Source organism: Haematobia irritans, chromosome 3 (genome assembly GCF_050003625.1).
Source record: "Haematobia irritans isolate KBUSLIRL chromosome 3, ASM5000362v1, whole genome shotgun sequence".
NCBI classification, from domain to species: domain Eukaryota; kingdom Metazoa; phylum Arthropoda; class Insecta; order Diptera; family Muscidae; genus Haematobia; species Haematobia irritans.
This window is the reverse complement of record NC_134399.1, coordinates 28,827,075-28,971,253: the sequence shown is the minus strand read 5'-3', so window position 1 is coordinate 28,971,253 and position 144,179 is coordinate 28,827,075. Positions and strand designations below refer to the sequence as shown.

At 30.0% G+C, this 144,179-nt stretch overlaps 1 protein-coding gene across 2 annotated transcripts; it reads left to right on the top strand.

Annotated features, from left to right (window-relative positions):
* The first annotated feature begins 22,886 nt into the window (after positions 1 to 22,886).
* On the top strand, positions 22,887 to 130,871 carry vnd (ventral nervous system defective). Of its 2 annotated transcripts, none has more exons than XM_075300027.1 (3): positions 22,887 to 24,179; positions 117,865 to 118,442; positions 129,131 to 130,871. In XM_075300027.1, the coding sequence occupies exons 1-3, from the start codon at positions 23,956 to 23,958 to the stop codon at positions 129,952 to 129,954; spliced, it is 1,626 nt and encodes a 541-aa protein (XP_075156142.1). In that variant the 5' UTR covers positions 22,887 to 23,955; the 3' UTR covers positions 129,955 to 130,871. The 2 variants fall into 2 exon arrangements, with proteins under 2 accessions (XP_075156142.1, XP_075156141.1); XM_075300026.1 differs by lacking the exon at positions 22,887 to 24,179 and adding an exon at positions 108,517 to 109,020.
* The last annotated feature ends 13,308 nt before the right edge of the window (positions 130,872 to 144,179 follow it).

Sequence of the window (144,179 nt, the reverse complement as noted above, 5' to 3'; positions counted from 1 at the left end):
AAAATAATAAATAAATACAATGCTCTTAGGGATTCATTCACTTTTACTGAATGAAAACAAAAAAAAAACAAAGAAAAAACAACCAAAACCTCGTTAGGTTTAGCTGTCAAAGACCTACCTCTAACCAAGAGGAAATAATAAATACGAGTATAAATATCGTATAAATGTCGATAGCAGTGAACAAAAAATTGGCCCAATAAAATTGAAAATACAACCAAATTCAAATATTCATAAATCATTAACTTATCAAGTTTGTTTGTGTATTTTTCTTTCGAAGGGGCAATAGGACGAGGAGATCTCACAGCACATTCTCAGTAGTAGTAGTAGGGTGATGTTGAAATTTTCGGTGAAAATAAGTAATCGGTTACTCGGTTGATTTTAAAGCTTTCAGTTGCCAGATTGCACTATGTTAGGGCCATTGAGTGAATGTAGTAAGGTTCTATTTACCAGAGGTGCTGTATGGACTAGAATGGACTGCGGTGAAAATAATCCGGCGGTGAGTCAAGTAGTTTTTGGCTGATTAGGTAAACAGATAACGTTTGTTCTGTGACATCGATTACAGATGGCCACAATGTTGTAGCTAACCTTAGGTTTGTTTCCTTTTTGGTACTGGTGAAGGACTAAAAGAAAACACTGTAAGTACGTTTAAGTACAAAAATACGCAACACTGTCCTCAGCTGTTTAAATTCAAAGACCGAAAAAAGAGAAATTCCATCCGTCTTTTTGTATTGAAGAAGATGCAATCCGGGGAACCTTCTCGGTTTGCTTTTGGCCCGAGCTGGGATAGAGAGAAATTCGGGACCATAGCACTGTTCAGTCTACCGAAACCATATTCATCGCCATTCGATTTCGGTGAGGTCTAACCGATACCTGGATAGGATGCAAAAGAATGGGACGGCTTCTGCGAATACACAGAACATTAGGGAGCTCCCGCCACCTTCCCACGTTTATGTCGTTCAGAGGTAATGACGGGGCATCGTCAACGCAGTAGACGCTCTCTTCATAGCTGCTTGTGGAATTGGGGCCCAATTTCCCGACGGCGTGATGAACTCTGTCGTGCTAACCCAAAGAAAGCCTCCAGGGACGGCTTCAGAGAATACACAGAACATCAATGAGTTCCCTCCCCCTCCCACATTTATGTTGTTCAGAGGTAATGACGGGGATTCGTCAACGCAGTACACGCTCTCTTCATAGCCGCTGATCGAATTGAGACCCAATTTCCCAACTGAAGCGGCAGGAGTAGCAAACCAGCGCGATGAACTCTGTCGTGCTAACCCAAAGAAAAAGAAAGCCACCAGGGACTGCTTCAGAGAATACACAGAACATCAATGAGTTCCCTCCCCCTCCCACATTTATGTTGTTCAGAGGTAACGACGGAGCATCGTCAACACAGTAGACGCTCTCTTCATAGCCGCTGATCGATTTGAGACCCAATTTCCCAGCAGTCGCGGCAGGAGTAGCAGACCAGCGCGATGAACTCTGTGGTGCTAACCCAAAGAAAAAGAAAGCCACCAGGGACGACTTCTGCGAATACACAGAACATCAATGAGTTCCCTCCCCCTCCCACGTTTATGTTGTTCAGAGATAATGACGGGGATTCGTCAACGCAGTAGACGCTCTCTTCATAGCCGCTGATCGAATTGAGACCCAATTTCCCAGCAGAAGCGGCACGAGTAGCAGACCAGCGCGATGAACTCTGTTGTGCTAACCCAAAGAAAAAGAAAGCCAACAGGAACGGCTTCTGCGAATACACAGAACATCAATGAGTTCCCTCCCCCTCTCACATTTATGTTGTTCAGAGGTAATGACGGGGCATCGTCAACACAGTAGACGCTCTCTTCATAGCCGCTGATCGAATTGAGACCCAATTTCCCAGCAGAAGCGGCAGGAGTAGCAAACCAGCGCGATGAACTCTGTCGTGCTAACCCAAAGAAAAAGAAAGCCACCAGGGACGACTTCTACGAATACACAGAACATTAGGCCCCCTTCCCACGTAGACACTCTCTTCATAGCCGCTTGTCGAATTGGGGTCCAATTTCCCGACGGCGTGATGAACGCCGTCCTGCTAACCCAAAGAAAAAGAAAGCCACCAGGGACAACTTCTGCGAATACACAGAACATTAGGGAGCTCCCGCCCCCTTTCCACGTTTATGTTGTTCAGAGGTAATGACGGGGATTCGTCAACGCAGTAGACGCTCTCTTCATAGCCGCTGATCGAATTGAGACCAAATTTCCCAGCAGAAGCGGCAGGAGTAGCAGACCAGCGCGATGAACTCTGTCGTGCTAACCCAAAGAAAAAGAAAGCCAACATGGACGGCTTCTGCGAATACACAGAACATTAGGGAGCTCCCGCCCCCTTCCCACGTTTATGTTGTTCAGAGGTAATGGCGGGGCATCGTCAACGCAGTAGATGCTCTTTTCATAGCTGCTGGTCGAATTGGGACCCAATTTCCCGACGGCGTGATGAACTTCGTCCTGCTAACCCAAAGAGAAAGAAAGCCAATTGGGACGACTTCAGAGAATACACAGAACATTAATGAGTTCCCTCCCCATCCCACGTTTCTGTTCTTCAGAGGAAATGCCGGGGCATAATCAACGCAGTAGCCGATCGTTTCATATCCTCTGGTCGAATTGAGACCCAAGCGTCAGGACTAGCAGACCAGTGTGATGAACTCCGTCGTGCTAACCCAAAGAAAAAGAAAGCCAACAGGGATGGCTTCTGCGAATACACAGAACATTAGGGAGCTCCCACCCCCTTCTCACGTTTATGTTTGTGCAGTGGTAGTGCCGGGGCATCATCAACGCAGTAGCCCCTCTCTTTATAGCCGCTGGTCGAATTGACGTCCAATTTCCCAGCAGAAACGTCAGAACTAGCAGACAAGCGTAATGAACTCCGTCGTGCAAACCCTGCTCATTCTGACAAACCTGAAGCAATATTATCTAGGCACAGGAACATGTAAGTGAGATTCCTATCGAAACCCGTTATATGGAATGAGCGGATTTCAGTCGCCTTTAGCGACGTGACGGAATTTGCGCCAGATTTTTCAACCTATAGTTTGTCGAGCATCCCGAGAGGGATAGAGCGAAAACGAGAGCCACTCGTCGCATTCAATGACTCCGAGTCTATGATATAACACAATTTACCATAGCCAAAGTTACCAATGTCATCAGGCGCTGGGAGCTCAATCAACCCAAGTCGTGTCATAGGACAATCCTCGTGGCGCTAGACCTGTATCACAATGTACTGAATAGTCCAAGTGAGCCTGGCAATAAATCGGGCTGCCACTTTAATCTATACCTATTGAAGGTATTCGATAGGATCAATCATGTCAGACTCTTAAGGACATTGAAAAAATTTCTAAGTCTTATTTGGAGTTCCACAATTTACCACTGCCAGAGTTACCAATGTCATCAACAGATCCAAACCATCCAAGGCGTTGGGTCCCGACGGAATTTCTTGCTAATGTTGAAGCATATGGGAATACTGGGAGTTGAGTATTTGACCGGACACCCCAATTTATCCTTGGAATCATAAATGGGTAATGGGAAAATGGGTAGGGTGATTCCACTATTGAAGCCAAACAAATACTGGAGCCACCGTGGTGCAATGGTTAGCATGCCCGCCTTGCATACACAAGGTCGTGGGTTCGATTCCAGCTTCGATCGAACACCAAAAAGTTTTTCAGCTGTGGATTATCCCACCTCAGTAGTGCTGGTAACATTTCTGAGTGTTTAAAAGCTTCTCTAAGTGGTTTCATTGCAATGTGAAACGCCGTTCGGACTCGGCTATAAAAAGGATGTCCCTTGTCATTGAGCTTAACATGGAATCGGGCAGCACTCAGTGATAAGAGAGAAGTTCACCAATGTGGTATCACAATGGATTGAATAGTCTAAGTGAGCCTGATACATCGGGCTGCCACTTAACCTAACCTACATACTGGAGAAGGATGAATCGTACACACCGATTTCCCTTCTCTTGCCAGTAACGAAAACATTAGAGGCATTACTCATCCCCAGCTATGAGGAGAATTTTCAAGCTGCCAACCATCAACATAGATTCCGAAAAGTACATAGGACCACGACAGCTTTGCATGCCGTTTCAGCATATATAAATGGAGGCATACCATAAGATGGTCCTTGTGGCGCTTGACCTATCGAAGGCAGGGTTGACCATGCCAGACTGGCTTTAAAATTATTTGTGCGTCCGCCAGTCGTATGTAGAATTTTAGGACAATAAGTCAAGACCTCTTAGATTGAAACAGGGAGTTCCCCGAGGTGGGGCGATATTTCCGGCACTGTTCAATCTCTATGTCAGGGTCGATGGCGCTACCGACTATGAATGCAATTTTTCATGGCGTTTCTGCATTCCCTCATTTTGTGACCCGTACTTCCACATGTTATGCAGAGGCCTATTCCCTTCCAGTGTAGTCCTCTGCAATCCCATTGCGTGCGTCCCGATTCAAAGCAACGGAAAAGCATTTTATTTTATACGTCAGTTGCTTCATCCAATTAAGATTCCTCTTTGCATGTCCCTACCGGTAGAAACTAAGCATTGGATTCTAAGTTATTTGGGCGGGCGGGCCAGTCGTATGTGCAATTTCGGAACAATAAGCCAAGACACCGAAGAGTAAAACAGGTCGTTCCCCAAGGTAGGGTGACATCCCCGGCACTGTTCAATCTCTATGTCAGAGTCGTTGGCGCAATAGTTAACTCAAGATTCTCGGGGTCACATTCGCCAGCCTGTTCAAGTCATCTCCCCAAGCCACAGGAATATGTGATATGCTACGCGCTAGAATTAAGCTCCGCAAGTCGCTTGCCAACATCACTTTTTTATCCCATCTGTAACCAAAACCCACATGACACTCGTCACCTACCCGACTCGACCACGGATCACTCTGGACACATCCCATCCTTGTCAACAGGGTTACTTGATCTGGATACAAGGTGATGTACCAAAACGCAAGAACTGTCAACAACCGCCCCCGTTGCAGCCAGGTAACGGCTCGGGGCGGAAACAGGGTTTTCAACTCTGTCCAAGGACTGCAAACCCCCATTTGGAGTATGTCTATTTCCCGAAAAACCCGAAAACACAAAATCCAAAGAGCTACAACAATAGCAACAACTGGAGGAGGAATTCTATATTTTGAAAGCATAAATTAGTCACATAGTGAAGGGATTTCATTCCTTTCAATTTCATTTTATTGAACAAATCAATCACAATAAATAGCTATTGTGAATTAAAGAATCTTCACTTTACAAAAATTGAAAATCTGACAATGCCGGTGAGAAGTTCTGTATAACTCTTACAAGTGCTACATCCAGTACTAACACTAAAACAGCACTATTATTTCAATTAATTTTCCAAATCACCTCTAATGTAGCCTTTTATGCTCGACCCTGTGCCATCACTAATAAGTGTCAACATATCTCCGAGCCTCTAGCATTATCACATCCGTCACAAAACTTGTCAAGACTGTCCAAAATGTAAACAACAACCAAACAAAAAAAAAACGATAAACCTCTTTGGCTATAGGATCACCATTAATCGGTGGCAAGAGGTCTACGAGGAAGAGTATGGCATTTTTTTTTAGCACAACTAACATAACTGAAAATCGGACGAAAACAAGAAAATCTTGATAAGATCCTCAGGTGTTTGTGTGGTGGTATTCCATAGCAAATATGCTCAATACAAAAACAAATGTTGAACATTAATAAACTCAATGGGTCTGAGCTGAGCGTATAGCTGATATTGAAAACAAATACAAACTACGATTGGCTTCTTTATATTTTATTGCTTTATTTCACTATGGATGATGGGTGTTTGGACAAGAAAAAAACAATACACCGGAAAGGGTGTTGTGTGGAATGTTTTTAATAAAAAATAAAAGAATCAATAACTTAAAAATATATTAAAAATATTATTTTTTTAAATATTATTTATTTTATTTTATTCTATTATATTTATATTGTTATATCCTATTTTATTTTATTGTATTGTATAGTAGTTTATTCAATTTTATTTAATTTTCTTTTCTTTCAATTATAAATATAATTATAAGCTTTGTGTTTTACTTTATTGTATTTTATTCAATTTTGTTTTATTTTGCTTTATTGTATTTAATTTAATTCAAAAGGAAAGGGTGTATGTGGAAAGTTCTTAATAAAAAATATAAGAATCAATAAATTAAAATTTTAACATTAATAATTTATTTTTTATTAGTTATTTATTTTTTATTAATTATTTGTTTTATATCTAATTATACAATTATTTGCTTTATATTTTTTTATTGTGTTTTAGTTTTTTGACCTCCTTAATTTTATTGTAGTATTGTGTTCAATTTTATTTATTATTGTTGCTTTTTGTACCCTCCACCATAGGATGGGGGGTATATGAACTTTGTTATTCCGTTTGTAACACATCGAAATATTGCTCTAAGACCCCATAAAGTATATATATATTCTGGGTCGTGGTGAAATTATGAGTCGATCTGAGCATGTCCGTCCGTCCGTCCGTCCGTCTGTTGAAATCATGCTAACTTCCGAACGAAACAAGCTATCGACTTGAAACTTGGCAAAAGTAGTTGTTATTAACGTAGGTCAGATGGTATTGCAAATGGGCCACATCGGTTCTCTTTTACGTATAGCCCCCATATAAATGGACCCCCAAATTTGGTTTGCGAGGCCTCTAAGAGAAGCAAATTTCATCCGATCCGGCTGAAATTTGGTACATGGTGTTAGTATATGGGCTCTAACAACCATGCAAAAATTGGTCCACATCGGTCCATAATTATATATAGCCCCCATATAAACCGATCCTCAGATTTGGCTTGCGGAGCCTCAAAGAGAAGCAAATTTCATCCGATCCGGCTGAAATTTGGTACATAATGTTGGTAAATGGTCTCTAACAACCATGCAAAAATTGGTCCACATCGGTCCATAATTATATAGACCCCATATAAACCGATCTCCAGATTTGGCTTGTGAAACCTCTAAGAGAAGAAAATTTCATCCGATCCGGCTGAAATTTGGTACATGGTGTTAGTATATGGTCTCTAACAACCATGCAAAAATTGGTCCACATCGGTCCATAATTATATATAGCCCCCATATAAACCGATCACCAGATTTGACCTCCGGAGCCTCTTGGAAGACCAAAATTCATCTGATTCAGTTGAAATTTGGGACGTGGTGTTAATATATGGCCTCAAACTCCCATGCAAAAATTGGTCGAAATCGGTCCATAATTATATATAGCCCCCATATAAACCAATCCCCAGATTTGACCTCTGGAGCTCCTTGGAAGAGCAAAATTCATCCGATTCGGTTGAAATTTGGTACATGATGTTAATATATGGTATCCAACAACCATGCAGGAATTGGTTCATATCAGTCCATAATTAAATATAGCACCCATATAAACCGATCCCCGGATTTGACCTCCGGTGCCTTTTGGAGAAGCAAACTTCATCCGATCTGGTTGAAATTTGGTACGTCCATAGTCCATAATCATATATAGCCCCCATATAAACCGATCCCGAGATTTGGTTTTGGAGCCTCTTGGTGGAGCAAATTTCTTCCGAGTCAGTTGAAATTTGGCACATTGTGTTAGTATATGGCCGTTAACCCTTTCGACCCCGAATTTTTATAGGTATCGCTAAATTTTTTTTTTTACTTGTAATCATGTTGAAGTCATTTAAGAAGCGTCTAGCCAAAATTTCGGGTCGCCACGCCCATTCGTTTAGGCGGTAAAGAATGTTGCCTGTGGGCATCTTTGGGCAATTGTGACTACAAAATAGTTTGTTTTGTAATGATAGACGTATTACGTTTTATTGGATTTTTGTTAAGTTTTTTGTTATTTTTCAGTAAATATATACTAAGATGCGCGCGTGAGTGGAATTTCAATCACGCTCAAACACATTCACGAAGAAATATTTGTACTCACACACGCCATGTGGGTAGGAATTCACGGTCACGAAATGAAAAGTCATACTCGCGCACAATCACACATGAACAACGTTTATGTCTCACGCTTTCGCACGATTCACGACAATTTTCGTAATCCACGACAAATCTCGTGAGTCACGAATATTTTCGGAACACGACAATTTTCGTGGCTCAATAAAAATCTGGTAATTAACGAAATTTCTCGTGACTCACGCTATTGAAATCTTAAGCGTGATTAAATAAGTAAGGGTGATTAAAATCGGTGAGCTTGAATTTAATCGTGAACGTGAATTTGTTCGTGATTGTGACTTTTTGTGTCTGTTTTACCGTGAGTGTGAATTTTATCGTGAACATGAATTTTATCGTTAACGTGAATTTTTTCTTGAGCGTGAGTTGGATGGGTGAGGGTGGGTTGGATCGTGAAAGTAAATTTTTTATCGGGGGCGTGATTTCGGAGAAAGTTTACTCACTCGCAATCACGAACACAATTTGATTTTTACTCACGCTCACGCGCCACACATTTTTCCTTAATCCCGTTCAAGAAGTGGCTTCCTCCCTTTTTACGATCCCTTCCAAATTCCCCACTGCACTGCAGATATGTTTTCCACATCATCGCCGCATTTCTCGTCACTGGGACATCCCAATTGAAGTTCTAAATTTTTTCAAAATCATTGTTTTTCAAACATTTTTTCTCCAGACCTTATGTTCAAACATGTGTAATTTTACTACCACAATTGCCCAAAGTTGCCCACAGGCAACTTTTCAATTTTAAAAATTTCTCATCTGTTGTTTTTTTTTTGCAATTCTAAGATTTGACTTCCAGAAATATTTTATTTGACATGTACTACAATAGATTTAATAAAAACTTTCAAGATTTTAGTTGTAATTTTTGAAAAATGTCACATGTATAAAAACCTCTTTTTAAATTCGCAAATATTTTTTTCTTGAGGTACGTGCGTATTAATGAAACTTTTTTTGCTAATTGACAACCAAATTAGCTGATTTTCATTCAACCTGAAGAAAACACTTGTAGCTTTCGATACCGTTACAGTTTTATGAACAAAAACAAAAACAACGCTGACAGTGAGTTTCAAAACACAAAAAGTTGCCCACAGACAACTTTAGGGTCGAAAGGGTTAACAACCATGCCTAACTAGGTCCATATCGGTCTATAGTTATATATAGCCCTCAGATAAATCGACCTCCAATCACACAAAAATTGGTCCATATCAATAATTGTATATAGCTCCCCATATAAGCGACCCCCATATTTCAATTCTGGCTCCCTACGTACCGTGCAAAAATCCATATCGATTCGTAATTATTTGTAGACTTACCTACATATACTTTTTTGTCTAATATATACCACGTATGGACTAACTCACAATTTAGAAAACGATTTAAGATACCACAACCCAAGTAATTCGATTGTGAATGACAGTCTTTCGTAGAAGTTTCTACGCAATCCATGGTGGAGGGTACATAAGATTCGGCCTGGCCGAACTTACGGCCGTTTATACTTGTTTAATTTATTATTATTTTATTCAATATTTATTCTCTTTTATTGTTTTTAATTTAGTACAATTTAATTTTTTTATTTTCTCACTATGGGTGATTGGTGTTACGCCAAACAACAAATACCCCGGAAAGGGTATATAGGGAAAGTTATTAATAAAAAATATAAGAATCAATAAATAAAATTAAACATTAGTAATTTATTTTTTATTAATTATTTACTTTATTTTTTATTATACCCTCCACCATAGGATGGGGGTATATTAACTTTGTCATTCCGTTTGTAACACATCGAAATATTCCTCTAAGGCCCCATAAAGTATATATATTCTGGGTCGTGGTGAAATTCTGAGTCGATCTAAGCATGTCCGTCCGTCCGTCCGTCCGTCCGTCTGTCCGTCTGTCCGGCTGTCCGTCCGTCTGTGGAAATCACGCTAACTTCCGAACGAAACAAGCTATCGACTTGAAACTTGGCACAAGTAGTTGTTATTGATGTAGGTCGGATGGTATTGAAAATCGGCCATATCGGACCACGTTTACGTATAGCCCCCATATAAACCGATCCCCAAATTTGGCTTGGGGAGCCTCCCGGAGCAGCAAAATTCATCCGATCCGGTTGAAATTTGGTACCTGATGTTAGTATACGGCCTCTAACAACCATGCAAAAATTGGTCCATATCGGTCCATAATTATATATAGTTCCCATATAAACCGATCCCCAGATTTGACCTCCGGAGCCTCTTGGAGGAGCAAAATTCATCCGATCCGGTTGAAATTTAGTACGTGGTCTTAGTATACGGTCTCTAACACCCATGCAAAAATTGGTCCATGTCGGTTCATAATTATATATAGCCCCCATATAAACCGATCCCCAGATTTGACCTCCGGAGCCTCTTGGAGGGGAAAAATTCATCCCATCCGGTTGAAATGTGGTACCTGATGTTAGTATACGGTCTCTAACAACCATGCAAAAATTGGTCCATATCGGTCCATAATTATATATAGCCCCCATATAAACCGATCCCCAGATTTGACCTCCGGAGCCTCTTGGAGGGGCAAAATTCATCCGATCCTGTTGAAATTTGGTACCTGATATTAGTATACGGCCTCTAACAACCATACAAAAATTGGTTCATATCGGTCCATAATTATATATAGCCCCCATATAAACCGATCCCCAGATTTGACCTCCGGAGCCTCTTGGAAGAGCAAAATTCATCCGATCCAGTTGAAATTTGGTACATGGTGTTAGTATATGGTCTCTAACAACCATGCAAAAATTGGTCCATATCGGTCCATAATTATATATAGTTCCCATATAAACCGTCCCCAGATTTGACGTCCGGAACCTCTTGGAGGAGCAAAAGTCATCCGATACGGTTGAAATTTGGTACATTTTGTCAATATATGGTCTCTAACAGCCATGTAAAAATTGGTCCATATCGGTCTTTAGTTATATATAGCCGATGACTTATTACACAAAAATTGGTCCATATCGCCAAAAACAATCTACCAAAACTTTATTTCCATAGAAAATTTTGTCAAATTTTATTACTATAGAAAGTTTTGTCAAAATTTCATTTCTATAGAAAGTTTTGTCAAAAGTTTATTTCTATACAAATGTTTGTCAAAATTTTATTTCTATAGAAAATTTTGTCAAAATTTTATTTCTATAGAAAATTTTGTAATCTACCAAAACTTTATTTCCATAAAAAATTTTGTCAAATTTTATTACTATAGAAAGTTTTGTTAAAATTTCATTTCTATAGAAAGTTTTATCAAAAGTTTATTTATATAGAAATGTTTGTCAAAATTTTATTTCTATAGAAAATTTTGTAAAAAATTTATTTCTGTAGAAAATTTTGTCAACATTTTATTTCTATACAAAATTTTGTCAAAATTTCATTTCTATACAAAATTTTGTCAACATTTTATTTCTATAGAAATTTTTGTCAAAATTGTATTGCTATAGAAAATTTTGTCAACATTTTACTTCCATAGAAAATTTTGTCAACATTTTATTTCTATAGAAAATTTTGTCAAGTTTTTATTTCTATAGAAAATTTTGTCAAATTTTTATTTCTATAGAAAATTTTGTCAAAATTTTATTTCTATAGAAAATTTTGTCAAGGTTTCATTTCTATAGAAAATTTTGTCAAAATTTTATTTCTATAGAAAATTTTGTCAAACTAGATTATATACGTATTTAATCGGCCTTTTTTTGTTTAATATATACCCCGTATGGGCTAACTTACAATTTAGAAGACAGTGTTAAAAAGTTTTACGATACCTTGCCATCGGCAAGTGTTATCGCAACCCAAGTAATTCGATTGTGGATGACAGCCTTTAGTAGAAGTTCCTACGCAATCCATGGTGGAGGGTACATAAGATTCGGCCTGGCCGAACTTACGGCCGTATATACTTGTTTTTTTTTTTTTTTGATTTTTTTATATTTTTGATTTTATTTTATTGCATCGTATTTTGCTATATTTTAATTTATTTTATTGTATTTTATTCAATTTTATTTAATTTTATTCTATTCTATTTTATTATATTTTTGTTTTTATTTTCTCACTATAGGTGAGGGGTGTTTGAACAAACAAATGCAGCAAAAATAGTGTTGTATGGAAAGTTTTTAATAAAAATCAATTTTTAGGAGTCAATGACTTAAAAAATTATTATTAAATAATTTATTTTAATGGAATTTATTTTTTATCTTTTTGGTTTTATTTGATTGTATCGTAGTTTACTATATTTTAATTTAATTTATTTTATTGTATTGAATGAAATATTAATTTATTTAATTTCATTTTATTTTATTTAATTTTCTCACTATGGGTGATGAGTGTTTGGACATAAATGATACTCCGAAAAGGGTGTTGTATGGAAAGTTTTTAATAAAACATATAAGAATCAATAACGTAAAAATTAATATTAAATTTTTTTGTTTATTTTAATTCGCAATCTGCACCCAAACGAAGCCATTTCCGCCTCCGTTGTTCCTTTTGGATAGCCTTTTGGTTGGATACCATATTGCAGCTGTTTCAGATTCGACTTTGAGCCAAACCCCATATTAATCATACTGCTATATTGCTCACTGATTAGGGAGTCCACGGGGGCACCTGTATAAAGGGCGCCCTTGTGGGAGGATACCTACATAACTGGCGACATCCTATTGTCATGTAGCAAAGCCTTGGATACTTGCCTCAATCATCTCAATTTAATTTAATTTATTATTATGTTATTTTATTTTTGTTTATTATTTAATTAAAAACATAAATAATTTTTCCAAAACAGCACACCCTTTGTTAATTTTCCCCCGCTATAAACCAAAAGGCATACTAACATTTCATAATCATATCAATAGCCTGCGATCAAAATTTTGGAAAGGGAATACATTTGGTACATCACGCATATCTGGTCAACGTCACATTTGATAGGTTTTTTGGATTGGAAATATTATCAGTATTCGTAATACGGTAGGAGCATTTTGTGTTTTCTCTAAGGGGTTCTATTACAGGTATTTGTTTTTTGTGAAGGTTTGATAACGAAATGCTAAAGCAAGCAGTCAACATTGCCTTCGGTTAGAATCGTGGTTCTTTCTCTATGCACGTTACTGATGAATGAATGATTAAATCGAATTCGAATTGGTGGTGTCCACAGTTTCTAATCTTTATAACGGCGAGTAATACAACAATGCTTCGGTTGCTGCTACTGCTAGCATGCATTGCTACTGTTTTAGTGTGAAAGATAAAAAACCTTCTTCTTTTGTAATTGCCTTGATTAGTGACATAAAGATAATAATAACGGATTCTCAAAATACATTCGAATTAATCAACATAGTGAATAGACTCTTTTACAATTTTCTCTAATCGTATTCAATTAATTCGAATATAATTTATTTTGTTGTGTAATATTTGGCATAATTGGAATTTTGGGGCTATTAAGTTTTGGTAGTGAAAATGTCAATACTCATCAGATGGATTTGAAAAAAAATATTCCCTGAAGATTGGCGTATTCATTTAGCCGGGTACGAAAGTTTGAAACCTCCTAGAAGGGATAAACTCTTAAGGAGTCGATGGAAGAACGAACATTTTTCAAAGAACAATTTTGAGCAGTGGACGAGATACAAGGCAGTCAAATAATATAAAAACACTACGATGTCGGTTCGAAGTCACGAAACAAAAAAAATCGTTATGCTGGACCAAGTCACTACAATAATTTACCTCAGAGTCTGAAGAATATTTCAGGAATATCAACTTTTAAAAAGAATTTGAAAAAGTGTATTAGAGAAAATCTGAAAAAATTTTTGTGAATTTGAATAATCAGATAACTTATAAATAATAGATGAATTTTAGTTAGTTGCAAGATAAGCCTCTATAGGCCTATAAGACGGTGGGGGGATACATTGTTAACATTGAATTATCATGAATAAATAATATTATTCAAAAAGGCAAAAGTGGTTTTAGTGGTTTTTCTACACAATCATATTCGAAGAGCAAAATAATATGATAGCAGCTATTTTTGCGGCGACCATGTAACATTTTAACCTGCAACCATGTTGGCTCAGTGAACATGGTTCTAAGAAAAATGTAATTGTCCTCATCTAAAATGTTATTATATTGATAAAAAGAATTTTGTTTGAATGAAAAGACAATGGTCACGATTTAAAATGTTATGTTATTTATTAAAAATATTTTTCTCCTAGTTAAAAGAACATGGTCACAACCTAAAATGTTTTGATTTTTATCAAAAAACTTTTTTCATCGTCGAAAAAAGGACACCACTTGAGAAAAGAAAACACAAAATTAACTTTATTTGTTTGTTTTTATTTATTTATAAACCAATTCATTGTTTATTTGTATTTATAATGCCATTCAAGCAAACATCATATATTTTTACACACTCTATTTTATTTCAATTTCAACAATAAGTAATTATTCCATATTTACATCGTGCCCATCAAATGTACAAACGCAGACATCATGTAACTGCAAATAAAAATAAATGATACCATATAGCAAAATGCAGGACAAAAAACAGGTACATTTTTATACCCACCACCATAAAATGGTGACGGGGGTATAATAAGTTTGTCATTCCGTTTGTAACATATCGAAATATCGATTTCCGACTATATAAAGTATATATATTCTTGATCAGGGAGAAATTCTAAGACGATATAAGCATGTCTGTCTGTCCGTCTGTCTGTCTGTCTGTCTGTCTGTTGTAATCACGCTACAGCCTTCAATAATGGCGCTAACGTCCCCAAATTTGGCACAGATTAGTTTTTTGTTTGCAGGCAGGTCAAGTTCGAAGATGGGCTATATCGGTCCAAGTTTTGATATAGTCCCCATATAAACCGACCTCCCGATTTGGGGTCTTGGGCCTATAAAAACCGTAGTTTTTATCAGATTTGTCTGAAATTGGAAATCCAGAGGTATTTTGGGACCATAAAGAGGTGTGTCGAAAATGGTCCGTATCGGTCCATGTTTTGATATAGCCCCCATATAGACCGATCTCCCGATTTTGCTTCTTGGGCGTTTAGAAACTATATTTACCATCCGATTTACCTGAAATTGGAAATCTAGGGGTATTGTGGGACTATAAAGAGGTGTGTCGAAAATGGTCCGTATCGGTCCATGTTTTGGTATAGCCCCCATATAGACCGATCTCCCGATTTTGCTTCTTGCGCGTCTAGAAACAGTATTTTCTATCCGATTTGTATGAAATTGAAAACCTAGAGGTATTTTGGGACCATAAAGAGGTGAGTCGAAAATGGTCCGTATCGGTCCATGTTTTGATATTGCCCCCATATAAACCAACCTCCCGATTTGGAGTCTTGGACCTATAAAAACCGTAGTTTTTATCCAATTTGCCTGACATTGGAAATATAGAGGTATTTGAGGACCATAAAAAGGTGTGCCGAAAATGGTGCCAATCGGTCCATGTTTTGGTATAGCCCCCATATAGACCGATATCCCGATTTTGCTTCTAGGGCTTCTAGAAACTATATTTACAATACGATTTGCCTGAAATTAGAAATCTAGAGGCATTTGAGGACCATAAAAAGGTGTGCCGAAAATGGTGCTCATCGGTCTATGTTTCGATATAGGCCCCATAGAGACTGATCTCCCGATTTCACTTCTTGGGCTTCTAGAAACTATATTTTCTATCCGATTTTCCTGAAATTGAAAATCTAGAGTTCTTTTGGGACCATAAAAAGGTGTGCCAAAAATGGTGCCCATCGGTCCATTTTTTGGTATAGCCCCCATATAGACTGATCTCCCGATTTGGCTTCTTGGGCTTCTAGAAACTATATATACCATCCGCTTTGCCTGAAATTCTTGAGCTTCTATAAACTCTATTTATTACCCGATTTGCCTGAAATTCGAAATGTAGAGGTATTTTTAGACCACAAATAAGTATACCGAAATTGAAGTATATCGGTCCATTTTTTGGTATAACCCCCATATAGACTGATCTCTCGATTTTTACTTCTTGGGCGTCTAGAAACTATGTTTTCTAGCCGATTTGTTTGAAATTCTGGAGGTATTTTAAGATCACAAATATATGAGTAGCAAATGGTACCTATCGGTCCATGTTTTGGTATAGCCCCCATATACACCGATTTCCCGGCTTTATTTCTTGGGCTTCTAGAATCCGTAGTTTTTATCCGATTTGCTGGAAATTAGTAATCTATAATGAAATTTTAGACAAACGAAATTTCCTTTTCTTATAAAGTATTTTCGTTTATTCAACTCTAAAATTCTCTAAAATAGCAGGCGCACTGATCATGAAAATTGCTTCAAACTGAAAGTAAAATTTCCAGATTTTACTCATCGTATTTATTTAAATAATGATGGAAAAAATCTGCAGATTTAATATTTTAAATCAAGGCGTAATTTAATCATATACACGATAGGTTTATAATTTCTCTAAAACTCAAACAAAATTGGTTCTCATAAATCTAGAATCTTATCTGGTCTTCATAGGTAGAATCTTTAAAGTTTGCCTTCGGGAGCTGACTGCCTTGGGAGAAGATTTGTCTTCAAACCCTTACAATTCTATATATTATCAAGTAACCCACTACGACGAAGAGTTTTCAAAGTAAACTATCATATTTACTGCTGTATATAGTTGTTTCAATTACACTTTCCTTTTTTGTGTTCACATAAAACCACGTGCCACTTCTGAATAAATAAATTAACACAAAACACAGTAAATCCGTATTCTCCGTCCATTCCAAGAAACAATCAACACACGACTGACGCGCAAAATGAAAATCGTGTGTACCTGCTCAATGTTTTTATAAAATTCTTTTCGCTGCAAACATGTTAAAAAATTAAATGGTCTCGAAAAAAATGTAAATGGTCTTTATGGCCATGTAATGGTTCTAGACATGTCTATACTTAACCTATAAAAATACTTTTTTCCCTGTAAAAAAGTAAAAAAATTGAATGGTCAGGTACATGATTTTCCCGACCATGTAATGGTCTCAAATTTTATCATTTAAGTGATAGAACATGTTTGCGGTATTTGAGAACCATTCAAATGCTTATTGCCACCATACATTTTTCTCCGCTCGAAAACTATTTTTACAAAGACAAAATACATGGTTTTCGCGGCAATTACATGCTCTAGATAAGCATTAAATGGATGCGGCAACCACGTACAAACATGGTTTTTCTGTGCGTGTCGACTTATTCGCTTCCGTCTAAGAGCACTTATATTTCTACAATTCTCTTAGGAGCTTATTCACATGGGTCGCATGTCAAGAGACTTTTTAATGAAAATCATATGCTGGACGATATAAATACCCATATAAACCGATCCTCAGATTTGGCTTGCAGAGCCTCTTGGAGGAGCAAATTTCATCCGATGGGGTTTAAATTTGGTACATGATATTAGTATATACCAGGTATAAACTGAACTTAATAATTTGGTCAATGACCACTATTTAGGCACCAATAGTAGACTTGTAGACGCATCAACAGGCCGTGACCCCTCATTGGCAAGTCGAAACTTTCCTAAGGTAACGACATCAAAAGATGGCAAATTTAGTCAAAATTTTATTTGTATACAAAATTTTCTGAAAATTTTATTTCTATAGCTAATTGTGTCAAAATGTTATTTCTATAGAAAATTATGTCAAAATTTTATTTCTATAGAAAATTTTATCAGAATTTTATTTCTATAGAAAATTTTTTCAAAATTTTATTTCTATAGAAAATTGTTTCAAATTTTATTTTTATAGAAAATATTCTATAGATATTTTGGTAAGATTTTATTTCTATAGAAAATTTTCTCAAAATTTTATTTCTATAGAAAACGTTCTCAAATTTTATATCTATAGGAAATTTTCTCAAGTTTTATATCTAGAGGAAATTTTCTCAAAAATTTTGTCAAAATATTATTTGTATGGAAAATTTTGTTAAAATTTTATTTTTATAGAAAATTTTGTAAAAACTGTATTTTACAAATATTTCTAACTTTTTATTTCTAACTGTTTTTGCTATAGAAAATTTTGTTTAAATTTTTATTTCTTTTGTCAAAATTTTATTTTATAGAATAATTTGTCAACATTTTATGTGTATATAAAATTTTATTAAAATCTTATTTCCGTAGAAAATTTTATCAAAATTTTATTTCTATGGAAAATGTTCCTAAAATTTATTTCTATATAAATTTTTTTTTAAATGTTATTTCTATGGAAAATTTTGTCAAACTTTCATTTCTATAGAAAATTTTGGCAAAATTTCATTTCTATGTTACTAACTTGTTTTTATTGTATTCGACCTGTATTTGATATTTCCAATTAATGAATTATTGACCTCGAGCTGGTTTTTATCAATAATTCATTAATTGGAAAATTTCATTTCTATAGAAAATTTTATTTCTATAGAAAATTTTCTCAAAATTTTATTTATAAAGAAAATTCTCCCAAAAATTTATTTTATTTTGTCAAAATTTTATTTCTATAGAAAATTGTTTCAAATTTTATTTTTATAGAAAATATTCTATAGATATTTTGTCAAGATTTTATTTCTATAGAAAATGTTCTCAAAATTTATTTCTATAGGAAATTTTCTCAAAAATTTTGTCAAAATATTATTTGCATGGAAAATTTTGTTAAAATTTTATTTTTATAGAAATTTTTCTAAAAATTGTATTTTACAAATATTTCTAACTTTTTATTTCTAACTTTTTTTGCTATAGAAAATTTTGTTTAAATTTTTATTTATTTTGTGAAACTTTTATTTCTATAGAAAATTTTGCCAAAAATGTATTTCTAATGAAAATTTTGCCAAATTTTATTTCTATAGAAAATTTTGTCAAAATTTTATTTTATAGAATAATTTTTCAACATTTTATGTGTATATAAAATTTTTGGCAATTTTTTTTAAATATACAATTTTGTCAAAATTTTATTATACCCTCTACCATAGGATGGGTCTAAGACCCATTGGTCTAAGACCCCCTTAAAGTATGTATATTCTGGGTCGTGGTGAAATTCTGAGTCGATCTAGGTATGTCCGTCCGTCCGACTGTCCGGCTATGCGTCCGTCTGTGGAAATCACGCTAACTTCCGAACGAAACAAGTTATCGACTTGAAACTTGGCACAAGTATATAAACCGACCCCCAGATTTTGCTTGCGGATCCTCTTGTAGGAGCAAATTTCATCCGACCCGGTTGAAATTTGGTACGTGGTGTAAGTATATGACCAAAAAATTGGTCCACATCGGTTCATAATTATATATAGCCCCCATATAAACCGACCCCCAGATTTGGCTTGCGGGTCCTCTTGGAGGAGCAAATTTCATCCGATCCGGTTGAAATTTGGTACATGGTGTTAATATATGGTATCTAACAACCAGTCAAAAAATGGTCCATATCGATCCATAATTATATATAGCTCCCATGTAAACCGATCCCCATATTTTGCTTGCGGATCCTCTTGGAGGAGCAAATTTCATCCGATCTGGTTGAAATTTGGTACGTGGTGTAACTATATGGTATCTAACATTCACGCTAAAATTGGTCCACATCGGTCCATATTTATATATAGCCTCTATATAAACCGATTAGAGGTGTGCACGTGAGTAATATTTTACTCACGCACACTCACGACGGAAAAATCTTACTCACGCACACTCACGCACGATATTGTTTGGTAGGACTCACGAAAAAAAAATTTGTACTCACGCACACTCACGCACGAAAATGTCGTGACTCACGAAAAAAACCGTGACTCACGAAAAATATCGTGACTCACGAAAAATGTCGTGACTCACGAAAAACTGAACATTACTAAAATCGAGAGCGTTATTACACTCTTAACATCCCAGGTGTCACTAAAATTGTAAATGAATTTAACTCTTAAGCGTTTTATGTTGGTGGGCGGGAATATTTTCGTGAGCGTAAATCTTTACTCACGCACACTCAAGAAAATAATATTTACGTGACTCACGCACGACATTTTGGTTTGTTAAACACGCTCACGCACACTCACGCCGTTGCCATGAGCGTGACTCACGACTCACGCGTGAGTCACGAAAATTTTCGTGAATCACGACAATTTCGTGTCACGTGCACACTTCTAAAACCGATCCCCAGATTTGGATTGCGGAGCCTGTAAGAGAAGCAAATTTCATCCGATCCGGCTATAATTTGGTACATAGTGTAAGTATATGGTCTCTAACTACCATGCAAAAATTGGTCCATATGGGTCCATAACTATATGTAGCCCCCATATAAATCGATCCCCAGATTTGACCTCCGAAGCCCATTGGAATAGCAAACTTCACCCGATCCTGTTGAAATTTGGTACGTGGTGTTAGTATATGGTCTCTAACAACTATGCAAAAATTGGTTCATACCGGTCTTAATTATATATAAACCCCATTTAAACCGATCCCCAGATTTGACCTCCGGAGCTCTTCGAGGAGCAAAATTCATCCGATCCGGTTGAAATTTGGTACGTGGTGAAATTTGGTATATTGCACTAGTATATGGCCGCTAATAAACATGCCAAAATTGGCATGTTATATATAGCCAATACCCAAAGTTATATATAGCCAATACCCAAAAACAATCTACCAAAATTGTATCTCTATAGAAAATTTTGTCAAAATTTTATTTCAATAGAAAATTTTGTCAAAATGTTATTTCTAAAAAAAAATTGTCAAAATGTTATTTCTAAAGGGTGATACGGTCAAAATTTGGTCAATATAAACTTGACGTATTTCTTTCAATTTTGCATTTAAAAAACCTGAACACCCCTCATTTTAAAGGTGTGTGTGTGTGTAGAATGTTGCTCTTATTTTGATTTTGGAATTCACTCTTCAGTTGTCAAAATGCCGTCCAAGCAAAAAGAGCAGCGTATCAAAATTTTGCTCGCGCATTGCGAAAATCCGAGCTACTCGCACACAAAGCTGGCAAAATCGCTGAAAGTTGCCAAATCAACCGTTACAAATATAATTAAAGTGTTTGGGGAACGTTTGTCGACAGCCGGGAAGTCTGGATCGGGGGGAAATCGAAAACCGGAAGCCGCTGAGACGACAAAGAGAGTTGCCGGTAGTTTCAAGCGAAACCCTAACCTCTCTCTCCGAGATGCCGCAAATAAGCTGGGTGTATCGTCTACAACCGTGCATCGAGCCAAAAAACGAGCCGGACTATCGACTTACAAGAAGGTAGTGACTCCAAATCGCGATGATAAACAAAATACGACGGCCAAAGCGCGATCCCGGAGGCTGTACACGCAGAGAAGGAATATGATCACCTCAAACATGTTTTAAGAGCAAAATGTTATTTTTGTATGATGACCATGTAACATGTTTGTCACTAAAATGTTATTTTCTCGTCAAATATAACCTGCTTGCCGAAATCAGATACATGATTTCCGATAAAATAATATGGTTGTGAAAACCATGTTACATGGTCACCACCCAAAAATAACATTTTGCTCTTAAAACATGCTTGAGGTGATCATATTCCTTCTCTGGGTGTATAGAATTTTTTTTTTTAAATATTATTGATATAGAAAATTTTGTTAAAATTTTATTGAAATAGAAAATTTTGTCAAAATGTTATTTCTATAGAAAATTTTGTCAAAATTTTATTGATATAGAAAATTTTGTTAAAATTTTATTTCTATAGAAAATTTTGTCAAAATTTTATTTCTATAGAATATTTTATCAAAATTTTATTTCCATGGAAAATTTTCTTCAAATTTATTTCTATAGAAATTTTTCAAAATTTAATTTCTATTGAAAATTTTTCATTTCTATAGAAAATTTTTCGTTTCTATAGAAAATTTTCGCAAAATTTTATTTCTATAGAAAATTCTCTAAAAATTTCATTTCTATAGAAAATTCTCTCAACTTTTTATATCTATAGGAAATTTTCTAAAAATTTTATTATTATGGAAAATGTTGTCAAACTTTCATTTCTATAGAAAATTTCGTCAAAATTTTATTTTTATATAAAATTTTGTCAACATTTTGTTGCGTTTTATTTCAAACAAAAATTGTATTTCTATTAAATCAAAATTGTATTTCTATAGAAAATTTTGTCAAAATTTAATTTCTATAGAAAATATATTTAAATTCTGTTAAAACAAATTAATTAAATATTTAATTTATGGAAACATCAAAATTAATATTATTAATTTTGATTCTCCTTGACCTACTATAGTCGATCAACTTGATTAACGTATATTAACGTACGTATTTATTTTATTTACATTCTTTGCTAAAATAAAAATCTAGGATAAATTGTTCCAATTTATCCAATTGAGTACACTTCGTATTCATTTTCAAGTGATCCCAATTGAGATCAATGGTATTGTTAATGTTCTATATATATGTGAATGTTTTTCAAGCGATATCTCTCTTGTGTTTATTAGGAACATTATTGTTGACAACAATACACAAACAACAACGAAATTGCCAGATATCGCAGTAAAAAAGAAAAACAACAACCACGTTAAAAAAAAGGAAAACAAGCTCGAGCAATACTCTAACGGAGGTGGTGTTTCGAACAAAAATATCTATGAATACAAAAAAGAATTATATATGCTACCAACACTAACTGGTACTTTGGTTTAAGTACACAACAACAACAAGAGCAACAACATAAACAAATACCCACACAACCTAGAAAACAAAAACAAAAACAAATAGTCCAAGAAGTACCCCAACAACCACCGACCGATCAATTGAGCGACCATCTCAGTACCTCATAACAACAACAACAACACTTTAAGCAAATATGGGAAAAAATTGCTATCTCTCTGGCAAGCGATATCGATGATAAGTAATGGTAAGGTACCCCCCAAAAACGATTGGGACAAGAGACCAGCGAATGGGGTAAATGAAGTCGCGCGCATAATATATGATTTGGTGTTCACACATTTTTAATACCTTTTTGACTTTAATAACTGATTGCAGGCGTTTAAAGTGAATTTTTGTTGCGCCCACTTTAGACGTCGTGCGGAAGAGCGCCACGGTACGTGAACAAACCAACGATTGATCAGTAATCCAACTATCAGTGTAGCCATATCTTTAGTTAAGCTGCTGAAAGCATAGGAAAAAAGTCATCGATTTTTGGGAAGTTTTTTTTTGCAAAAGTATCCCGTGGGTTGTTAGGGGGATAAGAAAGCGTCGGCTGTGCGTGTGTCTTCTCTGACAAGCTCTCGATTCTAAAGAGACCGCGGATGTTAACTAATTTGTTTTGTATTTTGTGACATATACGTCGGTGTTCTTTGTATTGATTGTGTCTGAAGAATTTATTGGAGTTATTGAAAATTTTTATGACATACACTCTAGAATCCACTACAAAGCGAAGAATACCTTCTTCAAATTTTATGTTGAAAATCCATAACAATTAACGTTGTCGATCAACTGAAGAGTTATTGTTAAACAAATAGAAGTGACAAGAAAAATTAACACAAATAAAATAATAGAAAAAAAATATAGAAAATTGATTTAATTAATCTATAGGGGATTAAAGGCCTATAAGACATAAAGCCCCTAAAGCAAAGAGAAAAGAGCAGAATATTAAAAAAAAAGTGATTTTAGCAAAAAAAAAAATAAATACAAAATTTTACAAAATTGTTTTTTTTTTTCAAATTTGTGTACCAAAAAAGAAAATAAATTAAAAAAAAATCTTGAAAATTATAATAAAAAAAATAATATTTCTGCTATAAAAACAAAAAAAATCAATATTTGTGTACCAAGAAATAGAAAAAAATAGATTCTTAAAAATTATTATAAATAAAATTAATTTTCTGCTATATACAAAACAAACAAGAAATCAATATTACCCTTAGCCATTCCCTCAATAATCACATTTACTTAAAATTTCTTAAAAATTATATAAAAAATCTTAAAAAATATAATAAATAAAATTAAATATCTCTTATATTTAAAAAAGAAACCAAAAAAATCAATATTACCCTCACCCATTCCCTCAATAATCACATTCAATTAAATATGACAAATTATAATCCAAATTGTGGTTATTATGAGGATTATGGTTCCGGTTACTATGCAACAGCAACAGGGGCTACCACAATAACCCTTAACAGCAACAATAACAACACCAGTCATATTTATCAACAACAACAACAACATAATCATCTGCATCAACATCACCAACAACAACAACAGGATTATTATATGCCTCAGGATTATGAATACAATAAACATGTATATGAGTAAGTATTCAATAGAGTTAGAGAATATGATATTCTGAGAGGAGAATAAGAGAGTAAGATGTAACATAAAGTGAGATCTTCTCATAATAGCAAACCTATGATATATGTAATGCAAAGGAGGGGTGGGGGTATTATTCTCATTTCATTGCCAATAATCATAAGGCATTATTGAATGAAGAAAAACATAATAATATTGTGTTTAACATGAAACATTTGTGACTTTGTGTGAGTGTTTTTTTATTTTTTGTTATATTTTAGAAAATAAAGAAAAGAAATATGGGGTTATAAACCTTAAGCCTTTGTACTTTGTCTTTTCACATTTTGAAAGAAAAAGGATTATAAATGTTTTTTTGCTGACATTACCCTAATGGCAATTTGGCTCCATTAGACTATATCAATGGGCAAATAAAAAACCAAAATATATGTATGTGGTTAATTTAGAAAACCATCAAATTATAAAACTTAGCTAAATTGATTTGAATATGTATAAGAAAAAAAATTGCCATATGTTTTTCTAAATTGTGACAATATAAACATTAACTTTTACAATTCATATACTTTAGGCTAATATCAACAGCTTGTGTATTTAATTTTTAGCATTTCGCTTCAAATGAAACCTTTCTCAAATCAAATTGATTCTTATACAAATAGAATGAACCCTTTTTCTAATCAAAAGAACATCCATAGAAAAAATCGTGAACGGCGTGCACGTTTGATAACGATGGTTTCCATTTGGTCAAAACAACAACCAGCGTTCTTGATCTGAAAAGGTGATGATTACGAATTGATAACAAAACAAGTAAGGAAAGTCTAAAGTCGGGCGGGGCCGACTATATTATACCCTGCACCACTTTGTAGATCTAAATTTTCGATACCATATCACATCCGTCAAATATATTGGGCGCTATATATAAAGGGTTGTCCCAAATACATACATTTAAATATCACTCGATCTGGACAGAATTTGAAAGACTTCTACAAAATCTATAGTCTAAAAATTTAGGTCGGCTAATGCACTAGGGTGGAACACAATGTTAGTAAAAAACAAGTAAGGAAAGTCTAAAGTTGGGCGGGGCCGACTATATTATACCCTGCACCATTTTGTAGATCTAAATTTTCGATACCATATCACATCCGTCAAATATATTGGGCGCTATATATAAAGGGTTGTCCCAAATACATACATTTAAATATCACTCGATCTGGACAGAATTTGGTAGAATTCTACAACATCAATAGACTCAAAATTTAAGTCGGCTAATGCACTAGGGTGGAACACAATGTTAGTACGAAAAATATGGGAAACATTTAAATCTGAAGCAATTTTAAGGAAACTTCGCAAAAGTTTTTTTTTATGATTTATCGCTCGATATATATGTATAAGAAGTTTAGGAAAATTAGAGTCATTTTTACAACTTTTCGACTAAGCAGTGGCGATTTTACAAGGAAAATGTTGGTATTTTGACCATTTTTGTCGAAATCAGAAAAACATATGTATGGGAGCTATATCTAAATCTGAACCGATTTCAACCAAATTTGCCACGCATAGCAACAATGCTAAGTAGACCTGTGCAAAATTTCAACTAAATCGGAGTTAAAAATTGGCCTCTGTGGTCATATGAGTGTAAATCGGGCGAATGCTATATATGGGAGCTATATCTAAATCTGAACCGATTTGGCTGATATTTTGCAAGTTTTTTGAGACTCATAAAATATTCGGATGTACGGAATTTGAGGAAGATCGGTTGATATACACGCCAATTATGACCAGATCGGTGAAAAATATATATGGCAGCTATATCTAAAATCAATAGGGATCGTCTTTGAGCCGAAACAGGACCCTGTACTAAATTTTAGGACAATCGGACTAAAACTGCGAGCTGTACTTTGCACACAAAAATACATCAACAGACAGACGGACATCGCTAAATCGACTCAGAATTTAATTCTAAGACGATCGGTATACTAAACGATGGGTCTCAGACTTTTCCTTCTTGGCGTTACATACAAATGCACAAACTTATTATACCCTGTACCACAGTAGTGGTGAAGGGTATAAAAATCCGCTACGGTGACTAGAACCTGTGTTGTCTGCACAACAGTCGCCTTAGCACATTGCACCACCGGCGGAGTTGCCATAATAACATCTAACGATTTAGACTTTTCATGGCCAAAGAAAAACCAAAGCCGTTCATGACATCGTCAATGTCCGTGGATGAAACCGTGAACATTCCGTTTTTATTTTTTGTGAACATTTCCGTTTAATTTTGTTACCGTCTGATCACGATTTTGGAACATATATATAGAGCCTTTAATAATTGAAATAAAACTCTTTGGTGAGTAAGGTTGGTTGTAAAATATACAAAAGTGGAGAAAATTTTGTCAATTTTTTTTTCTATAGAAAATTTTGTCAAAATTTTATTTCTATAGAAAATTTTGTTAATATTTTATTTCTATAGAATATTTTGTCAAAATTTTATTTCTAATGAAAATTTTTTAAAATTTTATTACTATAGAAAATCTTGTCAAAAATTTTATTTCTATAAGAAATTTTCTCAAAATTTTATTTCTATAGAAAAAAATTTTATATGACAAAATTTTATTTATTTAAAATAATTTTGCCAAAATTTTATCTCTATAGAAACTTTTTCTATTTCTAAAGAAACTTTTGTCAAATTTGTATTTCTATAGAATATTTTGTCACATTGGTTTCTGTAGAAAACTTTGTCAAAATTTTATTTCGATAGAAAAATTTCTCAAAATTTGATTTCTATAGAAAATTTTGTAATTTTTTTTGTATAGAAAATTTTGTCAGAAAATATTGTCTAACTTTTATTTCTATAAAAAATTTTGTCAAAATTTTATTTCTATAGAAAATTTTCACTAAAATTTTATTTTTATAGAAAATTTTGCCAAAATTTTATTTCTAACGACATTTTTTTCAAAATTTTATTTCTTTATAAAAAACAAGTAAGTAAAGTCTAAAGTCGGGCGGAGCCGACTATATTATACCCTTCACTACATAGTGGTGACAAACATTTGTGTTACCATCTCAACTACTTAAAATTTGCTGGGAGCTATATAAAAGTTTGCATTTCCAGATACAAATACAATATATATATATATATATATATATATATATATATATATATATATATATATATATATATATATATATATATATATATATATATATATATATATATATATATATATATATATATATATATATATATATATATATATATATATATATATATATATATATATATATATATATATATATATATATATATATATATATATATATATATATATATATATATATATATATATATATATATATATATATATATATTGTATTTGTATATATATATATATATATTGTATTTTGTCATATGACCACAGAGGCCAAAGTTTACTACCGATCTTCGTGAAATTTTGCACAGAGGGTAGTATTGACATTCTACCGATGCTTGGTAAATTTGATTGAAATCGGTTTAAATTTAGATATAGCTCCCATATACATCTTTCGTCCGATTTGAACTTATATGGCCACAAAAGCCAGAGTTTTGCCGTGACTTACTTCAAATTTTGCACAAGCGGTACTTTTAACGATACTATTGTATGTGCCAAATATGGTCAAAATCGATTCAGATTTAGATATAGCTCCCATATATATATATATATATATGATATAGCTCCCATATATATATAAAATTTGAAGTAAGTCACGGCAAAACTCTGGCTTTTGTGGCCATATAAGTTCAAATCGGACGAAAGATGTATATGGGAGCTATATCAAAATTTAAACCGATTTCAATCAAATTTACCAAGCATCGGTAGAATGTCAATACTACCCTCTGTGCAAAATTTCACGAAGATCGGTAGTAAACTTTGGCCTCTGTGGTCATATGAGTCTAAATCGGACGAAAGATATATAAGCGAGCTATATCTAAATCTGAACCGATTTGGATGATATTTTGCAAGATTTTCGAGATTCATAAAATATTTGGATGTACGGCATTTCAAGAAAATCGGTTGATAAACACGCTAACTATGACCACATCGGGGATAAATATATACGGCAGCTATATCTAAATCTGAACCGATTTTTTCCAAAACCAATAGCGATTGTCTCTGTCCCAAGAAACGGCCCTATGCCAAATTTGAGGGCGATCGGACTTAAATTGCGAGCTGTACTTTGTGCACAAAATTACATATACTGACAGACGGACGGACGGACAGACAGACAGACAGATCGACAGACAGACAGACAGACGGACATCGCTAAATCGACTGAGAATTTAATTCTAAGCCGATCGGTATACTAAAAGATGGGTCTATGACCACTATTTCTTGGCGTTACATACAAATGCACAAACTTATTATACCCTGTACCACAGTAGTGGTGAAGGGTATAAAAATTGTATAATAAATAAAAAATAAATTTTTCTATAGAAATAAATTTTTGATAAAATTTTCTATACAAATAAAATTTTCTATAGAAATACAATTTTGGTACATTGTTTTTGGGGATTGGCTATATATAACTATAGACCGATATGGACCAATTTTGGCATGGTTTTTAGCGGCCATATACTAGCGCAATGCACCAAATTTTACGACGTACCAAATTTCAAACGGATCGGATGAATTTTGCTCCTCGAAGAGCTCCGCATCGGTTCGGTTTAAATGGGGTTTATATATAATTAAGACCGGTATGGACCAATTTTTGCATGGTTGTTATAGACCATAAATTAACACCACGTACCAAATTTCAACAGGATCGGGTGAATTTTGCTATTCCAATGGGCTTCGGAGCTTAAATCTGGGGATCGGTTTATATGGGGGATACATATAATTATGGACGGATATGGACCAATTTTTGCACGGTTGTTAGATACCATATACTAACACTATATACCAAATTATAGCCCGATTGGATTTGCTTCTCTTAGAGGCTCCGCAAGCCAAATCGGGGGGCTATATATAATTGTGGATCGATGTGAACCAATTTTTGCGCAGTTGTTAGAGACCACATACTTACACCATGTACCAAATTTCAGCCGGATCGGATGAAATTTGCTTCTCTTACAGGCTCCGCAATCCAAATCTGGGGATCGGTTTAAAGGGTGATACGGTCAAAATTTGGTCAAGGGAAAACGCGTGTAAATCGGTGAAATCGTTTATTTAAAAAATCAAATTAAATTTTTTTCAAGTTCAATTAGTATAAAATTCAGGAAAAATATTCAGTTAGGCTTTCGCTTTTCCAAATCCGAATTGCCGGGCCTCACGCTTGACACCTGCCATCAGATTTTGTACAGCCACCTTCTTCGCCGCAGAAAGCCAGTTTGCCTTGAACTGCTGCTCGTCCTTAGCAGTTTTTTTGGTCTTCTTTAGGTTCCGCTTGACAATAGCCCAGTATTTCTCAATTGGGCGGAGCTCTGGCGTGTTGGGAGGGTTCTTGTCCTTGGAAACCACCTGCACGTTTTTGGCGGCGTACCACTCCATGGTACGCCGAAACACGGAACAACCGTGTTTCTTCAGGAAAGGCAGCAGACGTTTATTCAAACACTCTTTCAAGTAAATTTCTTGGTTGATAGTCCCGGAAGCTATGAAAATGCTGCTTTTCAAGCCACAGGTACAGATAACTTGCCAAACCAGATATTTCTTTGCGAACTTTGACAGTTTTATGTGTTTGAAAATATCTGCTACCTTTCCTTTTGCCGTATAAAACTCATGTCCCGGAAGCTGCTTGTAGTCGGCCTTGACATAGGTTTCGTCGTCCATTACCACGCAGTCAAACTTCGTCAGCATCGTCGTGTACAGCCTCCGGGATCGCGCTTTGGCCGTCGTATTTTGTTTATCATCTCGATTTGGAGTCACTACCTTCTTGTAAGTCGATAGTCCGGCTCGTTTTTTGGCTCAATGCACGGTTGTAGACGATGCACCCAGTTTATTTGCGGCATCTCGGAGAGAGAGGTTAGGGTTTCGCTTGAAACTACCGGCAACTCTCTTTGTCGTCTCAGCGGCTTCCGGTTTTCGATTTCCCCCCGATCCAGACTTCCTGGCTGTCGACAAACGTTCCCCAAACACTTTAATTACATTTGTAACGGTTGATTTGGCAACTTTTAGCGATTTTGCCAGCTTTGCGTGCGAGTAGCTCAGATTTTCGCAATGCGCGAGCAAAATTTTGATACGCTGCTCTTCTTGCTTAGACGGCATTTTGACAACTGAAGAGTGAATTCCAAAATCAAAATAGGAGCAACATTCCACACACACACACCTTCAAAATGAAGGGTGTTCAGGTTTTTTAAATGCAAAATTGAATGAAATACGTCAAGTTTATATTGACCAAATTTTGACCGTATCACCCTTTAAAAACGAATTTTGACAAAAAAATGTGTTTTTCTTTGTTAGACCGGGGACTTATTAGCCAACCTGTTATTTGATGATTATTCTGATTATTAATTTGGTTCGGCTTGAGGTCATAGAAACAATCGATTATTGATGCGTTTTAATATTTAATAAATAAATATTAAAACACATCAATAATCGATTGTTTGTATGACCCCAAGCCGGACAAAATTAATAATCAAATTTTATTTCTATAGAAAATTTTCTCAAAATTTTATTTCTATAGAAAATTTTGTCAAAATCTTATTTTTATAGAGAATTTTGTCAAAATTTTATTTCTATAGAAAATGTTGTAAAAATTTTGTTTCTAAAGAAAATTTTCTCAAAATGTTATTTCTACAGAAAATTTTCGTAAAATTTTATTTCTATAGAAATTTTTCTCAAAATTTTATTTCTATAGAAAATTCTCTCAAAATTTTGTCAAAATTTTATTTCTATAGAAAATTTTGTCCGTATTTTATTTCTTTAATTAAAAAATGTTGTCAAAATTTTATTTCTTTAATTAAAAAATGTTGTCAAAATTTTATTTCTATTGAAAATTTTTCTATTTCTCTAGAAAATTTTGTCAAAATATATTTCTATAGAAAATTTTCTCAAAATTTTATTTCTATAGGAAATTTTCTTAAAATTTTATTTCTATAGAAAATTTGCTCAAAATTTTATTTCTATAGAAAATGTTTTCAAAATTTTGTCAGAATTTTACTTCTATAGAAAATCTTATCAAAATTTTATTTCTATAGAAAATTTTCTCAAAAGTTTATTTCTATATTTCTACCAAACAGTAAAAAATCTACCATTTTTGGTAGAATTCTATCAACTGTGGCAACCGTGGTTTGAACCCATGCAAGGCGGGCATGCTACCCATTATACCACGGTGGCTCCCTGTTTTTATAGTAGATCTCAATGAATCCTATCATCCTTCATGTTATAGCATGAAACTTATTTAAATGGGTAACCTTCCGATTTCAGTACTGGCATTAGAGGAGAATGGTGTGGAAGATGTTTTTTTATAAACATAGAAGTTGAACTTGGAAACTCCATAAGAAAGGCTAAGACCACAAGGGGATTGCCACAAGGCGTTGTAAAGGGTGATACGGTAAAAATTTGGTCAATATAAACTTCACGTATTTCTTTCAATTTTGCATTTAAAAAACCTCAACACCACTCATTTTGAAGGTGTGTGTGTAGAATGGTGCTCCTATTTTGATTTTGGAATTCACCCTTCAGTTGTCAAAATGCCGTCCAAGCAAGAAGAGCAGCGTATCAAAATTTTGCTCGCGCATCGCGAAAATCCGAGCTACTCGCACGCAAAGCTGGCAAAATCGCTAAAAGTTGCCAAATCAACCGTTACAAATGTAATTAAAGTGTTTGGGGAACGTTTGTCGACAGCCAGGAAGTCTGGATCGGGGGGAAATCGAAAACCGGAAGCCGCTGAGACGACAAAGAGAGTTGCCGGTAGTTTCAAACCAAACCCTAACCTCTCTCTCCGAGATGCCGCAAATAAACTGGGTGCATCGTCTACAACCGTGCATCGAGCCAAAAAACGAGCCGGACTATTGACTTACAGGAAGTAGTGACTCCAAATCGCGATGATAAACAAAATACGACGGCCACAGCGCGATCACGGAGGCTGTACACGACGATGCTGACGAAGCTTGACTGCGTGGTAATGGACGACGAAACCTACGTCAAAGCCGACTACAAGCAGCTTCCGGGACATGAGTTTTATACGGCAAAAGGAAGGGGAAAGGTAGCAGATATTTTCAAGCACATAAAACTGTCAAAGTTCGCAAAGAAATATCTGGTTTGGCAAGCCATCTGTACCTGTGGCTTGAAAAGCAGCATTTTCATAGCTTCCGGGACTATCAACCAAGAAATTTACTTGAAAGAGTGTTTGAATAAACGTCTGCTGCCTTTCCTGAAGAAACACGGTTGTTCCGTATTGTTTTGGCCGGATTTGGCATCTTGCCATTACGGTAAAAAGGCCATGGAGTGGTACGCCGCCAACAACGTGCAGGTGGTTTCCAAGGACAAGAACCCTCCCAACACGCCAGAGCTCCGCCCAATTGAGAAATGCTGGGCTATTGTCAAGCGGAACCTAAAGAAGACCAAAAAAACTGCTAAGGACGAGCAGCAGTTCAAGGCAAACTGGCTTTCTGCGGCGAAGAAGGTGGACAAGGTGGCTGTACAAAATCTGATGGCAGGTGTCAAGCGTGAGGCCCGGCAATTCGGATTTAGAAAAGCGAAAGCCTAACTGAATATTTTTCCTGAATTTTATGCTAATTGAACTTGAAAAAGAAATTTAATTTGATTTTTTAAATAAACGATTTCACCGATTTACACGCGTTTTCCCTTGACCAAATTTTGACCGTATCATCCTTTAATATCACCCTTGATATGGCTACTGATAGTAAACAAAATTTTCTATATCAATAAAATTTTGACAAAATATTCTATAGAAATAACATTTTGACAAAATTTTCTATAGAAATACAATTTTGGTACATTGTTTTTGGGGATTGGCTATATATAACTATAGACCGATATGGACCATTTTTGGCATGGTTTTAGCGGTCATATACCAACGCAATGTACCAAATTTCACCACGTACCAAATTTCAACCGGATCGGATGAATTTTTCTCCTCGAAGAGCTCCGGAGGTCAAATCTGGGGATCGGTTTAAATGGGGTTTATATATAATTAAGACCGGTATGGACCAATTTTTGCATGGTTGTTAGAGACCATAAACTAACACCACGTACCAAATTTCAGCAGGATCGGGTGAATTTTGCTATTCCAATGGGCTTCGGATCTCAAATCTGGGGATCGGTTTATATGGGGGCTACATATAATTATGGACGGATATGGACCAATTTTTGCACGGTTGTTAGATATCATATACTTACACCATGTACCAAATTTCAACCGAATCTGATGAATTTTGCTCATCTATGAAACTCCGGAGATCACATCTAGGGATCGGTTTATATGGGAGCTATATATAATTATTGGCCGATGTGGACCAATTTTTGCATGGTTGTTAGAGACCATATACTAACACTATGTACCAAATTGGATGAAATTTGGTTCTCTTAGAGGCTCCGCAAGCCAAATCGGGGGATCATCGGTTTATATGGGGGCTATATGTAATTGTGGACCGATGTGGACCAATTTTTGCATAGTTGTTAGAGACCATATATTAACACCATGTACCAAATTTCAACCGAATCTGATGAATTTTGCTCCTTCCAAGAGGCTCCGCAAGCCAAATCTGAGCGTCGGTTTATATGGGGGCTATACGTAAAAGTGTCCGCTATGGCCCACTTTTGTGGGCCACAATACAATAATAACAACTACTTGTGCCAAGTTTCAAGTCAATAGCTTGTTTCGTTCGGAAGTTAGCGTGATTTCAACAGACGGACGGACGGACGTGCTTAGATCGACTCAGAATTTCACCACGACCCAGAATATATATATACACTGAAAAAAAAGCATGCCCGGTTCCAAAGATTTTGTCTTTACTTTAAAAAATTTGGTATTGATTCCGAGCCAAAGAAGCAGAGAATACAAGTAAGGATACTTTTAAGACCAGCGTTGCCAATTTAGCTTTTTCCCGCTAGATTTGGCTTTTTTTGAAGACGTTTAGCGGGAAAAAAATGCATTTAGCTTTTAGCTTTTTTTCTGGCTTTTTTTTCATGACCCTTTTAGCTATTTTTGGCTTTTTTTATTTTCGACATGTTTCTATTGAAATATGGATAAATCGGCGTTTTTATCTAAGCCTTGCTGCAAGTATAAGGGTTTCCACATATTTCAAAGCTCAGTTGAAACATTAATAATGAGTCCAGCCATTATGCGGGCATTTTTGTAGCAAATACACCTTGTTGTAAAGTTTTTTCCATTATATACATAAAATTTATGGAAAACTTTAAATCTACTATTACCATACAAATTTGTTAGATAAACTGTCAGTAAATTATTGGGAATATTATCATTTGACTCGTTTATCTTTTTTATGTTATTATAATATTCTAAAGTTATTACGATATTACTAAATTAAAATAGTAGATGTGAATAGCTTTGTGCACTGAAAAAATATTGTCGTCTCCTTAAAATACGAACGCGAATTTTGGTTATAATAGCATTTGTGAATTTCTTTTATATAAACTGTTTTCCTTGTCCAAAAGGCGATAAAGTCGTTTTGTCCTCATAATTAAGTGATTCAACTTAAAAATGGGTATGTTTTCATGAAAGAAGGAAGAATTAATGAAATAGTCTTTAAATGTGAGGAGTTTTTGCATCTTAACCACAAACTAAAATAGCGTTCAAAAGAAGATGAAGATGTTTTTCAACACTTTATTTTAAAAACGTATACATACAATAATTTCTACTTGAAGTCGAGTCTGAATTTGGAAATTTAAGTTGGCGTTAGCACATTTTTAAAGCACTTTGATAGCTCATGAAGAAAATGAAAATGTTTTTACTGGGAAATGTAAACTGTAGGTATTTTCTACAATTTAAATAAAAGTAATGTATTTCGAATTTCTCACAATTTCAAAACAAAACTAAAATTTTATTTAAAAAAATTACAAATCATTTTTTTTTTACCAAATCCAAAGCATGCTTAGATTATTTAATATTTTAAAATAACAAGTAAATAAAATAGAGGTGTTGGGAAGGTAGCTCCCACAAAACGAAGGACTTCCAGTAAAAAATTTGTGATAGTAATCAAAATGTATCGAATACTCAAACAGAGCTAATATGCCTTAGATATTGTTACAGTCTCACAGAAGTGGAATTAAAATGAAAATAATATGCATTGTAAGTGAAATAAAGCCTTTAAGTTTGTTAAATATCAATCAAAAATGTGACTTTTGATACAAAAAAATTTAGCTTTTTTTCTAGCTATTTTTTAGCATTTTTTAGCTTTTTTTAGCTATTTTTTTGGGCAAATCTAGCGGTTTTTGGTGAAACAATTCTGGCAACGCTGATACCTACGAATATTCTTACTCAGATCTACTGTTTTTCGCTTTTTTCTCCTTTATTGTAAAAATACATTTTCGAACAGCGTTTTTAAGAAATGTTCGTTCTCAAAAAAAGTAGATAACATGCAATAATACAAATCAAGTCATTAGTTTTCAATGTGAGAACAAATTAAAATAAATGTATATGCTCACATTTTTCAACCAAAATTTAAACTATCCATAATTTTAATTAAATTTTCGAGAACTAATATCAGAAATAAGAGAATGCTAGGATATAGTACAATAGTAAAGCAAATATGAATGTCCTTACACTGAAAAAAGCATGCCCGGTTCCAAAGATTTTGTCTTTACTTTAACAGTTTGGGTATTAATTCCGAGCCAAAGAAGCGGAGAATACAAGTAAGGATATTTTAAAAACGCAATTCTCTTTTAAATTTGGGGGTTATGTACTTGCTTCTAGGAAGCAAATTTTAATTTTTCATTTTTTAAATTTTTTTCGCCATTTGTTATCAAAATCCTTTAAAAACGAGTTAACGACAATGTTATTTTCCATATTAAGACTCGACTTCCAGTAGAAATTATGCTATGTTTCAAGTAAAAAGCGTCATTAAAATAAAGTGTTGAAAAACAAGTCTTATTTTTTAACGATTTTTGCTTTGTAGGCAAGATGCAAAAAGGAAACAAATTTAAAGACAATTTTATTAATTTTAAAGAATTTTTCTTAATTATTAAAGTCACGTTGACCTTACCTCAAAAATTTTATCTTTCATCTTATGATACACATTTTTAAGTAAAATCACTTAATTATAAGGACATTACAACTTCATTCAAAACTTTATTGACTTTTGGACAAGGAAAAAAACTTTATTTTAGAGAAATGCGTCTTCCATGTTAAGCAAAATTTGCATTCTTATTCTAAGGACATGAAATCTTTGACTTCACGACAATATTTTTTTCAGTGTAGAAAACTAAAAAATTTAATATAAATAAGACCGTTTAATTGCATTTATTTGACGTTCATTACAAACATCTTTGTAGTAATACGGGATGAAATTGATCGAAAGTACTGTTGTTACTTTTACAACACGTACTAGAGATATATTTTGACATTTGCCGTTTTTGAAAACAATTACCAAAAAAACACGTTGTGTTTTCCCCAATGTACGTACGTACAAAAATACATATCGTACATTTTAAACGTTTACTCACACTGCGCTAAGTACTAGCTATATTTGAAATTACCTACACAGTGTAATTTCAAAGTTACACATTTCATTCAAGTAATATTTTATTCGGAGCGGAGAGGTTTTTCATTTGGAAACCGCTCCGCTCCGGATTTTAGAAATGCCGCTCCCGCTCTGGCAAAAAAAGGGCTTGCTCCGCTCCGCTCCGCTCCTGATCCCTGATTTTGACCAAATTTTATATAGAAATAAAAGTTTGACAATATTTTCTATAGAAATAACATTTTGACAAAATTTTCTATAGGAATACAATTTTGGTAGATTGCTTTTGGGGATTGGCTCTGTATAACTAATACTTATTTTGGCCATAACTCCTTAAATATGTGTCCTAGAGCGAAAATAACGTTAATTCATGACCACCACCAAATTTCACCACGTACCAAATTTCAACCGGATCGGATGAATTTTGCTCTTCCAAGAGCTCCGGATGTCAAATCTGGGGATCGATTTAAATGGCGTTTATATATAATTATGGACCGATATGGGCCAATTCAACCGAATCGGATGAATTTTGCTCATCCATGAAACTCCGCAAGCCAAATCGGGGGATCGGTTTATATGGGGGCTCTATATAATTATGGACCGATGTGGACCAATTTTTGCATGGCTGTTAGAGATCATATACTAACACTATATACCAAATTACAGCCGAATCGTATTGCTCCTCCGCTTCTTTGACTTGGAATCAATACCAAAATCATTAGGACAAAGGCAAAATTTATGGAACCTATGAAGCTTATATTTCAGTACGTTGGTTATGGCCACTTGTTTGAATCCAAAATCTATTGTTTTATTCATTCATTCTCCGGGAGTATTGCAAGGGCCATTCCTAATGATGAACACAAAACATTTCTTGGAACTGGGAATCTTTATATAGGCCAACATAGTATTAAGACACCTTGCCTAACCGTTCGGGTAACATTTCCAATTTAATAATTGAATCTAATTTAGTTGATCCCTCTCTCGGTCATGCTCTTTGTTGTGACAAAAAATTATGTTAAAACCAGATTTGCTATAAAAACAACTTAAAATTGCCAAAATAATGACATAAAGGGCCATATATAGAAGATTCCATTACAGTCCTCGGATCACAGACTCAAAGAAATCGAGAAGAGAAAAAAACATTTTTACCTCAATGGCATGTATGGCATTTAAGAAAAGCCGAATTAATATAATGCAATTTTGGTATTTAAAGAATATTTAAGCTGTGAAGGATCAAAAAGAAAACATAAATTCAATCCAAGGCAATGTTGCAACATCATCAGATACTCTAGGTTGACAAGAAGGATAAAAATCAACCATGGCGAGGGTTAAACATGTCAAACTGAGACAAAGAGAATTATTTCCACTTTGTCAAATTCTTGGCAATAAACCATGGCAAGACCCTGGGTAAAAGGAACCTTTCTTTACAAAATTCCATCTTGGCCATGAGTGTACGGATGATGATTGTTGTTTACGTCCGTCCATCCGTCCGTCCATGTCACCAGATATTCCATTCCATGGTGGAAATACGTTTGTTATTTGGGTTTTTACCCAAATAACCCAACAGCACGGTGTCGTCAAACACCACAGACAGCCATGGGCAACACATGTGAGCCAAAAGCATTTTTGGAAAATACCACAACAAAGTGTGATATTTCCATGTCCTTTCGGGATTTTGATTTAAAGTCGGTGTTGTTTTGTTTTGTGTGTGTATTTTCATTTTTGCAATTTTCCCAATAGGTTTAGGGGCTGTTTAAATTGCTTTGGTATTGTCAATCAATAGATCAGAAAAACATTTTCATGTGGCCAGGGCATAGGCGGCAGAAGGCTGGAGTTTTTGCAAGGATCATTTGATACCCATGCTTGTTTGTGGCATGTTTTGTAATTGGTTTTTGGTGCTAATAATCGCCCTCTACCTTCGGATAATCTCAGCTAATACTGTTTGCCAATAATGCCATTTAAATGTATTTAGGAAACCATATCAATTCAATGATCCTTTGAACATTGATCCTGTTCAGGCTAGGCTAGGCTAGGTTAGAAATTTGAAATGTCATTTCTATAGATATTTGAGTGATTGTTTTGTATGAAATTATTCTTGTTTTTATTTAAATACAATTAATTGAAGAAGTAATATTGCATGGTCTGATGTAATTGCAGGTTTATTTTTAAAAGAAAATATAGCAAAAAAAAACAAATAAGGTTGGCTTCCTCAATAACAAAAGACGATTGTTAAGAAACATAGAATTACCCAGTAAAAAATTTTAAAGTGATATATAAAAATCCTTAGGGTTTCTCAATAACCCAGCAAAAAATGGAGCACTCTTTTTAGCAGGATTGTACGGGAGAGAGGCAGTACCAACTGCTTACAAAACAACCGAATCAGCGCTGATTTTTGTGGGCGATGTCCCGATTTAGAGCAGCTTCTACTTAGCGCTGATATAATTGCTCATTTTAATAGGAATATTGCTCAGAAGTGATATATAATCTTGAGTATAGCATTGTTGGCGTGAAGGAAAACAGCACTGCCTTTCATGCATCTATACTGCATGAATTGGTTGCAATAACGTAAACGAATGATCATAAACTAGTTTGATTACTCGTTTACGTTATTTTTTGCTGAGATTTTATGTATTAATTTTAATAGATCGTCCACATTTATTTGAGTTTCTTTTCTAAACTACTCATGGCATAATAAACGAATTGACAAGGGACACAGTTGCCACAGTTGGTAGAAGTCTACTGCAAAATATTCCTCTTCAACTAAGAGGTACTTCAATTTTGTACAGAAATAAAATGTTGGTAAAATTTTCTAGAGAAATAAAATGTTGGTAAAATTTTCTAGAGAAATAAAATTTTGGTAAAATTTTCTAGAGAAATAAAATTCTGGCAAAATTTTCTATAGAAACAAAATGTTGGCATAGTTTTCTATAAAAATAAAAATATTTAGTAGATAAATAAAATTTTGGTAAAATTTTCTAGAGAAATAAAATTTTGGTAAAATTTTCTAGAGAAATAAAATTTTGGTAAATTTTTCTAGAGAAATAAAATTCTGGCAAAATTTTCTATAGAAACAAAATGTTGGCACAGTTTTCTATAAAAATAAAAATATTTAGTAGATAAATAAAATTTTGGTAAAATTTTCTAGAGAAATAAAATTTTGGTAAAATTTTCTAGAGAAATAAAATTTTGGTAAAATTTTCTATAGAAATAAAGTTTTGGTAAAATTTTCTATAGAAATAAAATTTTGGTAAAATTTTCTATAGATTTAAAATTTTGACAAAATTTTCTAAAGAAATAAAATTTTGGCAAAATTTACCATAATAATAACAAAATTTTGGTTAAATTTTATAGAGGAATAAAGTTTTGGTAACATTTTCTAGAGAAATAAAACTTTGACAAAATTTTCTATAGAAATAAAATTTTGAAAAAATTTTCTATAGAAATAAATTTTTGCCAAAATTTTCTATGGAAATAAAATTTTGCCAAAATTTTCTATAGAAATAAAGATTTGGCAAACATTTCTATAGAAATAAAATTTCGCAAAATTTTCTATAGAAATAAAGTTTTAGCAAATTTTAGTAGATAAATAAACTTTTGACAAAATTGTCTATAGAAATAAAATTTTGCCAAAATTTTCTAGAGAAATAAAATGTTGGTAAAATTTTCTAGAGAAATAAAATTTTGACAAAATTTTCTATAGATATAAAATTTTGCCAAAATTTTCTACAGATATAAAATTTTGGCAAATTTTTCTATAGAAATAAAATTTTTGCAAAATTTTCTTTAGAAATAAAGTTTTGGCAAATTTTAGTAGATAAATAAAATTTTGGCAACATTTTCTAGAGAAATAAAATTTTGGTAAAATTTTCTATAGAAATAAAGTTTTAGCAAATTTTAGTAGAAAAACAAGTATATACGGCCGTAAGTTCGGCCAGGCCGAACTTTTTTTCTATAGAAATAAAAATTTTCTATAGAAAGAAAATTTTGACAAAAATTTCTACAGAAATAAAGTTTTAACAAAATTTTCTATAGAAATAAACTTTTGACAAAATTTTCTATAGAAATAAAATCTTGGTAGATTATTTTTGGCTCGAGTGGCAACCATAATTATGAACCGAATAAAATTTGAACAAAATTTTCTATAGAAATAAAATTTTGACAAAATTTTCTATAGAAATAAAATTTTGACAAAATTTTCTATAGAAATAAAATCTTGGTAGATTATTTTTGGCTCTAGTGGCAACCATGATTATGAACCGATATGGACCAATTTTTGTGTGATTGGACCAATTTTCGAATTACTGGGGTTGCGGTAACACTTGCCGATGGCAAGGTATCTTAAAACTTCCTAACACCGTAATATATACCACATAGTCCATACGTGGTATATATTAAACTAAAAAAGGCCGATTAAATACGTATATAATTAAGTTTAAAGTTTCTATAGAAATAAAATTTTGACAACATTTTCTATAGAAGTAAAATTTGAAAAAAATTCTATTGAAATAAAATTTGGAAAAAATTTTCTAAAGAAATAAAATTTGGAAAAAATTTTCTATAGAAATAAAATTTTGACAAAATTTTCTATAGAAATAAAATTTTGACAGAATTTTCTATAGAAATAAATTTTTAACAAAATTTTCTATAGAAATAAAATTTTGCCAAAATTCTCTATAGAAATAAAATTTTGACAAATTTTTCTATAGATATAACATTTTGACAATGTTTTCTATAAAAATAAAATTTTGGTAGATTATTTTTGGCTCTAGTGGCAACCATGATTATGAACCGATATGGACCAATTTTTGTGTGATTGGACCAATTTTGGTATGGTTCTTAGCGACCATATACTAACACCACGTTCCTAATTCGAACCGGATCGGATGAATTTTGCTCCTCCAAGAGGCTCCGGAGGTCAAATCTTGAGAACGTTTTATATGGGGGCTATATATAATTATGAACCGATGTGAACCAATTTTTGCATGGTTGTTAGAGACCATATGCCAACATCATTTACCAAATTCCAGCCGGATCGGATGAAATTTTCTTCCCTTTGAGGCTCCGCAAGCCAAATCTGGGGATCGGTTTATATGGGGGCTATATATAATTATGGACCGATGTGGACCAATTTTTGCATGGTTGTTAGAGACCATATACCAACACCATGTACCAAATTACAACCGGATTGGATGAAATTTGCTTCTCTTTTAGGCTCCGCAAGCCAAATCTGGGGATCGGTTTATATGGGGGCTATATATAACTATGGACCGATGTGGACCAATTTTTGCATGGTTGTTAGAGACCATATACCAACAACATGTACCAAATTTCAGCCGGATCGGATGATATATGATTCTGTTAGAGGCTCCACAAGCCAAATCTGAGGGTCCCTTTATATGGGGGCTATACGATATGGCCCATTTTCAATACCATACGACCTACATCGATAACAACTACTTGTGCCAAGTTTCAAGTCGATAGCTTGTTTCGTTCGGAAGTTAGCGTGATTTCAACAGACGAACGGACGCACGGACGGACATGCTTAGATTGACTCAGAATTTCACCACGACCCAGAATATATATACTATATGGGGTCTTAGAGCAATATTTCGATGTGTTACAAACGGAATGACAAAGTTAATATACCCCCATCCTATGATGGAGGGTATAATAAACTTTTGACAAAATTTTCTATAGTAATGGGAGCCACCGTGGTGCAATGGTTAGCATGCCCGCCTTGCATACACAAGGTCGTGGGTTCGATTCCTGCTTCGACCGAACACCAAAAAGTTTTTCAGCGGTGGATTATCCCACCTCAATAATGCTGATGACATTTCTGAGGGTTTAAAAGCTTCTCTAAGTGGTTTCACTGCAATGTGGAACGCCGTTCGGACTCGGCTATAAAAAGGAGGTCCCTTGTCCCTTGTCATTGAGCTTAACACGGAATCGGGCAGCACTCAGTGATAAGAGAGAAGTTCACCAATGTGGTATCACAATGGACTGAATAGTCTAAGTGAGCCTGATACATCGGGCTGCCACCTAACCTAACCTTCTATAGAAATAAAATTTTGGTAAAATTTTCTAGAGAAATAAAATTTTTACAGAATTTTCTATCGAAATAAAATTTTGCCAAAATTTTCTATAGAAATAAAATTTTTCCAAAATTTTCTATAGAAATAAAGATTTGGCAAAAATTTTTATAGAAATAAAATTTCGCAAAATTTTCTATAGAAATAAAGTTTTAGCAAATTTTAGTAGATAAACAAACTTTTGGTAAAATTTTCTATAGAAATAAAATTTTGGTAAAATTTTCTAGAGAAATAAAATTTTGGTAAAATTTTCTAGAGAAATAAAATTCTGGCAAAATTTTCTATAGAAACAAAATGTTGGCATAGTTTTCTATAAAAATAAAGTTTTGGCAAAATTTTCTATAGAAATAAAGTTTTGGCAATATTTAGTAGATAAATAAGATTTTTGTAAAATTTTCTAGAGGAATAAAATTTTGGTAAAATTTTCTAGAGATATAAAATTTTGGCAAAATTTTCTATAGAAACAAATTGTTGGTATATTTTTCTATAAAAATAAAATTTTGGCAAAATTTTCTATAGAAATAAAGTTTTGGCAATATTTAGTAGATAAATAAGATTTTTGTAAAATTTTCTACAGAAATAAAATTTTGACAAAATTTTCTAAAGAAATAAAATTTTGCAAAATTTTCTAGAGAAATAAAATTTTGGTAAAATTTTCTAGAGAAATAAAATTTTGACAGAATTTTCTATAGAAATAAAATTTTGCCAAAATTTTCTATATAAATAAAATTTTCGCAAAAATTTCTATAGTATTAACGTTTTGGCAAAATTTTCTATAGAAATAAAATTTCGCAAAATTTTCTATAGAAATACATTTTTGGCAAAATTTACTAGATAAATCAAATATTGGCAACATTTTTTTTAGAAATAAAATTTTGAAAAAATTTTCTATAGGAATAGGCTTTGCCCAAATAAATTTGACAAACATTCTTTTCCTCTGTTGGTTAAACACACTTGTAGTTTAGTCAATGCATGGTTTTAAGCTGAAATCAAAAAACAACAACAATGCTTAAAGAACAAAACCAACAATAACAAAACAAAACGAATGGAAAAATATAGTTTTGGCAAATTTTTGTAGATAAATAAAATTTTGCCAATATTTTCTAGAGAAATAAAATGTTGGTAAAATTTTCTAGAGAAATAAAATTTTGGTACAATTTTGTAGAGAAATAAAATTTTGACAAAATTTTCTATGGAAATAAAATTTTACCAAAATTTTCTATAGAAATAAAATTTTGACAAAATTTTCTATAGAAATAAAATTTTGACAAAATTTTCTATAGAAATAAAATTTTGACAAAATTTTCTATGGAAATAAAATTTTACCAAAATTTTCTATAGAAATAAAATTTTTGCAAAATTTCCTATAGAAATAAAATTTTGCCAAAATTTTCTATAGAAATAAAAATGTGGCAAAAAATTCTATAGAAATAAAATTTTGGCAAAAATTTCTATAGAAATAAAATTTTGACAAAATTTTCTATAGAAATAAATTTTTGGCAAAATTTTCTATGGAAATAAAATTTTGCCAAAATTTTCAATGAAAATAAAATTTTGGAAAATTTTCTATAGAAATAAAATTTCGCAAAATTTTCTATAGAACTAAAGTTTTGGCAAATTTTGGTAGATAAATAAAATTTTGCCAAAATTTTCTATAGAAATAAAATGTTGGTTAAATTTTATAGAGGAATAAAATTTTGGCAAAATTTACTATAGAAATAAAATTTTGGCAAAATTTTTAGAGCAATAAAATTTTGATGAAATTTCTACAAAAATAAAATAAAAATATAAGTTTTTTTATTTGGTAGATTTTTGGTATAATTTTCTTCAAATTTTGTTAGATTTTTTTTTTTTTGACACGAGTGGCCATTCGTGTATGCCGTTCTCATTGAGTTAAAAATTGAGCTCTCGTACTCTGAGTGATATGAGAGGAGACAACTTTAACTTTGTATACCTTATTCAGTGATGCCCACTCCCGAAGGGGAAAAAGCAACAAAAAAGAAAACTACTCTAGCCATCTAAAATTCAATGTAATACTCTTAAAAAAAGGTGTTTTACAGAATTTTGGGTATTGATTGAAGCATTTTTAGTTTTATGAAATTATGAACCTCTATCCAAGTGTACAGCTTTATAATTTTTAATGCTTCTTTTTCATTAATTTCAATTCATCAGTAATGACTTTCAAATTTCAAAATATGTTTTTTCAGGGGAAAAATAAATGTTTCGACATTAAATTTGGAAATATTATATTTGGTGGGAGTAATTTTTTTGAATTCAATACAAACATTTTTAATGACATCTTTATCGTTAGATTTTTAAGGGCAATACCCTAAATAGCAATAATGATTAAAAAAGGATCAATACCACCTTCATAACAATCAAATTCTATATTTGGCAATGTAATTGAGTTTCTTAGGCTTTTGATAGTTTAATCAGAATTGTTGTATAAAAAAATGTCGCCAATAAACTCAATACTGTTCAAATTGAAAAAAAAAAAACACCAAAAGCACTAAATGAAAACGCCAGAAAGCACCAAGTTGGCGTTTTTATACCCTTCACCACTACTGTGGTACAGGGTATAATAAGTTTGGGCATTTGTATGTAACGCCAAGAAGGAAAATTCTGAGACCCATCGTTTAGTATACCGATCGTCTTTGAATAAAATTCTGAGTCGATTTAGGGATGTCCGTCTGTCTGTCTGTCTGTCCGTCTGTCTGTTCATGTATTTTAGTGCGCAAAGTACAGGTCGCAGTTTAAGTCCGATCGTCCTCAAACTTGGCATAGGATCGTTTTTTGGAACAAAGACAATATTGAATTTGGAAAAAAATCGGTTCAGATTTAGATATAGCTGTCATATACATGTATCCCCGATCTGGTCATAATTGGCGTGTTTATCAACCGATGTTCTTCAAATTCCGTACATCCGAATATTTTATGAGTCTAGAAAAACTCGCAAAATATCAGCCAAATCGGTTCAGATTTAGATATAGCTCCCATATATATCTTTCGTCCGATTTAGACTCATAGGACAACAGAAGCCAAAGTTTACTACCGATTTTCGTGAAATTTTGCACAGAGAGTAGAATTGACATTCTACCAATGCTTGGTAAATTTGATTGAAATCGGTTCAGAATTAGATATAGCTCCCATATATATCTTTCGTCCGATTTTCATTTATATGGCTTCAAAAGCCAGAGTTTTGCCCTGACTTGCTTCAAATTTTGCACAAGGAGCACGTTTAATAGTATCGGTAAGTGTGCCAAATTTGGTTGAAATCGGTTCAGATTTAGATATAGCTCCCATATATATCTTTCGCCCGATTTACACTCATATGACCACGGAGGCCAAAGTTATACTCCCATTTACATGAAATTTCGCATATATACGTACACCAGAGTTGGGGAAATATGGTAGACTGTTTCATATTTTAGACCCATTTTCAATGGGATTTTCCTCCAATTGACTGGATAGTTTCCACAGAGAATATATTTAATATGATATTTAAGTGTGTCAAGTTTGATCTAATTTGGTTCAGATTTAGATAAAGCCTCCATATATTCGTTTCTCCCGTTAATACAAATATGGCCAAAATTCCCACACTTCACACAAAATTCTGTGATGATTTCCCCATATCTTAGTCATATCCTACACACTGTAATGCCAGAATTTACACAGAACGGAACCAAATAATATATAACAACCCAAAAATTTTCTATAGAAATAAAGAATTGGCAAAAATTTCTATAGAAATACAATTTCACAAAATTTTCTATAGAAATAAAGTTTTAGCAAATTTTAGTAGATAAATAAACTTTTGACAAAATTTTCTATAGAAATAAAATTTTGGTTAAATTTTCTAGAGAAATAAAATTTTGGTAAAATTTTCTAGAGAAATAAAATTTTGACAAAATTTTCTAGAGAAATAAAATTTTTCCAAAATTGTCTATAGAAATAAAATTTTGCCAAAATTTTCTATAGTAATAAAATTTTGCCAAAATTTTCTATAGAAATAAAATTTTGCCAAAATTTTCTATAGAAATAAAATTTGGATAGAAATAAAATTTTGCCAAAATTTTCTATAGAAATAACATTTTTGGCAAAATTTCCTACAGAAATAATATTTTGGAAAAATTTCTAGAGCAATAAAATTTTGATAAAATTTCTACAAAAATAAAGTTTTTATGAAAATATTAGTTTTTTTTTTTAATTTGGTAGATTTTTGGTATAATTTTCTTAAAATTAATTCTGTAATGCCAGAATTTACACAGAACGGTTGAGTTTTAAATAAGGCTCCAAGTCGCCCGACTTGGCCAAATAATATATCACAACCCACACTTGACCACATATCATGGCGAGATCTAACAAATATCCTTGTAAAATTGCCACTGACTAGTAGCAAAAATTGTAAATATTACTAAAATTGTCCTATATCTCGAATACATATGTATCGCCTGATAAATCATAAATGCTCTTTTGTACAATTGCATTAAAATTTCTCTCGCTTCATATATCCCATATTTTTTATACCCTCCACCATAGGATGGGGGTATATTAACTTTGTCATTCCGTTTGTAACACATCGAAATATTGCTCTAAGACCCCATAAAGTACATATATTCTAGGTCGTGGTGAAATTCTGAGTCGATCTGAGCATGTCCGTCCGTCCGTCTGTTGAAATCACGTTAATTTCCGAACGAAACAAGCTATCGACTTGAAACTTGGCACAAGTAATTGTTATTGATGTAGGTCGGACGGTATTGCAAATGGGCCATATCGGTCCACTTTTACGTATAGCCCTCATATAAACCGATCCCCTGATTTGACCTCCGGAGCATCTTAGAGGAGCAAAATTCATCCGATCCGGTTGAAATTTGGTACGTGGTGTTAGTATATTGTCTCTAACAGCCATGCCAAAAGTGGTCCATATCGGTACATAATTATATATAGCCCCCATATAAACCGATGCCCTGATTTGACCTCCGGAGCCTCTTAGAGGAGCAAAATTCATCCGATCTGGTTGAAATTTGGAACATGTTGTTAGAATGTGGTCTCTAACAAACACGCAAGAATTGGTCCATATCGGTCCATAATTATATATAGCCCCCATATAAACCGTTCCCCAGATTTGATCTCCGGAGCCTCTTGGAGGAGCAAAATTCATCCGATCCGGTTGAAATTTGCAACGTGGTATAACGTAGTATAAGGACGCTTATAACCATGCCATAATTGGTCCATATCGGTCTATAGTTATATATAGCCGATCCCCAATCACACAAAAATTGGTCCTTATCGGTTCATAATCATGGTTGACACTCGAGCCAAAAATAATCTACCAAAATTTTATTTTTATAGAAAACATTGTCAAAATGTTATATCTATAGAAAAATTTGTCAAAATTTTATTTCTATAGAGAATTTTGGCAAAATTTTATTTCTATAGAAAATTTTGTTAAAAATTTATTTCTATAGAAAATTCTTTCAAAATTTTATTTCTATAGAAAATTTTGTCAAAATTTTATTTCTATAGAAAATTTTTTCCAAATTTTATTTCTTTAGAAAATTTTTTCCAAATTTTATTTCAATAGAATTTTTTTTTTCAAATTTTACTTCTATAGAAAATGTTGTCAAAATTTTATTTTGTCAAAATTTTATTTCTATAGAAACTTTAAACTTAATTATATACGTATTTAATCGGCCTTTTTTAGTTGAATATATACCACGTACACGCAAAGAAAAAAAACGTTTGGAAAACGTGTACCGTATTCTAGGTCGTGGTGAAATTCTGAGTCGATCTGAGCATGTCCGTCCGTCCGTCTGTTGAAATCACGTTAATTTCCGAACGAAACAAGCTATCGACTTGAAACTTGGCACAAGTAATTGTTATTGATGTAGGTCGGACGGTATTGCAAATGGGCCATATCGGTCCACTTTTACGTATAGCCCTCATATAAACCGATCCCCTGATTTGACCTCCGGAGCATCTTAGAGGAGCAAAATTCATCCGATCCGGTTGAAATTTGGTACGTGGTGTTAGTATATTGTCTCTAACAGCCATGCCAAAAGTGGTCCATATCGGTACATAATTATATATAGCCCCCATATAAACCGATGCCCTGATTTGACCTCCGGAGCCTCTTAGAGGAGCAAAATTCATCCGATCTGGTTGAAATTTGGAACATGTTGTTAGAATGTGGTCTCTAACAAACACGCAAGAATTGGTCCATATCGGTCCATAATTATATATAGCCCCCATATAAACCGTTCCCCAGATTTGATCTCCGGAGCCTCTTGGAGGAGCAAAATTCATCCGATCCGGTTGAAATTTGCAACGTGGTATAACGTAGTATAAGGACGCTTATAACCATGCCATAATTGGTCCATATCGGTCTATAGTTATATATAGCCGATCCCCAATCACACAAAAATTGGTCCTTATCGGTTCATAATCATGGTTGACACTCGAGCCAAAAATAATCTACCAAAATTTTATTTTTATAGAAAACATTGTCAAAATGTTATATCTATAGAAAAATTTGTCAAAATTTTATTTCTATAGAGAATTTTGGCAAAATTTTATTTCTATAGAAAATTTTGTTAAAAATTTATTTCTATAGAAAATTCTTTCAAAATTTTATTTCTATAGAAAATTTTGTCAAAATTTTATTTCTATAGAAAATTTTTTCCAAATTTTATTTCTTTAGAAAATTTTTTCCAAATTTTATTTCAATAGAATTTTTTTTTTCAAATTTTACTTCTATAGAAAATGTTGTCAAAATTTTATTTTGTCAAAATTTTATTTCTATAGAAACTTTAAACTTAATTATATACGTATTTAATCGGCCTTTTTTAGTTGAATATATACCACGTACACGCAAAGAAAAAAAACGTTTGGAAAACGTGTACCGTATTCTAGGTCGTGGTGAAATTCTGAGTCGATCTGAGCATGTCCGTCCGTCCGTCTGTTGAAATCACGTTAATTTCCGAACGAAACAAGCTATCGACTTGAAACTTGGCACAAGTAATTGTTATTGATGTAGGTCGGACGGTATTGCAAATGGGCCATATCGGTCCACTTTTACGTATAGCCCTCATATAAACCGATCCCCTGATTTGACCTCCGGAGCATCTTAGAGGAGCAAAATTCATCCGATCCGGTTGAAATTTGGTACGTGGTGTTAGTATATTGTCTCTAACAGCCATGCCAAAAGTGGTCCATATCGGTACATAATTATATATAGCCCCCATATAAACCGATCCCCTGATTTGACCTCCGGAGCCTCTTAAAGGAGCAAAATTCATCCGATCTGGTTGAAATTTGGAACATGTTGTTAGAATGTGGTCTCTAACAAACACGCAAGAATTGGTCCATATCGGTCCATAATTATATATAGCCCCCATATAAACCGTTCCCCAGATTTGATCTCCGGAGCCTCTTGGAGGAGCAAAATTCATCCGATCCGGTTGAAATTTGCAACGTGGTATAACGTAGTATAAGGACGCTTATAACCATGCCATAATTGGTCCATATCGGTCTATAGTTATATATAGCCGATCCCCAATCACACAAAAATTGGTCCTTATCGGTTCATAATCATGGTTGACACTCGAGCCAAAAATAATCTACCAAAATTTTATTTTTATAGAAAACATTGTCAAAATGTTATATCTATAGAAAAATTTGTCAAAATTTTATTTCTATAGAGAATTTTGGCAAAATTTTATTTCTATAGAAAATTTTGTTAAAAATTTATTTCTATAGAAAATTCTTTCAAAATTTTATTTCTATAGAAAATTTTGTCAAAATTTTATTTCTATAGAAAATTTTTTCCAAATTTTATTTCTTTAGAAAATTTTTTCCAAATTTTATTTCAATAGAATTTTTTTTTTCAAATTTTACTTCTATAGAAAATGTTGTCAAAATTTTATTTTGTCAAAATTTTATTTCTATAGAAACTTTAAACTTAATTATATACGTATTTAATCGGCCTTTTTTAGTTGAATATATACCACGTACACGCAAAGAAAAAAAACGTTTGGAAAACGTGTACCGAAAACGTTTTTCTTTTGTTAGAGTTTTTTGAATTGCTTCGAAAAGTATATACTTTTATCACCAAAAAAATTCGTTTGTTACAAAGTGTTAATTTTTTTAATAAAAAAAGTTATTTTTGAACCAACAACACAGTCCATTTCGTTTATATCAAACACTGTTCTTTTCTGACTTTAGGTTTTTAATAAGACACATTTTACAGTTCAAAATTTAATATACTACAATGTAATGTTGAACATTTTTTCGGAATCTTCCTAACATATCTGGAATATATGTAAAAAAAAAAACAAAAAAAAAACTTTGGTCGAAGCAGGAATCGAACCCACGACCCTTGGCATGCAAGTCAGACGTAGCAACCACTGCTCCATGGTGCCCAACTAAATGTATTTTTCTGTGAAATAAACTTTGTTTAATCGGCTCGTGGGCGCCGCAAGCTATGCTATATAAATATAACTTATTGGATATTTATCTATTGATGACCATAACAGGTACATAGCTCAGTGGTTAGTGTGTTGGCTTACAAAGTGCATGGTCCGCGCTTCGATTCTCCGTCCAGGCGAAAGGTAAAAAAAAATTTTAAAAATTTATAAAATCGTATAATTTCTTCTACATTGTTTGTATTACAGAAAAAGGTGCTAAGAACTAAAAAAAAACTTCGTGGAAGTGAGAAAGATATGAGGGAAAATGCAATTAGCCAGAAAAAAAATTTTTGAGTTAGTCTTTATGAAATTGTTTTTACATCCTGGAAAAGAATGAACGTTTATCACAAAAAGTATATACTTTTCTTCCAAATACACTTCCTTTCAACGAAAAGCAAATGAGAAACGAACTTTCTTTGTCTAAAATTTCGTTTGGGAGGAAAGAATTATTTTTTTGCGTGTATGGACTATGTGGTATATATTACGGTGTTAGAAAGTTTTAAGATACCTTGCCATCGGCAAGTGTTACCGTAACCCAAGTAATTCGATTGTGGATGACAGTCTTCAGTAGAAGTTTCTACGCAATCCATGGTGGAGGGTACGTAAGCTTCGGCCTGGCCGAACTTACGGCCGTATATACTTGTTTATTATTAAATAAAATAAAAATTTATTACACGTATTAATTAATTAAATCAATCATTTTTTTCATTTATTTATTATATTAGATCGTCTATATCGGCAAAAGATTTTTCTCTAAAAAATTACTCATGAAACGAAATCATTACAGAAGATTATCCCTTTCTCTCATTGAACTCTGTTACTCTGAGTGATATGAGAGAAGTTCTCCCCCAAGGGGAGTGTTAGTGGGAAATATCAATAGTAGTTTAATTGTAACCTTATTACTCATCTTTTACTTCCGTTTAAAGGGAACAGCTTGAAATCTCTCTCTCTCCCTGTGAACAATATACTTCTCAGTTTAAAATACCATTTATCCCTATGCATTTTTACATTCTATTCAAGTAAAACGGAAAAATGAATGTAATCAGATGTCAATTTATTTCAAATCCATAAACTAAAGATCACTACAAGTATTGTGGAAAAAGGTGTTACTTCTGGTACCTCATAAGGTAAATATCTAAAGGATAGTTAGTGTAAATAGATTTCCTTTAGCCTTATTTATGGGATGAGCGACTGAGTGAGAGTGTGTGTGGGTGAAATACAAATGACTGGCTGAGTTGACCCGATACCTAAAATTTGCATTTGTATTTGTTAGTCTCTGTATTGATTAACTCTCTCTCTCTCTCTCTTGGCTATTCATTCACTTCACTAGATTTTTATGAATGAATTTGTTGTTTTTGTTTTCAATTTGACTATAATAGAATCCCACAGAGTTTTTGTTTAGCGTCGGTCTTTTGTCTGTGCCTGTAGTTTTTACTAAATTGGTTTGAGGGCAATTTTTAGTGGCATTCTTCTCTTTGAATTCATTTTAGGTTTATGACACTTTTTGTAAAGCCGCTTTACTAAAATTGCATCCAACTGAGCTAAAGAAAACGAAGAAAAAACGAAAACTGTTAAAGCCTTAAAATTAATTATGTTTTCTCTTGCTTCCTTCCTTCCGTCCTTCCTCACTCACTACATTGTCATTTATGTTAGCTGCCATAGCAATGTTTGGTACTGTAGTACCAGCCTTTGAGGAGAGACATGCAAAGTTTTTTTTTTGTTTTCTTTATTTAGAAAAACATTTGTTGAAATTCTCACCAATAAAATCGTAGCAATGTCTTCCCGTTTTTAGGGGGGAGGATTGGTTTCCAAATGAAAGTCGTAAATTTTGTTAACCAAAATAAAAATCAAGTCCCTTTAGCATTTTCCAAGCACCTGTAAACCCCTCTTCGCATGATTCCAAAACAAGTCTTGACATTTGTCGTTAATTGAGGACACTCTTGTGACAAGAGCCTGAATATTGTTGTCCTTAAGACCTTTCGTTTTATTAGTGGGGTTTGTTTCTTTTTTTGGTTTACGTTTTTTGTTTTTTGGCAAAACTATCATGACATTGTGATATTTGTGACATTTAATAGATTACTTTATATCATTGGCATATGCAATGTCAACTTCTTCTCCACCCCCCTCCCTCTTTCAATATCACAAGTTTTCTCGATTTTCTAGGCAAGTATTTCATGTCTCACCCGCCCTTTTTTTTGGTTTTTGACATGTGGTATTTGATTTCGTCAAAACACCATTTAATTCCAAGGACTACTTCAAGTTATTGTGAAATGATTGAATCATGGGTTTATGATTTCGCATTCATAAAAACCAAAAGAACCTGAACCCTTTCGAAAAAGAGGTTTTCGTTTGCCGTGTCATAAGAAAACGAGAGATCCTTGTGAGTGGTATATTAAATAATTATTAAAAACGTGTGAAGTTTTCTATAATTTTTGGCAATTCAATAGTTTCAATAGCATAACATATTATTAGAATAAACAATAAAATAAAACAAGTATATACGGCCGTAAGTTCGGCCAGACTGAATCTTTTGTACCCTTCACCATGGATTGCATAGAAACTTGTACTAAAGACTGTCATCCACAATCGAATTATGTGGGTTGCGGTAACATTTGCCGATGGTAAGGTATCTTAAAACTTCTTAACACCGTCTTCTCAATTGTAAGTTAGTCCATACGGGGTACATATTAAACAAAAATAAAAAAGGCTGATTAAATATGTATATAATTCAGTTTGACAAAACTTTCTATAGCAATAAAATTTTGACAAAATTTTCTATAGAAATAAAATTTTGACAAAATTTTGTATAGTAATAACATTTTGACAAAATTTTCTATAGTAATAAAATTTTTACAAAATTTTCTATAGAAATAAAATGTTGACAAAATTTTGTATAGTAATAACATTTTGACAAAATTTTCTATAGTAATAAAATTTTTACAAAATTTTCTCTAGTAATAAAATGTTGACAAAATTTTCTATAGAAATAAAATTTTGGTAGATTATTTTTGGCGATCGGCTATATATAACTATAGACCGATATGGACCAATATTGGCATGGTTGTTAGCGGTCATATACTAGCACAATGCACCAAATTTTACCACGTACGGATGAATTTTGCTCCTCCAACGCTCCGGAGGTCACATCTGGGGATCAGTTTAAATGGGGGCTACATATAATTACGGACCGATATGGACCAATTTTTGCATGGTTGTTAGGGACCATATAGTAACACCACGTACCAACTTTGAACCGGAATCGGATGAATTTTGCTCATCCATGAGGGTCCGGAGGTCACATCTGGGAATCGGTTTATATGGGGGCTATATATAATTATGGACCGATGTGGACCAATTTTTGCATGGTTAGTAGAGACCATATACTCACACCATATACCAAATTTCAGGCGGATCGCATGAAATTTGCTTCTCATAGAGGCTCCGCAAGTCAAATCGGGGGATCGGTTTATATGGGGGCTATATATAATTATGTACCGATGTGGACCAATTTTGCATGGTTGTTAGAGATCATATTCTAACACCATGTACCAAATTTCAGCCGGATCGGATGAATTGTGCTCATCCAAGAGGCTCCGCAAGCCAAATCTGAGCGTCGGTTTATATGGGGGCTACATATAATTATGGACCGATATGGACCACTTTTTGCATGGTTGTTAGGGACCATATAGTAACACCACGTACCAAATTTGAACCGGAATCGGATGAATTTTGCTCATCCATGAGGCTCCGCAAGCCAAATCTGAGCGTCGGTTTATATGGGGGCTAGATATAATTATGGACCCATATGAACCAATTTTTGCATGGTTGTTAGAGACCCTATACTAACATCATGTACCAAATTTCAGACGGATCGGATGAAATTTGCTTCTCTTAGAGGCTCCGCAAGCCAAATCGGGGGATCGGTTTATATGGGGGCTAGATATAATTATGGACCCATATGGACCAATTTTTGCATGGTTGTTAGAGACCCTATACTCCCACCATGTACCACATTTCAACCGAATCGGTTGAAATTTGCTTCTTTTAGAGGAATCGCAAGCCAAATCTGGGGATCGGTTTATATGGGGGCTATATATAATTATGATCCGATGTGGACCAATTTTTCCATGGTTGTTAGAGACCATATACTAACACCATGTACCAAATTGCAGCCGGATCGGATGAAATTTGCTTCTCTTAGAGCAATCGCAAGCCAAATCGGGGGATCGGTTTATATGGGGGCTATATATAATTATGGACCGATGTGGACCAATCAATAAACAGAATTGCCGCATTTGAGCGAATGAGAATCCAAGAGTGATTGTCGAAAAACCAATGCACCCACAGAGAGTGACTGTTTGGTACGGTTTATGGGCTGGCGGCATCATCGGGCCGTATTTTTTCAAAAATGAGGCCGGTCAGGCAGTTACTGTGAATGGTGTTCGCTATCGTGAGATGATAACGAACTTTTTATGTCCCGAATTGGAAGATATGGATGTGGACGATATGTGGTTTCAGCAGGACGGTGCCACTTGCCACACAGCTAACGAAACAATGGCTCTTTTGCGCAACAAATACAATGGCCGTGTTATCTCACGTAATGGCGTTGTCAATTGGCCGCCAAGATGATGTGATTTGACACCGTTGGACTTTTTTCTTTGGGGTTATTTGAAAGAAAAGGTGTACGTCGATAAGCTAAAGATGAGATAAGGGATGAGATAAAGGATGAGATAATTCGGCACATTAACGGCATAGAACCTCCATTATGCCTCAGCGTCATCGAAAATTTGGACCATCGGATGAAGGTGTGCCACCGAGGTCGCGGAGCCCATTTGGCCGATATTTTGTTCCATACATAATTGAGTAATACCAATATATCATAATAAAATAAAATTACAATAATTGCCTAAATAGTTTGTGTTTTATTCAAAATCAACATCGGCCCTTGAAATTTTAACCACCCTTACTAACACCATGTACCAGCCGGATCGGATGAATTGTGCTCCTCCAAGAGGCCCAGCAAGCCAAATCTGAGCGTCGATTTATATGGGGGCTATACGTAAAAGTGGACCGATATGGCCCATTTGCAATACCATCCGACCTACATCAATAACAATTACTTGTGCCAAGTTTCAAGTCGATAGCTTGCTTCGTTCGGAAGTTAGCGTGATTTCAACAGACGGACGGACATGCTCAGATCGACTCAGAATTTCACCACGACCCAGAGAATATATATTTTATGGGGTCTTAGATCAATATTTCGATGTGTTACATTCGGAATGACAAAGTTAATATACCCCCATCCTATGGTGGACGGTATAAAAAGGAATTTCGTGTTTTGATAAAATACTATTTTCTGTAGGGGAAAATACGGTGGAAGCAAAAACTTGGCTTGATAATGAGTTTCCGGACTCTGCCCCAGGGAAATCAATAATAATTGATTGGTATGCAAAATTCAAGCGTGGTGAAATGGGCACGGAGGACGGTGAACGCAGTCGACGCCCAAAAGAGGTGGTTACCGACGAAAACATCAAAAAAATCCACAAAATGATTTTGAATTACCGTAAAATGAAGTTGATCGAGATAGCAAAGGCCTTAAAGATATCAAAGGAACGTGTTGGTCAAATCATTCATCAATATTTCGATATGCGGAAGCTCTGTGCAAAATGGGTGCCGCGCGAGCTCACATTTGCCCAAAAACAACAACATGTTGATGATTCTGAGCGGTGTTTGCAGCTGTTAACTCGTAATACACCCGAGTTTTTCCGTCGATATGTGACAATGAATGAAACATGTCCACTCCTGAGTCCAATCGACAGTCGGCTGAGTGGACAGCGACCGGTGAACCGTCTCCGAAGCGTGGAAAGACTCAAAAGTCCGCTGGCAAAGTAATGGCCTCTGTTTTTTGGGATGCGCATTGAATAATTTTTATCGATTATCTTGAGAAGGGAAAAACCATCAACAGTGACTATTATATGGCGTTATTGGAACGTTTGAAGGTCGAAATCGCGGCAAAAGGGCCCCATATGAAGATGAAAAAAGTGTTGTTCCACCAAGACAACGCACCGTGCCACGAGTCGTTGAGAACGATGGCAAAAATTCATGAATTGGGCTTCGAATTGCTTCCCCACCCACCGTATTCTCCAGATCTGGCCCCCATCGACTTTTTCTTGTTCTCAGACCTCAAAAGGATGCTCACAGGGAAAAAATTTGGCTGCAATGAAGTTGATCGCCGAAACTGAGGCCTATTTTGAGGCAAAACCGAAGGAGTACTACCAAACTGGTATCAAAAAATTGTAATGTCGTTATAATCGTTGTATCGCTCTTGAAGGGAACTATGTTGAATAATAAAAACGAATTTTGACAAAAAAATGTGTTAGATGTTAGACCGGGGTATTATCAGCCAACCTGTTAGTAAGCAAAATGACAACAAATTTAAAGACAATTTCATTAAATTTAAAGAAATTTTCTGAACTATTAAAGTCAAGTGGACCTTAGTCCAAACATTTTCTCCTTCATATTATGATACCCATTTTTAAGTCAAATCACTTAATTATTAGGACAATACGATTTCATTGAAAAGTTTATCGAATTTTGGACTAGGAAAAAAACTTTATATTAGAGAAATACATTCGTATTTTAAAGACATGAAATCTTTGACCTCACGACAATAGTTTCAGTGTATTGATTTTATTGGTAGCGTAAGTTGACCACGACATCTGTTGAAACTTTGAAAGAACAATACCAAATATATCTCCTCATATCATCAGAGACTAGAGCGCAGTATACTCTATACCATTCTCCTTAAGAGAGAGAGAGAGGGATGCAATGCATTTTCCTACTAAATAAAAGCATGTTTAAACCTCTCTCCATTTATTTCAATATGTGTATGTCGCCTATGTATCTGTCAACAATTTATCTTTCTAGAGAAAATAATCTCGTTTTCTTCTTAGTCCACAACTTCTATTGCTGGGAAGCTTTATAAAATATTGAGAAATTATTTTAAATTAACCATTTGATCCTATTCATTTCATTGGTAGTGTAACTTGACCAAGACGTAGTCATGCTAGCGGGCACTTTCTTTATACATCGAACTTTAAAAAATAATAATACCATATTTATCTCCTTTACCCTCAGAGACTAGAGTGCAGTGTACTCTAAGTCAATCTCCTTAAGAGAGAAGATCAATTTATTTTCCTACTAAATAAGAGACTTTTAATATCTCTCTGGCTATGACCTATGCTAACTAAATGTATGTATGTTACCTATGTGTCTGTCAACATTTTGTGTTTCGGGAGATAAGTTTCTTTCTCCATAGCCCACTACATCCATTCTCTTACTGAGAAGCTTTATAAAAATATTGAGATTTTATTACTATTTAGCAATTTGATCTTATTTACTTTATTGATAGTGTAACTTGACCAAGTCACACTCATGAAAGCGGCACATTCATTGCATATTGATCATTCAAAAACTAATACCAAAGTTATCTTCACATATCCTAATAGACTAGAGTGCAGTGTACTCTATGGCACTCTCCTTAAGAGAGAAGAACAATGTATTTTCCTACTAAATAAGAGCCTGTTAAAATTTCCCTTTAGAAAAAGAAAAGGAGACAAATAATCGTCAGAAAACCATTTGTCAAGTGACAAAGATTTCTATTGCCTACGGATTTCACTTCCTCTCGGGCTCTCAATAAATTCCACATACAATTGTAAATCTTGCTCTAACTTGAAAATAGTTCCTTTTCCGTTTTATTTTTTCTTCATACAAATCAATCTCTATTTTCTTTTGTTTCATTTTTTTGGTACATTTTTTTCTTGAAAAAATTTATTTGTTTTTCTTATTTTTTGTTTGTTACAATTTACAATTGTTAATGCTATTGGAAATTTATTGTCTTTGGATCATTGTTTTATTGTTAATGGGTTTTCTTCGGCATTTTCTCTCTCTCTCTCTTTCTCTCCCGAAAGACATTGTTGTTCTTTTACTTCGTATTTTTTTCCGATTTGTAATGGTTGTTACGTTTTTTACACCTTTTTTTGTCTCCCTTACATTCGAATTCAATGAAAATTTTCTTGTTGCTTGCCATCATAGGTGGTGATTGTTTAGAATGAATCGGTTATTTTGAGGATTTAACATCCGGTTTATATTGTATTTGAATTACGTATTTCCTTTTTGTTGATCTTAAACTGTCATTTATAATACCCCTGGGTTCCAGAATGATGGTGAGTAATAAAAAATTAGTTCCTAAGTGTCATAAAAGACTATTTTTTTCCTCGTTTGTGAAAAGGAAAAAAGTTTTTGATTTGGTATGAAGAACATATACTCAATTTAAGGATTTGTTTCCTGTGACCAATGAGTATCCTCTTCAAATTGATAAAGAAAGGATCTTCAAAATAAAGTATTTGGATGAATTAGATAACAAAAGTAATGAACGAAATATTTTCGTCCTGATTTGAAATCACAGTTGCCACTCGAGCCAAAAATAAATAATAATTTAATTTCTATATAAATAATAATTTAATTTTTTTATCAAAATTGTATTCTTAGAGAAAATTATTGTCAATTGTATTTCATTAGTTTTTTCTTTGCCAATTCTCCTTGGTGGTCTAGCCATCACGACCAGCGGAAACGTCTGCGCCTATCATAAATGTCCCAGAAAATCATTCAAATTTTTATTTCTATAGAAAATTTTATTAAAATTTTATTCCTGGAGAAAATTTTGACAAAATTTTCTCTAGAAATAAAATTTTGACAAGAATTTTCTATAGAAATAAAATTTTGACAACAATTTTCTATAGATATAAAATTTTAAAATAATTTTCTATTGAAATACAATTTTGACAAAATTTTCTATAGAAATAAATTTTTTGCTATAAAAATAAAATTTTCTAAACAAATAATATTTTAACTAAATTAATAGAATTTTCTAAACAAAATAAAATTTTGACAAAATTTTCTATAGAAAGAAAGTTTTGACAACATTTTCTATAGAAATAAACCTTTGACAAAATTTTCTAAAGATTTAATATTTAGACAAACTTAATAAAATTTTCTAAAAAAAAATAAGATTTTGACAAAATTTTCTCTGAGAATATAATTTTGACAAAATTTTCTCCAGGAATAAAATTTTAATAAAATTGTCTATAGAAACAAAATTTTGAACGATTTTCTGGGACATTTTGGATAGGCGCAGAAAATCATTCAAATTTTTGTTTGTATAGAAAATGTTGTCAAGATTTCATTTCTATGGAAATTGTTGTCAAAATTTTCTTTTTTTTTGTGAAATTTTATTAATTTTTTTCATAATATTATTTCTTTAGAAAAATTTATTTCTATAGAATAACAGGTTGGCTGATAAAGGGTGATACGGTCAAAATTTGGTTAAGGGAAAACGAGTGTAAATCGGTGAAATCGTTTATTTAAAAAATCAAATTAAATTTCTTTTTCAAGTTCAATTAGTATAAAATTCAGGAAAAATATTCAGTTAGGCTTTCGCTTTTCCAAATCCGAATTGCCGGGCCTCACGCTTGACACCTGCCATCAGATTTTGTACAGCCACCTTGTCCACCTTCTTCGCCGCAGAAAGCCAGTTTGCCTTGAACTGCTGCTCGTCCTTAGCATTTTTTTGGTCTTATTTAGGTTCCGCTTGACAATAGCCCAGTATTTCTCAATTGGGCGGAGCTCTGGCGTGCTAGGAGGGTTCTTGTCCTTGGGAACCACCTGCACGTTGTTGGCGGCGTACCACTCCATGGCCTTTTTACCGTAATGGCAAGATGCCAAATCCGGCCAAAACAGTACGGAACAACCGTGTTTCTTCAGGAAAGGCAGCCGACGTTTATTCAAACACTCTTTCACGTAAATTTCTTGGTTGACAGTCCCGAAGCTATGAAAATGCTGCTTTTCAAGCCACAGGTACAGATGGCTTGCCAAACCAGATATTTCTTTGCGAACTTTGACAGTTTTATGTGCTTGAAAATATCTGCTACCTTTCCCTTTCCTTTTGCCGTATAAAACTCCTGTCCCGGATGCTGCTTGTAGTCGGCTTTGACGTAGGTTTCGTCGTCCATTACCACGCAGTCAAACTTCGTCAGCATCGTCGTGTACAGCCTCCGGGATCGCGCTTTGGCCGTCGTATTTTGTTTATCATCGCGATTTGGAGTCACTACCTTCTTGTAAGTCGATAGTCCGGCTCGTTTTTTGGCTCGACGGTTGTAGACGATACACCCAGCTTATTAGAGGTTAGGGTTTCGCTTGAAACTACCGGCAACTCTCTATGTCGTCTCAGCGGCTTCCGGTTTTCGATTTCTGCCCGATCCAGACTTCCTGGCTGTCGACAAACGTTCCCCAAACACTTTAATTACATTTGTAACGGTTGATTTGGCAACTTTTAGCGATTTTGCCAGCTTTGCGTGCGATTAGCTCGGATTTTCGCGATGCGCGAAAAAAATTTTGATACTCTGCTCTTCTTGCTTGGACGGCATTTTAACAACTGAAGAGTGAATAAAATAGGAGAAACATTCTACACACACACCTTCAAAATGAGGGGTGCTCAGGTTTTTTAAATGCAAAATTGAAAGAAATACATCAAGTTTATATTGATTTTGAAATTTTGGCCGTATCACCCTTTAAGTCCCCGGTCTAACAAAGAAAAACACATTTTTTTTTGTCAAAATTCGATTTTATTATTCAACTTAGTTCCCTTCAAGAGCGATACAGCGATTATAACGACCTTCCAATTTTTTGGTAGTATTCCTTCGGTTTTGCCTCAAATTAGGCCTCAGTTTCAAATTAGGCCTCAGTTTCACCTCTTCGTTGCAGCCAAAATTTTTCCCTGCGAGCATCTTTTTGAGGTCTGAGAACAAGAAAAAGTCGCTGGGGGCCCGATCTGGAGAATACGGTGGGTGGCGAAGCAATTCGAAGCCCAATTCATGAATTTTTGCCATCGTTCTCAATGACTTGAGGCACGGTGCGTTGTCTTGGTGGAACAACACTTTTTTCTTCTTCATATGGGGCCGTTTTGCCGCGATTTCGACCTTCAAACGCTCCAATAATGCCATATAATAGTCACTGTTGATGGTTTTTCCCTTCTCAAGATAATCGGTAAAAATTATTCCATGCGCATCCCAAAAAGCAGAGGTCATTACTTTGCCAGCGGACTTTTGAGTCTTTCCACGCTTCGGAGACGGTTCACCGGTCGCTGTCCACTCAGCCGACTGTCGATTGGACTCAGGAGTGTAGTGATGAAGCCATATTTCATCCATTGTCACATATCGACGGAAAAACTCGGGTGTATTACGAGTTAACAGCTGCAAACACCGCTCAGAATCATCAACATGTTGTTGTTTTTGGTCAAATGTGAGCTCGCGCGACAACCATTTTGAACAGAGCTTCCGCATATCCAAATATTGATGAATGATATGACCAACACGTTCCTTTGATATCTTTAAGGCATCTGCTATCTCGATCAACTTCATTTTACGGTCATTCAAAATGATTTTGTGGATTTTTTTGATGTTTTCGTCGGTAACCAGCTCTTTCGGACGTCCACTGCGTTCACCGTCCTCCGTGCTCATTTCACCACGCTTGAATTTTGCATACCAATCAATTATTGTTGATTTCCCTGGGACAGAGTCCGCAAACTCATTATCAAGCCAAGTTTTTGCTTCCACCGTATTTTTCCCCTTTAGAAAACAGTATTTTATCAAAACACGAAATTCCTTTTTTTTCCATTTTTTCACAATAACAAAAGTTTCTTCACAAAAGATGCTCTATCTCACAAACTAATTGACTTAAAGACGTCAAATGTTGACACGAATCATTTGAAGGTTGGTACAACATAAAAATAATATGCATTTAATACTAGCGACGCCATCTATGTGTCAGACCGGGGACTTATCAGCCAACCTGTTATGGACCGATGTGGACCAATTTTCGCATGGTTGTTAGAGACCATATACCAACACAATGTACCAAATTTCAGCCAGATCGAATGAAATTTGCTTCTCTTAGAGCAATCGCAAGCCAAATCGGGGGATCGGTTTATATGGGGGCTATACGTAAAAGTGAACCGATATGGCCCATTTGTCATACCATCCTACCTACATTAATAACAACTACTTGTGCCAAGTTTCAAGTCGATAGCTTGTTTTGTTCGGAAGTTAACGTGATTTCAACAAACGGACGGAAGGACGGACGGACATGCTTAGATCGACTCTGAATTTCACCACGACCCCGAATATATATATTTTATGGGGTCTTAGAGCAATATTTCGATGTGTTACGAACGGAATGGCAAAGTTGTTTCTGGCCACTTGTTTCTGGCTTATCGACGTACACCTATTCTTTCAAATAACCCCAAAGAAAAAAGTCCAACGGTGTCAAATCACATCATCTTGGCGGCCAATTGACATCGCCATTACGTGAGATAACACGGCCATTGAATTTGTTGCGCAAAAGAGCCATTGTTTCGTTAGCTGTGTGGCAAGTAGCACCGTCCTGCTGAAACCACATATCGTCCACATCCATATCTTCCAATTCGAGCCATAAAAAGTTCGTTATCATCTCAAGATAGCGAATACCATTCACAGTAACTGCCTGACCGGCCTCATTTTGGAAAAAATACGGCCCGAAGATGCCGCCAGCCCATAAACCGCACCAAAAAGTCACTCTTTGTGGGTGCATTGGTTTTTCGACAATCAATCTTGGATTCTCATTCGCCCAAATGCGGCAATTCTGTTTATTGACGAATCCACTGAGGTGAAAATGTGCCTCATCACTGAAGATGATTTTCTTCGAAAATTGATCATCCAATGTTGCCATTTCTTGGAACCATTCTGCCCATTCACGACGTCCATGGTTCAAATTGAGTAAGTCTGAAATAGAGAAATGTCAAATAAAATTCGGAAAAAAACTTGGCGTTTAGGTGTGGTTCACATTCAACATCGGCCCTTACAATTTAAAAAAAAAAAAATCAGTCTAGGAAACTTTCTCACGAAGTTTTTCATTTTCTCCGATTTCCTCTTCATGTATTAGTAAAGAATTGAATTTTAAAAAAATATGCTTGTTCACAAACGATTTCACAGATCTCATTTTATGTAAACAAAGTTAATCCTATGAAAAATTATTTTATTTTTGCTCACTTAAATTCCCACCCAGGATCAACTTCTTAGAAAAATTCCTAGACATACAACAAAATCAAGGATTATATTAAGATTGATAAATTATAAACCTCAATTATGAAATAATTTCGTTTAGCCTCAAAGGGTGATCTCGGCCAATAAATGAGTTTTTTTTTTCTTTTAGAAACCAAAATTATTAATAACCACATATTGTGGCGTTATGTTTATCCATTCGATATCCTTCAACCCTTAAGTAGAGAACACTTCTCAAAAAAAAATGTTATGCTGATATATGGATGTTTTCACGCCCTTCGTTCTTTCAATTTTGGTGAACTGTAGATTTATGCAACTCTCCCGCTCTCTTTCTCGCTATTGATAATCATGTTGGTAACTACATTCCATTTAGCCCAAAAGTTAATTATCCTTGAAATTGTATTTATAATTTATCAAGGATAAATTTAAAACTTCTACTACCCTATTATGTTAACACAAAATCAAAATCAGCAATAGTACATTCAAAAAAATCACGAAAAGGGCCAAACATCCCTTTTCATTCACAGGGTGAATATGTCATATTTTTCTTTGTGTCGATTTGATTTCTAGGTATTTGACAAATTACATATGCCCATAATAGAGGCGTAAAAAATCAAATAGGAAACAAACTCGGAGTTTTGTCAACGTGCCTTGGTAATTCAGTTTCAAGCGAAAACCCTTCAAATTTGCCATTTCCAAAAGGATAATGAGATGTGTAAATAGCCCAACTTACAGTTACAGGCTATTCTAAGGGTAAACATAGGCTATATTGATGATGATCGTTGACTGTGCACACACACACACACACTCTTACTCATCCACATTCCTATTGTGTTTTATAGATTGGGAGAGAGAGAGAAGTACATAGTACTTTGAACATACCTCACTATTAACCACTTTGAACAACTGTAACTACTCGATCAATATACTCCAAATGTCAAGGTGTGTATGAGTATCACAAGCTGTATATCTCAGTGTGAGAGGACAGAGCAAGAGAAAGGGAGAGAGTGCTAGCGAGAATTGACTTGTGTGACTGCAGCCGTCGCCATTGAATATGCGGCCATAGTCGAATGCAGCATCTGCAGCTTGTTTAAAACGAGTATCTAATGAGAGCTATTTAACACCTTTCATAGTTGAGCACAGTGGTTTCAGAGAGAGTATTTAATATACGAACCCTTGAAATGTAACTGCTTTAACATATTCCTCACATTACACAATTAATAAATCAAGTTTATGAAGCAAATGATTTTCACAGAAAAGTCTAAGGGGAACTGAACGAAGGGGAATGGTTTTGTTTCGGATTCATTTACGAAATTATTCAAACCAATTAATTTTTTAGTTGAAATTGTTTTAATTACGAAAATTATAGTTCACCGCAAAAAGTGAACTATTTTATAGGAAGAATGAACTAACTCGCAGGAAAATGGAACTAAATTTTACTGCACATTTTGAGATTTCCACAAAGCATTGTTAAAACCAGGAAAATTTAATGCCCTGTCGTACTGCTTTTTAACTGCAGTTCACGAAATTACATCCTATCATAGAAGAAAAAATGAACTAAAAGTAAAGAAGAAAATCATTGGCGCCAAACCATCACCATTGTAACCTCTTTTGGGAATCGTACGAAAATCTTCGTTTGCTTTAGTTCATATTGAACTTATGTGTACGGTCATTGAATCCACGTTTAGTTCATAAAATTTTTGAGACATACTTAAAAAAGTAAGATTTCATTAAGCTGTACAAAATTTCGAAAAAAATAATAATAAAATTTAACTACTAGCAAATATTTTTTTCCAATAAAAATAAGTTAAATTTAGCGTTAGTTTAACTACAGATTTTTTTTCTGTGTATCAATAGCATTTATAAGTGGGCATGCAAATTTTATTATAAAAGGTCATTGATTAATTTATTATTTATATTTCAATTAATTTGTTGTTTTTTTGTTTGTTTTTCGATTTAACCAAAGTTTAAAGAATTTAATAAAAAAAAATAATTTATTAATATTTTTTTTTTTATTTTTATTTATTTATTTATTTATTTATTAAATTTAACTTAGCTTATATAAATATAAGGCAAGTATAAAGAAAAAAAAAAAAAGAAATAGCATTAGCTACAAAGGCTATCAGCTAAACATTTTGATAAAATATAAAGGGAAACAGTGAAAATTTGATTTTACATATTATATAATTGTGTTGGTACGAGAAATGAAATTATATACTCTATTTATGTTATCTAAAGAAGGTATTTTTAAAATGTTAATTCCTTTATGTTGGAGCACCATTTTTTTTTTTTAATATTTTTATATATTAAATATTTAAATATTTTATATTTTATATTAATATTTTTATATAAAATTTAATTGAAAACAAAAAAACAATAAATCGATAATTGGCATAAAAATTTTATTATAAGAGGTCATTAATTTATTTATTATTTACATTTCAATTATTTTTTTTATTTTTTGTTCAATAAAAAGTTTAATTGAATTTAATGAAAAAAAAACTGATTTTATATTTTAATAATACTTTTATTTTATATTTTCTATTTATTTAGAAAGTTAGCTGTAATTAAGTAATTATTTAATATAAAACAAAAAAAAACAATAAATCGATAATTGGCATAAAAAATTTTGATTATAAGAGGTCATTAATTATTTATTATTTACATTTCAATTAATTTTTTGTTCAATAAAAAGTTTAATTGAATTTAATGAAATGAAATTGATTTTATATTTTAATAATATTTTTATTTTATATTTTTATTTATTAAGAAAGCCAGCTGTAATTAAGTAATTATTTAATTGAAAAAAAAAAACAATAAATCACGTTTACAGACTATAAGCAATGCTAATTTGTTCAAAAAAGAAATATTTAAAACATTTACTTAAAGAAAATAATATATATAGTTTTTTATTAAAATGTTTATTTTTACATATTTTACACACTTTTTTATTATATTATGTTAATATGTTTTAATATAATTTATACATTTTTATTTTATTTGCTACATATAACATTTGAAATATGATAAGCTGGTACTTTCAATTATAAGATTTAAGACCTTGTTGTACTAGCTTTACGAAATCAAGCAATAAAAAAATAAAATAAATAAATAAAATAACCAAAGTTAAAGTTAACCAAAGTTTAAAGAATTTAATAAAAAAAAATAATTTATTAATATTTTTTTTAATATTTTTATATATTATATTTTATATTAATATTTTTATATAAAATTTAATTGAAAACAAAAAAATAATAAATCGATAATTGGCATAAAAATTTGATTAAAAGAGGTCATTAATTTATTTATTATTTATATTTCAATTATTCTTTTTTATTTTTTGTTCAATAAAAAGTTTAATTGAATTTAATGAAAAAAAACTGCTTTTATATTTTAATAATATTTTTATTTTATATTTTTTTATTTAATTAGAAAGTTAGCTGGCTTAAGTAATTAATTAATTAAAAACAAACAAAAAAAATATTTGATTTTATATTTTAATAATCTTTTTATTTTTTATTTATTTAATTAAAAAGTTAATTCATTATTTAATTGAAAATATAAAACTATTGAATCAATTTTTATAACTTATGTTTTATACTTTAAATCAGCGTGGAGATATAATTTCAGCCTGGCTGAATAGAGTTTTCCTTAGGAAAACTTTAATTCAGTCTGGCTGAATAGAGTTTTCCTTAGGAAAACTTTAATTCAGCCCGGCCGAATAGAATTTTCTTAGGAAAACTTTAATTCAGCCTGGCTGAATAGAGTTTTCCTTAGGAAAACTTTTATTCAGTCTGGTTGAATAGAGTTTTCCTTAGGAAAACTTTAATTCAGCCTGGCTGAATAGTCTTTCCCTAGGAAAACTTTAATTAATTTAATTTCAGGCTGGCTGAATAGAGTTTTCCTTAGGAAAACCTTAATTCAGTCTGGCTGAATAGAGTTTTCCTTAGGAAAACTTTAATTCAACCTGGCTGAATAGAGTTTTCCTTAGGTAAACTTTAATTCAGCCTGGCTGAACAAAGTTTTCCTATAGGAAATGTTTAATTCAGTCCGGCTGAATAGAATTTTCTTAGGAAAACTTTAATTCAGCCTGGCTGAATAGAGTTTTCCTTAGAAAACTTTAATTCAGTCTGGCTGAATAGAGTTTTCCTTAGGAAAACTTTAATTCAGCCTGGCTGAATAGAATTTCCTTAGGAAAACTTTAATTCAGCCCGGCTGAATAGAATTTTCTTAGGAAAACTTTAATTTAGCCTGGCTGAATAGAGTTTTCCTTAGGAAAACTTTAATTCAACCTGGCTGAATAGAGTTTTCCTTAGGTAAACTTTAATTCAGCCTGGCTGAACAAAGTTTTCCTATAGGAAATGTTTAATTCAGCCTGGCTGAATAGAGTTTTCCTTAGAAAACTTTAATTCAGTCTGGCTGAATAGAGTTTTCCTTAGGAAAACTTTAATTCAGCCTGGCTGAATAGAATTTCCTTAGGAAAACTTTAATTCAGCCCGGCTGAATAGAATTTTCTTAGGAAAACTTTAATTCAGCCTGCTGAATAGAGTTTTCCTTAGGAAAACTTTAATTCAGTCTGGTTGAATAGAGTTTTCCTTAGGTAAACTTTAATTCAGCCTGGCTGAACAAAGTTTTCCTATAGGAAATGTTTAATTCAGCCAGGCTGAATAGAGTTTTCCTTAGGAAAACTTTAATTCAGCCCGGCTGAATAGAATTTTCTTAGGAAAACTTTAATTTAGCCTGGCTGAATAGAGTTTTCCTTAGGAAAACTTTAATTCAACCTGGCTGAATAGAGTTTTCCTTAGGTAAACTTTAATTCAGCCTGGCTGAACAAAGTTTTCCTATAGGAAATGTTTAATTCAGCCCGGCTGAATAGAATTTTCTTAGGAAAACTTTAATTCAGCCCGGCTGAATAGAGTTTTCCTTAGGAAAACTTTAATTCAGTCTGGCTGAATAGAGTTTTCCTTAGGAAAACTTTAATTCAGCCTGGCTGAATAGAATTTCCTTAGGAAAACTTTAATTCAGCCCTGCTGAATAGAATTTTCTTAGGAAAACTTTAATTCAGCCTGGCTGAATAGAGTTTTCCTTAGGAAAACTTTAATTCAGTCTGGTTGAATAGAGTTTTCCTTAGGTAAACTTTAATTCAGCCTGGCTGAATAGAATTTCCTTAGGAAAACTTTAATTCAGCCCGGCTGAATAGAATTTTCTTAGGAAAACTTTAATTCAGCCTGGCTGAATAGAGTTTTCCTTAGGAAAACTTTAATTCAGTCTGGTTGAATAGAGTTTTCCTTAGGTAAACTTTAATTCAGCCTGGCTGAACAAAGATTTCCTATAGGAAATGTTTAATTCAGCCAGGCTGAATAGAGTTTCAGCCTGGCTGAATAGACTTTCCTTAGGAAAACTTTAATTAATTTAATTTCAGGCTGGCTGAATAGAGTTTTCCTTAGGAAAACTTTAATTCAACCTGGCTGAATAGAGTTTTCCTTAGGAAAACTTTAATTCAACCTGGCTGAATAGAGTTTTCCTTAGGTAAACTTTAATTCAGCCTGGCTGAACAAAGTTTTCCTTAAGAAAACTTTAATTCAGACTGGCTGAATAGAGTTTTCCTTAGAAAAACTTTAATTCAGTCTGGCTGAATAGAGTTTTCCTTAGGAAAACTTTAATTCAGCCTGGCTGAATAGAATTTCCTTAGGAAAACTTTAATTCAGCCCGTCTGAATAGAGTTTTCCTTAGGAAAACTTTAATTCAGCCTGGCTGAATAGAGTTTTCCTTAGGAAAACTTTAATTCAACCTGGCTGAATAGAGTTTTCCTTAGGTAAACTTTAATTCAGCCTCGCTGAACAAAGTTTTCCTATAGGAAATGTTTAATTCAGCCCGGCTGAATAGAATTTCTTAGGAAAACTTTAATTCAGCCCGGCTGAATAGAATTTTCTTAGGAAAACTTTAATTCAGCCTGGCTGAATAGAGTTTTCCTTAGGAAAACTTTAATTCAACCTGGCTGAATAGAGTTTTCCTTAGGTAAACTTTAATTCAGCCTGGCTGAACAAAGTTTTCCTATAGGAAATGTTTAATTCAGCCCGGCTGAATAGAATTTTCTTAGGAAAACTTTAATTCAGCCTGGCTGAATAGAGTTTTCCTTAGGAAAACTTTAATTCTGTCTGGCTGAATAGAGTTTTCCTTAGGAAAACTTTAATTCAGCCTGGCTGAATAGAATTTCCTTAGGAAAACTTTAATTCAGCCCGGCTGAATAGAATTTTCTTAGGAAAACTTTAATTCAGCCTGGCTGGATAGAGTTTTCCTTAGGAAAACTTTAATTCAGTCTGGTTGAATAGAGTTTTCCTTAGGAAAACTTTAATTCAGCCTGGCTGAATAGACTTTCCTTAGGAAAACTTTAATTAATTTAATTTCAGGTTGGCTGAATAGAGTTTTCCTTAGGAAAACCTTAATTCAGTCTGGCTGAATAGAGTTTTCCTTAGGAAAACTTTAATTCAACCTGGCTGAATAGAGTTTTCCTTAGGTAAACTTTAATTCAGCCTGGCTGAACAAAGTTTTCCTATAGGAAATGTTTAATTCAGCCAGGCTGAATAGAGTTTTCCTTATGAAAAACTTTAATTCAGCCTGGCTGAACAGAGTTTTCCTTAGGAAAACTTTAATTCAGACTGGCTGAATAGAGTTTTCCTTAGAAAAACTTTAATTCAACCTGTCTAGATAGAGTTTTCGTTGTGAAAACTTAAATTGAGTTTACCTGAGTCGAGTTTTCAAAAGGAAAATTACATTCAAACCTGCTCGAATAGAATTTTCCATAAGAAATTTTTAATTCAGGCTGGCTGAATAGATTTTTCCCTAGGAAAACTTTAATTCTGCCTGGCTGATTAGGGTTCTAGTTAGGAAAACTTTAATTCATCCTGGCTGAATATGTTTTTTTACTTTAAATCAGCGTGGAGAAATATAACTTCCCTTAGGAAAACCTAAATTCAACTTTCCTGAATAAAGTTTTCATTAGGAAAAGTTCAATTCAGCCTTGCTGAATAAAGTTTTCCTTAGGAAATCTCCATTATTCATTTGAAACCAGTGTTCCATGACTTCCATAGGCTGCATTGATGTTGCATTCTAGCACCATTCATTGCTTTTTCATCCCTCTCAACCTATCATGTCATGCATTTTAATTCAACTTTCCGGTTCTATTGAAAAGATTTTCTATTTCACCATTTTAGTTGATGTGGATTTTATTGAGGCTATGGCTTGTATTTAATTGTCGTGTAGAATTCGTTACGCGGAAGTGATTTTCGATTTCCACTTTTCCAAATGACATTTACACCTTTCATCCATTGCGGCAAATCCATACGAGATCAACTAACTCAATATACAATTCTTTCAAAAATTGTATAATTTATCAAAGAACATTTGTAAATAGCATTTAAAAGATGTTCTAAAGACAAATACCTTCTTTATTAGGCTGCTTTTAAAATGAAGCGGGAGTTTTTGTAAAACAAAAAGAATTTTTCTTGTGTATTTTTGTATAAAACATCTTTCGATTTCTGAATGGATCCAAGAGAATTGACTCTTGAATTAGATTCATTGAATCATTTCTCGAGGAATAAATGCCTTTTTTGGGGTTAAGGTATCTTCAATGGTTTTTTCAAATGGATTCTTTCGTATATCAGTTCTTTAGTTTCCTTATTTCATGTCCCCAGTGGCGTGAATGTTGTCCTTTTGCCATTGTTTGCCTTTGTCATTGTTGCCTTTTTGACTTCGGGCCAATTTACGAAAATGTTTGGTTTTGTTAACATGAGTTTTGGCAAATGTTTCTCTCAGCCGGAAGTAAATTGTTTTGCAATTACATATTTGAACATCAATCATTGGTGGAAAATGGACAGAGAGTTCTAGGAATTTTGAAAATCCTTAAAAGAAAAAGAAAGGAAGAGAACACTCATAGAAGAAATAGGATTGCTGTCTGTTCCACTTTAGTGGCATATTGGCAATTTTTTGAAGCCTTGACACGTTGCTGACACTTTTTCCATTTTTGTGCCACCTTTTTTCATGATTCGCCACATTTTCATTAATTCCTTTTATGGTGTTATATTTTTTTCGAAATTTGGAACTGTCTCCAGATATCATCACGGATGTAATAGGTACCTACACAATTTTGAGGAAATATTCTACAACAATAAAATTTTAACAAAATGTTCTATAGAAATAAAATTGTGACAAAATTGTTTAAAGAAATAAAATTTTGACAAAATTTTCTATAGAAAAAAAATTGACAAAATCTTCTATAAAAATAAAATTTTGACAAAATTTTCTATAAAAATAAAATTTTGACAAAATTTTCTATAAAAATAAAATTTTGACAAAATTTTCTATAGAGATAAAATTTTGACAAAATTTTCTATAGAAATAAAATTTTGACAACATTTTCTATAGAAATAAAATTTTAATAAAATTTTATCACAATTTTCTATAGAAACAAAATTTTGCCAAATTATTCTATAGAAATAAAATTCTTGACAAAATTTTCTACAGAAATAAAATTCTTGACAAAATTTCTATAGAAATAAAATGCTTGACAAAATTTTCTATAGAAATAAAATTTTGACAAAATTTTCTATAGAAATAAAATTGTAACAAAATTTTCTACATAAATAAAATTCTGACAAAATTTCATATAGAAATAAAATAAAATTTTGACAAATTTTTCTAAAGAAATAAAATTTTGACAAAATTTTCTATAGAAAAAAATTTTGACAAAATTTTCTATAGAAATAAAATTTTAACAAAATTTTCTATAGAAATAAAATTTTGACAAAATTTCATATAGAAATAAAATTCTTGACAAAATTTTCCATAGAAATAAAATTTTGACAACATTTTCTATAGAAATAAAATTTTGACAAAATTTTCTAAAGAAATAAAATTTTGACAAAAATTTTCTATAAAAAAAAAATTTGAAAAAATTTTTTTTCTATAGAAAATTTCTACAAAAATAAAATTTTAACAAAATTTTCTATAGAAAAAAAAAATTAACAAAATTTTCTATAAAAAATAAAATTTGGCAACATTTTATTTCTATAGAAAATTTTGTAATTTTTTTTCTATAGAAAATTTTGTCAAAGTTTTATTTCTTTAGACAATTTTGTCAAAAGTTTATTTTTATAGAAAACTTTGTTAAAATTGTATTTCTATAGAAAATTTTGTCAAAATTTTATTTTTTATAGAAAATTTTGTTAGATTTTTTTTCTATAGAAAATTTTGTTAAAATTTTATTTTTGTAGAAATTTTCTATAGAAAAAAAATTTTTCAAATTTTTTTTTCTATAGAAAATTTTTGTCAAAATTTTATTTCTTTAAAAAATAAAAAAATATAAATAAAATTCGTGACAAAATTTTCTATAGAAATAAAATTTTGACAAAATGTTCTATAGAAATAATATTTTAACACAATTTTCTATAGAAATAAAATTTTGACAAAATTTTCTATAGAAATAAAATTTTGACAAAATTTTCTAAAGAAATAAAATTTTGACAAAAGTTTTCTATAGAAAAAAATTTGAAAAAATTTTCTATAGAAATAATATTCTAACAAAATGTTCAAAAGAAATAAAATTTTGACAAAAATTTTCTATAGAAAAAAAAAATTTGAAAAAAGTTTCTATAGAAATAATATTCTAAGAAAATTTTCTAAAGAAATAAAATTTTGACAAAATTTTCTACAGATATAAAACTTTGACCAAATTGTCTAAAGACATAAAATTTTGACAAAATTTTCTACAGAAATAAAACTTTGACAAAATTTTCTATAGAAAAAAAATTTTACAAAATTTTCTATAGAAAAAAAATTTTACAAAATTTTCTATAGAAAAAAAATTTTTACAAAATTTTCTATAGAAATAAAATTTTGCCAAATTATTCTATAGAAATAAAATTCTTGACAAAATTTTCTATAGAAATAAAATTTTGACAAAATTTTCTATAGAAATAATATTTTAACACAATTTTCTATAGAAATAAAATTTTGCCAAATTATTCTATAGAAATAAAATTCTTGACAAAATTTTCTATAGAAATAAAAGTTTGACAAAATTTTATATAGAAATAAAATTCTTGACAAAATTTTCTATAGAAATAAAATTTTGACAAAATTTTCTATAGAAGCAAAATTTTGACAAAATTTTATATAGAAATAAAATGTTGCCAAATTATTCTATAGAAATAACATTTTGACAAAATTTTCTATAGAAATAACATTTTGACAACACTTTCTATAGAAACAAAATTTTGACAAAATTTTCTAAAGACATAAAATTTTGACAAAATTTTATATAAAAGAAAAAATTGACAAAATTCTATAGAAAAAAAAATTGACAACATTTTCTATAGAAATAAAATTTTGACAAAATTCCAATATTTCGAGTCATCTCCGATCCTCGTCCTCAGGGAAATTACTTTAAACAAAAAGAAAAAAGTTTAACACATTTATCAAATAAATATATCTCAAGACTTGGAAAACACGGATAATGGCTGGATATCCATATTTAAATGAGAATAAAAACGATATGGATCAATTTTGAGCATGATTGTTAGAGACCATAAACTAACACCACGTACCAAATTTCAACCGGATCGGATGAATTTTGCTCCTCCAAGAGGCTCCGGAGTACAAATCTGGGGATCGATTTATATGGGGGCTATATATAATTATGGACCGATAGGAACCACTTTTTGCATGGCCATTAGAGAACATATACCAACATCATGTATCAAATTTCAGCCGGATCGGATGAAATTAGCTTTTCTTAGAGGCTCCGCAAGCCAAATCGAGGGATCGGTGTATATGGGGGCTATATATAATTATTGACCGATGTGGACCAATTTTTGCATGGTTGTTAGAGACCATATACTAACACCATGTACCAAATTTCAACCGGATCGGATGAAATTTGCTTCTCTTAGAGCAATCGCAAGCCAAATTTGGGGGTCCGTTTATATGGGGGCTATAAGTGGACCGATATGGACCAATTTTTGCATGGTTGTTAGAGACCATATACTAACACCATGTACCAAATTTCAGCCGGATCGGATGAAATTTGCTTCTCTTAGAGCAATCGCAAGCCAAATTTGGGGGTCCGTTTATATGGGGGCTATACGTAAAAGTGGACCGATATGGGCCATTTGCAATACCATCTGACTTACATCAATAACAACTACTTGTGTCAAGTTTCAAGTCGATAGCTTGTTTTGTTCGGAAGTTAGCGTGATTTCAACAGACGGACGGACATGCTCAGATCGACTCAGAATTTCACCACGACCCAGAATATATATACTTTATGGGGTCTTAGAGCAATATTTCGATGTGTTACAAACGGAATGACAAAGTTAGTATACCCCATCCTATGGTGGAGGGTATACAAATTTTTGACAACATTTTCTATAGAAATAAAATTTTGACAAAATTGTCTATAAATGTTGACAAAATATGCTATAGAAATAAAATTTTAGTTATATTTGTTTAGTTCAGCTCGAGGTCATGTGAATAAAAACAGATGTTGTTGTTTATGTGAGTTGTAATTTTTATTTAAAAATATCCAATATTTTGAGTCATCTCCGATGCTTGTCCTCAGGGAAATGACTTTAAACAAAAAGAAAAACAGTTTAACACATTAATTAACAAAATATATCTCAAGACTTGGAAAACACGGATAATGGCTGGACATCCATATTTAAATGAGAATAAAACCGATATGGACAAATTTTTGCATGGTTGTTAGAGACCATATACTAACACCTCGTACCAAGTTTCAACCGGATCGTATGAACTTTGCTTCCTCAAAAGGCTCCGGAGGTCAAATCTGGGGATCGGTTTATATGGGGGCTATATATAATTATGGACCCATATAGACCAATTCATGCATGGTTTTTAGAGACCATATTTTACCACCACGTAACAAATATCAAGCGGATCGGATGAATTTTGGTCATCCCACAGGCTCCGCAAGCCAAATCTGGGGATCGGTTTATATGGGGACTATACATAACTATGGACCGATATGGACCAATTTTTGCATGATTGTTAGAGACCATTAATTAACACCACGTACCAAATTTCAACCGGATCCGATGAATTTTGGTCATCCCATAGGCTCCGCAAGCCAAATCTGGGGATCGGTTTATATGGGGGCTATACACAACTATGGACCGATATGGACCAATTTTTGCATGATTGTTAGAGACTATAAGCTAACACCACGTACCAAATTTCAACCGGATCGGATGAATTTTCTCCTCCAAGAGGCTCCGGAGATCAAATCTGGGGATTGGTCTATATGGGGGCTATATATAATTATGGACTGATATAGACTCATTTTTACATGGTTGTTAGCGACCATATACTACAACCACGTAACAAATTTCAACCGGATCGGATGAATTATGGTCATCCCAGAGGCTCCGCAAGCCAAATCTGGGGAACGGTTTATATGGGGACTATACATAACTATGGACCGATATGGACCAATTGTTGCATGATTGTTAGAGACCATAAACTAACAACACGTACCACATTTCAACCGGATCGGATGAAATTTGCTTCTCTTAGAGGCTCCCCAAGGTAAATCGGGGGATCGGTTTATAGTGGAGCTATATATAATTATGGACCCATGTGGACCAATTTTGGGCATGGTTGTTAGAGACAATAAACTAACACCACGTACCAAATTTCAACCGGATTGGATGAAGTTTGCTCCTCCAAGAGGCTCCGGAGATCAAATTAGGGGATCGGTTTATATGGGGGCTATATATAATTATGGACCGATATGGACCAATTTTTGCATGATTGTTAGAGACCATATACTAACACCTTGTACCAAATTTCAACCGGATCGGAAGAAATTTACTTCTCTAAGAGGCTCCGCAAGCCAAATCTGGGGGGTCGGTTTATATGGGGGCTATACGTAAAAGTGACAACTACTTGTGCCAGGTTTCAAGTCGATAGCTTATTTCGTTCGGAAGTTAGCGGGAGCCACCGTGGTGCAATGGTTAGCATGCCCGCCTTGCATACACAAGGTCGTGGGTTCGATTCCTGCTACGACCGAACACCAAAAAGTTTTTCAGCGGTGGATTATCCCACCTCAGTAATGCTGGTGACATTTCTGAGGGTTTCAAAGCTTCTCTAAGTGGTTTCACCGGCATGTGGAACGCCGTTCGGACTCGGCTATAAAAAGGAGGTCCCTTGTCATTGAGCTTAACATGGAATCGGGCAGCACTCAGTGATAAGAGAGAAGTTCACCACTGTGGTAACACAATGGACTGAATAGTCTAAGTGAGCCTGATACATCGGGCTGCCACATAACCTAACCTAACCTAACCTAGCGTGATTCCAACAGATGGACGAAGCTAGATCGACTCAGAATATTACCATGACCCAGAATATATATACTTTATGGCATCTTAGACCAATACTTCGATGTGTTACAAACGGAATGACAAAGTTAATATACCCCCCATCCTATGGTGGAGGGTATAAAAATTATAGAAAGTTTTGTCAAAATTTTATTTCTATAGAAAATTTTGTCAATATTTTATTTCTATAGTAAATTTTATTTCTATAGAAAATTTTGTCAAAATTTTATTTCTAAAGAAAATTTTCTCAAAATTTTATTTCTATAGAAAATTTTGTCAAAATTTTATTTCTTTAATTAAAAAAATTTGACAAAATTTTATTTCTTTAATTAAAAAATTTTGTCAAAATTTTATTTCGATAGAAAAATTTCTCAAAATTTTATTTCTATAGAAAATTTTGTAAATTTTTTTTTTAATTTTTATTTCTATGGAAAATTTTGTCAAAATTTTATTTCTATAGAAAATTTTCACTAAAATTTTATTTTTATAGCAAATTTGCTGAAATTTTATTTCTAACGAAATTTTTTTCAAAATTGTATTTCTATATAAAAAAATTGTATAATAAATAAAAAATAAAATTTTCTATAGAAATAAATTTTTTTCGTTTTGTTTGTTATTGTTGGCTTCTCTTCAATCGTTATTGTTGTTTTTGATCTCAGCTTAAAGCCATGCATTGACTAAACTACAAGTGTAGCTTAACCAACAGAGGAAAAGTATGCTTGCAAATTTATTTGGGCAAAGCCCTATAGACTGCAAGATGGTTGGATGTACAGCTGTTTCGGAATTACCACATTATTCACCGATGTGGACCAATTTTTGTATGGTTATTAGAGACCATATACTAACACCATGTACCAAATTTCAGCCGGATCGGATGAAAATTGTTTCTCTTAGAGGCTCTGCAAGCCAAATCGGGGGATCGGTTTATATGGGGGCTATATATAATTATGGACCGATGTGGACCAATTTTTGCATGGTTGTTAGAGACCATATACCAACACCACATACCAACTTTCTGCCGGATCGGATGAAATATGCTTCTGTTAGAGGCTCTACAAGCCAAATCTGGGGATCGGTTTATATGGGGGCTATATATAATTAAGGACCGATATGGACCAATTTTTGCATGGTTGTTAAAGACCATATACCAACATCATGTACCAAATTTCAGCCGGATCGGATGAAATTGGCTTCTCTTTTAGGCTCCGCAAGCCAAATCTGGGGATCGGTTTATATGGGGGCTATACACAACTATGGACCGATATGGACCAATTTTTGCATGATTGTTAGAGACTATAAGCTAACACCACGTACCAAATTTCAACCGGATCGGATGAATTTTCTCCTCCAAGAGGCTCCGGAGATCAAATCTGGGGATTGGTCTATATGGGGGCTATATATAATTATGGACTGATATAGACTCATTTTTACATGGTTGTTAGCGACCATATACTACAACCACGTAACAAATTTCAACCGGATCGGATGAATTATGGTCATCCCAGAGGCTCCGCAAGCCAAATCTGGGGAACGGTTTATATGGGGACTATACATAACTATGGACCGATATGGACCAATTGTTGCATGATTGTTAGAGACCATAAACTAACAACACGTACCACATTTCAACCGGATCGGATGAAATTTGCTTCTCTTAGAGGCTCCCCAAGGTAAATCGGGGGATCGGTTTATAGTGGAGCTATATATAATTATGGACCCATGTGGACCAATTTTGGGCATGGTTGTTAGAGACAATAAACTAACACCACGTACCAAATTTCAACCGGATTGGATGAAGTTTGCTCCTCCAAGAGGCTCCGGAGATCAAATTAGGGGATCGGTTTATATGGGGGCTATATATAATTATGGACCGATATGGACCAATTTTTGCATGATTGTTAGAGACCATATACTAACACCTTGTACCAAATTTCAACCGGATCGGAAGAAATTTACTTCTCTAAGAGGCTCCGCAAGCCAAATCTGGGGGGTCGGTTTATATGGGGGCTATACGTAAAAGTGACAACTACTTGTGCCAGGTTTCAAGTCGATAGCTTATTTCGTTCGGAAGTTAGCGGGAGCCACCGTGGTGCAATGGTTAGCATGCCCGCCTTGCATACACAAGGTCGTGGGTTCGATTCCTGCTACGACCGAACACCAAAAAGTTTTTCAGCGGTGGATTATCCCACCTCAGTAATGCTGGTGACATTTCTGAGGGTTTCAAAGCTTCTCTAAGTGGTTTCACCGGCATGTGGAACGCCGTTCGGACTCGGCTATAAAAAGGAGGTCCCTTGTCATTGAGCTTAACATGGAATCGGGCAGCACTCAGTGATAAGAGAGAAGTTCACCACTGTGGTAACACAATGGACTGAATAGTCTAAGTGAGCCTGATACATCGGGCTGCCACATAACCTAACCTAACCTAACCTAGCGTGATTCCAACAGATGGACGAAGCTAGATCGACTCAGAATATTACCATGACCCAGAATATATATACTTTATGGCATCTTAGACCAATACTTCGATGTGTTACAAACGGAATGACAAAGTTAATATACCCCCCATCCTATGGTGGAGGGTATAAAAATTATAGAAAGTTTTGTCAAAATTTTATTTCTATAGAAAATTTTGTCAATATTTTATTTCTATAGTAAATTTTATTTCTATAGAAAATTTTGTCAAAATTTTATTTCTAAAGAAAATTTTCTCAAAATTTTATTTCTATAGAAAATTTTGTCAAAATTTTATTTCTTTAATTAAAAAAATTTGACAAAATTTTATTTCTTTAATTAAAAAATTTTGTCAAAATTTTATTTCGATAGAAAAATTTCTCAAAATTTTATTTCTATAGAAAATTTTGTAAATTTTTTTTTTAATTTTTATTTCTATGGAAAATTTTGTCAAAATTTTATTTCTATAGAAAATTTTCACTAAAATTTTATTTTTATAGCAAATTTGCTGAAATTTTATTTCTAACGAAATTTTTTTCAAAATTGTATTTCTATATAAAAAAATTGTATAATAAATAAAAAATAAAATTTTCTATAGAAATAAATTTTTTTCGTTTTGTTTGTTATTGTTGGCTTCTCTTCAATCGTTATTGTTGTTTTTGATCTCAGCTTAAAGCCATGCATTGACTAAACTACAAGTGTAGCTTAACCAACAGAGGAAAAGTATGCTTGCAAATTTATTTGGGCAAAGCCCTATAGACTGCAAGATGGTTGGATGTACAGCTGTTTCGGAATTACCACATTATTCACCGATGTGGACCAATTTTTGTATGGTTATTAGAGACCATATACTAACACCATGTACCAAATTTCAGCCGGATCGGATGAAAATTGTTTCTCTTAGAGGCTCTGCAAGCCAAATCGGGGGATCGGTTTATATGGGGGCTATATATAATTATGGACCGATGTGGACCAATTTTTGCATGGTTGTTAGAGACCATATACCAACACCACATACCAACTTTCTGCCGGATCGGATGAAATATGCTTCTGTTAGAGGCTCTACAAGCCAAATCTGGGGATCGGTTTATATGGGGGCTATATATAATTAAGGACCGATATGGACCAATTTTTGCATGGTTGTTAAAGACCATATACCAACATCATGTACCAAATTTCAGCCGGATCGGATGAAATTGGCTTCTCTTTTAGGCTCCGCAAGCCAAATCTGGGGATCGGTTTATATGGGGGCTATATATAATTATGGACCGATGTGGACCAATTTTTGCATGGTTAGTAGAGACCATATACTAACAGCATGTACCAAATTTCAGCCGGATCGGATGAAATTTGCTTCTCTTAGAGCAATCGCAAGCCAAATTTGGGGGTCCGTTTATATGGGGGCTATACGTAAAAGTGGACCGATATGGACCAATTTTCGCATGGTTGTTAGAGACCATATACCAACACCATGTACCAAATTTCAGCCTGATCGGATGAAATTTGCTTCTTTTAGAGCAATCGCAAGCCAAATTTGGGGGTCCGTTAATATGGGGGCTATACGTAAAAGTGGACCGATATGGACCATTTTTTGCATGGTTGTTAGAGATCATATACCAACACCATATACCAAATTTCAGCCGGATCGGATGAAATATGCTTCTGTTAGAGGCTCTACAAGCCAAATCTGAGGGTCCCTTTATATGGGGGCTATACGTAAAAGTGGACCGATATGGCCTATTTTCAATACCATCCGACCTACATCGATAACAACTACTTGTGCCAAGTTTCAAATCGATAGCTTGTTTCGTTCGGAAGTTAGCGTGATTTCAACAGACGGACGGACGGACGGACATGCTTAGATCGACTCAGAATTTCACCACGACCCAGAATATATATACTTTATGGGATCTTAGACCAATATTTCGATGTGTTACAAACGGAATGACAAAGTTAATGTACCCCCATCCTATGGTGGAAGTGTAAAAATATAGTAACGGTCATTTTCATCTAGCTCCGTTAGGCTTTAACTCCCAGTTAACAGAAAGTAAATTGCTAATATATTCTCTCCGGTTAACTTTAATTGTAAAATTTTCGGCAGATAAGTTCTTAACTGGCATATGGAATATATGGGCAAGATGGCAACTATGTCCATAATACCGTTTAAAAGTTCGTTCGTTAACGGATTAATAACAGGGCTTCATGAAAATGGGGGTAAATATAGTAAATAATATGTAAAGTCTTTCAAAGAAAGTCTACACTCTGGTTAACAAAGGAATTTTGCTATGAGTGTGAAAATATTTAAAACCCCAAGGAAACATCCAGATTTTCTGATATATTCGTGTCCTTTCTCATATATGGTCATACTTCAAATTTAAGAATAACATATCGAGTAAACATAAACAAATACTTAAAGTCCTTATAAAAAACCTTTCAAAATTTCATTTCATTCTAAATTCATTCCCCATTTTCCAAGAACCACATCTAATTAAAGGCAATAATCAACAACAAAAAAAAAAACAACTAAAATTCAAAAGCAAGATAAACCCAAAACAAAACAAGCACTAACAAAAAGGATAATAACATAAGAATAATGATGTCTAAATGGAGACAGGCTAACAATCATCAAAAAAAAAATAACAAACAATAAAAACCCAAAATCATAACATTTTCAGGATAATGGAATAACAAAGAGGAAAAAAACAAAACTTTGAGAGAAATTACAAAAAAAAACCAACAGGCTACTTATTTATGACATTGTGTGTATATACATACATATGTGTATGAAAGAATATAGCAACTGTATATCTCTATATACTTATACATATATACACCGTACCTCTAATAATGATAAGGATACCACTAATGACAGAACGCGTCTGATTTGTAGGATAACAATGATAATACGCCATTACACCAGCTAAACTTAAACTTTTGTTGTATTTTTTTGTTTTTTTTTTTTTTGTAACAAACAAACTGTCAGTCAACCATCTAGTGATTCAATAAAAGGACCCAAAGAAGGCATATCAAAGCTATTAGCAATGTTATATGCGCTAGGCAAGGCCGTGATGGCGAGAGGGAGAAACAGAGAGTGTGAATATACAACGACAATACCATTATTATAGTTGTTAACAGTAAAATAGCTCTCTAAATGAATATGAAAGCAAAAACGCAGACAAAACGAATGGGGCAACAACAACAACAACAAATAAGCTACGACAAACTCTTCATATGGAGAACAGTGAACAACGCCTCTTTAAAATGTTTACAATGCCACTCCAATGATAACTTCCGTTATGTTCTAGCATACAACCATCTCTATGCTTTTTTTTGTGAGAGATGATGATGTAGAGAGAGGGTAAAGGCAAGCTCTAAGTTGCTCATCATTTTCAAAAGAGTGTGAGTGAGTTAGTTATATTCATGTCGATGAGAATTTCCCCCACTTTAAAATGAAGAGGCGTTAACATTATCTCTCTCGAGGTAGAGAGAAAAAATTTCCCAAAAATCCTTTTGAAGAGAAATTTCCCTTTCTGTAGGCCAAATGTATACTGCAGCTACCTGAGCTACTTTTTTCCCTCCCCTAAGTAAACTCTTATTGGTCGGTCAAAATCCTGAACAGGGTATTTTTATTTTCTATCTCTCTCCTTCTCTATCAATTGTCCTATATATGTACCTCTCTCTTTCTTACATGACGCCTTTTTAGGTCCTTGTCTTTAGTATCCTTTTTTAATATCCTTTTTGTGCTACATTATAATAACTACCTAAAAACATTATTGATTTTTTTCTGCTTCTTCTGTTTTTGTATATAATCCTACTCATGTTGGAGAACTCCATGGCATAGCACAAGCCATGCAATTGGAGTAGAGAAAAGTGTTTTTTTTTTGATTTTGCCCTAACTAACTGGTTGTCTGTCTGTTTGTATGCCAGCTTGAACAGTCTGTCCTCTTGGAGTACCCTCTTATGTACTCTTGTACTGTTTGTTTGAAATACAAGGGGTCCGTGCTAAAACAAAATATCTGTACTTCATTGAGATCCCTACAGTGGGTCCTTTGACCGAATTAACAGCTGCGTCATGAGTTTGTTTTTTGGTGGCACATAAATTTTGTAGAGAATACGAAAATATTAATGAGTCTTTTCGCTCATTGTAAGTACATGTTGGTATGAATACCCCGCTACAGGTCGATAATCAAATATTGGGTTACATGGATATTTTTTACATAAATCAAAAGGGTTATCAATTTTTGAAAATTTTATCTAAGCTATATTACAATTGCCGATATGGCACGAAATAAGAATATATTATGTAAACAATTTCAAACAAAAAATTAATATAATAAACTGTCGCTTTTCAAAAAAAAAAAATCCTACCTCTACCTCTAAAAACAGTCAACCACCAGAAAAGAACATTAAGATTTATTTAAAAAAATTTAACTAAAATGTAAGGCCAATATGACAAAAAATACGTATATATTTTTGAAAAAAAAATCAAGAAAATTTATTAAACAAAATTATGGAGTCCAAATTTCAAAAATGTCTTTAGCCCCATATAAAGTTCAACGTGGAGGCATTTTTTGGCGAAATTTAAAATTTTTAATTTTAAATATTTATTTTTTGTATACTTTACCCGTTTGTAGTTAATATAACTATATGAAAAAAGTTTTTTTTTGTTTTTAATGAAAATGAAGACAAAAAAAACTTAATTATTTAATGCAAATTTTTCTTTAAATTAAGAACATTTGGTTTACTGTGAAATCTCATATAATTTGGATTTTTTAATCGACATTTATTTTTACGATAAATGAGATTCTACTTTTAATTTTATAAAGTCTAGATTTAAAGACAGATAGCTCTTTCAAAAATGTCATTATTTGAGTGAATCCTTTAAATTGATTTGGGATTGATACCAAAATCCTAAGGGGAAGGATGAAATCTTTATTAAGTTTTTTTAGTGTAAACAGAAATCAGGACATTACTAACCGCTTCAAAAGCTCAAAGAATATATTAAAAATCACTAAAAAGAGAAGACTGCAAGAAGCCATAAAAGCATCTTGAGATCACTGTTGCCACAGTTGGTAGAACTCTACCAAAAATGGTAGATTTTTTTACTGGTTGGTAGATTGGTAAAATTCTTGATGTTTTGGCCGATTTTGAAAATTATTCCTCTCCAACTAAAAGGTACTTCACAAATTTTCTATAGAAATAAAATTTTGACAAAATTTACTATATAAATAACGTATTACCAAAATTTTCTAAAGAAATAAAATGTTGACAAAATTTACTATAGAAATAAAATTTTGACAAAATTTTCTATAGAAATAAAATTTTGAGAAAATTTTCTATAGAAAATAAAATTAGCAAAACTTTCTATAGAAACAAAATTTTGACACAATTTTCTATAAAAATAAAATTTTAACAAAATTTTCTATAGAAATAAAATTTTGACAAAATTTTCTATAGAAATAAAGTTTTGAAAAACTAATATAGAAATAAAATTTTAACAAAATTTTCTATAGAAATAAAATTTTGACAAAATTTTCTATAGAAATAAAATGTTGACAAAATTTTCTACAGAAAATAAATTTTGACTATATTTTTTATAAAAATAAAGCTTTGAAAAAATGTTCTATAGGAATAAAATTTTGAAAAAATGTACTATAGAAATAAAATTTTGACAAAACTTTCTATAGAAATAAAATTTTTACAAAATTTTCTATAGAAATAAAATTTTGACAAAAATTTCTATACAAATAAAATTTTACCAAAATTTGCTCTATAAATAAAATTTTATACAGAAATAAAATTTTGACAAAATTTTCTATAGAAATAAAATTTTGAAAAAAATTACTATAGAAATAAAATCATGACCAAATTTTCTATAGAAATACAATTTTAACAAAATTTTTTATAAAAATAAAATTTTGACAAAATTTTCTATAGAAATAAAATTTTAACAAAATTTTCTATAGAAATAAAATTTTAACAAAATTTTCTATGGAAATAAAATTTTGACAAAATTTTCTATGGAAATAAAATTTTGACAAAATTTTCTATGAAAATAAAATTTTGACAAAATTTTCTATAGAAATCAAATCTATCGAAATAAAATTTTCACAAAATTTTCTTTAGGAATAAAATTTTTATAAAATTTACTTCGAAAATAAAATTTTGACAAAAATTTCTACAGAAATAAAATTTTGACAAAATTTTCTATAGCAATGAAATTTTGACAAAATTTCCTATAGAAATAAAATTTTGACGAAATTTTCTATAGAAACAAAATTTTGATAAAATTTACTTCGGAAACAAAATTTTGACAAAATTTTCTATAGAAATAAAATTTTGACAAAATTTTCAATAAAAATAAAATTTTGACAAAATTTTCAATAAAAATACCACTTTGACAACATTTTCTATAGAAATGAAATTATGACAAAATCTTCTTTAGAAATAAAATTTTCATAAAATTTACTTCGGAAATAAAATTTTGACAAAATTTTCTGTACGAGTAGATATAACATTTTGACAAGATATTTATAGAAATAAAAATAAAATTTTAACAAAATTTTCTATAGAAATAAAATTTTGGCAAAATTTTCTATAGAAATAAAATGTTCACAAAATTTACTATAGATATAAAAATTTTGACAAAATTTTCATTGGAAATAGAATTTTCGCAAAATTTTGTATAGAAAGAAAATTTTGACAAAATTTTCTATAGAAATAAAATTTTGACAAAATTTTCTATAGAAATAAAATTTTGACCAAATTTTCTATAGAAATAAAATATTGACAAAATTTTCTGTAGAAATAAAATTTTGACAAAATTTTCTATAGAAATAAAATTTTGACCAAATTTTCTATAGAAATGAAATTTTGAAAAAATAGATATACATTTTTGACAAAACTTTCTATAAAAAAAAAATTACCAAAATTTTCTAAAGAAATAACATTTTGACAACATTTTCTATAGAAATAAAATTTTGACAAAATTTACTAAAGAAATAGAGAGAAGTTCACCAATGTGGTATCACAATGGACTGAATAGTCTAAGTGAGCCTGATACATCGGGCTGCCACCTAACCTACTAAAGAAATAAAATTTTCGTTTTGTTATTGTTGGTTTTTGCTCTTTAAGCATTGTTGTTGTTTTTTGATTTCAGCTTAAAACCGTGCATTGACTACACGGCAAGTGTAGCTTTTTTCAGAAGGTTCAAGTGTGGTTCATAGTTAGATTTAATGAACTGCCTGAATTTATTCTGATAATTGGTTGATAGTTTTGCTGCAAGTAGAGGATGCTGGTGAGGAATGTGGTAATTCCGAAACGTGCGTCCATCCAACCATTTTGCAGTCTATAGGGCTTTGCCCAAATAAATTTGACAAACATTCTTTTCCTCTGTTGTTTAAGCTACACTTGTAGTTTAGTCAATGTATGGTTTTAAGCTGAAATCAAAAAACAACAATGAAATAAAATTTTGACAAAATTTTTTATAGAAATAAAATGTTGACAAAACTTTATTTTAAAATAAAATTTTAACAAAATTTTCTATAGAAATAAAATTTTGACAAAATTTTCTATTGAAATAAAATTTTGACAAAATTTTCTATAGAAATAACATTTTGAGAAAATTTCCTACAGAAACAAAATTTTGACAAAATTTTCTATTGAAATAAAATTTTGACAAAATTTTCTTTAGAAAAAAATTTTGATAAAATTTACTTCGGAAATAAAATTTCGACAAGATTCTCTATAGAAATAAAATGTTGACAAAATTTTCTATAGAAATAAAATTTTTACAAAATTATCTATAGAAATAAAATTTTGAGAAAATTTTTTATAGAAATAAAATTTTAACAAAATTTTATATAGAAATAAAATTTTAACAAAATTTTCTATAGAAATAAAATTTTGACAAACAATTTTTTAGAAATAAAACATCGACAAAATTTACTAAAGAAATAAAATTTTGAGAAAATTTTTTATAGAAATAAAATTTTAACAAAATTTAATATAGAAATAAAATTTTAACAAAATTTTCTATAGAATTAAAATTTTGACAAACACTTTTTTAGAAATAAAATATTGACAAAATTTTGTAAAGAAATAAAATTTTGACTATATTTTCTACAAAAATAAAATTTGAACTCAATTTTCTATAGAACCAAATTTTGACAAAACTTTCTATATAAATAGAATTTTAACAAAATTTTCTATAGAAATAAAATTTAGACAAAATTTTCTACAGTAATAAAATTTTGACAAAATTTACTAAAGAAATAAAATTTTGAGAGAATTTTCTATAGAAATAAAATTTTTACAAAATTTTCTATAGAAATAAAATTTTTACAAAATTATCTATAGAAATAAAATTTTGACAAAATTTTCTATAGAAATAAAATTTTGAGAAACTTTTTTATAGAAATAAAATTTTAGCAAAATTTTATATAGAAATAAAATTTTAACAAAATTTTCTATAGAAATAAAATTTTGACAAACAATTTTTTAGAAATAAAATACTGACAAAATTTACTAAAGAAATACAATTTTGAGAAAATTTTTTATCGAAATAAAATTTTAACAAAATTTTATATAGAAATAAAATTTTAACAAAATTTTATATAAAAATAAAATTTTAACAAAATTTTCTATAGAAATAAAATTTTGACAAACACTTTTTTAGAAATAAAATATTGACAAAATTTTCTATAGAAATAAAATTTTGACAAAATTTTCTATAGAAATAAAATTTTGACTATATTTTCTATAAAAATAAAATTTGAACTCAATTTTCTATAGAAACAAAATTTTGACAAAACTTTCTATATAAATAAAATTTTAACAAAATTTTCTATAGAAATAAAATTTAGACAAAATTTTCTACAGTAATAAAATTTTAACAAAATTTACTAAAGAAATAAAATTTTGAGAAAATTTTTTATAGAAATAAAATTTGAGAAAATTTTCTATAGAAATAAAATTTTTAACAAAATTTTCTATAGAAATTAAATTTTAATAAAATTTTCTACAGAAATAAAATTTTGACAAAATTTTCTACGGAAATAAAATTTTAACAAAATTGTCTGTAGAAATAAAACATTGACAAAATTTTCTTTGGAAATAAAACTTTGACAAAATTTTCTATAGAAATAAAATTTTGACAAAATTTTCTATAGAAATAAAATTTGAGAAAATTTTTTATAGAAATAAAATTTTAACAAAATTTTCTATAGAAATTAAATTTTAACAAAATTTTCTACAGAAATAAAATTTTGACAAAATTTTCTATAAAAATAAAATTTACACAAAATTTTCTATAGAAATAAAATTTTTATAAAATTTGCTAAAAAAATAAAATTTCGCAAAATTTTCTATAGAAATAAAATTTTGCCAAAATTATCTATAGAAATAAAATGTTGACAAAATTTTCTTTAGAAATAAAATTTTGATAAAATTTACTTCGGAAATAAAATTTTGACAAATTTTTCTATAGGAATAAAATTTTGACAATATTTTCTATAAAAATAAACTTTTGAAAAAATTTTCTGTAGAAATAAAATTTTACAAAATATTCTATAGAAATAAAATTTTGACAAAATTTTCTATAGAAATAAAATTTTGACAAAATTTTCTATAGAAATAAAATTTTAACAAAATTTTCTATAGAAATAAAATTTTGACAAATTTGTCTATAGAACAAAAGTTTTGACAAAATTTACAATAGAAATGAAATCTCGACAAAATTTTCTATAGAAATTTTGACAAAATTAAATTAAAATTATTTTAAAGAAATTTACCTTAAATATTGTGTAAATTGCATAGCCTAAAATAATATTTCATATTAGGTCTACGTTATTTGTTCAGTGCAGGCAGAACTAAATTGAATTCTGATTTTGGTGCCTGAAGCGCTATAAAATATCAATATCTGAATTTTAATTCAATGTTCCACTGTTTAATTATTTTCTTTTTTATTGAAAATATTTCCACTTCTACTCTGATATGAATCACAAACATTTTGTCTATTGCCATTGATCCCACCATAATGCAAATCGAAACTAAGCAAAGTAAAGGCATAACAAAAAAACTATTGGCCATCTATTTTTGTTAAGGGGAGATTCCCCCCACTATCATTATGCCCTTCTAGAAAGTATGTGAACACGAACTTTGCGTGCCAGGCGAACTACACATTGACATACGAGTACCACAGTCATAGTTTGCATTTGAAAGATAAAATCAAAAAAGTTTTCGATTTTTACCAGTTTATTGCTCTCCATTATTGGTAGACATAGAACAAAAAAAAAACCGTAAACAAATTCTAGACATTTCTCCAAATGATGAGGTGAGTTCTGAGGAATATCGAAATATAGATCTATGAGCCATAGGGCCGGCCACCCATTTGCTTACACAAATCAATAGTTTTCCAAACAAATTCCTTTTTGTTTTTGTTTTTTAGTAAAAAAATGGAAAGTTTCTTGGTTTTCGTTTGAATCAACCATCATCATCGTTACATCTAGAAAACTATTGAAGTACCACATACTCCATATATTCGAGGAAATTGGAAAAACTGATATGCAAAATGAACAATGGCTCGCAAAAGAAGAGCAATAAAAAAACTAAATTTGAAGTTGTTTTTCTATTGGAAAGAGGGCACTTATCTGGGTATAATGTAAAAAAGCCTAACTCCAGTTTTATGATCCTTTACTGGAGAAGAAAAAAATTAAGAAAATGCGGAAAATTTTAAATACAAAAATTTTAATACAGTCGCAGACCGGGCCATTTGGCATACCAAGGACCTGAAGTCCTTCAAAATTTTCAGAGTCATTTTGTAGGATTTTTTGACAACATTTTCTATAGAATTTATCGCTTCTGCGCCAATTCCGCACCACTTCCGGATCCAAAAAGAAAATTGTCACTACTTTTTTGGCGACGCTTTTCTTTGCTGCGTTTGGGTTTGTAAGGTTTTGGAATCCTATGTTATGTTGCAAAATCAAGCGATATTTAAAGAAATCTGACTTTTTATGCCATTGTTTACACGTAAAAAACTCTTTCCTCCCATGAGGCTCCACAAGGCAAATTTGGGGATCGGTTTATATGGGGGCTCTATTTAATTATGGACCGATATGGATTAAGTTTTGCATGGTTGTTAGAGGCCATAGACTAAATTAAGACAAAATTTTCTATAGAAAAAAAATTGTAAAAAATATTTCTATAGTCACAAAAATTTGATAAAATATTCTTTAAAAATAAAATTTTTAAAAAATTTTCTATAGAAATAAAATTTTGAGAAAATTGTCTATCGAAATAACATTTTCTATGGAAATAAAATTTTGACAATTTAGAAATAATATTCATATAAATAAAATTATGACAAAATTTTCTAGAGAAATAAAATTTTGACAAAATTTTCTAGAGAAATAAAATATTGACAAATATTTCTATGGTCATAAAAATTTTATACAATTTTCTATAAAAATAAATTTTTTGCAAAATTTTCTATAGAAATAAAATTTTGAGAAAATTTATTGAAATACAATTTTGAGAAAATTTAAAGAAATTATATTTTCAAAAAACTTTCTACAAAAAAATTGAGAAATTCTTTTTATTAGAAATTTGAGAAAATTTTCTATAAAAAAAAAATTGAACAAATTTTCTATAGAAATAAAATTTTGAAAAAATTTTCTGTAAAGTTAAATTTTGACAAAATTTTCTATAGAGATAAAATTTTGACAACATTTTCTATAGAAATAACATTTTCAGAAAATTTTCTATAAAAAAAATATCACACCATTGTCTACGAAATTAAAAATTTTCATTAAAATAAAATTTTGAGAAAATTTTCTACAAAATAAAATTTTGACAAATTTTCTTATAGAAATAAAACTTTGAGAAAATCTTCGACACAAATAAAATTTTGGGAAAAATTTCTATAAATATAAAATTTTGAGGCTCCAGAAGTCAAATTTGGGGATAGGTTTATATGGGGGCTCTATTTAATTATGGACCGATATGGATCAATTTGTGCATGGTTATTATAGGCCATACACTAAAGTAGACGTGTGTAAAATCTCATTCACATTCATTCACATTCACGAAGCAAAATATTTGTTCACGCACGATATGTTTGGTAGCCACTCACACTCACGCACGTTCACGAAATGTAAACCGGTATTCACGCACGAACTACTTTCAAAGACTCACGCTCACGCACGATTCACGACAATTAACGTGACTCACGACATTTTACAACCGGGAAAGAGGAAAGGTAACAAAATTAATAAATAGGATATAGTTCGACAGCGAAATAGAATTCAGTTATCATATCAGAAAAAATTAAATCTTGATTTTTTTCGTGAGCGTGATTTTGCAGAAATTTTATTCACGCACATTCACTAACCGATTTTATTTCTCATGCACCCTCACGCACGACATATTATTTTTAGTCCCATTCACGCACATTCACGAAAGTTTCTTCAGATTTTGACACGCGTGTTACGACAATTTCGTGTCACGCGCACACCTCAACACTAACATAAAGCCACATTGACAAATTTTTTTTATGGAAATAAAATTTTGAGAAAATTTTCTATCGAAATAAAATTTTCTATGGAAATAAAATTTTGACAATTTAGAAATAAAATTTATATAAATAAAATTTCGACAAAATTTTCTATAGAAATAAAATTTTGACAAATATTTCTATAATCATAAAAATTTGATACAATTTTCTATAAAAATAATACAAATACAAAATTTTCTATAAAATTAATAAAATTTTGAGAAAATTTTCTATCGAAATAAAATTTTCTATGGAAATAAAATTTTGACAATTTAGAAATAAAATTTATATAAATAAAATTTCGACAAAATTTTCTATAGAAATAAAATTTTGACAAATATTTCTATAATCATAAAAATTTGATACAATTTTCTATAAAAATAATACAATAACAAAATTTTCTATAAAATTAATAAAATTTGGAGAAAATTTTCTATCGAAATAAAATTTTCTATGGAAATAAAGTTTTGACAATTTAGAAATAAAATTCATATAAATAAAATTATGACAAAATTTTCTAGAGAAATAAAATTTTGACAAATATTTCTATGGTCATAAAAATTTGATACAATTTTATATAAAAATAAAATTTTTACAAAATTTTCTATAGAAATAAAATTTTGTCAAAATTTTCTATCGAAATAAAATTTTCTATGGGAATAACATTTTGACAATTTAGAAATAAAATTTTGACAAATATTTCTATGGTCATAAAAATTTGATACAATTTTCTATAAAAATAAAATTTTTACGACATTTTCTATAGAAATAAAATTTTGAGAAAATTTATTCAAATTCAATTTTGAGAAAATTTAAAGAAATTACATTTTCAGAAAACTTTCTCCAAACAATATTGAGAATTTGTTTGTAGAACTTTGAGAAAATTTACTATAAAAATAAAATTTTGGCCAAATTTTCTATGGAAATACAGTTATGAAAAAATTTTCTGTAGAATTAAATTTTGACAAAATTGTCTATAAAGATAAAATGTTGACAACATTTGCTATAGAAATAACTTTTTTACAAAATGTTCTATAAAAAAAATTCACAACATTTTCTACAAAAATAAATTTTTTTATAAAATTATATAAAATTAAAATATGGCAAAATTTTCTTTAAAAATAAAATTTGGAGAAAATTTATAGGAATAAAATTTTGACAAATTTTTCTATAAAAATAAAACTTTGAGAAAATCTTCTACACAAATAAAATTTTGAGAACATCTTTTATAAAAATAAAATTTTGGGGAAATTTTCTATATATATAAAATTTTGACAATAACGTTTTTTGTATAGAAATAAAATTGTGCCAAAATTGTCTATTGAAATAAAATGTTGACCAAATTTTCTAAAGAAATAAAATTTTGACCAAATATTCTATAAATTCAATATCTTTAAAAATTTTAATTTTCGTCTTCGCCTTCAATGTGTTCCAGTGTATAAAAATATAGCGCTTTACTTTGTTGCATTACATATCAGCAATCCTGTATATATGGAGGATATGTCTAAATTGGAACCGATTTGCATACGGCGAACCTACTCTCTTTACAAAATTTCGAGTCGATTTCAGTATAATTTCATTGATACCGTGTATATGCCGGCACATTTAAGCCAATTTTAAATTTAGTTATTTAATGAAAATTATTATGTTTGATGGTGTTTTCTTTTCTGAGAACAGAATCCCACCTTCATTTTGCCTGTACTGGAATTAGTTCTGGGCATATTTATCAAAGACCCAATATTTCTATTTCGTGTTCTTCTGAGTATTGCAAACCTATGGAAACAAGCATTTAAAAATTCTTATTATATTTAAAATTTTAATTTAATTTTTTTAATTTAATTTAATTTTGTTAAGCTTTTTCTTCTCCTAAAAGGAGACGAAAAATCGACTTAGGCCCTTTTTGATTTTAAGCCATCAATATGTGTTTTGATTTAAGATATTGAATTGTTGAATAAAATTTCAATAGGAAAATTCACAAATTTTGGATAGCCAAAAAATCTAAAAAAAAGAAGGAAGCTTTTGTGAGTTTACAAACACGATACTATACAAAAAAAAATAATTATTTAATTTCAATTAATATTAAATTAAAATAAATGAAATAAAAATAAATGTTATTAAATTTTTATTAAGAAAAATTTTAAAATAAATTAATTATTAAACTGAATTAACTCAGTGCTAATAAAATTGTTCTCTATTTAAAATGTTCTCTATTTGATTTCAGACACGACCTTAATTTATTCAATTAATTATATCCTGAACCATAAAGTAGACATTTTTTCTACGTGACTAACTTTGTTAACATATCAGAAGAAGGGAATGAAAATTCGATAAATGTGATCAATAAACTCATTTTAATTTTGTAGAGCCTTGGCTTAAAGGGACACCGTTTTCTAAGAAATTTCTTTATTTTACAATACGAAAATCTTTGAAGAAATGTCAAACTCTTTGAATGTAAGTAATAATTTTTTTTTTCAGTGTATAATGTATAAAATGGACAGCTCTGTCCGAATTTAGATTTTGTTCGCCGATTTTGTCAAAATTTTATTTCTATAAAAAAATTTGTCAAAATTTTAGTTCTATAGAAAGTTTTGTCAACATTTTATTTCTATAAAAAAATTTGTCAAAATTTTAGTTCTATAGAAAGTTTTGTCAAAATTTTTTTTCTATAGTAAATTTTTTCAAAACTCTATTCCTGTAGAAAATTTTTTTCAAAATTTTATTTCTATAGAAAATTTTGTCAAAATTTTAAAGGGTGATACGGTCAAAATTTGGTCAATATAAATTTGACGTATTTCTTTCAATTTTGCATATAAAAAACCTGAACACCCCTCATTTTGAAGCTGTGTGTGTGTGTAGAATGTTGCTCCGTTTTCTAAGAAATTTCTTTATTTTACAATACGAAAATCTTTGAAGAAATGTCAAACTCTTTGAATGTAAGTAATAATTTTTTTTTTTCAGTGTATAATGTATAAAATGGACAGCTCTGTCCGAATTTAGATTTTGTTCGCTGATTTTGTCAAAATTTTATTTCTATAAAAAAATTTGTCAAAATTTTAGTTCTATAGAAAGTTTTGTCAACATTTTATTTCTATAAAAAAATTTGTCAAAATTTTAGTTCTATAGAAAGTTTTGTCAAAATTTTTTTTCTATAGTAAATTTTTTCAAAACTCTATTCCTGTAGAAAATTTTTTTCAAAATTTTATTTCTATAGAAAATTTTGTCAAAATTTTAAAGGGTGATACGGTCAAAATTTGGTCAATATAAATTTGACGTATTTCTTTCAATTTTGCATATAAAAAACCTGAACACCCCTCATTTTGAAGCTGTGTGTGTGTGTAGAATGTTGCTCCGTTTTCTAAGAAATTTCTTTATTTTACAATACGAAAATCTTTGAAGAAATGTCAAACTCTTTGAATGTAAGTAATAATTTTTTTTTTCAGTGTATAATGTATAAAATGGACAGCTCTGTCCGAATTTAGATTTTGTTCGCTGATTTTGTCAAAATTTTATTTCTATAAAAAAATTTGTCAAAATTTTAGTTCTATAGAAAGTTTTGTCAACATTTTATTTCTATAAAAAAATTTGTCAAAATTTTAGTTCTATAGAAAGTTTTGTCAAAATTTTTTTTCTATAGTAAATTTTTTCAAAACTCTATTCCTGTAGAAAATTTTTTTCAAAATTTTATTTCTATAGAAAATTTTGTCAAAATTTTAAAGGGTGATACGGTCAAAATTTGGTCAATATAAATTTGACGTATTTCTTTCAATTTTGCATATAAAAAACCTGAACACCCCTCATTTTGAAGCTGTGTGTGTGTGTAGAATGTTGCTCCTATTTTGATTTTGGAATTCACTCTTCAGTTGTCAAAATGCCGTCCAAGTAAGAAGAGCAGCGTATCAAAATTTTGCTCGCGCATCGCGAAAATCCGAGCTACTCGCACGCAAAGCTGGCAAAATCGCTAAAAGTTGCCAAATCAACCGTTACAAATGTAATTAAAGTGTTTGGGGAACGTTTGTCGACAGCCAGGAAGTCTGGATCGGGGGGAAATCCAAAACCGGAAGCCGCTGAGACCACAAAGAGAGTTGCCGGTAGTTTCAAGCGAAACCCTAACCTCTCTCTCCGAGATGCCGCAAATAAGCTGGGTGTATCGTCTACAACCGTGCATCGAGCCAAACGAGCCGGACTATCGACTTACAAGAAGGTAGTGACTCCAAATCGCGATGATAAACAAAATACGATGGCCAAAGCGCGATCCCGGAGGCTGTACACGACGATGCTGATGAAGTTTGACTGCGTGGTAATGGACGACGAAACCTACGTCAAAGCCGACTACAAGCAGCTTCCGGGACAGGAGTTTTATACGGCAAAAGGAAGGGGAAAGGTAGCAGATATTTTCAAGCACATAAAACTGTCAAAGTTCGCAAAGAAATATCTGGTTTGGCAAGCCATCTGTACCTGTGGCTTGAAAAGCAGCATTTTCATAGCTTCCGGGCAACCAAGAAATTTACGTGAAAGAGTGTTTGAATAAACGTCTGCTGCCTTTCCTGAAGGAACACGGTTGTTCCGTACTGTTTTGGCCGGATTTGGCATCTTGCCATTACGGTAAAACGGCCATGGAGTGGTATGCCGCCAACAACGTGCAGGTGGTTCCCAAGGACAATAACCCTCCCAACACGCCAGAGCTCCGCCCAATTGAGAAATACTGGGCTATTGTCAAGCGGAACCTAAAGAAGACCAAAAAAAACTGCTAAGGACGAGCAGCAGTTCAAGGCAAACTGGCTTTCTGCGGCGAAGAAGGTGGACAAGGTGGCTGTACAAAATGTGATGGCAGGTGTCAAACGTGAGGCCCGGCAATTGGGATTTGGAAAAGCGAAAGCCTAACTGAATATATTTCCTGAATTTTATACTAATTGAACTTGAAAAAGAAATTTAATTCGATTTTTTAAATAAACGATTTCACCGATTTACACGCGTTTTCCCTTGACCAAATTTTGACCGTATCATCCTCTATTTCCATAGACAATTTTGGTCAAATTTTTATTTGTACAGAAAATTTTCTCAAAATTTTATTTCTATAGTAATTTTTTCAAAATTTTATTTCTATAGAAAATTTTGCAAAATTTTATTTCTATAGAAAAAGTTGTTAAAATTTTATGTCTATGGAAAATTTTCTCAAACTTTTATTTCTAGAGATATTTTGGTCAACATTTTATTTCTACTGAAAATTTTCTCAAAATTATATTTCTATATCAAATTTTCTCAAAATATGAAGTATTTGAGATTTTATCGAAATGTTGATCTAAATACTAAGTTTTACAGAGTATATTATAGTCGGCCGTCCAATTTAAGGCTTTCTTTATTTGTTTTTTACTAAAATTGTGTTTCGTCCCATAACGTTAGATTTAAATTTTAACCCCCATTTTCATGAAGCTCCGTTAGTGCTTCGTTAGCTAACGAAGTTTTAAACCGTACTATGGATATACCTGTTTTTTTGCCTATGTATTCCACATACCAGTTAGGAACTTAACTGCTGCAAATTTTTCAGTTAAAGTTAACCTGAGATAAGATATTTCCAAATTACTTTTTGTTAACTAGCAGTTAAAGCCTAACGAAGCTAAATGAAAATGGCCGTAAGTACATAAATCGGTTGAGGTTCAAATTCATACATATGGGAATATAAACCTTTATATAGCTCGTATTTACGGTACCACTTGTACAAAAATGTCTTAGTGTGACGGAAAAAATGGAATTCAAAATTGTAAAAATGTCTTTAGTGCCATACGAAGTTCAAGATGGGCGCATTATTGGAAAAATAAACAAATTTTAAAAAATGCTCAACTATTTTGTGGGAGAATTTAGTAAACCTTTATGCCTCATTTGTGCATAATTTTGCCCCTTTTTAAGAATTTAACTAATGTTCGCAAATATTTATTAAAGCCAAGAAAACTTTCTTTAATTTTTTTTAACTTAAATAGAGTTAAATCCGCTTTAATCGGGTTAATTTTTTTTAGTGTATAGTAAAAAATTTTCTTACCCATGAAAACCCTCTTACCACTACGGAAACGGAAGAGAAATAAAAATAGAAATATTTCATGTAATCTTTGATGTTTTCGTAATCTACCTTCCCTTGCTTTAAATCGTTTTGAAACTTGCCGATTTAAAAAAAAAGGCATAAATGGGGAATTCTAACCAAATCAAGAGAATTTTACATTTGCCACATGTGTAGTACACTTATAGCTAAGGTGAAATTGGTATTTCCCCCAAAAAGTAACAAAACAAAATACAGGTCAGTCAATAGAAAAGAATCACATGTGAATAGCACACATGTAAGACACCAATGGCTCAAGTGCTAGCCAAGATTCTGGCCAAAGTAACGATTAAACCAAGGCATGTTAAGGAAATTCCTCCAATAAGTCAGTAAAGCAAAAATCCCACAATCATCCTTATGATTATGTATAGGTCGATAGAGAGTAGAGTATATGCTCGAGGTGATCTTAAAGGTTTGAGGAGAAAAATTCTTGAAGATTTTTTTTAAATTTAAGCACTAGTATCCTCGTTTTTCTTTATAATCTAAATCATCTAGAGGATGTGAGTGATTATGATAATGCCTTTATCTCCTTAGATAGCCCATAAATTCATAGATATTTCCTCATTTATTTGACCCTTTGATTTCTATTTCCCCCCCCCCCTTCCCTTTCCCCACCGCAACACAAAAAAATCTATTATAGCTTTTCTTCGTTATTTAAACGTAATCACATTATACGGTATCAGTTTTTGTTGTTTTATGTCATGTCCATCTCTCCCTCTCTCTCTCTCTCTCTCTCTCTCTCTCTCACACGCACTCTCTCGGTGAGCATATTCCATTTAATATTAAACGGAAGTATCACCATTACATAAAAGAATTTCCTCTTTTCCACTTGCCAATGGTTGTGGGTAAGTGAGTGAATATGTGTGTGACTGTGTATGCGGGGGCCATTATAGGAACCCCATGAGGCTTTTAATCAGATACAGTGATTTGACGAAATAGATTTCCTTGACCAGAACAAAAATAATGATTACAATTACATATACACTGAGAAAAAATGTTTGCTTAATTGTAATGATAAGGTGATCTACATTGTAGGACACATTCTTTGAAAATTATCAACGGCAATTTTCGGTAATACATAAAAAGTAATTTAGTCACTCGAAAAAAGAAAATCACCTGGTTGAAAGAATTTGAGCTTTATTGATGGGTTTTAAAATTGACTCTAAGACGCAATATTTTTAAAATAATTATATTTTGAAAAAAAAAGTGAGTTTATCGGTTTTATAAAATTCAGATTTACTTTCATTTTTATTTCCCTAGAAGATAGTCTTGTAACAATACGGTAGTAACAGTCAACTACTCAACTAGTGACTATCTCAATTCTTAGAAGGTAGTAATTGGTTTTTTTCAATATTGACAAAAAATTTACAAAGCTAGCTAATGATATTGTTCACAGAAAAAAACATCTTCACATACTTATTCAGTTAAGAAAATTATTAAAAAGTATTTATTAAATTAAAAATAAAATATTTAATGTCTCATTAAATTATGCATTAAATAAAAACCTATTGCAAATTAAAAATAACATTTTCTATTAACATCGAAAAATTTATCCACAAATTGGTTCATTATATTTTTACTCAAATCCAAATCGGAAAATACATAAAAAAGTGCAGCATCATGTGCACTTATCAAGAATACTATTTCAGGTGAATTAGGCTGAAGTATGCAATTAAAAAATGCAATAAATAATTGAATGTCTCATTTAAACATTAATTCAGTTTTAAAGTTAAAAATCTACCAAACTTAAAAAAAATGTGTAGAATTTTAAATGTTGTAACGAGTGTAGATTGCGCCAAAATAAGCAAAGTTACCACTTCTACAAAAAAGCAGAACATTTTGTCAAAATTTTGTTTCTGTTGAAAATTTTGTCAAAACTGTATTTCTGTAGAAAAAATTTCTCAAAATGTTATTTCCAAAAAAGTTTTTTTTTGCAAAATTTTATTTCTATAGCAAACTTTTTGTCAAAATTTTATTTCTATAGAAAATTTTTGTCAATTTTTTTTTCAAAATTTTATTTATTTGTAAAGTTTGTAAGGCTTGAAGTGATGTTGTAATAAAACAAAATAAAATCTTAGTTTTTAATAGCGTTTTATTTTTAATTATTTCTAATATTTCAAACACCATCGTTGTCCGTCCTTAGGGAAATTAAATGTTTAACTGAAGACGGACAACGATGGTATTCGAAATATTGGAAATAATTAAAAATAAAACACTATAAAAAACTAATGCCTGTATTCATAATAATTTATTGAAAGTTTATGGAAGGAATTTGTATGGTAATAGTAGGTTAAAAGTTTACATTAACTTTTATGAATATGGGGGTAAGATTTTATTTTGTTTTATTACAACATCAAGCCTTACAAACTTTATAAATAATTATATTAAAAGGTCAAATATACAACAACTACAAAATTTTATTTCTATAGAAAATTTTGTCAATATTTTATTACTATAGAAAATTTTGTCAAAATTTTATTTCTAAAGAATATTTTGGCAAAATTTTATTTCCATAGAAAATTTTGTCAATATTTTATTACTAAAGAATATTTTGTCAAAATTTTATTTCTAAAGAATATTTTGTCAAAATTTTATTTCCATAGAAAATTTTGTCAAAATTTTATTTCCATAGAAAATTTTGTCAAAATTTTATTTCCATAGAAAATTTTGTCAAAATTTTATTTCCAAATAAAATTTTTTTGTCAAAATTTTATTTCTAAAGAATATTTTGTCAAAATTTTATTTCCATAGAAAATTTTGTCAAAATTTTATTTCCATAGAAAATTTTGTCAAAATTTTATTTCCATATAAAATTTTGTCAAAATTTTATTTCTATAGAAAATTTTGTCAAAATTTTATTTCTATTGAAAATTTTGTCAAAATTTTATTTCTATTGAAAATTTTGTCAAAATTTTATTTCTATAGAAAATTTTGTCACAATTTTATTTCTATAGAAAATTTTGTAACAATATTATTTCTATAAAAAATGCTGTCAAAATTTTATTACTATAGAAAATGTTATCAAAATTGTATTTCTATAGAAAATTTTGTCTAAATTTTGCCATAATGTTGTCTCTATAGAAAATATTGTAAACATTTTATTTCTATACAAATTTTTTTTCAATATGTTATTTCTATAGAAAACTTTTTCAATATTTTATTTCTTTACAAAATGTTATCAAAATTTTATTTCCATAGAAATTTTTTTTCAAAATTTTATTTTTTATAGAAAATTTTGCAAAAATTTTATTTCCATAGAAAATTTTGTCAACATTTTATTTGTATAGAAAATTTTGTCAAAATTTTATTTCTATAGAAAATTTTGTAAAACTTTTATTTCCATAGAAAATTTTGTCAACATTTTATTTTTATAGAAAATTTTGTCAAAATTTTATTTCTATAGAAAATTTTATCGAAATATTATTACTATAGAAAATTTTGTCAAAATTTTATTTCTATTGAAAATTTTGTCAAAACTTTATTTCTATTGAACATGTTTTCAAAACTTTATTTTTATAGAAAATTTTGTCAACATTTTATTTCTATAGAAAATTTTGTCCAAATATTATTTATATAAAAAATTTTGTCAAAATTTTATTTCTATAAAAAATTTTGTCAAAAGTTTATTACTTTAGAAAATGTTATCAAAATTTTATTTATATAGAAAATTTTGTCAAAATTTTGCGAAAATTTTGTTTCTATAGAAAATATTGTCAAAATTTTATTTCTATTAAACATTTTGTAAAATTTTTATTTCTATAGAAAATTTTGTCAAGAATTTTATTTTATAGAATATTTTGGCAAAATTTTATTTCTATAGAAAAATTTGTCAAATTTTTATTTCTATAGAAAGTTTTGTTAAAATTTTATTTCTACAGAAAATTTTGTCAAAATTTTATTTCTATTGAATATTTTATCAAAATTTTGTTTCTATTGAAAATTTTGTCAAAATTTTATTTCTATAAAAATTTTTGTCAAAAGTTTATTACTATAGAAAATTTTGTCAAAATTTTGCCAAAATTTTGTCAAGATTTTGCAAAAATATTGTTTCTATAGAAAATATTGTCAAAATTTTATTTATATAGAAAATTTTTTCAATATTTTATTTCTTTGTGGCTGAGTGTGCTAAAGCGTTCAGTTAAGGTGCCAACAGACCCAGGTTCAACCCCCGGTGAAAGCGAAGAAGGTTTTCAGCTTGTAAAAATTAGATAATAAGAAAATAAAAGTATAACAAAAACAAGTAAGACAAGTCTAAAGTCGGGCGGAGCCGACTATATTTTACCCTTCACCACAATGTAGACAAACATTTGTGTTACCATCTCAACTACTTCAAATTTGCTGGGAGCAAAATAAAAGTTTGCATTTCCAGATACGAATACTTGTAATGGAGACAATTTTTTGTACTTTTATAAAAACTCTAGAATTAAAATTTAAATCGTCTAACGCCCTGGGATGAAATGTTAGTAGAAAATATGGGAAATATGAAGCGAGAGAAATTTTTATGCAATTGTACAAAAGAGCATTTATGATTTATCAGACAAAATTTGAAGCAAGTCATGGCTTTTGAGGCCATATAAGTCCAAATCGGCGAAAGATATATATGCGAGCTATATCTAAATCTCTACCGATTTTAGCTAAATTTGGCACATATAACTATACCATTAAACGTACCTCTCGTGCAAAATTTTAAACAAATTACGGCAAAACTCTGGCATTTAAGGCAATATAAGTGCAAATCGGGCGAAAGATATATATGGGAGCTATATCTAAATCTGAACCGATTTCCATCAAATTTACCAAGCATTGGTAAAATGTCAATTCTACTCTCTGTGCAAAATTGCACTAAAATCGGTGGTAAACTTTGGCCTCTGTGGTCATATGAGTCTAAATCGGACGATAGATATATATGGGAGCTATATCTAAATCTGAACCGATTTGGCTGATATTTTGCAAGCTTTTCGTTTGATAATCACGCCAATTAGGACCAGATCGGGGATAAATATATATGGCAGCTATATCTAAATCTGAACCGATTTTTTCCAAAATAAATAGCGATTGTCGGACTTAAACTGCTACCTGAACTTTGCACACAAACATACATGAACAGACGGACGGACAGACAGACGGGCATCGCTAAATCGACTCAGAATTCAATTCTAAGACGATCGGTATACTCAGACCTTTCCTTCTTAGCGTTACATACAAATGCACAAACATATTATACCCTGTACCACAGTAGTGGTGAAGGGTATTAAAACTGATAAAAAAAGTCAATTTAAAACAAGTATATACGGCCGTAAGTTCGGCCTGGCCGAAGCTTATGAACCCTCCACCATGGATTGCGTAGAAACTTCTACTGAAGACTGTCATCCACAATCGAATTACTTGGGTTGCGGTAACACTTGCCGATGGCAAGGTATCTTAAAACTTCCTAACACCGTAATATATACCACATAGTCCATACGTGGTATATATTAAACTAAAACGGCCGATTAAATACGTATATAATTCAGTTTAAAGTTTCTATAGAAATAAAATTTTGACAAAATAAAATTTTGACAACATTTTCGATAGAAGTAAAATTTGGAAAAAATTTTCTATAGAAATAAAATTTGGAAAAAATTTTCTATTGAAATAAAATTTTGACAAAATTTTCTATAGAAATAAAATTTGGAAAAAAAATTTCTATAGAAATAAAATTTTGATAAATTTTCTATAGAAATAAAATTTTGACAAAATTTTCTATAGAAATAACATTTTGACAATGTTTTCTATAAAAATTAAAATTTTGGTAGATTATTTTTGGCTCGAGTGACAACCATGATTATGAACCGATATGGACCAATTTTTGTGTGATTGGGGATCGGCTATATATAATTATGGACCGATATGGACCAATTCTTGCATGGTTGTTAGAGACCATATACTAACACCACGTACCAAATTTCAACAGGATCGGATGAATTTTGCTCCTCTAAGAGGTCAAATCTGGGTATCGGCTTATATGGGGGCTATATATAATTATGGACCGATATGGACCAATTTTGGCATGGTTGTTAGAGACAATATAGTAATACAACGTACCAAATTTCAATCGGATCGGATGAAATTTGCTTCTCTTAGAGCAATCGCAAGCCAAATTTGGGGGATCGGTTTATATGGGGGCTATACGTAAAAGTGGACCGATATGCACCAATTTTGGCATGGTTGTTAGAGACAATATAGTAACACAACGTACCAAATTTCAATCGTATCGGATGAAATTTGCTTCTCTTAGAGGCTCCGCAAGCCAAATCGGGGGATCGGTTTATATGGGGGCTATATATAATTATGGACCGATATGGACCAATTCTTGCATGGTCATTAGAGACCATATACTAACACCATGTACCAAATTTCAGCCGGATCGGATGAAATTTGCTTCTCTTAGAGCAATCGCAAGCCAAATTTGGGGCTCTGTTTATATGGGGGCTATACGTAAAAGTGGACCGATATGGACCAATTTTTGCATGGTTGTTAGAGACCATATACTAACACCATGTACCAAATTTCAGCCGGATCGGATGAAATTTGCTTCCCTTAGAGCAATCGCAATCAAAATTGGAGAAAAAATTTAAAGAGCAAAAGTTTTTTTTTAAATTTCCCCATCCAAACGAACTTTCACGGTACAACTTCTATGGAAATTTAAAGGATACAAAAATGGAGTACTTCCGTCCTCTGAAAATCCCATGTAAAATTCAATAAAGATGATCCATGTTTGCACTAGGTTAGGTTAGGTTAGGTGGCAGCCCGATGTATCAGACACACTTAGACTATTCAGTCCATTGTGATATCACATTGGTGAACTTCTCTCTTATCACTGAGTGCTGCCCGATTCCATGGTAAGCTCAATGACAAGGAACCTCGTTTTTATAGCCGAGTCCGAACGGCGTTCCACATTGCAGTGAAACCACTTAGAGAAGCTTTGAAACCCTCAGAAATGTCGCCAGCATTACTGAGGTGGGATAATCCATCGCTGAAAAACTTTTTGGTGTTCGGTCGAAGCAGGAATCGAAGCCACCATCTTTTTGTTTGCACTACTTCAGGATCACAAATTGGGGATCCAAGCAAATTTTATGGAAGCTGGGTTAATCAAAAATGTTTTTTTTTACATTAAGGAAAATGTGCGTTAGTTCAAAGATATACGACTTTAATGGAGGGACGCAAACTTCTAAAATATGTGTCCTAAATTTAATAAAAAATTTTTTTTTGAAGCAAAGATTATAAATTTTCTTTTAATTAAAATTTCATTATTTTAAAGAGATTTGTCCTTAATATTATGTAAATTGTGCATTCTACAATTTAGGTTGCATTTTCTTTAATACCACGTATACATTTTTTCCAGGGCTCTCAACAAGAAGGTTACTTTAATACTAAGATTTTATTCTTTCCTTAAAATTTTTGGTATTGAAAATACGACTTTGTTTTTTTTTTTTAATTGATTACGATTTGTGTCATAGTTTAAAGTATGCTAAGCCTAAATTAAAAATTTAATTGTGGCCCACAACAAATCCTTAATTATATTCCAATATTATTATATGCCATCGCTACGAACCACTGTTTCGATATTTTGTAATCTCTAGCATATAAATTCTCGATTTAATAATGGTATAAACGGAAAAACTCATAAAACTCCCAATATGCCATAGACCCGCACCGTATGGGGTTAACAATGCCTGCAAATGGACGAAGCTATATAATCTCTAGTCCATATACCACCGGAAGCCCTCCGCCCCACACCATGAATAAATGAAGGAGAAGAAGAAAACTGCTGATGATGAAAATGATGATGACAGCACAAAGTACATAGATATTCAAAATGGATGAGAGGTTGAACGTGATATCAAAAAAAAAAAAAAAAAAACAAAAGACAAAAAATCATAACCATATAAGGGGAGAAATTTAATCCTACCATATTGGGGGGACCTAGAAGGGGGAACTTAAAGGAGGATCCTAGTGCGAAGAAATAAAACCAAAAAAAACTGACAACTAAACGAGCAAAATATAAAACGAGTATATTGAAAAGCCTGAGTACTTAAGGAACAAGTGAAAAATGCTTCACATGGAGAGCAAGACCCAAATAGCAAAAAGCAACAACAAAATAGCATGAGCGTAACCCAATCCCATAAACTACAAGCAGACACGCAATAGCAGCAACACTCACAACACATCATGACTATGGTGGGTTGTTGGTGGAGCAACATGAATGAAAAGTAGAGTAAGAAGACCAAAATTCGATTACTACTACAGCTATACAACAGCAAAAAAAGGGAAGTAACACTGCTCATAAGAAGAGGGCCACCAAATAGGGATTTCCCTGCATTATCTCTTACCATACATTTGCCTATTAGAGGGCCTACAAACAATATGGGCTACAGCTATATGCTGCTGCTTCTTCTTCTTCGCTATCATCTCTTCCTTAAGATGAGAAACTATGGCTCTCATCTTTCAAGTACCCTCTCATAAAGACGGCGTATGCGCTCCATTTTTATATACTAAGAGAGAAAGAGACAAATCTTGGGTATTACACTGGCTACTCTCACATAGAGGGTTTTTTTTCTCGTGTTTGATGATGGTGATACAAAAACAAGGATATGTCTGCTCAAAGGCAATTGGTGTTGATGATGGCCTTAAGAGCTCTTCTCTCCGGGCCAGTCAAGTAAGTAAGTAAATGAGTGTATGGGCGAGTGTGTGTGTGTATGTTTGTTGTTATTCTAAAGAGAGTGGTGCTTAAGGCTGAAAAGGACATGAGAGCCCACTTAGCTTATATACATACACATTGTCACACACACACACACATACACACTTGGTTTTGGAATTTTATAGATGGTGAATGGGTTTTTCGTTGGCCCGAGGTGAAAGTGGATTTGTTTGGGTTTTTCAATGGTGCTGGTGGTGCGCTGCTGCAACAGCAGCCATTGCCCTGCCTCTGCCCCTGATGATGATGGTGGTGGTGGTGGTAGTTGGGAAATTCTATGTCAAGACACGGGGTTTTTCAGCCAACCACCGGCAAACTGCTAAAATTTGGTTGGAATTATGTTGAGTTCTTGTTTACAAGTTAGTTGTCGATGACACTTCAAATTGTAAGCATCAGTATCATAACGACGACGCGTCCTCTCCTCAAACAAAAACGAGAAAATTCAAAGAGAACGAAACAAAAAAACCCAAAAACCGTTTGTCCTTTTCAAAACTCCCCACCATCGGAATATTTTATTATCAGAAAAAACCCAAGACAAAAATTGCACAATATAAAAAACCCAAAGAGTGTAAAAAAAACCAAATTTTTCTCAAAAGTCAAGGATATTTTTATTGCTCAAGGATTACCAGAGTGAAGTGAAAAAGTGATATATTTGAAAAAAAAGTGTTTTTAAAAATCATAAAAAATTTTTGAGAATTTTTTTTAAATCCCCCTCATAAATATTAACGGCTTCAAAGTGGCTGAAAAAAGGAAACGTTCCCCCTCGCCCTCGTCGGCCGGGGGTTCACCAACGCGTCGCAAGTCTTGTGAATCTTCAGCGGCTTCCGATAGTCAACGAAGTCATTCACCAGCTGCATCACCACACAAAGATTCCGATATATCGGTATGTTCACCTATGCCCACACCCAAACAACGACAAGCCCGTTCACGATCACGTTCACCCTCGCCCCCACCACGCACCTCTACACCCACTGCCAGTGTTGTACGCTCGGCAGAAAAGCTAAGACGTGAAGATGCCCAACCCGCCAAAACCAATACCACAACAGTTCCGGTGAATACCGCTACATTGGGTCAACAGGATCATTTGAGAATACCCACGGGAGCGACGGGTTTCAGTGGATTTCCCTCATTGCATAGTATGAGTAGTCTTATGGTGCCCTCGGCAGCAGCCGCAGCTGTTGCGGCGGCTCCTTTTTTGCCTTGGTCACCTATGCTCTTACCGCATTGGGGTCATGCCTTATTGCCAGCGGCTTTCTATCCGGCGGCTTTGCGTAATGCTCTACCGGGGTAAGGATATAAATATTGATATTGAAAAGAATACAGGACATAATTATGGTCAATAATGCACAAAAATATCATTGAAATTGAGTTAATGAAATTTTTCTTTGCTACATAAAAAAACATTTTCATTAGGGCTATGAACATTTTCGTTAATACTAAGAAAGGTTTCATTATTTATTAAAACAAAAAAATCGGTATGAAATTGAAAAGTTCATTTGAAATACAAAAGAAATAGAAAAAAATAGCGTAGGTGCTGAACATTTCTGTTTTTCAATGAATGTTTTCGGTTCTATGTTAAGCTATACGATAAAGGACCTTCATTTTTTAAATGACTCCAAAGAGCTTTTCACCCCATATATATATATGTAGAAGCCTATTTAGGGAAGCTGTAAATCACTCAGAAATGTTAATGACATTTCTGAGACCAGATAAAGCACCGCCGGAAATTGGGATTGAACTCATTATCCTTTGCAAGATGGGCATGGTAACTATTGCTTACCGATGACTCTCAGTGTAACTTAATTAGATTCAATTAATTTGAAACTAATTAAATTAAGCAATTTCAATTGAACCATATTTTATTAAAAGTAATTGATTAATTTTATTTAAAGCAAAATAAAATAAAATAGAATAAAATAAAATAAAATAAAATAAAATAAAATAAAATAAAATAAAATAAAATAAAATAAAGTAAAGTAAAGTAAAGTAAAGTAAAATAAAATAAAATAAAACAAAATAAAATAATTAGAATACATTTAGTTACACAAAATAAATTACATTTTTTTACATTAGTTTAGATTCAATGAAGTTCAATTATAATAATTTATTTAAAATTAATTAAATTAAAACTAAATTGAATTAAATAATTTTAAACCAAAAATTATTAAATCAAATTGAGTTAATTTAATTTATTTGATTTAAATTATTATAAAAAAAATAATTTTGTACAATTTAAACAAAGTTAAATATATTTATAATAATTTAAATGAAATAAATTACAATTATATTAATTTATTTAAAATTAATTATATTAAATAAAATACAATACAATAAAGTGAAAATTACTTAAGTAAGTCAAGTAACTTAAATAAAGTAAATTAAGTTGTACAAAATTAAATTATCTTTTTTTGTAATTAATTAAATTAAAATAAACTTAATTAAGTTAAATTAGCTTAAACCAACATTAATTAATTTAAATTATACAAAATTTATATATATAATATTTTAAATTAACTTAATTTCAAATACAATAATTTATTTAAAATAAAAATACATTTATTTAAGTTAAAGTAACCATTTTTTTAATTGCACAAAACTAAATAATGTTAAATTATTTGGCCCATTATTATCCTAAAAGATATTTGGCCCATTATTATCCTAAAAGATACAATTTAAATAAAATAACATAAAATAAAATAATATAGAGTAAATAAAAATATAAAAAATGCAAAAAATACAAAAAACTAAATAGAGTAAAATGAAATAAAATAAAATATATTAAAATAAACTAAACTAAATAAAATAGAAATAAATAAAATAATGTAAATTCAGTTGCACAAATCAAACTTAATATATTTTAAATTAATTTATATTAAATTAATTTCAATAATATAAATTTTTATAATTTATTTAAAATTAATTAAATTAAATTTTAATTAAATTAAATTAGTTTGAACCACAATTAATTGATTAAATTATACAAATATAAATTATGTTAAATTTGTTTCACCCATATTTCTCCATAACAACCTATAAGAGACAACTTAATTTAATTTAATTTAATTTAATGCAAACTAAATTTAAATAAAATAGAATTAAATTAAAAAATATAATAAAATATAATAAAATAAAATAAAGTAAAATAAAATAAAATAAAATAAAATAAAATAAAATACAATACAATAAAATAAAGTAAAATGAGATAAAATAAAATAAAGTAAAATAAGATAATTTAATGCAAACTAAATTTAAATAAAATAGAATTAAATTAAAAAAAATTCAAAAATAAAATAAAATAAAGTGAAATAAAATAAAATAAAGTCAAATGAGAGAAAATACAATAAAATAAAAAATACTAAAGTAAAGTAAATTAGCATATACTAATTAAGTTTATTTACATTCAATGAAATGAAATGAAACATATTTCTCCATAACATCTTATAAGAGACAACTTAATTTTATTTAATTTAATGCAAACTAAATTTAAATAAAATAAAATAAAAATAAAGTAAAATGAGATAAAATAAAATAAAAATGTCTAAAGTAAAGTAAATTAACATACACTAATTAAGTTTATTTACATTAAATGAAATAAAATGAATTCGATTAAAATTTATCCATATTTATTCTTAACATCTTATACGAGACAATTTAATTTTATTTAAATTAATATAAAATAAATAAAATAAAATATAATAAAACAAAGTCAAAATAAGTAAATTAAAGTAAATTCGGTTCCATTTAAACGAAAATGTACACAAATTAAATTTATTTAATTTAAATTAAATAATTTTAAATTATAAGAAATAGAACAACACAATAAAATAAAATAAAAAAATAATTAAAGTAAAGTAAATTCAGTTACACAAATTAAATTTTTTTTAAGTTAATTGAAATAAAATTATAATTTATCCATATTTATTCTTAACATCTTATATGAGAAAATATAATTTTATTTAAAAGTTAGGTTAAAGTGGCAGCCCGATTAAGATTCAGGCTCACTTAGACTATTCAGTCCATTGTGATAATTTTTTAATAATAATTATTTAAAAGTAAGTAAATTAAAGTAAATTCAGTTCCGTTTAGTCTAAAATTACACAAATTAAAAAATAAAATAAAATTTACACAAATTAAATTAAATTTATTTAATTTAAATTAAATGATTTTAAATTATAAAAAATAAAAACAATGAAATAAAAACACAATAAAATAAAAATAAAAAAAATAACCATAGTAAAGTAAATTCAGTTACACAAATTAAGTTTATTTACAGTAATTGAAATTTAGTTCTTAACATCTTATACGAGACAATTTAATTTTATTTAATTTAATGCAAACTAAACTAAATAAAAAAATACAGTATAATAAAAAAAATAAGTAAATTAAAATAAATTCAATTCCATTTAATCTAAAATTTACACAAATTAAATTAAATTAATTTAATTTAAATAAAAGAACTTTTAATTATAATAATTTATATAAAACTAATAAATATGAATTGAATTAAATTAGATTAGACTAAAAAAATAAATTTAATTAAATTATACTAAAAAAATTTTATAATTTTTTTAATAAATTAATTGTGACTCATATATTTCCCCTTAAAAAGGGGAATGCTCAGGAATGTCCGTTCACAGACAATAAATACAGTAAAACCTCTCAAACTTGGACCCTTTGAAAAGCGGACACTTCTCAAAAGTGGACAATTGACGTGAGGCGTTTTCTATATTATTCCTTAAAATTCAAATTAACCTCCCATAAGTGGGCACTTCCCAAATGTGGAAAAAATTCAGGTGCCTGTGGCTATCCACTTCTGTGAAGTTTCACTGTATAACCATTATTATAACCATTATTAAAAATTCATTAAATAATATCTTAATCAATCTAAAATTCAATGATTTCATTAAGTGAATTAATAAATAAATTTTTTTATTGGATCAATTTAAGTTTTAACTGGCGTCGTTGATTTATAAAAAAATATATTTTATTAAAAAAAAAATAATTTAAAGCAATACAATTTCATTTAAAAATTTAAACCATTTTATTGACCATTATTAAAAATTCATTAAATAATATCTTAATCAATCTAAAATTCAATGATTTCATTAAGTGAATTAATAAATAAATTTTTTTATTGATTTTAACTGGCTTCGTTGATTTAAAAACAAAAACAAAATATTTTATTCAAAAAAAAAAAAAAAATAATTTAAAACTTAATACAAATTCATTTAAATATTGAAACCATTTTATTGAAAAATGTTTTTTGTTTTTGAATATTTCTTATTTATTTAGCTCTACAAGATCTACAAAAAAATATATATTAAAATGATTTTGTGAAATCGCCTACAGATTTTCATTTGTAAAACTTTGCGAAATGGCTTAAATCAAATCCTTGGGATTTTATTTTCATTTTTGTACTTGCTAACCAGTTTATAATTAAATCTTAATTTAAATCTGGATATTTCCCCTCAAGATAGGGAATTTTGCACGTAATTTCCTTTTGCACATATGTTGATCCAAAAACAAAAATTCCAATATAGCCCAGACTCATCCTTGGATTTAATATCTCTCACAGCAAGGCGCGTTCAAGATCATCGCGATTTACTGGTCATTGCCAAATTTGGTTTTTTCTTCGTCTATTTTTGCCAATAAAAAAAACCAAACGAATCTTACTGATATGCTGTAATAGATAGATGGGGAATTTCGATTGAAAAATTCCCATAGGTGAGCTAGGAAAAACCATAAGAAAATTTCAAAAATATGTTCAACACGTGTTGACCAGACATGGAAAGTTCACCATTACCATTGGCGGCATGATGTCTGAGTTGTAAGAGAGAACACGGGGATTCCTCACTGCAGCCAAGTTGCCGTAAAAGGAATTTCCTGTAGCAGTAGTCACCCATAGGGCAATGCACAGGATATTGATCCTTCATGGGCAAGGTAGTTAAGGCCATTGGACTACGCTCACACACAGAAGAGAGTAAGGTTGATGATTATCATTTCAAAGGTGTCAAAATTGTGTGTGCATGTTGCTAAGTAGGTGGCCAAACGTATACGTATTTCCCTCTCTTGCTTTTTTTCTATGTCCATAGCCATGGTATTACCCCGCTGCAAGGCGTGGGAATTTTTGTTTAAATTGCGAAAATTTTTCTAAATTTTTTGGGTATTCACACCGGAAAAACCTTTCCTACTCAAAGAACCAACTCACATGTGTTTTGTATTAACAACACTTTTGTGGTTTTATGGACAGACGGAAATTCTAGGGACGGACATGCAAAAACAAAAATCCCTGGTCAACAGGTAACCAGTTTACATTTTGGGTTTGCCCTAAATCCTTGTCTAACTACTAAATTGAAGCGTGCCTAGAGGCTATTCTAAGTTAATTCGCCTGAGGATTATAGGAGATTTGCGTTAATTGTTGATGGTATTAAATTAAAGAAAAATCAAAAGTGACCTTCTAGTTCATCTCATAGGGAGTTTAACTTGGAGGTTTTAATATTGATTGAATTTTTAAAAATATATATATTTTCTATAGTTAGGCCGCCCAAAGAAAAATTTTGAGAGACTACAAGAAAAATGTGTGAATAATCTGGGTGATTTAAATTTAAAATAAAATAATCTTTAACACATTTTAGAATAAACATAAAGAAATGATGGTCAGACTAAATGAAAAAAAAAATGAAGAAAACAAAAGACAAGTAATATTTTTTGTAATCACCCAATCCTCTGCATTAAAATTTTAATATATTACATTCATTGATTTAAATATTTTTTAATTAATTTAAAAAATATTTGTTGAAATTTATAAAGCCATATACAAGAAATAAATTAAATTGAAATAAAATATATTAAATAATATTGTATAGAATTAAATTTAAAATTACATTTTATTTTTTTTAATTTAAAATTTTTAAATTCACAAATTAATTAAATTAAAAAAATTTTTAATAACAAATTAATTAAATTTAATTTTTTAATTTGGTAGAATACAAGAAAAACTTGTGAATAATCTGGGTGATTTAAATTTAAAATAACATAATCTTTAACACATTTTAGTATAAACATAAAGAAAAGATGGTCAGACTAAATGAAAAGTGTGGGAAAAAAGGATCTGGTGATTACAAAAAAAAATCTCTTCATTAAAATTTTAATATATTAAAATTATCCATTTAAATAATTATTTTTATAATTTAATTTAATTAAATGCAAGAAATAAATTAAATTGAAATAAAATATATTAAATTATTTTTTTATTTAAATTTTAAATTCAAAAATTAGTTAATATAAAAAAAAATTGTTAATAATAATTTAAACATAAAGAAAATATGGTCAGACTAAATGAAAAGTGTGGAAAAAACGGATCTGGTGATTACAAAAAAAAATAAATTTTCTTCATTAAAATTTTAATATATTAAAATTATCCATTTATATAATTATTTTTATAATTTAATTTAATTAAATGCAAGAAATAAATTAAATTGAAATAAAATATATTAGGTTAAAGTGGCAGCCCGAGTAAGATTCAGGCTCACTTAGACTATTCAGTCCATTGTGATAAAATAAAATATATTAAATAATATATTAAATTATTTTTTTTTTATTTAAATTTTTAAATTCAAAAATTAATTAATATAAAAAAAAATTTTAATAATAAATTAGAAAAAATTTTCTTAATTTAAGACTAACTAAATTGAATTTAATTTTTTAATCTATGAAAATACAAGAAAAATCTGTGAGTTTTCTGGGTGATTTAAACTTAAAATAAAATAATCTTTAACAAATTTTAGAATAAACATAAAGAAACAATGGTCAGACTAAATGAAAAGTGTGGAGAAAAAAAACGAATCTGATGATTACAAAAAAATAGTTTGTTTTTAATCACTAAATCCTCTGCATTAAAATTATGCAAGAAATAAATTAAATTGAAATAAAATATATCAAATAATATTGTATAGAATTCAATTTTAAATTGAATTATTTTTCTAATTTAAAATTTTTAAATTCAAAAATTAATTAATTTAAAAAAAAATTGTTAATACTAATTTAGAAATAATTTTCTTAATTTTAAACTAATTTAATTGAATTTAAATTTTTAATATATATTTTTTAAATATGGGAGAATACAAGAAAAACTTGTAAATAATCTAGACGATTTCAATTTAAAATAAAATAATATTTAACACATTTTAGAATAAACATAAAGAAAAGATGGTCAGACTAAATGAAAAATGTGGAGAAACCAAAAACGAATGTGGTGATTACAAATAAACTATTTTTGTAATAACCATATATCCATTACAAAGATATGCATTTATACAATTTTTTTTTTATAATTTAATTTAATTTTCTTGTATTTGGATTTATTAGTTTATAGATCCAAATAAAAGAAATAAATTAAATTGAAAAAAAATATTAAATAATATTGTATAGAATTCCAATTTTAAATTAAATTATTTTTTTAATTTAAAATTTTAAATTAAAAAATTAATTGATTTAATTTAAATTGTTATACCCTAAACCACACAGTCGTTAAAGGATTTTTAACAAAAAAATATACTAAATAAGATTACATAGCATCAAAGTAAATTATTTTTTAATATACATTTTTAAATTAAAAAAATGAATTACAAAATAATTGCTGAAATTGATAAAGTCAATTATAAGAAATAAATTAAGTTGAATTAAAATATTTTAGCTTATATAACATAGCATTAAATTAAATAATTTAAAATTATAGCTGATGGCCTTAGCAGCCAATGCTACTTTTTTATCATACATTTACTGTATGATTAAAATAAACAATAAATAAATAAATAATTTAAAATTAAATTATTTTTGTTTTAATTTACTCTTTTAAAATTAGAAAATTAATTAAATTAAAAAATACTTATTAAAAGTAATTTATTATATTTATAGGTAATTATATATCAAAAACAATTTTTAATATAACACATAGTAAATAATATTCCATAGCATTAAATTAAATAATTTAAAACTAAATTATTTATTTTTGATTTACATTTTTAAAATAAAAAATTTTAAAATTAAAAAAAAAGTAATTAAAAATAATTTTCCAAATTTTAATTAAATTAAGTGAAAACAATAACAGAGCTTTAATTTAAAAAGTTTAAAATTCAACAAAATTTTTTAATTTTTTTTTAACACATTTTAAAAAATTTTAAATTAATCAAATTAAAATATATTTATTAATAAAATATATAATAAATAATATTACAAACCATTACATTAAATAATTTAAATTGAAATAATATTTTTTTTAATTTACATTTTTAAATTAAAACAAATTGTTAATGACAATTAAAAGTAATTTTCTAAATTTAAAATTAATAATCATTAAATTAAATAATTTGAAATTTCATTATTTTCTTTGTTTATTTTATTATGAATTCGATTAAAATATAATAGTTAATAAAAAAATATGTACCAAATAATATAACAAAGCATCAAATTATTAAATTAAATTAAATAATTTGAAATTTAATTATTTTTTATTTATTTTATTATGAATTCGATTAAAATATTATAGTTAATAGAAAAAATATACCAAACAATATGCATTGCTATATTATTTGGTATATTTTTTTATTATACAACAAATTAAATAATTTAAAATTAAATTATTTTTATTAAAAATATTTTATTTAATATTTTTTGTTTTATTTTAATTAGTTTAAAAATTTTAATTTAGAAGAGAGAAATAATTTAATTCTAAGTTATTTAATTTAATGATAATATTTTTTAGTACTTCTTGAGAGGGGATAATTCCTAGCCTTGAAGCTCGTTATATTATTTAAAAAAAATTTAATTTAATAATTAATTTTAATTTTTTTATTTCTTGAATCATAGGTAAATTTTTTACTTAAACTGAGAAAAAACTTTCATAAATTCTTACATTTTACACGAAAACGAGATATTTTGCCAGAGACAAAAATATCTTAGAATTTTTTTTCGACATTATTGCATATAACTCTTAAGACTTATATATTGATAATGTAAGAGAAGAACTTCTATAATCTTTAAAAATTCCCTCTCACCTAATATATGTTAATAATATTTTATTTATATTAATAATATTTATAATAAACCTCTTTGTTTTTTTTTTCTTTATAGCCTCTTCGATGCCAAGGTACCCTCATCGCAAAGATCTTCTGGTTTTCACATATCGGACATTTTAAATCTAGAACAATCGGCAGAACTTAAGAATGGTCTGGTCCACCATCATCACCAGCATCATCATCCTCACAGTCAACATCATTCAAACACTCATGCCAATGATATTTCCCCTCAACACCCGCCTTCTACCGATGCTAATAGTAATCATTTGACCAGTTCCGCATCCGGTACTGGAAGCACTGTTCTACCACCATCAGCTTCAAATGATTCCAGCACTCAGGGTGATCATCATCATCAGACCCATATAGCTTCAGCTCAAACTCATAATACCCTGGATAGTAATAGTCAGAGTGAGTCGGTAGCGGCAGCAACTGCTACAGCCTCAGCTCAGGCCGCCGCTCATATTTTGGCTAGTCATCATAATGCAGCGGCGGCTGTGGCAGCCGCTGGACAATATCTTCCAAAAGGCTTCGCCAATAGTTTTAATGATGAAATGTCCTCGTATCATCATATGGCCCATACAATGTTAACTCACACTGGTCGCTCAGCCTGGATGAAGGAGAACGATTTGTATGGTAAGTTTTAAAAGAAAATTATAGAAATTTATTAAATTTTATAGGAGGCTGTGGAGCTTTATTATTACTATTTATATCAATTAAATTACATTAATCAACAGATTTTATTTTGATATATTTTAATTTACTTGATAAATTTAACGTAATTCAATTTTGTTTAATTTAATACAACATAAACAAATTACAAAAAAAAAATGAATAATTCTTAATTTACTTCTGTTTGCTTTAATTTAATTTATCTGAATTAATAATTTTTTTAATTTAAATTATTTAATTTAATACTCATTAAAATTATACACTTTCGAGAGGTATGTTTTAAGAGTGTCTCAATTTCAAAGGTTTCACTGGAAACTAAAACTAAACTGAATTTTGTATTGTATTGATTTTTTTTAATTTTAATTTAATATATTTTAATAATACTTTATCAATTTAATTTAATTCAACTTAATTTGTTTTAATACAGACTAAATTAATGTAAGCAAAATAATAATTCTTCATTTATTTCAGTTTTTTGATTAATTTAATTTCTTTATTTATTTTTTAATTAATCATTTACTTTATTTTTAATTAAATTAATTTAATACAATTCACTTAATTTGATAAAATAATATTTTTTCAGTTTCTTTTAGTTTACTTTGCTTAACAAAATTCGACATTATTTAATTTAATTTACAGATTTTATTTTAATATATTTTAATTTATTTGATTAATTTAACTTAATTCTTTTTTTAACTTAAATTTTTGTAACGTTAGTTTGCTTAATTCGTATAATTTAATTTAGTTTAATTTACAGTGAAATTTATTTTAAATTGATATATTTTAATTAATTTTTTAAAACTCAAATTAATTAAATTAATACAATTCACTTAATTTGATAAAATAAAATATTTTTTTTTATTTTGCTTAATTTAATTGCATAAAATTTAATTTAGTTACTTAATGCTTGTTTTTATTAAAATTTTGTAATCATTTCATTTTTTTAATATAATTTATTTTTATCATGTTTCATTTTTGCTTTTTTAAACTTATAACGGATTTTTCTTTTATTGAAATTCGTTACGCTTATATAAATATCTCAATGGACATTTTAATACAAAAAAAAATATCTCAATACTTAATTTAGTTCATTTTCCATTTTATAAATTTAATTATTTAATTTTAATAATTTTACTTGTTAAATGTTGTTAAATTACATAAGTGGACAGATTTTATTTTAATATTTTTTAATTTTCTCGATACATATAACTTAGTTCTATTTAGTTTCATTTAATATAACTTAAACACATTAAAAAAACATATTGAAAAAATTCCAGAAATTTGTTTCAGTGTGATTGAATTTATTTGTAATTTACAGTGAAATTTATTTTAAATTGATATATTTTAATTAATTTTCTAAAACTCAACTTGTGAGTATTTTTTTTTTTCGAAATTCGTTACGCTTAAATAAAGCCATTTTTATACGAAAAAAATATCTCAATACTTAGTTTAGTTCATTTTCCATTTTATAAATTTAATTATTTAATTTAAATAATTTTCCTTGTTAAATGTTGTTAAATTACATAAGTGGACAGATTTTATTTTAATATTTTTTTTTAATTTTCTCGATTCATTTAACTTAGTTCAATTTAGTTTTATTTAATATAAATTAAACAAAAAAATTGAAAAAATTCCAGAAATTGGTTTAATTTTAGTTTAATTTAATTATTATTTATTTATTTATTTATTACAATTCTAAAAGTATAATAAACATTAAAACAGCTACAAAGGCTATCGGCTTAGTTTAATTTAATATAACTTAAACTTAAAAAATGATATTCTTCAGTTTGATTTCATTTAATTTATTTTAAATTAATTTAGTAGAACTTACCTATAATGAATCTTGATGGGATCAGAAAATTACTTCATTATACAGAAATTATATCAGAATATAAGAAAATGGGAAGAAAAATTCAGTGATTTTGAAATTTGTTTATTATAGAGAAAGAGAGAGAGAGAGAGGGAGGAAGCTCTCTCTTCATTGTATAGCAGTTCACTGTAGAGAAGTTTGACTTTATAAATTAATTAATTAGTTGTATTAATTATTTTAATTGAATTCCACTAAAATGGAATTAAAATTTTTTAAAATATCAAATAAAATATTAAATTTAAAAAAATGTATCAAATAAAATTCAAATCAATTTAATTAAGCAAAAAAAAAATATTATTTTAGCAAACTTAATCTTCCTGTCCAATAAGCTCGAATAAATATTGTAAAAATTTGTCATTATTTAATTAAAAAAAAAAAATAAAACAAATATTTTTTTTAAATTAAATTATGAAAAGTTTTTAGTTTGTAAAATAATACTATTTTTTTGGTTAATTAAATAAAATTGAATTTTGATACAATTTTTTTAATTTAATATTTTTTTTTGTTATTTTAAGGTATATAAAGTTTGACTTTATAAATTAATTAATTATTTGTATTAAATAATTTAATTGAATACAAAAAACTACTAAAATGGAATTAAAAAATCTCAAAACAACAAATAAAATATTAAATTTAAAAAAATGTATCAAATAAAATTCAAATCAATTTAATTAAGCACAAAAAAAAGTACTATTTTAGCAAACTTAATCTTCCTGTCCAATAAGCTCGAATAAATGTTTTAAAAAATTTTCATTATTTAATTTAAAAAATTAAAACAAATATTTTTTTTAATTAAAATATGAAAAGTTTTTAGTTTGTAAAATAATACTATTTTTTTGTTAATTAAATAAAATTGAATTTTGATACAATTTTTTTTAATTTAATATTTTTTTTTGTTATTTTAAGGTATATAAAGTTTGACTTTATAAATTAATTAAATATTTGTATTAATTAATTTAATTGAATTCCACTAAAATGGAATTAAAAAATCTCAAAAAAACAAATAAAATATTAAATTTAAAAAAATGTATCAAATAAAATTCAAATCAATTTAATTAAGCAAACAAAAAGTATTAGTTTAGCAAACTTAATCTTCCTGTCCAATAAGCTCGAATAAATATTGTAAAAATTTTTCATTATTTAATTAAAAAAAAAATAAAACAAATATTTTTTTAAATTAAATTATGAAAAGTTTTTAGTTTGTAAAATAATACTATTTTTTTGTTAATTAAATAAAATTGAATTTTGATACAATTTTTTTTAAATTTAATATTTTTTTTTGTTATTTTAAGGTATATAAAGTTTGACTTTATAAATTAATTAATTATTTGTATTAATTAATTTAATTGAATTAAAAAAAAACTACTAAAATGGAATTAAAAAATCTCAAAATAACAAATAAAATATTAAATTTACAAAAATGTATCAAATAAAATTCAAATCAATTTAATTAAGCAAACAAAAAGTATTATTTTAGCAAACTTAATCTTCCTGTCCAATAAGCTCGAATAAATATTGTAAAAATATTTTATTATTTAATTAAAAAAAAATTAAAACAAATATTTTTTTTAATTAAAATATGAAAAGTTTTTAGTTTGTAAAATAATACTATTTTTTTGTTAATTAAATAAAATTGAATTTTGATAGAATTTTTTTTAAATTTAATATTTTATTTGTTATTTTAAGGTATGTAAAGTTTGACTTTATAAAAATAATTAATTATCTGTATTAATTAATTTAATTGAATTAAAAAAACTGCTAAAATGGAATTTAAAAAATCTCAAAATAACAAATAAAATATTAAATTTAAAAAAATGTATCAAATAAAATTCAAATCAATTTAATTAATCAAAAAAGTTTTATTTTAGCAAACTTAATCTTCCTGTCCAATAAGCTCGAATAAATATTGTAAAAATTTTTCATTATTTAATTAAACAAAAATTAAAACAAATATTTTTTTAAATTAAATTATGAAAAGTTTTTAGTTTGAAATAAAAAAAACTACTAAAATGGAATTAAAAAATCTCAAAATAACAAATAAAATATTAAATTTAAAAAAATGTATCAAATAAAATTCAATCAATTTAATTAAGCAAAAAAAAGTATTAGTTTAGCAAACTTAATCTTCCTGTCCAATAAGCTCGAATAAATATTGTAAAAATTTTTTATTATTTAATTAAAAAAAATTAAAACAAATATATATTTTTTTTAATTAAAATATGAAAAGTTTTTAGTTTGTAAAATAATACTATATTTTTGTTAATTAAATAGAATTGAATTTTGATACATTTTTTTTAAATTTAATATTTTTTGTTATTTTAAGGTATTTTAATTTTTTTTTTTTAATTAAATTACGAAAAGTTTTTAGTTTGTAAAATAATACTATTTCTTTTTTTTTTGGTAATTAAATAAAATTGAATTTTGATACAATTTTTTTTAAATTTAATATTTTATTTGTTATTTTAATTTTTTTTAATTAAATTATGAAAAGTTTTTAGTTTGTAAAATAATACTACTTTTTTTTTTATTTTAAGGTATTTTAATTTTTAATTTTTTTAAATTAAATTATGAAAAGTTTTTAGTTTGTAAAATAATACTATTTTTTTTTTTTTTTTGTTAATTAAATAAAATTGTATTTTGATACAATTTTTTTTAATTTAATATTTTATTTGTTATTTTATTTTTTTTTAATTAAATTATGAAAAGTTTTTAGTTTGTAAAATAATACTATTTTTTTGTTAATTAAATAAAATTTAATTTTTATACAATTTTTTTTTTAATTTTATATTTTTTGGTTATTTTATTTTATTATTCGATTTTAATCGAATTCAATTAATTTTACTTTAAGGCAGTTAATTTTATATCAATTTAAGTTTATTATAATATTTAATTGTAATTTCTGTACTTATTACTACATCTATAGTGTCCCTTCCTTCTCAGGAATTATTTTATGGGAGATGTGAATAATTCCGGTTAATCTAAATAATTGTTTAAAAGAAAATTTCAAAAGGAGAAAACTCCTTAAAAAAATTAATAATATTTAATGGCCATTTTCATGTAGCTCCGTTAGGCTTTAACTGCCAGTTAACAGAAAGTAAATTCCAAATATCTTCTCTCCGGTTAACTTTTACTGAAAATTTTTTGACAGTTAAGATCCTAACTGGCATATGGAGTATATACGCTAGATGGCAGCTATGTCCATAATACGGTTTAAAAATTCGTTAGCTAACGGAGCACTAACGGAGCTTCATGAAAATGGGCGTAAAACAAGTAAGGAAAGTTAAAAACAACGGGCCCCATTAAATTATATCCTGAACTAAACTGTAGATCAAGACAAACATTTGTTACCATTTGAAACCTTTCAATTTTTTTCATGAGCATTTTAGACAATTTTTTCTATTTCGCAGTAGCAATTCTACAAGGATATGGGCTAGATTTCGCCAAGATAGATGACAAATGGTATATAAATACACATAAAACAATAATAATTTTAGCTTAAAGAATTTACCAGACTTTTGATATTTATTCTCTTCATTTTGGGGCGTTTATAAATCCACATTTTATCTATGCCATTCATAGTAGTTCAAATGGAATTTTGATTCCCTAACGACTTTTTTTTTGGTATTCTCTTGCTATCATCTATGGCAAGACAATAGACAAGGCAACCAATATTACAAACCGGAAGGATGGCCCATTAGATCACACCTCTATTTGAGGTTTTGTATTGTTGTCTTGCCTTTTTGATTTTTTGATGCCCAAAAGCCACATGGTGTATATCAATACTCTCCTAACTCTCCTAACTCTCCTAAAGGGAGGGAGAGTGAGAGAGTGAAAGAGAGGGCTAATCATCCATACACGTATAACTCTCACCACCCCTAAATTGCAACGCGAAGGTCAAACCGGAACACAATGAGTAGGAAGTAACAATTGATGTTTAATGGCCTTTGCAAGGGAGAAATGGACTAACATGAGAGAGACAATTGCCCAGATAGTTTGGTAGAACTCCTGTAGAGCTATTGAATTTAAACATGAATGAAATTCTCAGGTAGGCAAGCGTATAGGAAGGAAGATTTCCATCATATATTATTATCAAATGTCTAAGGATTAATTGAGATTCAATGCATTCGATGGTTTGTGATGTCTGTCTGTCTGTCTGTCAGGGGCCCCCTTTACCTTCAAAGGTAAATTGAGGTTTGTCCCAAGGCTTTGTATGCTAACCTGAAAGATTGATGTGAGTTATGAAAAATCAACCCCCTGGCTTGGATAGTTAAGGACCTCTTTCATTGATTCCTATGTTTTTTTTTCTGTTGGCTTGGTGTTTAGAATTTGACATTATCCTGTTAAAATTTGTTGTCTATGTAAATAACCATGAATTGAGGTTTATTTTTTTTTGACTGGGTGTTATTTTAGAGCATGATGCTGGGTCATGGGGTGTGTTACCTATCACTTCAATTGAGGGTCCTTTTCATGTTAGTCCTTGTTTTTTTTTGTTAGTTTTCGAGGAGCGGTACTATTCTGTTAAACCCCCTAAAATTGTAGACAAATTTTCCACATCAATTTTTGACTTTCATTTATTCCTCATTTAAGTTTTCCTCTAAGGCCATGGAATTTTATGCTTGTCATTAATTGCAAGTTAAAAAAAAAATAAACAATATATTTGGACCCATATCCTATGAAGCATTTAGCCATCAATATATTAACCTACTCAATGCCAAGAGTTTGACTAGCCATGGTTGACTCTCCAAAATGTTCCGGACAAAAGGCAGATGTTTCATTCACGAATAAGGTTTTTTGTAACGTTCGCTTTCAATAAAAAAAAAACTTGCGTGTATTTATTTATCCTTCCATGCATTCGTCCTTCCTTCTATGCATTTGCCTGTTGTTTGGTGTTTTGTTTATTATTTTTATTAATAACCACCCTTAATTTGTCCTCGACAATTTTGGGATTCACTATAGTTGTTTTGTTTTTAATCTTGACTAATAGTCCTGTGGAGTTTTATTCGTTTTATTTTATTTATGTCGTTTCGGTTTTTTTGCTGCTTCACACTTAAGGATTATTTTGTTAGAGTTTCATATTAGTTTTTTGTTTTTCATCAAAAGACTTGGAAATTTTTGGCACGCACTTCCTTTCCATTTAGCTTTGAGTATTAAAAACTCAACAATATGGGAATTTTTCCAGATGTTTTTTTTTTTTTTTTTTGGTTTTCGGGCCTCCACTGAGAGGGTGAAATTATAAAGCCTTTGCTATATTAGTTGTTTGGTATTATCATTAAGTTATTTATTAATTGGATAAAACAAATTTTGGATATATATGGTTACCATGGCTATATAATTAATCACTTCAAAAATTTAACAACAAAAAAAACAGATTTATGTAATAGGAAAATAAACTAGACAAATTGAAAATTTGTAATACAAAAAATATATCTGTATATTTTTAATTCAATGAAAAAATTATACTTTTCATATTGCGAAATTATATCATATACACTACAAATTTAAAATATTTTAATTAATTTCTGTGATTGATTTTTTTTTGTCAGAGCCAATAAATTTGTCTTATTGATTTTTGTGGTTATTAAAAATTTAATCAATTACCATATTTTTATTGGATATATTTTCAAATAAAAATAATTAAAAATATATTTGAAAACATATCAATAAACGATATATCATATGATATATAGTAAAAATTTAAATTATTATAATTAATTTCTGTGATTGATTTTTTTGTCAGAGCCAATAAATTTGTCTTATTGATTTTTGTGGTTATTAAAAATTTAATCAATTACGATTTTTTATTTTTTATATTTTCAAATAAAAATAATTAAAAATTTATTTGAAATCATATCAATAAACGACGACAATCTAAAATTTAAATAATGTGATAAAAATATTAATTATAATTAATGTCTGTGATTGATTTTTGTCTGGACTAAAACTTGAATCAATTAAACTTAAATCAATAAGTTTTAAACGTATATTTAATAATTTGATTATCTTTCACTAAATACAATGATATTTATTTAATTTACTTTTAATGCAATTTATTTTATTAACACTTTTTATTTACAATATTTTAATTTATTTGAATCAATTTAAATTGAATTTATTTTTATTACAAGTTATATAAGTTTAATTTGGCCTAATTAAATGTATTTATCTATAAAAAATTTTCATTGAACTTGATTTATTTTATCTTAATTAAATATATTTAATTTTCAAATAATTTCATTTAATTTTATCCATATTCAAGTAATTTTATTTTATTATTAACTTTAATTTAAAATTTTACTTTACATTTAATTTAATTTAATTTAATTTAATTAAACATTTCATTTTATTTTAAATTAAAATCCCATTTAATTCTAAATTTTATAGATTTCATTTTTATTAAGTCACTTTAATTTTAATTTAAATTAAGCAAATTAAATTATATTTGCTGCTGCTAAGTTTAGTTAAATTATTTTATTTTATTTAATAAAGTTTAATTTATTTTTTATTTTTATTAAATTGAATTTATTTTTATTACAAGTTATATACGTTTAATTTGACCTAAATAAATGTATTTATCTATAAAAAAATTTCATTGAACTTGATTTATTTGATCTTAATTAAATATATTTAATTTTCAAATAATTTCATTTAATTTAATCCATATTCAAGTAATTTTATTTTATTATTAACTTTAATTTAACATTTTATTTTAAATTTAATTTAATTAAAAATTTCATTTTATTTTAAATTAAATTCCAATTTAATTTTAAATTTTATAGATTTCATTTTTATAAAGTCACTTTAATTTTAATTTTAAATTAAGCAAATTAAATTATATTTGCTGCTGTTAAGTTTAGTTAAATTATTTTATTTAATGAAGTTTAATTTATTTTAAATACTTTCTTTGAATGAAACTCGTTCATTCAATTTAACTATTCAATTGAATTTAATAAAAATTAATCTCTATTCATTTAAATAAATTTAATTTAATTTAATCCTTTATAATTTTAATTTAATTGAATCAATTTAAATTGAATTTATTTTTATTACAAGTTATATAAGTTTAATTTAACCTAATTAAATGTATTTATCTATAAAAAAATTTCATTGAACTTGATTTATTTTATCTTAATTAAATATATTTAAGTTTCAAATAATTTCATTTAATTTTATCCATCTTCAAGTAATTTTATTTTATTATTAACTTTAATTTAAAATTTTATTTTATTTGAAATTTAATTTAATTAAAAATTTAATTTTATTTTAAATTAAAATCCCATTTAATTCTAAATTTTATAGATTTCATATTTATTAAGTGGCTTCAATTTTAATTTAAATTAAGCAAATTAAATTATATTTGCTGCTGTTAAGTTTAGTTAAATTATTTTATTTTATTTAATAAAGTTTAATTTATTTTAAATGATTTCTTTGATTAAAACTCGTTCATTTAATTTAACCATTCAATTGAATTTAATATAAATTAATTTCTATTCACTTAAATAAATTTAATCCTTTATAATTTTAATTTAATTGAATCAATTTAAATTGAATTTATTTTTATTGCAAGTTATATGAGTTTAATTTGACCTAATTAAATGTATTTATCTTAAAAAAAAGTCATTGAACTTGATTTATTTTATCTTAATTAAATAACATATATTTAATTTTCAAATAATTTCATTTAATTTTATCTATCTACAAATAATTTTATTTTATTATTTTTATCCCAGCCTGATATCAATGCATATTAATTTAATTAAATACTCATATACACAAAAAAATTTTCTGATTCAATCACGACATTCTTTTTTTTGCATTTAAAATTTTAATTAAGTTTTAAAACATATTCAATTAAAAATTTAATTGATTCAAAACATTTTTTAATTGAAACAAAAATCAATCACAAAAATTAATATTATCAATTAATTTTTTAATTGATCCAATCCAAATAAATTATTATTAATAGTTTTTTTTTATATAAGATCATTCATTAAATTATATTTGCTGTTGACAAGTTTTATCAAAGTAATTTATAAATTTTACTTAAATTTAATTAATTTCATAGTTTTATGGTACTTCCCTACAATTCAATAAAATTAAAATAATTAAAATTTAATTTTAAATTTTATTTAATTTTAAATTTAAATTTTAACTTTAATTTTAAATTTTAACTTTAATTTAAAATTTTATTTAATTTTAAATTTTAACTTTAATTTAAAATTTTATTTTATTTTAAATTTAAGCTAAATAAAAATTTAATTTTATTTTAAATTAAATTCCCCTTCAATTTTAAATTTTATAGATTTCATTTTTATTTAGTGACTTTAATTTTAGTTTTAATTTTAATTTAAATTAAGCAAATTAAATTATATTTGCTGCTGCTAAGTTTAGTTAAATTATTTTATTTTATTAATTTATTTTATTTTATTTATTTTAAATAATTTATTTGAATGAAACTCGTTCATTTATTTAACTTTTCAATTGAATTTAATAGAAATTAATTTCTATTAATTTAATAAAATTTAATTTAGTTTAATCCTTTATAATTTAACTTGAAATAGGTTTGAAATCAAATTGCTTTCAAACAATATACAATAAGAAAGTCAAATTGAACTCAAGTGTTTTTGAAACCTTGAAATTTGTTTAAAAAAAAAACACCCTCCACACCTTTTTTTATTAGAAAAAAATTTAGGAAATTCCTAAATCTCCAAAATTATATTTGTTATAACCCCCACTTATTGGTTGCTTGTTTACTAATCGAATCTCCTCTCTTTTTTAATTCCAGGTGTTCAACAACCAGCTAGTCCAGATAGCACATCACCAGTTAATTCTGAAGTCTCCTATACCTACATAGGGTCCAATTGCCAAACTTCCCCAGCTTTATCAGGTGACTATAAGACGTACAGTCGCTCGGCCGATAGTGATGCTCTGTCCGTGGGAGGTGGTGACAATCTACATCATTTGCATCAAAGCAATGGTCATGGTTTGAAACCCAGTAATGATAATAGTGCCGGTGGCAATTCATCCAATCCTCATGATGACAGTCTCATTGAAGATGGCATTGAAGAAGAAATCGATGATGAAAATGATCAGGATGGTGGCAATACAGGATCCGGTGCCGATGGTATGCCCGGCAAGAAACGTAAACGTCGTGTTCTCTTTACCAAGGCTCAGACCTATGAATTGGAAAGAAGATTTCGCCAGCAACGTTATCTCTCGGCTCCCGAGCGCGAACATTTGGCCAGTTTGATACGATTGACACCGACACAAGTGAAAATCTGGTTCCAAAATCATCGCTACAAAACCAAGCGGGCTCAAAGTGAAAAGGGAGTCTATGATCAACATCCTGCCCTACATGGTCATCCGCATCACCCCTCGGCTTTGCCATCACCACGACGTGTGGCGGTCCCTGTGTTGGTGCGTAATGGCAAACCCTGCCTTAGTGATGGCACTAAACTACCGCAGGATTGTGTAACGGCTCAAATGCAAAATGCAGCGGCGGCCCACCATCTGGTATTGGCAAATGGGGCGGCGTATCAGCATGCAGCAGCGGCGGCTGCCGTTGGTATGCATGCTGCCCATGCTCATCAAAGAGCTTGGTGGCATTAGCTGTTATCTTAGAGATTACTAGGGGAAATTATAGGCTAATTTTCTATTAGAAAATCATGAGAGAAAGAGAGGAAGAGTAAGAGCAATAGAAGAGCTCGCATAGAGTAAGCGAAAAAAATGCTGCTGGGTGGCCATTTCGAACTACAAACTGGGAAGCGAAGCTGATTACTAGGGCCCCGTAATTTAGGAAAAATTGTGAGTTTAAAAAATTCACAATTGATGTGTGGGAAAATTTCCCCTACTTTCCTTCTTGTAAACCAAAAAGCAATAAAGCGCCATCTAGAAGCGACTCGAATACACATTGGACAATAACCAACAAAAAATTATCACTGGCATTTGGAAAATAAAAAAAAGAAACTATGAGTATTCAAAAACTCTTGAAACCTTAATAATCCTACAATTTCCAAACATATTTTATTTCCTATCCTAAAAAAAATTGTAAATAATTCAAACAAAAATTAAAAATGTAAACTTTTTTTTAGAAAAAGTTAGAAAAACTGTAAATTTTCCAAAATTTTAACGAATTTTTAAAATTAGAAGTCTTGTAAATATTTCACAAAATAAAAATCTAAAACTTGTAAATTCAATATAATTTTTTTTCTTAAGTTTCTCTTTCAAATTGGTCCCTTTACTTAAACTTTATTCCATATTAATTTTTGTTCCGCTATCTATTTCTTCGTTTCTTTTTTGTAGTTTTATTATACTCTTTATGGAATTTATAGTCTTAGAAGATAAGCAAGCGCAAAAACTATAAGCGGAAATCCTAATAAAATTGTGTAATATTTTTTATTGTATTATAATAGTTTTAGTGAGTCAACTACTATGTGAATAGATAAACAAATCGATTAAAACTTTATTAAGAAAATGTTAATTAATTTAGTAAATAAATAAAAAAAAATAATATTAAAAAAATCAAATATATGTTTGTTTGAAATTCTCTTACTTGGGACTGGAATAGTTTATATTGATTTTTTTTTACTAACACCACGTACCAAATTTGAACTGAATCAGATGAATTTTGGTCTTCCAAGAGGCTCCGTAGGTCAAATCTGGTGATCGGTTTATATGGGGCCTATATATAATTATGGACCGATGTTGACCAATTTTTGCATGGTCATTAAAGACCATATACTTACATCATGTCTTCATCATCTCTTAGAGGCTCCGCAAGCCAAATCGGGGGATCGGTTTATATGGGGGCTATATATAATTATGGACCGATGTGGACCAATTTTTGCATGGTTGTTAGAGACCTTATACCAACACCATGTACCAAATTTCAGCCGGATCGGATAAAATTTGCTTCTCTTAGAGGATTCGCAAGTCAAATTTGGGGGTCCGTTTATATGGGGGCTATACGTAAAAGTGGACCGATATGGCCCATTTGCAATACCATCCGACCGACATCAATAACAACTACTTGTGCCAATTTTCGATAGCTTGTTCGGAAGTTAGCGTGATTTCAACAGATGGACGGACGGACATGCTCAGATCGACTCAGAATTTCACCACGACCCAGAATATATATACTTTATGGGGTCTTAGAGCAATATTTCGATGTGTTACAAACGGAATGACAAAGTTAATATACCCCCCATCCTATGGTGAGGCAGAAAGTTCGGCCGGGCCGAATCTTAAATACCCACCACCATGAATCAAATATTAGGGTTTCCTTTGAAAACTCTTCGTCGGTGCGGGTATCTTAATAATATATGTAGGATTTAAGGGGGTTTGATGACCATTAGCGTAGCTAGACAATTTTCCTAGGGGGGGGGGGGCTATAGCCCCCCTAGCTAAAAATTTATATTTCATTTATTTATATTTCAATTAATGTTTTATTTCATAAAAATGAATAAAAAAAATTAGACATCAAAATAACTCGAAAATTAATTTATAATAAAGCAAGTAAAAGTAGTTCCACACATTTCCCAGCAAAAAAATTTGGAAGTTCTTCCAAAGACACAACTTTAAAAGCACTTCCAGAAGATGTACTCCCAATGATGTTCTTTATTTTAACTACTCAGGAAGTTATTTAAATTCAATTTTTTATAACTTGGTTTTTTCTTACTTTTAATGGGAAATTTTAACTTTTTTGTTTCAAATACCTTAAAAACGAAGTAAGAATTCATAAAATGGTACAAATAACTTGAATTTTGTCGAAAAAATTCTAAATATAATCTGAAAAACTTGTGAATTTTTGAAAATATTTGAGGTCAAACGTTTCCGATAAGCATGAGAATCCATTAAAAATTATAAAAATTATTTATTTGACAAAATATAACAGAATTTTTTAATTTACATTCAAAACATTGAATTCGGATCACACCTAAAGAAGTGATGCAAATTCAGTGCAACGGCTGCTGAAATGGAGGACTTCCGTCCTATGACAAGCCCATGTTAAATTCATCGCTTCTTCGCCAATTTTGCACCACTTCCGGATCCAAAAAGATCATTTTCATTACTTTTTTGGCTGGGCTTGTTTATTTTTTATAAAAATGGAAAATCGTAAATAGGTTTTCAAATCCTGGGGGGGCTAAAATTTTTCTGGGGGGTCTAAGCCCCCTCCCCAGAGGCCTTCCTACGCTTATGTTGATGACAGATATTCTCCCAAGCAGATCAATTCAACCAGTACACTTCCCGAAGATAAATTTAAAGATTCTACCTATTAAGACTAGAGCAGATTCTGGATTTATAAAAACCAATTATGTTTGAATTTTCGAGAAATCATAAACAAATCGTGTAAATGATGAAAAATGCCTTGATTTGAAATCTTAAATCCGTAGATTTTTACCGCCATTATGTGATAACGAGGAGTAAAATCTGGAAATTTTACTTTTACACCTCTTAATGTTCCTCAAATACCTCTAGAATTCCAATTTCGTACAAATTGGGTAAAAACTACGAAATTTAAAATCGAGCGATCAGTCTATAAGGGGGGGGCTATACCAAAACATGGACCGATGCGTACCGACACACCTCTAGATTTCTAATTTCGGGAAAATTGGATAAAAACTTCATATTCTATAAGTCCAAGAAGTAAATTTGGGAGATCGGTCTAACATATATGGGGGCTACAAAGAACCGATACACCCCATTTTCTGCACACCTGTTTGTGGTCCTAAAATACATCTCGATTTCCAATTTTAGGCAAATCGAATAAAAACTACGGTTTCTAGAAGCTCAAGACCCCAAATCGGGGGATCGGTTTATATGTGAGATATATCAAAACTTGGACCCCATTTTCGACACACCTATTTGTGGTCTTAAAATACTTCTAGATTTTCAATTTCAAGCAAATCGGATAGAAAATACAGTATCTAGACGCCCAAGAAATAATATCGGGAGATCGGTTTATATGGGGCCATACCAAAACATGAACCGCTACTCCCCATTTTCGACACACCTATTTGTGGTCTTAAAATACCTCTAGATTTTCAATTTCTAGCAAATCGAATAGAAAATACAGTTTCTAGACGCCCAAGAAATAATATCGGGAGATCGGTCTATATGGGGGCTATAGCAAAACATGTACCGATACATTTTCGGCACACCTATTTCTGGTCATAAAATACCTGTAGATTTCAAATTTCAGGCAAATTGTATAGTAAATACAGTTTCGAGAAGTCCAAGAAATAAAATCTGAAGATCGGTCTATATGGGGGCTGTACGAAAACATGGACCGATACGAACCATTTTCGACTCACCTCTTTATGGTCCCAAAACACCTCTAGATTTCCAATTTCAGGTAAATTGGATAGTAAATACAGTTTCGAGAAGCCCAAGAAATAAAATCTAGAGATCGGTCTATATGGGGTCTAACCAAAACATGGACCGATACACCCCATTTTCGACACACCAATCTTTGGTCCTAAAATACCTCTAGATTTTCAATTTCAGGCAAATTGGATAAAAAATACAGTTTCTGGACGCCCAAGAAGAAGAATCCGGAAATCGGTTTATATGGGGGCTATACCAAAAAATGGACCGATAGGCACAATTTTCGGCACACTCTTTGATGTTCCTAAAACACCTCTAGATTTTCAATTTCAGGCAAATTGAATAAAAAATACAGTTTCCGGACGCCCAAGAAGCAAAATCCGGAAATCGGTCTATATGGGGGCTATACCAAAACATGGACCGATAGGCACAATTTTCGGCACACGCTTTGATGGTCCTAAAACACCTCTAGACTTCCAATTTCAGACAAATTGGATAAAAACTACGGGTTTTAAAAGCCCAAGACCCCATCGGGAGGTCGGTTTATACGGTGACTACATCAAAACTTGGACATCTTCGAACTTGACTTGCCTTCAGACAAAGGAAGAGTTTGTGCAAAATTTCAGCACGATTGCTTCATAATTGAAGACTGTACCGTGATTACAACAGACAGACAGACGGACATCGTTATATCGTCTTAAAATTTCTCCCTGATCAAGAATATATATACTTTATATAGTCGGAAATCGATATTTCGATGTGTTACAAACGGAATGACAAACTTATTATACCCCCGTCACCATTCTAAGGTGGTGGGTATAAAAATGTTATCAAAATTTATTATTATTATTTTGCCAAAATTTTATTTTTATAGAAAACTAGCGTAACCCGGCCCGCTTCGCTGCGCCTTCCGAAGCGTATTTGGAGGAACGTTTTGCGTTAACTTAGTCAACTATATCCTTCGTGCTGAAAACAAATTCGAAAAGATTTGAATTCTTTTAAACAAATCGGACTACTTGATTTTTCGTTTATAGGTACAAATACGGCGGGAGAGGGTGTACCTTCTTCTATATTTCTTGTGAATTTTAAGTGTGGTTTGTCAAGGAAAGGTATCCGTCTCCTCAACATATCTGAAAATTAAGCATTATATTATAATAATATACAAAGAATTACTGTTTCCCATCCAATAAATCGGAAAAGGCAAAAGTAGTAAAAAATTTTACCACATTAACATTTGCTAAAATGTTGGAAAATAATGCACCCTCTACGTTGGCTCCCAATTTCATGTAAATTTAAGTTCTTTACTAAAAAGAAGTCTGGCAGAAGCCTGTGCAAAAATCATAAAATTATGTACCGAGTTCCCATTTACGGACAACCCTCTACTTTCAACTTAAGAAAAAAAAAAAAAAAAAAACGGACAAAAGGGAACCCTCTCTTTACTAATAAGAAATCTGGAAGAAAGAAGCCTGTGCAAAAATCATAAAATTATATACCGAGTTCCCATTTACGGACAACCTCCACTTTTAATTTAAGAGAAAAAACCGACAAAAGGGAACTCTCTCCCCACCTTCGCTCCACTCTGACCTGATATCGGACTATCACGTACCCTATAATAATTTCGCAACTACCCAATGGTCCCTATAAATTCTATCGAAGTAAATCGACAAAGTTTATTTCAATTTTCCTCTTCCCCAACCAGATATCGAAAAATCATATATTAATTGAAAAATCATGTATAAATTTCATCACCTCCTCCCACGTTCCCTGTAAATTTCAAGTAGATCGGAGATGTTTTATTTTTGCTCTATTGTTTTAAAGGGACGTCACTTTCCCCGATACAATATCGACAAACACCGTAGTGAATAGCACCCTAAACTTCCCTGAAAATTCTTGAAACTTTCCATCAAGTGTGGGGCAATGAAGGTTGCCTCTTCATTTATAACCTTTTCCCCCGCTTCCTTTGTAAATTTCATGAAAACTTAAATTTTTTTATATTTCATGTTAGCCTGATACCGAAACAGGCAATTGACATCCAAATGCATTATTTCTAATTATACAATTATTTTTCGAGCTTTATGGACAGATATAGATTAAGGAACATGGTTAATAGAGCCATTTTTTTGCAGTTTTAGAGGAGGACCTCCTCCCCGACCAAATTTCGAAAAGCGTATCTTTTGTAAACGTCCCAGAAAATGTCAAGCAAATTATTAGCCTAAAGGGGCGGCCTCTCTTCCGTCCAAAAATCACAAAATCAGGTATCAACTATTACGGTTGACAGAGGTTACGATCTCTTCCCAGTCCTCTGTAAATTTCAAGTAACTCGGTAAAGTTTAATTGTTTCTCTGTATGTACTTAAGAGAAGCGGATGTCTCCCTATGCCCTTTTATTTTTATTAAAAAATCAGGAACCTGATATAAATTTCATAACCTCACCCATTTTTCCGTAAAATTTCAGTCGGGGGAGTTTAGTTTTGTTTTCACTGTACTTTAAAAAAAGTCGTGCAAAGGGGTGGCCCCCCTCCCCGAACAAATATCGAAAAATAATGTAGCGGATTTTTGTCTAGATGCCAACCCCAAAATTCAATGAAAATTTCATGCAAATCGCATAATTTTGTTCCAAGTTTCAAAAAGTATGGCAAGGGGGAGGTCCCCCTCCCCGTCCGCATATGAAATCATCAGGTACCCCATATTAATTCCATAACCTCACCGCATGTTCTCTTTAAATCTCAGATAATTTAGAGAATTTTAGTTTTTTCACTGTACTTTAAAAAAAGTCGAACAAAGGGGAGGTCCCCCTCCGCCACCAAATATCGAAATATAAAGTAGCGGATCTTTGTCTAGTTTCCAACCCCAACCTTCAATGAAAATTTCAAGCAAATCAGTCAACTTTGGTCCAATTTTCAAAAAGTCCGACAAAGGGGAGGTCCCCCTCCGCGACCAGGTGTCAAAAAATGAGGTACCCTATTTTCACCACATGAACGTCCCCTATGATCTCTGAAAGTTTCAAGTAAATCGGTTCAGCCGTTTCGGAGCCAACTCGGTTCATACAAACAAACAAACAAACAAATAACAAACATAGATTGAATTTCACAGAAAAAAAATTCAAGAAAATTTTTCCAATTAAAATCTTAATTGAGTTTTAAAAAATATTCAATTAAAAATTTAATTGAATCAACAAAATTTTTAATTGAAATAAACATCAATCACACAAATTAATAGTATCAATTAATTTTTTAATTGGATCAATTAATTTTTTAATTGACTGTCAATTAATTTTTTAATTGATACTCTCATTTCTGTGATTGAAGACATTTCAATTAAAAAATTAATTGGATCAATTAATTTCGTGATTGATTCAGAAAAAAATTTTTTGTGTGTTTATATATATAGATTTCGTTAAAATTTTATTTCTATAGAAAATTTGTCAATTTTTTTTCCATAGAAAATGTTGTCAAAAATTTATTTCGATTTTGTTTTTTTATTGTTGGTCTGTACTTCAATCATATTTGTTGTTTTGATCTCAGCTTTAAAACCATTGCGTTGACTAAACTACAAGAGTAGCTTAATTAACAGAGGACAAGAATGTTTGTCAAATTTATTTTGGGCAAAGCCCTACAGACTGCAAGAGGGTTGGATGGCACGTTTCGAAATTTCCACATTCCTCATCAGTATCCTCTAATTGCAGCAAAACTATCAACCAATTATCAGAATAAATTCGGGTAGTTCACTAAACCCAAAGCGTCCATCCAACGATCTTGTCTATAGGGACAAACAATCTAAATTTTTTTTTCAAAATTTTATTTCTATAGAAAATTTCGCTAAAATTTTATTTCAATAGAAAATTGTGTCAAAATTTTTTCTATAGAAAATTTTGCCGAAATTTTATTTCTATTCTGATTATTAATTTTGTTCGGCTTGAGGTCATAGAAACAATCGATTGATTTGTTCTAATATTTATTTCCAATATTTCGGTTAGTGCCACTAACCATCTTCTATAGAAAATTTTGTTAAAATTTTATTTCTATAACAATTTTATCAAATTCATATAGCAAATTTTGTCAAAATTTTATTTCTATAGAGAATTTGTCACAATTTTATTTCTATAGATAATTTTGTCAAAATTTTATTTTTATAGAAAATTTTGTTAACATTTTATTTCTATAGAAAATTTTGTCGAAATTTTATTTTTATAAGAATTTTATCAAAATTTTATTTCTATAGAGAATTTGTCACAATTTTTTTTCTATAGATAATTTTGTCAAAATTTTATTTTTATAGAAAATTTTGTCAAAATTTTTTTCCATAGAAAATTTTGTCGAAATTTTATTTTTATAAGAATTTTATCAAAATTTTATTTCTATAGGGAATTTGTCACAATTTTATATCTATAGAAAATTTTGTTAAAATTTTATTTTTATAGAAAATTTTGTAAAATTTTTTTCTATATAGAATATTTTGTAAAAATGTTTTTCTTTATTGAAAATTTTGTCAAAATTTTATTTCTATAAAAAAATTTTGTCAAAATGTTATTTCTATAGAAAATTTTATCACAATTTTATTTCTATAGAAAATGTTGTCAAAATTTTATTTCTATAGAAAATGTTGTCAAAATTTTATTTCTATAGAAATTTTTGTCAAGATTTTATTTCTATAAATTTTTTTTCAAAATTTTGTCAAAATTTTATTTCTATAGAAAATTTTGTCAAAATTTTATTTTTATAGAAAATTTTGTTATTTCTACAGAAAATTTTGTCACAATTTTATTTCTATAGAAAATTTTGTCAAAATTTTATTTCTATAAAATTTTTTTTTGTCAAAATCTTATTTCTATAGAAAATTTTGTCACAATTTTATTTCTATAGAAAATGTTGTCAAAATTTTATTTCTATAGAAAATTTTGTCAAAATTTTATTTCTATAGAGAATTTGTCAAAATTTTATTTCTATAAAAATTTTTTGTCAAATTTTTATTTCTATAGAAAATTTTGTCAAAATTTTATTTCTATAGAAAATTTTGTCAAAATTTTATTTTTATAAAAATTTTTTGTCAAAATTTTATTTCTATAGAAAATTTTGTCACAATTTTATTTCTATAGCAAATGTTGTCAAAATTTTATTTCTATAAAAAATTTTATCAAGATTTTATTTCTATAATTTTTTTTCAAAATTTTGTTTCTATAGAAAATTTTGTCAAAATTTAATTTAAAGTTTATCAAAATTTTATTTCTGTAGAAAATTTTGTCAAAATATTTACTTATGTAGAAAATTTTGTCAAAATTTTTTTCCATAGAAAATTTTGTCAAAATTTTATTTGTATAAGAAATTTTGCCAGAAATTTTATTTCTTTAAAAAATTTCTCACAATTTTATTTCTATAAAAAATTTGGTCAAAATTTTATTTCTATAAAATATTTTTTTAAGATTTTTTTCTATAGAAAAATTTGTCAAAATTTTATTTCTATAGAAAATTTTGTAAAAAATTTTATTGGAAAGTTTAAAAATATTTGTGTGAAAGTTTCGGTGTTAAAAATATCATTCGATACAAACTGAAAATTAATGTATGGGAATAAAGAACTTCTAATTCGTATCTCAAAGAAATCGAGGAGTGAAAGTGGTAAATCGACCGATAAGCTTCTCCATCAATCCTATATTTGGGGATATATATAGGATTGATGGATATAAGCAGGAAGGCCGGCTACATTTAGAGATGAATCCTTCTCGCAATGAGTAGAAAAATATTTTGGACAAACTCCAATTATAATACTCTAGGATCTATTTAACCATAGACATTCATCCTTTGTGAAATTAACGACGCTTATTTTTATGTTATTTTCGACGCAAAGTGCGTTTTGTTTGATAGGATATAGGTTTAAATTATACTAATTCAACCATTATATATTCTTTTTTTGATTATTATTATTTTAAAATGAACTGAGTAAAACTAAAGTTTGGTTATCATTTTTGTTCACGATGCAATTTGTAGAGCCTTGAAATAAGGCGTAGTCAAAATGGCGAAGGATAACGAAGGATTTTTCTAGCTTCTATTTGTGATTGAACCCAAGACCCTATGTTTTGCAAGATGCACCACATCTTCACAAATAATGCAATCTTGAATTGACAGCCTTGAAATGGGGTTATGAATATATCCGAAAACTTCGAAATTTCTTTTCTACCGGCCAGAGGCAATTAAAGTCAAGTGCCGTTTTGCTATTCACAAAAATAAAATCAGCCTTATACGGGGTTCGGTTTTCTTCTGGGATGTTGTTGGTACATATTCGAGTACTTGTGTTATGAACGGATACACGATTCTGGCCATAAGTGTTTCAGGTACTTTTGCGACAACGATGATGATGAGTAATTGCTGTTGAATTCAAATCAATTCAATTGAATTTATACCATTTCAATATGAGTGCAAATATTAACAATAATAAAAAATAATAAGAAAAACAAATTGAAAATAATAGAAATAAATAATAATAAATACCACTCATTTATGGTAAAACGTTAGCTTTTCGTTTGGGCTTTATTGTTACCATGGCTTTTGAGCTTTCGAAACGTTAGAATTCCCTACACACAGTGGGATGAGATGGAAAAAATTTTACAAAATTTTCTATAGAAATAAAATTTTGTCAAGATTGTCTATAAAAATACAATTTTGACAAAATTTTCTATAAAAATAAAATTTTGACAAAATTTTCTATAGAAATAAAATCTTTACAAAATTTTCTATTGAAATAAAATTTTGATAAATTTTTTATAGAAATAAATTTTTGACACGATTTTCTATAGAAATAAAACTTTGACAAAATTTTCTATAGAAATAAAATTTTGACAAGATTTTCTATAGAAATAAAATTTTGATAAAAAGTTCTATAGAACAAAAATTTTAAAAACATTGCTATAGAAATTAATTATTGACACAATTTTCTATAGAAATACAATTTTGACAACATTTTCTATAGAAATAACATTTTGACAAAATTTTCTATAGAAATAAAATTTTGACAAAATTTTCTATAGAAACAAAATTTTGACAAAATTTTCTATAGAAATAAAATTTTGACAAAATTTTCAACAGAAATAAAATTTTGACAAAATTTTCTATAGAAATAAAATTTTGAAAAATTTTTCTATAGAAATAAAATTTTGATAAAATATTCTATAAAATTTGATAAAATTTTCTATAGAAATAAAATGTTGATAAAATATTCTATAGAAATAAAATTTTAACAAAATTTCTATAGAAATTAATTATTGACACAATTTTCTGTAGAAATAAAATTTTGACAAAATTTTCTACAGAAATAAAATTTTGACAAAATTTTCTATAGAAATAAAATTTTGACAAAATTTTCTACAGAAATAAAATGTTGATAAAATGTTCTATAGAAATAAAATTTTAACAAAATTTCTATAGAAATTAATTATTGACACAGTTTTCTATAGAAATAAAATTTTGACAAAATTTTCTATAGAAATAAAATTTTGACAAAATTTTCTACAGAAATACAATTTTGACAAAATTTTCTATAGAAATAAAATTTTGGCAAAATGTTCTACAGAAATAAAATGTTGATAAAATGTTCTATAGAAATAAAATTTTAACAAAATTTCTATAGAAATTAATTATTGACACAATTTTCTATAGAAATACAATTTTGACACAATTTTCTATAGAAATAAAATTTTGACAAAATTTTTTACAGAAATAAAATTTTGACAAAATTTTCTATAGAAATAAAATGTTGACAATTTTTTCTATAGAAATAAAATTTTGATAAAATGTTCTATAGAAATAAAATTTTAACAAAATTTCTATAGAAATTAATTACTGACACAATTTTCTATAGAAATACAATTTTGACAAAATTTTCTATAGAAATAAAATTTTGACAAAATTTTCTATGGAAAAAAATTTGACAAAATTTTCTATAGAAATAAAATTCTAACAAAAGTTTCTATACAAATAAAAAAATGTTGATAAAAAATTTTATAGAAATAACATTTTAACAAAATTTTTTTATAGAAATAACATTTTTACAAGATTTTCTGTAGAAAAAAAAAATCTGCAAAAAAATATTTTATGGAAATAAAATTTTGACCACATTTTTTATAGAAATAAAATTTTGACAAAATTTTCTATAGAAATAAAATTCTGACAAAAGTTTCTATAAAAATAAAATATTTTGACAAAAAATTCTATAGAAATAATATTTTAACAAAATCTTCTATAGAAATAACATTTTGACAAAATTTTCTATAGAAATACAATTTTGACAAAATTGTCTATAGAAATAAAATTTTGACAAATAAAATTTAGCACTGTTTGCTATAAAAATAAAATTTTGAGAAATATTTCCATAAAAAAAAAATCTATGGAAATAAAATTATTGACACAATTTTCTATAGAAATAAAATTTTGACAAATTTTTCTATAGAAATTTAATTGTTGACAAAATCCACTGTGCCTGCCCTACATTGTGGATACTTTTGGATGGCACTTGTTATTCCATGCCCTGTTTCGCTTTTGTGTTCCGTTTTAACATTGGAGTGCCTGAAGGCGAGGTGACACTTCAAAAATCACAAGAGTTTTGATTTGTATAACCACATAATTTGTCGAGTGTCTCAAGCATTTTCAAGCGTTTTTTTGTGTTTTATGGCGGCCACTTGTACTCATACCTCATACACTACCAACTTCTATACCATCCCCCAGCCCCCGACACAAAGGCTAGATGAAGCTCATAGTCTGTATTGGAGAGGATGACGCAGTTGACTCTATCTGTTGTTAGTTTTTATTGGCTGTAAATGCATAGAGGAAACCCCCACTGTAGTCACTGCGACTATGGATTTTCTAATAAAAAAACCCAAAAAAACATTCTCGTTATTGGATGTTCCAATTGATAGATCGATCGATCGTTCGAAATGTCTGTCCACCTGTCTGTTTGATTGATTAACAAGGGCTCTTGTAAATGGGGTGACGTTGGTATGAAATCTATGTCGTGGGGCCTAGCTGAATTGCGATAATGTTCCATTGAAGCGAAAGCGTTTGCAATGAAATTGCCGTCGGAAAACTGCAAAGGGAAATTCAGAAATTGGAAAATTCTGGTCTACTACTGGTTATATTATCATCTGATTTCTCTCAAGGATGTATTTAATAATCTAAGTGACATTTAACTATTTCCCATGAGGAGAAATATAATTAAAATTATGGTTAAGAAGTGGACAACGAAAAACTAAAGAAAGAGGTAAAATAACATTATAATCTCATAATGTACATATTATTAAAATTTTGTGTATTTTACACTACACCATCAAGTGGTTTTCTCCAAGGAAAAAAAAATTACCTCCAGCCGACGGTTGTTACTTGAGCCAAAAACACCAAAAACACCAAAATCTACCAAAATTTTGAGAACATTTTACCAAAAAAAAAAACTACCAAACCAAAAAAAATCTTATTTTGTCAAAATTTTATTTCTATAGAAAATTTCCTTGAAATTTTATTTCTATAGAAGATTTGTAAAAATTTTATCTCCATGAAAAATTTTGTCAAAATTTTATTTATATAGAAAATTCTGTAAAATTTTTATTTGCATAGAAAACTTTATCAAAATTTTATTTCTATAGAAAATTTTGTCAAAATTTTATTTCTATAGAAAATTTTATCAAAATTTTATTTCTATAAAAATTTTATTATTTTAGAAAATTTTCTGAAAATTATTCTTCTATAACAAATTTTCTGAAAATGTTATTTCTATAAATAAATTTCTGAAAATTTTATTTCTATATTACATTTTTTTAAAATGTTATTTCTGTAGAAAATTTTGTAAAAATTTTATTTGTATAGAAAAGTTTGTCAACATTTGATTTCTATAGAAAAATTTGTAAATCGTTTGTTTCTAGAGAAAATATTGTCAAAATTTTAATTCTAAAGAAAATTTTGTCAAAATTTTATTTCTAAAGAAAATTTTGTCAAAATTTTATTTCTATAGAAAATTTTGTGAAAATTTTATCTCTATAAAAAATTTTGCCAAAAAATTTATTTGTAGAGAAAATGTTGTCAAAACTTTATTTCTATAAAACATTTTGTCTAACTTTTATTTCTATAGAAAATTTTTGTCAAAATTTTATTTCTTTAAAAAAAAATAATATTTTAGAAAATTTTCTGAAAATTGTATTTCTATAGCACATTTTCTGAAAATGTTATTTCTATAGAAAAGTTTTGTCAAAATTTTATTTCTTTAAAAAAAAATTATTATTTTAGAAAATTTTCTGAAAACTGTATTTCTATAACAAATTTTCTGAAAATGTTATTTCTATAAAAAAATTTCTGAAAATTTTATTTCTATAGCACATTTTCTGAAAATGTTATTTCTGTAGAAAATTTTGTCAAAATTTTATTTCTATAGCAAAATTTGTCAACATTTTATTTTTATAGAAAATGTTGTCAATTTTTTTGTTTCTATAGAAAATTTTGTCAAAATTCTATTTCTATAGAAAATTTTGTCAAAATC

Bases quoted from the DNA above. Each gene is read 5' to 3' on its own strand.
- vnd (XM_075300026.1), top strand. From the start codon at position 108,629: ATGCCCACACCCAAACAACGACAAGCCCGTTCACGATCACGTTCACCC. The intron at 109,021-117,864 runs GTAAGGATATAA...TTTTCTTTATAG, and splicing joins TTGCGTAATGCTCTACCGGG to CCTCTTCGATGCCAAGGTAC. The intron at 118,443-129,130 runs GTAAGTTTTAAA...TTTTAATTCCAG, and splicing joins GAAGGAGAACGATTTGTATG to GTGTTCAACAACCAGCTAGT.